At 37.3% G+C, this 121,896-nt stretch overlaps 5 protein-coding genes across 7 annotated transcripts in view; 2 read left to right on the top strand and 3 right to left on the bottom strand.

The window, feature by feature from the left end:
* The window catches only part of nucb2a (nucleobindin 2a), a 572,456-nt gene extending 556,243 nt beyond the window's left edge, over positions 1-16,213 (bottom strand). The window contains exon 1 of the mRNA XM_073812473.1: positions 16,080-16,213. Within this exon, the coding sequence (XP_073668574.1) occupies positions 16,080-16,088 (9 nt within the window). The 5' untranslated portion in view covers positions 16,089-16,213. The remainder of the gene's footprint in view (positions 1-16,079) is intronic.
* A 20,062-nt stretch (positions 16,214-36,275) lies between these two features.
* calca (calcitonin/calcitonin-related polypeptide, alpha) lies at positions 36,276-44,684 on the bottom strand. 2 transcript variants are annotated; one of them, XM_065267904.2, is made up of 6 exons: positions 44,545-44,684; positions 39,616-39,844; positions 39,039-39,130; positions 38,514-38,648; positions 37,191-37,359; positions 36,276-36,954 (listed from the first exon to the last, which is right to left on the bottom strand). In XM_065267904.2, exons 3-5 carry the CDS (start codon positions 39,122-39,124, stop codon positions 37,200-37,202), a joined length of 381 nt encoding a protein of 126 aa, XP_065123976.1. In that variant the 5' UTR covers positions 39,125-39,130; positions 39,616-39,844; positions 44,545-44,684; the 3' UTR covers positions 36,276-36,954; positions 37,191-37,199. The 2 variants fall into 2 exon arrangements, with proteins under 2 accessions (XP_065123976.1, XP_065123975.1); XM_065267903.2 differs by lacking the exons at positions 36,276-36,954; positions 37,191-37,359 and adding an exon at positions 37,551-38,017.
* A 213-nt stretch (positions 44,685-44,897) lies between these two features.
* cyp2r1 (cytochrome P450, family 2, subfamily R, polypeptide 1) lies at positions 44,898-48,412 on the top strand. Its single transcript, XM_065267902.2, has 5 exons — positions 44,898-45,150; positions 45,828-45,969; positions 46,377-47,006; positions 47,096-47,422; positions 47,497-48,412. The coding sequence occupies exons 1-5, from the start codon at positions 44,911-44,913 to the stop codon at positions 47,676-47,678; spliced, it is 1,521 nt and encodes a 506-aa protein (XP_065123974.1). The 5' UTR covers positions 44,898-44,910; the 3' UTR covers positions 47,679-48,412.
* A 3,735-nt stretch (positions 48,413-52,147) lies between these two features.
* On the bottom strand, positions 52,148-103,777 carry pde3b (phosphodiesterase 3B). Of its 2 annotated transcripts, none has more exons than XM_065267862.2 (16): positions 102,679-103,777; positions 66,476-66,526; positions 65,038-65,286; positions 64,118-64,254; positions 60,938-61,044; positions 60,555-60,774; positions 60,386-60,477; positions 60,127-60,287; positions 59,470-59,604; positions 59,179-59,290; positions 58,951-59,064; positions 54,338-54,537; positions 53,726-53,929; positions 53,374-53,535; positions 53,046-53,283; positions 52,148-52,968 (listed from the first exon to the last, which is right to left on the bottom strand). In XM_065267862.2, exons 1-16 carry the CDS (start codon positions 103,570-103,572, stop codon positions 52,757-52,759), a joined length of 3,288 nt encoding a protein of 1,095 aa, XP_065123934.1. In that variant the 5' UTR covers positions 103,573-103,777; the 3' UTR covers positions 52,148-52,756. The 2 variants fall into 2 exon arrangements, with proteins under 2 accessions (XP_065123934.1, XP_065123933.1); XM_065267861.2 differs by having other exon boundaries at positions 60,127-60,290.
* Positions 103,778-108,464: 4,687 nt separating this feature from the next.
* copb1 (COPI coat complex subunit beta 1) lies at positions 108,465-121,511 on the top strand. Its single transcript, XM_065267595.1, has 22 exons — positions 108,465-108,588; positions 109,210-109,355; positions 109,470-109,699; positions 109,795-109,964; positions 110,044-110,158; positions 110,241-110,333; positions 110,485-110,622; positions 110,706-110,825; positions 110,913-111,020; positions 111,142-111,288; positions 114,669-114,814; positions 114,938-115,034; positions 116,326-116,486; positions 116,566-116,686; positions 116,771-116,998; positions 117,119-117,298; positions 118,754-118,898; positions 118,982-119,101; positions 119,562-119,707; positions 119,806-119,895; positions 120,008-120,163; positions 121,191-121,511. Exons 2-22 carry the CDS (start codon positions 109,265-109,267, stop codon positions 121,248-121,250), a joined length of 2,862 nt encoding a protein of 953 aa, XP_065123667.1. The 5' UTR covers positions 108,465-108,588; positions 109,210-109,264; the 3' UTR covers positions 121,251-121,511.
* The last annotated feature ends 385 nt before the right edge of the window (positions 121,512-121,896 follow it).

Consider the following 121,896-nt stretch of genomic DNA (forward strand, 5'->3'; position numbering starts at 1 on the left):
GATGCCTTCTCGATCCCTGATGCGTTCTTCCAGCCGCTGTCTGCTGCTACCGAACTACCACTATTTTACAACATAAGAAGGCGCGACACAACATGAAACTTTGCTCGAAGTATCACCTGGATCTCTACACATGAACGCGAGCATTGAGAACATTGTTTGTGTACACAGAGTTTACTAAAAAGAAAGGTTTTGTACAACTGACTTTGGCTGTTATGGTGTCCGCTTGTCATCTCTGCCAGACGTATAATCGATTTCCGAAGGGGAATGAATGAATATCATATGAGGCTCCTTTTTCAACCTGAAGGTCAATATTGTTTTTCACTTGCGAAAAAAAAACAACGACTTATCCGTGCATTTTTATGGAACTATGCTTTAGGAGATATCAATCTTTACAATCCTCCCTCCTTACGTCGCAATTGGAGATCGATACATCTTGACTGGGAAGAAGGCGGCGAGCGGACGCCAAATCATCCAAAGTCAGTTGTTCAAAACCTTCTTTTTAGTTAACTCTCTGTTCACAAACAATATTCTCAATGCTCGAGTTCACATGTAGAGACATAGGCGATACTTCGAGCAAAATATCATGTTGTGTTGAGCCTTCTTAGTGTTGTTAAAATAGCGATTTTGATGCTCACAGCATATTGAAGGCATAGCTTCTAGTTCTTTTGCGACCACTTCAAGTCCTTAAAATGGCGGAAGACAAGTGAGTGACGTCAGCTGATATCCATGTATACAGTATGCTTCACATATTTAAATGGCCAATGGAAAGTTGTGAAATCATGTCATCTGATTTTTACGTATATCCATTTGGTGTCAAAGCTGTCAATCACACTGCGTATCTTCCGCCCCCTCGTGAAGTTTCATTGAAGCTCAGCACTGGAAAGCCGAATAAACATCGCCTTGTGAGACAATGACTTTCCTTCATCTAGTTAAACGTTCCCCCTTGACGCCAGACGTACGTCTAGGAGTGACAAAATTACGGTAGGACTGTGCAAACAAAGTATCTGTCTGGCATTACCATGTCAGTGTATTGATTTATTGTCCCTTCATAGTTTGCAAGAGACATTTAATACATTTATAATTAATATTAAATAAACTAAGACGTAGGCTATTTAATAATAAACTGAGCGTATTCATCTGTCAATATAAAACGCAACTTTTTTTTAATTAATGATCGGAAGAACGCGTATCGACCACCGTTACTGTAAAATATGCACATATGTCCATTTAAACTCACTCACTCTGTTTTAAATCTCAGTGAGGGATTAACTTTATATGAGGTAAAGCATATGAGGAGGTTTAAATATGTTTTTTTACAATTAAATGTCTGGCTAAATGATTAAAAACACATACCGCGAGTGTGCCGTGGTGGCGCTATTCAAAGATGTGTTTATTATAACATCTCAACAAAGTGAGTTTGGCGGTTCAAAAAGATTATTATTAAACGGCACGTTCTGGTTCTTCATTCTGATTGGTTGAAACGCGTTCTAAGCCGTGATAAAATACCCCGGTAAATTCACGGTTCAATCCACATTACATAAGTATCACTGCCCCACTGTTGCTGCGTACTGAATTATGAAAATAAACACCACAGTCTTTAATCCTATTTTTATTTTTCTACATTTGCACAATTATGGCGATATCCAGATAAATGTCATAGATATTGTTCAGTCATTTCATCAATAAAGAGAAAACGTTCTCTGAGTTGTTTTTGTCTTCAATTGATATTTCAGCTATTATCCACTAGATGGCAATCTTACCCAACTTAAACACTGACGAATTCACTCGACACAACAGCGTTGTGGTGGATTTAGCGTGACGTGTACGTTTTAATGGCTCTGAATCTGATCTCTTACAAAAGTTCTTCACAAAAATGGAATTATCTCCGCTTTTAGCTGAAAAGTTGAGAGGTGAAAACTGATAAGAGAACAAATGAAGGTAGGATGAAACATTTGTTGTTGTTGTTGTTTGAAAGCGGATGGTCTGTTCTTTCATTTGATATTTTATGTTTATTTAAAGAAGATAATTTTTCTGTAAGGCATTAAACTAATACTGGGTGGCAACTTTAAAAAAACGCTGACGGGGAAAGAGTTCAGCATGCTTCCAAGCATATTTGATCATCACTTCAACAGTTGCACGATATAAATGTTAATGTATAAATTAAATTAGATGAATGTTGATTTATAAAATAAACACCACAGTCTTAAATCATATTTTCATTGTGTCTTTGCTGCGTCTCGGTTGCTTGTGCGGAAGACGAATATTTGTACTAATATAATTACAACTTATTTGTGTTTTATTTTATGAAATCCTGCTATGTATATGAAGTAACCGTTTTATAAAAGCAATAAGTCCCGCAAAGCAGTGGGGTTACAGTGCATTTTATATAACAGCTAAGGGGGTTTTAAGGGGGTTTTAACAACGCCCCTTAGCTGTTATAAAATGCACTGGTAACCCACTGCTTCTTGGGACTTATTGCTTTATTAACAGCACCGGTGACAGCTACCCATGCTCCTATGTGCTCTCCTCTGCACGTGCGCTCAAACGAAGGGCGGTGTATGAAAGGGGACACATGGTGGTGCTTCATGACAAATGCGTCGACACAACTTGTTCATTATATCACAATATATCTGAGCTTTGCGATATTTCCTGCCGCAATATTTCCTGATCTGTTAATCAATACAATTGTTTTAAAAGATTGTCAAATGTTTTTATTTGAATCAGACCTTTAGATTAGCCTACCGGTGTATGTAGGTGATTTATAATAATAAAAATTACATTACCTTTGCTTGCATAAACTGTTTATTTCCTTTTTGAATGACAACGTCAACATTGTTGCTGTTTAATTACACCGGAAAATTCAACATGGCAGACAAAATAAATCGCAGATGAAGGGTTTAATACAGTTTAAAGTTTAAACTAAGATGTGTTAATCTGTGTTTACATTTAAGTGGTGCAACACAACTCGAATGAAACTGAGATCAACAAACCCTAGATTAGCTCTAAACTCTGCTTAATTTAATCCTTGTTGGTGCAACCCACCCTAAAAGTGGTAATGCCAGACCCGGAGATCAGCTGAATTGATTCCAAAACGGTAAGATTCAAATGTTTAACTCTAGGGGAGCTAGAAAATGAGCATATTTTCCAAAAAAGGGAAATGTCCCTTTAATACATGTATTGTATACAGCAGCAATTGGGTGCTTTGCTGTTTAAAACCAGCACAATGTCACAACTAAAACAGTCTAATGAGAACATCCGATCGGTCAGAATCCCGCCTCGTAACGCTCCCATGTGGATGTTTAGAGCGAGAGTGTGAAAAACAGAGTATCTGAGAGCGGCAGAAACACAGTCGGATGAAATAATCATAGCCGCACGACACAGTGAGTGTGAAGTGGGAGGAAAGATCTTGTCACCCCCTGCTGCTAGTCCTTTAATATTCACACAACCCCACCCGTCACATCCTCCTTTAGGTGGAAAGAGCTAGAACACTAAATAGCAGTGTGGCGAGGAGATTCTTCTGCCACACTTAAAATGCAGAAAAATAAGTATTTGTACTACCATACGGTATATGTGTACATGTGTGTAATTGCTTGTCTGATACAGTAGTAATTGGCCTTTTGTTAAAGTCTTTATATCAGACATGTTCCCATAAGTGCACAATTAAATCTAATGATGTAACTTCGCTAAATGCATGTTTGGGGCTTCCTTTGTTGTTTCTGCTTTGTTCTCCGCTACTGATACTGAAATCCCAAGACAAAAACTGCAATGTAAATGAGCTTTGAACTCAAAAGCTGCTAAATTATTACAATACCACCCACAATTCAATGTTTTAACTCGCTCTGCTTTGTGTTCTTTGGCAAGACGCGGAGGAAAAACACAAGGGGACAAAAACAGAACGGGAAGTATTCGGTTTGCCCTTTATAAATTATTATTCTTCCTTTCATGGTCCGCCCTCCCACAAATTAGTAAATAAATAGCATTGTAATGTACAGCCATCCCAGCCCTTTCTTTTGGGTCAAATCTAATCTCCTCCATTAGGAGCAAAGCCTGCGAGTCTTTGAAGATAATTAGCAAATGCGGTGGAATGTCTGCGATGCTTGGCAGGTGCGTTTGATCACTTCCATCAGGCGAAATGGGTGCTGACAGGGGTGGGGTGATGGAGGAGGGGTAGAAGAGGTTACAGGAAGAGAGGTGGGCTGTGCAGACTTCCATTTAACATCAGTAAAGGCCAGTTTCTGTTTTTTTTTTTTTAATGAGCCTTTGATCAGATGTTTGACTATCATTTTAAAAGGCAGATCATTTGTTAGCTATTGTTTCGGCCAAAATATGGAAGATGTACTGAGAAATGTTCATTGTGCAAACATCGCAAAGTGATTTTTGTTATACTGTGTGAGGCAAGTCCCTCGGAAAGTCATTAAAATATTCTCTTTGATTGTGATGGTCATTACCACTTCACTGTTTACCATCTGTAAAAAAAAAATGCATATCTAAAGTATGCTCAATGGCAGATTTAAAGCACGACAAAATTATGACACTTGATCACTATTGCAATATTGCGATTTTTTTTTCGTTGTGCGTGATTTTTCAGAAGACGCACAATTATTATGTTACTTACGTAAGAGCTCATTTGCACATGCCAAGAGCGTAGTTTATATATAAATGCTAATATTTGAAAGTCAAATGAAAGTTGAAAGGGCTGGTAATAATTGTTAATTAACTCTTGTTTTCTTCTTCGTACGCCCCTCGACAAAGTTGAACCGACTGAAAGATTCACAAGGCTTCTCTTTAACATTTCGGACCACAAAGCTAAATTTCAAAGCGTCGGGCTTTGCCTTTGAAGTGGGGTATTCTCTGTAGATTAGATATTATTTTAAGATCCCTTTGTTTAAAAATTCATTTTTATTATCCCTGCATGAAATGCAACGGCAATTCCCAGCATAGCCGACCATCAGTGCAATTAACATCTTCGATCCAGACCGCATTCCTGATAATTAATACAGACTTTGGGACTCCCCTGTGATTCCTCACAGAGGTTTGATTCTTCGGCATTAACCGTTCGTTTGCAAAATCAGATTCATCCTCATGAAAATGGAATGTGAAACTTTAATGAACATGAGTGTCGTGTCATCATAATAAAGACTTGGAAACAACAGCGCACTTATAGCCGACTGAGCTCGTGTAGCTACATCATGTGCCAATTAAGCGTGACGATAAAAACTAACACGTGTGGGTGTTCGGCAATCGAGGATGTAAACAACTGTTTTGGAGGAGATTGTCATTAACGCCGGGTGTCGAGCCGAGTGATGACAGTGAGAGCTCGAGAGTTGTTGTGTGCGTTTGATCCGTCGCTTCTTTTTGTTTTAATTAATGTATCATTAATATGTATACTAAATGCATGTTTGCTCCTGAGGACTGGAATGATTACAAGTACGATCTTTTTTTAGATCAATCCCAGACCGATGCCAAATGAACATTTTGTGTTCTTGGTGATGGCTATCAAGCGTGTACATAACTTTGATGTTGCAATTCAACATAATAGTCTGCGTGTCAGAGTAAATTGTCATGTGCAAACACGATAGTCAACCCAGCCTTGTTTTATTGATCCAGGTCCAATGCTTTCTTGTTAACACAACACAGGGGTCCCACACTTTCGGGCCTTCTCTGCTTTTGTGCTTTCAGATCTAAAAACAAGGGAAGCGTTTTAGAGGCGTCCATTTGTAGCTCTGTTTCGGTGTGTAAATGCCGGGTAAACCCACCTATGGGAGTCATCTGAGTGTTTTAAGAACATCCTTGAACATGGAGCGTTTCTGATGAAGAAACAGAAGGGGATCCATAGCATGAACAAATCAACCTTTCCCAAAGGAGAACATCTCCAATGTCCACATAACACTGGTCCAGAGCTGATTTGGAACTTCTCAAACTGTTTCAAGATCAGTCAGCCGTGTGTAGCGAGTGCACAGTCCCATGTCAGTGGTAAAGGCAGATCATTCAGCTGGGAAGAGCCAGAGAGACAGCTAATATTCATCTTCACATCACTCAGATAAAAGGTCCACAAGGCCCTACAGGAAATTTTGTCGAAAGCGTCTTTCTACAGAGAAAATGTTGTCAGAGGGGTCATAATGTGTCTTCTGTCTCCATAAAGACTTAATGATCCAGCGAGGATGATCGATTGCAGCAGGGATCTGACTGCTGAGGAAGATGTACAACCATACATCTAAAATGTGTCATCGGCTTATTGGCAAAGCGTGCATTTGCTTCAGAGAGCTTCCATTTCTGCGCATATGACCAGAGTGACTACAGTTATTGCTACTACTTTAATAGTATAATATAGTCTTAATGTGCCAATGACCGTGTAAGAAGCTTTTACAGTTAAATACATTTTTTTATGTCTTTTTATTCTTAATAACTGGTGGCTAATGCTACATGGTTTATTGTAGTAACAATTACTGTTGTATAGTGATTTTTTTATACATTTTGGATACAAAATATCAAGTATCTTCTTCTTAAATGTTTTAGACTTTACTTGGTACCTGTCACAGTTCCCCCATCATTTGCCTTCACGTATCAGACTTTATTCCACATAATCTTTTGCACCCTGTTCGCCACCATCTTTGATTACTCCCTTCTACTCACGTGTTCTGTGTTGTTCTTGTTTCTTGCCTGTTTTGGTGTTCCCAGTGGGCCGCTTCACTTTTGGGCCGGAGGTTTTATTTTATTTTTTACATTTGTCACGTTAGTGAGTTTATCTTCTCTTAAATAACACTACACATGTTCCGCATTCCAACACCGCAGTGCGCAGCCTCTGCATGGGTTGTACCTAGTGATGCACCGATGTATCGGCCGCCGATATTTATCGGTCGATTTTTGATGAATTTGAAACCATCGGCATATCGGCAATAGCATGAGAAAGGCCGATACCGATTGTTTATTAATTAACTGCATAAAGAAATCCATTATATGTAAAAAATGAGTTAATGTTGTTAATAAAATAAATGCTGAATAGCAAAAACCACCTTTGAAGGTTATCATGCTGTCTTATTATATTTGTTTTAGCTTAAAGGAGTAGTCCACTTTAAAGATGGGGTCCATTGACTTTTTATAGTAGGAAAAAAAATACTATGGTAAGTCAATGGGCCCCATCTATAAAGTGGACTACTCCTTTAATTTGTGCCTCTCTTATTATGTTGGTCAGTTGAATGTTAATTAGATCCAATCCATGTTCAGTAAAAATAATTTGATGCAGAAATAAACAAGCTAATAGACCAACTGTATAGTATTGTATACAATTGTTTAATATCGGTATCGGCATCAGAATCGGTCAGACGTTTTCTGTTTAAATCGGTATCGGCCCAAAAAAATCCTATCGGTGCATCCCTAGTTGTACCATGTGAGGGAGTTCTCCTCTCCCCTCCCACAGATTTGGTTCAGTTGATAGCGCGTCTTTTCCGAAACTTTTCTCAGGTAGGCTACTGCTGGCGCCTACCGATAGCTGGGCCAGCCCTACTGTGACGATACGCGTGGGTGGGAGGAAGAGGCCAGGAGGGGCTGAAAAAGCCAGGTTGAAAAAAAGACATGAGGATGCTGCCAAATGTGCCAAGCTTACCCATTTATTTTCAAGAGGACAAACACAAGTGGCAACAGGTAAAGAGAGATAGGCCTAGTAATGATTAGCATTAGCAACGTAATTATTTGGCTAATGCCGTTGTCAACCTATTCACAAACAAATTATAAAATGTAATCAAAATATTAGCATGTTGTGTATCACCTAATACATGGCAATTTATAGACTTTGCATAAATTATGCTGTTTAATATTCATAACAAAACTCAAGCTTGATCTGTGTATGCAGTAAAATTACTTTTTATTATTATTTTATTTTAATTACTAATTATTTTTTGTAGTGAATAAGTGTATTTTTATTTAACCTTTACATTCTTTGTTGAACCATGATATAATAAAAACTACACAATAGTAAGAACTGTTGCTTCATATATCCAATTTGGAAAAAAGTGCTAATTTTGAATTCCACCATGGAAAAAGTGGGCTGGTCTTGGGCCTGAAACTCCCTGGCTGAAAAGTGGCCCCACTCCGGCCCTGTGTGATGGCGGTAACCTGAAGTATAGATGGTTTCAGCAGTAACAACATAAACAAGCAGCTGTCGTGGTCCGTGCATAATTTCTGGTTAAACTCCGCTAAGAATAAATAACAACAAAGTTCTTTAAACGTAGTTTATTTATATAACAAGCAAAAAACAACACAGATTACCTAGGAAACCAAAACATTTGCTATTTTCGACGAGGCATTTGTTCAAGAGATCAGTTTAGCAACTAGTCAGACCATTAAAAAAAACATCGAAACCGGAAGTAAAGTTCGGATCCAGACGTGTATCGCGTCACCGCACGTGCATCCGATGAAACCGTCTATACAATAGCTGATAAAAGATCTTTATTGACTTATGGAAACTTTGATAGACAGGGTTGTTTGATAGCACTACAAATGTTTTTTTTTTAAATAGTTATTTTTTAACCTAGCATTGGGTCACAAAGGGACAAACCCAACTCACTGAGTTGTAATTGAAACTATGTTGTGTTGTTTTAAATCAAAATGCTGGGTTGTTTTAACCCATTATTAGGTCAAATACAAACATTTTCTAGGTTAATTTAACCAAGCGACTGGGTTTGTCTCTTTCTGACCAGAAAATAAAGAAATCTTGGTTGAAAATAAGAAAGCAGTTTTCTTATACCCTATATCTTATTTGCATATATTTTTATTTATTTGCATGTACTACTCTGTATTTCTGGAAAGCTATTTATTTTACTACAGTGCAAAATTGTGAAAAGTATATAAAATAAATTAGAATTTAATTAAATTCATCTCAGTTGAATAACTAGATCTTGTTGAGATGTTCATTGATGAGTCTTATATACCATATGTTAATTGTGTTTATTGCTGTAAATGAGATTATAAACTAAGCTCTCAAGATACAATACTCAAAAGTTTATTTATAACATGAAAAATACTGAACTTATTTTATGGACACTTCATTTTATTATTTTGTGCGAAAATGCTCTGTATTTACTTTAGGCATAGAAACACCTACTGAGTCCTTTGTCATTTGTTACAGGAATCTTTTTTCTATCAACAGAAAGTAAAAACAGACCATAATATCAAATCACATCTGTTTTTACATTGTTTCAGCTTGTTTCTGGAGTATTTGATAAGCTGTAATTAAAAAGTCTACATGATCAGTTGCATTGACAAGCTGATTTATGATATGACTGATTGATTGAAGTTGTTCAACAGGTTTTGTCTGCATTACTTTTTTGTTCAGTGAACTGAATTGTTGATTATAGTCACAACTAAAAGAGGGTTACTCTGTTAAGTTCACTTGAATTTCTTTAGTTAAATGAACTAAATTATTTTGATATTACTTAAAAATTTGTGTGGAACCACTCAGTAAATCCAGTAAAGTGTGGCTTTACTCAGTCAGTATCAAAGATAAGTTTAATCATACAATACCTTTATTAAAATCTGGCAACCCTATTTAGATTACTTGGACAATGTGATAATAGTATGTGATTGACCTCAAAGACAATGTTAAATTGAGATCTACTGTAAAACATTGGAGCACCCTTTCGTGGAGGGGGGAGGGGAGTGTTATTTTTTCTTTCTTTTTTTTCTCTTTTGTTAATGTTGTTTTTGTAAACTGAAAAATTGAAAATAAAGTATTTAAAAAAAAAAGATAAGTTTAATCAATTTGAGATTACAATTAATTTAAACTTTTTTGAAGAAATGAGTTGCTATAAATTATAAAAATAAGTTGAATTAGCTTAAGTTATTTTTTTTAAGATCTGCTATTTTTTTTAAAATCATCTTACATATATTCTAACATTCTGTGTAAATATAACCTTGATATCTTATCTTGACACGTTTTCCTGTGTTTTTGAAGCTATGTTTGCGTGTGTTCATGTTGTGAAATAACAAAGTATTTTTGACACAATTTACTTCTCTCTATATCGCTGTTTTCATTGTCCTAAAACAGGCTAATGTCTTCCTTGTTCTATGAAGTCCCTCCTTCAGAAATACGTAATGAGTTCTGATTGTATAGTTTCGTGTGTTGTGATTGGACAGCAGTTTAGCTTAGCAAAGCCATTTGAGCTTAGCTGGTGATTGACGTATTCCTGTGGGCGGAGTTTCGTCAAACACTCTTACTTTGACATTATAAAATATATTGGCTGGCAGTGAACTTTGAGTATTATCATTTTGCCGGTAATATTTATGCTCTAACAGCTACAAAAACAACAAAAACCAACTAAAGTTTGAAAAATGGAAATCAGGAAAAACAGGACCTTTAACTGAGTAAGATCATGTCAAATATTCAAATTATAGTGAAATAAATGTTTGAATTTAAACGTAGATCCTCATTATCTCAGAATTTGATTCTCAGACTTTAGTCTGGTTTTCAACATATTTTCCTGCGATATCATCTAATCTAGAAACACAACCTAAACATTTTTTCTCCACTCATAGAAACTTGCTCTTTATTACAATTTATATAATATATATATATATATCTCAGATACTTATAGTATAAGATTATGCTTAATACATAAAAGATGTCAGAATGTTTTATAAGAGTTCATTCCCCTCCGCTCAAACATACAAAGGCACGCGTATTGGACAGTTTGAGCTGAGGACGATTCTGATTCAAATAAATCTGAGCTTTAACACAGGGCATTTAATATCAGCACGTCTTAATGGGCTCTTGGTGTTGAATTATCTATGGCGCCTCTGTGAAGGACCATCAAACTCCTGAACTTGAGCGCTCTGTCTTGTAATTGAATAATACATTACATGTGGCAATTATTTTTGTTAGAGCTAGACTGAGAAATCAATAACCAGGGGATCAGATCAGTGGCTGCCGCTCTCTTGTCTTTCCCCCTTGTGGCCAATTACATCATCTCAGCCTTAAACACCTGCACTGTGTCGGCACGGCGACAGTCCAATCTGCCATGCTACAGTCGAGCGAAACAAACTTTCTGAAGTACTGCAACAGTATTACTTTAATAGAGAACATAGAAAAGTTCTTTCATAGTACAGATCAGGTATTAGGCCTGAGTCGGTTTAGTTATGACGGACAGAGACATAATTCAAAGTTGTGTGTCTTTGTTGGGATAATAAATGCAAGGACTGACCGTTGATAAATTATGCACGTGTTTAGCTCAAGCACTATTCTTTATGACATAGAGAGGGATTAAAAAGGTCTTGTATAATGAACTACTACCTTTATGTGCACCGGCATACACCTGTATATAAACAACATATTTGTGACCAGTCACGGAAAGTAGGGACACAAGTCGGATCTGGGCATTTTGAGTTATTCACAGATTCTGAAAGTGCAGTTTCTAAGCTTTCCAACGATGTGTAACACATGGAAATCTGATAAGATTTGGAGAAGTTGTGGCCATTTGAATATAGGAACTCAGAAATACTCAAACCGAGAAAATCGAGAGGAAAGGGACTCTTCTTTTCAGCTGGGGGAGACAATAGGGCTCATTTACATCTCATTTAGCTAAGCCATGCCCCCTGTAAAACCCTTTTTGAGATGTTCTAGCATCATATGTAGTATTTTATGACCAAATGACAACCCGCAAAAATAAACATGACTCTTTTACCTTTGTGGGGATCACAAGTCGAATCCAGTCTGTTTCAGATTATCCAATGACCATTATTTGTCCACAAATGCGTATAATCCGTGAAATATAGATTGTTTACATCAGATTTCGCATGAATGTCTGGTAATACAATATAATATATAATCTGAAGACTATTTAAATCGTAACATGTAAGGGTATATGAGCTTACACTCCGTTAAACACATGAACCCGCCTTCAAAGTTTGTATTTAAAATAGGGAAGTAGTATAATAGATCATCCAAACAGCGCCGTCGAAAACGTGACATCCTTTAGAGAGGTTACCAATGGCTCGCTCGTTCCTCCATCAGCCATGACTTCATGGAAAATATTGATAGACAAAACATGTAGCCAATTATATGAAGAATACAACGATATCTGTGTAACTTCTGTGTGTTTGGACTCATGCTGCGCTGCAAGAACTGACATACAGATTACGTCAAAGTACCACGAGAGCGAGTCGAAATTAAACTACTCCGTAAGATTTCTTGAAGAGCTCTCGCGGTACTTTGACGTCATCCGACTGCGGCGCCGCATAAAGTCAGTAGGTGTGTTCAAGATCATCCGGCGCTGCACAGACCGATCGGCGAGGTTTGCCGCTTGCAGTCGAGGGAGGAACTGAAGACGGAGCCGTCAAGCCGGACACCTGCTGCTTGCCGTAGTGACGTGTGCGCCGTGTTTCCTTGTTTTTAATCGCAAATGAAGTGAATTAAAAGCTGAATTTGATAAAAACAAACCTTTTAATAAAACGTTGCAACCAGAAACATTTTATATCGAATATTTTAATTGCTGCTTATACTGTATACCCGAAAATAACGGGAAACAAACCTATATTATTAAAATACCAATAGAGTTTGTTATTTTCATTTTTATTTTATAACACGACATAATATAACATATTTAAGCATATTAAAGTGTTTTTTTCCTGTTTTAAAACATGAATTTATAATGTTTATTAGTGGAACTAAAGGTTGGATTAAACTTGAAACGCACGTGATCGTTGTCATCAATGAGGCGACCAATCACGTAAAGCTGATACGTCATCACAACTCCGGGCAGCCGCTCTGGAGAAGCTGCACCGGCTGAGCTAGCCGGCTACTCTCGAAACGCTCTCGCGGTACTTAAATGACACATGACACAGTCACGTGCCTGCAGCGCCAGCTGAAGTCGGACAAAAATACTAACCGGAATGCACTGCTTCAAGTCAGCCGCCGATCGGTTTGCGCAGCGCCGCATGAAGTCGAACACACCTAGTGACGCGGCTGACGTACGATGCGGCTGACTGTTATTTGTTCCGCCCCAGCTTCTTTTATTTTTCTTTTGTTTTGTGCGCCCGAGCTTTACAGTCTGGGGAGACGCAGGCTATAAGTTTGAAAAAAAAAAAAACTTAGCAAACATGTCTGAGGAACAGGGCAGCGCGTCACTACAGTCACGTGACTTCACGCTCGAGCCGGAAGAGAAGACAATGCTGAATAAAGTCGTAATTCTGCTATTTTTGGACCAAACTGTATTTTCGATGCATCAACACAATCTTACTGACCCACTGTTGTCACATGGACTACTTTGATGATGTTTTTTCTGGACATGGAAACCATACATAGATTTTCAATGAAGGGGAAAGCTCTCGGACTAAATCTAACGATAAAACATCTTAAACTGTGTTCCGAAGATGAACGGAGGTCTTCCGAGTTTAGAACGACATAAGGGTGAGTCATTAATTACATTATTTTCATTTTTGGGCGAACTATCCTTATTTAGTAGTCACGCTGTTCCCTTTGGGGGCGGAGGCGAAAACACAAGCTTATACAGTATGTAAATATACACACAGACAATGACGCCCCCCGCTGCACGCTAGAATCTCCGGAAAAACAAGCCGATTTTAACCGCAAAATGTACGCTTTTAAATATACAAAAACTGCTATCTCAAACATGGAGAGGGGTCCGTGTATCATCCGATCATTTAATTATTACATTCAATGTGGCAAACGAAAATAGAAATAAACTGTCCATAATTCGTTTATTTGTTTTTCTGTATGCAACAAAAAACAACGAAACCTTCAATGAATTCCCATTTTCAGCTTAAAACGAGAAATCAAATAAACAAAAAAACAAAAACGAAATAACGATTCCAAATTTCCTTTTTCTTGTCTTTATTCATTTTAATACTCTGGCGTGTGCACGTGTGCGCATGCGCAATGTACTGTGGCTAACATTCCGTGACCTATCGAATTCTGTAGCTAGAGGTCGCTGTTTAGTAATTATTCACGCGAGATCGCGCCTGGCGCCCGCGCATATTATCGTGAGCGCGGCAGGGGAGTTTCGCGATGACGTCATGTTACCTTGTGCTCTATGAATGAAGCAGTCAGACTTTGTGAGAAGCGAACGCGCCGATTAAAATGAAGCAAAATAAGTTCTTACCTAAAAGACAATAACATCACAAATGTTTTTCTGTTTGTTTAAAATTCCAAATGTTTTTTACTTGGGACTGTTGCTGTTTGTTACATATATACAGTATATAGGCTACTATACGTGTATAAATGTATATTACTTATTTCAATTGTATTATTCACTCTGGTGATTGATTGAGGATTTTGACCTGATGTTAGCAGTAGCACACATACAGCACAGTAACAACAGGTTACCTAAAATCTGTGACCCCTCTGTTCCATTAAGAACTGCAATAATGTTACCCAAATTCACTTTGGGGAGGTCTAATCACACAATCTGACAGACAGTAAAAACTAAAAAGGTTTTTTTTAGATGTTATGTTCCCATATAACTAAAAATTGAAAGGATTACAATAATTTTTTCTGCAGGAAGATTTTCCTGCTTACTATGAGTATTTCTAGAATAGATTTAATTTTAATATCACAAGAAAAATGACAGACAATGCAGTATAGGTTGATGACATGTACACACCAGTACAAAGCATCACTAAATAACTGTATAATACTAATTCACATGCTAGAACAACACTAAATAATCATTATAATCAGTGATAATACTATATCACTATAAAATCTGCAGGACTAAGATGGTGACAGATTAGAAGGGTGGAGGTGAAAGTTAACAGTTTAAATGCATTCTGAGCAAAGAAACACATTCACATTCTCAACACAGTCCTGATTGAACCATTTTCACATTCAATCTGTAAAAAAAGTAACGGAAAGCCACAACATTTATGTTATTCCATTTCTCTTGATACCACATATTAATGTACTTAATTGGTAGTAATTGGTTGTAATTGGTAAAAACGTGCAGATTATTAAAAGCCTTATATTGTATAAAATGCTTGATGTATGGTTTATATTGTTTTTATGGAAATTTGTAGTGACACATCTCTGACAGATCATCTAGAAACGCAGATGTCCATACCAGAAAAAAACATTTCTCATAGAATGTACATATCAGATGTTTGATCAGATGCATTTAGATACTCTTTCATTCATAACAGTTTAATATAACATTTATGTTTTCTATTTTAAACACTTTTTTAAAAGACTTGTGTAATGTGTTCCCTATTAAATATTTTGATAACAACAAGTGAGGGAAACGAGAATTCATTAGCATTTATAACCTAAATTAAGAAAATCCGTAAAGAAAACCAAAGATTAATACCTGTATCTTCAATGTGAAGGCTATCTCTATCCTGTACTTTTCTAATTTATCTTCACTTGAAGGGAATTGAATTAGATCAACTGTCTCATCACAAAGTACCTTTAAAATATTGAAATCTATCTCTGTCCGTCCATCCATCCACCCACCCACCTGTCATCGTAACCTGTACTCATTTTAATTAGGTTTCATGAACTTTATGTTCTTAGTAAGATTTACCTAATGTGAGTCCTGGCTATAACCTGTCTGTCTGTCTGTCTGTCTGTCTATCTATCTATCTATCTATCTATCTATCTATCCTGCTGGGTTGTTTTTAACCCAATGCTGGGTAAATATTGGACATAACACATGCTGGGTTATAAATAAGCCCATGACGGGTTGTTGTTAACTCCATGAGTTGAAACAACACAAAATTACATTAAAACAACTCAGCATAGGTTTATGTAATAACCCAACATGTGTTCTGTCCAATATTTACCCAGCATTGGGTTAAAAATAAACCAGCAGAATTTAGAATGTATAGGGATGGGCAGTATTTTTTAAAATAAAAAAATAGTATTTTGTATTTGTATTTGATAGGGTTGATGAAAATGCCTTCTTATTTTGTATCAAAATACTTTAGTGTTTTGTATTTTTGTATTTCTAAAATACTGTGGAAGAGTAAGAAGTCTACATGATGACATCATAGAAATGTGGCCTGTTTTTTTCCGGTTAAAGGTGCTCTAAGCGAATTGAAGCGTTTTAGACCATAAAACATTTTTTGTTACATACCGGAAACATCTCCTCACTATCTGCTTGCTGCCTGTCTCCTGATCAAACTGTAAAAAAACGCGATCTCTGTAGACAGCCCAGGCTTCACAAACGGCAATATCAACAAATGGCCAAACCTAGCCAGCACAAAACAAAACAAAGTATTCCAGCCAATAAACGACAAGAAGGATTTGGGGGTGGGGGTTGGGCGCGTTCATGAAAGCACGGAAGGGAGGGGGAGGGGGAGGAGTTAGCTATGCTCTGTCTGTTTGAAAACAGTTCAAACATCAACAGGAAGTGACGTCGCACATTATTCGCTTAGAGCGCCTTTAAATTCTATTTGACATTAAAGTTAATATTCTTACTATATTATTAATGAGTATGTGTCATCTATACTTTTATGTCTCTTAATAGATTCAGTGGTTGGAGTTTGGTTAATACTCATTGACAACTTCAGTTGCTACGTTAAAATCTTAACATATTGATAATTTAATAATTGTTGAAATTAAAAAAAGTTTGTTTTCAACTGCTTAATAGGTGTCCAATGATTTGACAGACAAATAATTGATTGCCGAGTATTGTACACCTAGTTGAAGTAGCTGTTTTTGATATTTTGGTTTGCATACCATTGCATGAATGACTGCCTGAAACACAATATATTATTATATTTTTGATAACAATCAAATTATTAATTATTTAGAAACTAGTTATGAATACAGGTGCCATCCGTTGTCTTCATCTATCTATCTATCTATCTATCTATCTATCTATCTATCTATCTGTCACAGATTTCGGTAACTGGTTGTTACTGTGCAACAGATTGTGTGAACAGTATGTGTGCTACTGTTAACATCAGGTCAAAATCCTCAATCAATCACCAGAGTGAATAATACACTTGAAATAAGTAATATACATTTATACACGTATAGTAGCCTATATACTGTATATATGTAACAAACAGCAACAGTCCCAAGTAAAAAACATTTGGAATTTTAAACAAACAGAAAAACATTTGTGATGTTATTGTCTTTTAGGTAAGAACCTATTTTGCTTCATTTTAATCGGCGCGTTCGCTTCTCACAAAGTCTGACTGCTTCATTCATAGAGCACAAGGTAACATGACGTCATCGCGAAACTCCCCTGCCGCGCTCACAATAAAAATATGCACGGGCGCCAGGCGCGATCTTGCGTGAATAATTACTAAACAGCGACCTCTAGCCACAGAATTCGATAGGTCACGGAATGTTAGCCACAGTACATTGCACATGCGCACACGTGCACACGCCAGAGTATTTTTCAGGTCAAGAAAAAGAAGATTTGGAATCGTTATTTCGTTTTTGTTTTTTTGTTTATTTGATTTCTCGTTTTAAGCTGAAAATGGGAATTCATTGAAGGTTTCGTTGTTTTTTGTTGCATACAGAAAAACAAATAAACGAATTATGGACAGTTTATTTCTGTTTTCGTTTGCCACATTGAATGTAATAATTAAATGATCGGATGATACACGGACCGGGAGGCTTCTTCGTGATCTTAACTAACAGATTCTGCAATAAAACGAAAATCACAAATTTCGAAAAAAAAACTTTGTTTCTCATTTTCTCGAAACTTGTGCTGCCGACTTGAGTCCCTGGTTTCCGTGACAGGTCACATTTTATTAGTCAAGGATCACTCACTAGTAGAGCTGTTTTGTTCGACCAGACAAACAAATACAATTTACTTTTGTTGGCTATTAAAAAGATGTTTATCAGGTCTCATTAAATGTAGATGCAGCTTGTGGCTGAAGCAGACACTGGCTACATCAAAGACATGTTTTGTGGAGTCTAATAAAGGCTTCGGTTATGCAGACTTCACACAGCCATTGACACCAGTTTCTGCATATGACCACAGCTGCATTTGCTATACTTGCTATTTAGCTTGATGTGTGCTATTTGTATAGGTGAAATCATTTTAATGTCACTCTATCATATATACACAAGTGCAATAGGGAGTGAAAGTCTTTGGGCCTTTGAATAGGTGAAGTTCCAGTCTATATGACAGTAACCAGACATTGACCAGACGTTCTTTGAATACCGTGATTGAATTCACTTTTGTGCATTGGCCAACTCTTAGTGCTTTTCTGCTGGCATACAGTAACGGATGTCAAGTGAAATATGTGTTTTTATCTCTTTGTACCTATGTATTTTCAGTCGCATCTCACTTCTAATTCTGTCGGATTGCAGATTTTTGTCAGATCTCATTTTCTTGAAATGAAGTTGTGACTGAATCGTGATCCGTTCTGTGACAAGCGGAAAACAACGCTCTTGAGCCGTTGCCCGATTTGCATAATTCCTTTAGTGCTAAAACAAAACAGCCAGCACATGCAAATAAACAAAGCTCTCAGTGAATACAATCCATTCCAGATGTTTTTTTAACACATGGAACCGTTGTCAGGTCTGCATGTCCTTTGTAGTGTAAATGTAAATTTCGGGTTTTCTCATAATGAAAATCATATAGACACACAGCTCTGACCAGGTGAGAAAGATCAACACAGCCTACAAGTGTTTTTGGTCGAAAATGAGTTATTAATATTTTAATAAGAACTTCTTTGAATAAGTATCTTGAGTCAATTTCTGTGTTTTTTTTTTCTGGGAAAATAATGGGTTGTAACTTCCAAATGCCCAGGAGAAACCAAGGCAGAACAACGTAACACAAGTTACCTTTCTTTGACTTTGTTTTGGAAGACTCAAATTGAATTTGGGTGCTTTGCCATAACTTGTCAGCAATAGGTGCTGTGATTGTAATAAATAAAAGTTTTTTTCCTTCTCATAATTCATGTTTTTCACTCTGTGCCAGCCTGTCATTGACAGTCAGGGGCTGCAACAACCGTGACAACAACATAGCATGTAGCATGATCACATATAAAATCAGTACAGTTCGCAATCCCTAAATCCATATTCTACCTTTTCTTGTAGCCCTATAAAAACCATGCCAATGAACGTCATCAGAGATGATAAATCCACAACAACACTGTTAAAAATATTTGTAGAAATTACAGTATTAATGGCAGCTGTTTGCCAGTAACTTACTGTTGATTTAAATGTATGTTATTTACTGGCAATAGATTGTTCAAAGTTAAATGAACATTAAACATTAACATGTCTTTATCTTTATAAAATAAAACTAAAATAACAGCCTTATGCAAAGCATTCTGGGAACCAAAATCTGAAGGAAAAAAACTGAAAAAGGTTGATGATGATTTTTTTGTTCCAAGAATGCTTTGCATGAGGCTTTTATTTTATAGTTTTATTCTGTTAAGACAAAGACTTGTCAATGTTTAATGTTTATTTAACTTTGAACAAACTTTTGCCAGTAAATAACATACATTTAAGTCTACAATACATAACTGGCAAACAGCTGCATAACCACAGCAAATTTTTTACAGCGAATCCACAAAATGATATTAAAATGGGAAAGTTACTGACTTTTGCCTTGGTGTGACTTCTCTCTTTTTGCAGAAAATAAAAAGGCAGAGTAACTTTAAAATGGGAGTCAAAAGTCAAGTTTGAGCATTTTTATGCAGATAATTTTATTACTAAAACACATTCTTATGCTGCATACACACCAAATGCAAATCATTCTCGCTCTTGATTACTCACGGGATTTAACGTTGTGTCATGCTCATTTTTCGCTTGAGTTGAATATTTTCAAATTGCGCATTTGAGGCGAATAGCAAGTGTTTTCGCAGTGTAGAGGATTTACAGTTAAGACCCATAGAAGAGCACAGACCTTGGGCGCAGTAATATTGATGGAAGTTTGAGCGAGAGGGGGAGTAGTCAAGAGTGATGATGTTACTGCTTGAGGTCGAAGTGCTGCAAACTAAGTGCTCTTCCGCCATACAATATAGTTCTCAATTTATAACCACTTAAAAAATCACCACGTTTTATTTTGTGCCACCATACTTACTTGTGTAACTACTCATGTAGGGAAAACATGGAAGTGTTTGGTGTCTTCTAAATTCATCCCTGTTTGGATCCTAAGGAATGAATGGGGCTAGGCTAAATGCTAACACATTCACGATGACGCGCTGTACAAAGATTAAGTGCACACATTAAAAAAAGATAGGGATGTATTAATTTGTCTAAGTTGAGGTAAGAACATAGTAAAATATTGAAAAATGGTGGTGTTTTCCTTTAAAATTCCAATGGCTGTCACTTCTTGTATCCACCAAAGGTTTTTCACTGAAAGCAATGAAGTATCCTGCACATTGAAAAACAACACCAGAGAGGTACTCTGTGTGTTAAAAAGTGACGCTGAGGGGTGCTGATCAAATGTCTATGTGTGACACATTTGGATCGAGAACGTGTTGACCAAAACATCTTATTGCCAGATTTCAGTGTCCTATCTATAATTAATTTGGCTGGACAACTAAAAGTCTTTAAAGTCATTTTTCTCCATCCACACTTTAGCGAGTTAAGGTCTTTTGCCTTTGTAGACACAGCATACCTCAAGAAACAACATTTCTATCAAAACTAAGTTTGGATACATCATAAGATACAGTATGTTGTCAATAAAGCAGTATCTACTGTAAGTCCTCACTGACTGTTTAGTGCACAGGTCTCAAAGTGACTCCCATTGTACAAAGAGCACAAGAACTGAGAAGATTTCTTCAAGCTGGAGGACTTGAGAAATCTGCACTGGATCAGAGTGTTCAACAGATAAGAAAAAAAGGCCTCATGAAATAAAGATTATTATCTGGATCTCACCGTGGCGAGCCACTGAAGTTGAGAGAAGAGAGAAAGAAAGTGGCACTGGGGTTAGTTTTACAGAAGGTTAAAACATCCACGGGCTACTCCAGTGAAGACACATACAGTACTGTACAACCCAAGGAGCTCACATCAAAAGAAACCTGTGTTTTCTCCTATTCTGTGTGGTGCTTTTGCATGTTTTATGAACGAAGGCTTTACAGATCTGCTTTTTTCTCAGCCCGACACAAGCCTAGAACTCTTCCTGAAATAAAAGGCGTTTTATCCTCTGTGTTTGTAAAATCTCAATTGTTTAACCAGCGGAGAGTGGCAAGTGAACATGTCTCGAGTGATCTGTACCGGGCTTGAAGGGCACAATACGAAAGAGTGGAGTCAAATCTGGTATCTCCACATAAAAGAACCCAAATGACCTATTTGGGCCTTTAAAGAAACGGACAACAATCAAAAGGACAAATGTGACCGGGGTCCCATGTGACACGGGAGCAATACAGGCCCCGTGGTTCTGTGAAGTCTTTGACCTGATAGTTCAAAGCCCGCAACGGACCTTTGGACCTCCCTCTGAGAGACCCAGACAAAGGCTTTGTTCATACTTGAGCAAAAACACCAGCATTGTTCCCTTTCAGGTCAAGCAGCACCTGTAGAAAATAGACGGACAGACAGGAGCAGAGCCCGAGCACAAAGCACCATTTCATCTGCCTGGATGCCAAATGATGCTTCAGAACGTCCTGACAGATGCATATGTTCTTCTTATCTGCAAATCGTTCAGAGGGATCCCACCGGTTGTTGCGCTCGAAGTTTGACTGATGTGTTGTTTTCATAAATGATGAGATGCTTTTTCTTTACACGCATCTGGGATAAAATATGTCTTCCGGTGCGCGGTTGACAGGACGAGATTAGAAAACGTAAAAACATCTCGAAAATCAAGAAAGTTAGTTGCCTAGTTTGACGTCCAGGCCGTTGTGCATTAATCCTGGGACCGGTCGAGGAAAGTGAGAATACGTGTCAAAATAAAAGCCATTAACATTAGGTTTTAAAAAAGTTTCGTTTTCACACACAGGTGTTCTGGAAAAATTCAATTTGTTTAAATTCCCATCTGCTAATCACATAAGCTAAGACCGCTTTTTCCATAAACATATATACTATAGCGTGAACCTGCAGTACACAAGTAAAGCTTTGTGAGTGGGTATACAAGCGTACCTCTGTGTTTTTAGTGACAGTATTCAGCGGAGAGGAGCTGAAATTCGTGCACTAGCAGGCTGAAGTGGCTCTGGTAGCCCCTGGTGCTTGTTAGGCGTGTCGGAGCAAAGCAGCTCCTACACTGAGTGCTCTTCATGAACACGCATTGCAATGCTGTCCATGTCTCTCCAGAGACAGTAGGGGTTTGATGTTAAAAGTGTGGCTGGAAGACAATACTGACTGAGTACATGTGGTCTTTTTACTGTAGCTCGTATCGTAAACCATATTTCTAATGATCGGTAGGCTGCTGAAAACTTTCCCTGTGCTCACGAAGGATGAATTCTCTGATTTAATACATATTTCCATGTCAATTTTAGCCTTATCTCGAGAGCCTGTCTGGCAGTATGATCGGTCAGCTGTGTCAAACAGGGCCCTTACAGAAATCTCAAACTAGCCTTAATTTCTATCTGATTATGGCACGCATTCTCTCACAGGCCACCGGTCAAAGCAGCACAATCAACTCATTATCAAAACAGACATCAATGATGCATGTCTCTAATGAGACGGAGACAGGACTATTAAAAACCTGCCTTTGTAGGAGCATAATAAGACTTTCCTTAGGTTGTGCTGCAGGGCCCTTTGTGTCAGCCGCAATTATTTCAGTCACAGAGCGATGTAAACATATTGAGCATGCATTAATGCACACACAGAGCGTTATATTTTACTGAGCATTACAGTTATTTGCATATCATGTGATTCTGTAGAATAAAGACATGTTTAATACAATATCAGAATGTTAATGATTTAGTCAGATTTCTGTTATATTGATATTAATTCTCTGTGGCCGGATTGCATGTGCCCAACATTTTTGTTTCAATACTGTATATGCTAGCCCAAAAGAGTCCTGATTCCTCTCAAGGTTTCTTTCTTGTCTATTTACGGTTTATTCCTCATGATTCTTCTAAACATTTTAGGGAGGCGTTTTGAGAGGTTATTCATGTCACTTTTGGATGCACAGTGGGGGCACCGTTTTTAAAGCTGTTTTAAAACATTGTTTCCTGAGGGCTAGCCTATACAATTTTGTTATATTTTTAATTAAAATGAATTTAAATTAGATTCCATAGAAATTAATTGAGAATGCATTTAAAATTCACTTCCTGTGTTTAATGTAAATGTGGGCAGGACACTAAATGCAGAATAGCAGTTTGAATATTTAATTTAATGAAATTAAATTTTTATGTAACTTACAAAAACATACTAGATTAGATACAGACATTCAAACAGACAGAATTATAAATGTGTAGCAAATGTCATCTATAGGATATGTGTAATGTAATGTAATTTCTATATATGTGTGTATATATATATATATATATATATATATATATATATATATATATATATATATATATATATATATATATATATATATATATTTATTTATTTATTTATTTATTTATTTATTTATTTATTTATTTATTTATTTTTGTTGTTGCTTTTATTCTATAAGAGAATACCACATTTTCCAAAATTTTATTACCATTACAATTCAGTTGACTTTGATTCCAGGTGAAATTCCAGTAAACTTCTTAAAGGGTATTAAAACGGACTCTTAATTTTTTAATTGTGCCTAACCTTAAAGACAGTAAAAACATTTTAGTTTTTTTAGCATGTATATATTGTGTTAGGTTTTTGACTGATTGTGCTGCAAGTGTATAGTTTATATAGCAAGATTAGGTTTTTACATCACCTTTGTTTATACAAGTAGCTATTGTAAGTAGAAGAAAAAACTTGTATTACTGTATATTTAATTTGACAAAAAAATAAACATACAATGGCTGTTTTAAAACTCCAAAGCCAGATTACTTTAGATCTTTATGGTGTTTGAATTTTACACAGCATGACATATTGCCGGCAACAGTAATATGAACTAAATCTATATAAATGTATCGCTATCTGAGAGCACAATCCTTACAAAAACATTACAGCAGACTGAAGACCACATGTATTATTTCAAAGAGACTTTAATATTCTCTGTTCGTAAAAAGTGGATTATTACTGCCATCTTGAGGGAATATTTTTAGTTGCATGTAAAGAGATACTCAGATGCTTTTGAGAGATGCTCAAAGGTGATCCACAACTGCTTTTATTTATTTCACTTGTAAGTAACAGATATTTCAAGAGAAAGAACAATTTAGGAAAAATAGTAAAGCTGTAAAATAAACTCACCAACCCTGTCCCTGGAAACGGAGTTACCTCCAACCTCAATCAAAGATAACTGAACCTGCTAATAAAGCTTTTCACTGCTACCTAAAAATAAGCGGCAGGTGTGCTGAAGCAGGGTTGGATCTAAAGTATGCAGGAGGTTTGATCTCCAGGAACAGGGTTGGTGACCATGCACTGCTCAAAAATATAGCTGAATTTGGCTTCAGCAATGCTTTTAATCACACCACGGTGAAGTAGGTTCATTTGGTCTTAAACTCTTAACTTACAGTATATCAGGAATCTACTTTTCCCGAAACTGCTGGAAACCTTACATTGCAGAAGCACTGAGCTGATAAAGCAGAAATCTATAGAGTTAAGTCAATTGCCAAAGTAACCAAAATGGCATTAAATTAGGGCTGTCAAAAGATGAATCGTGATTAATCACATCTATAATAAAAGTTTGTGTTTACATAACATATGTGTGTGTAATGTGTATAATTATTATGTATATATAAATACACACACATTCATGTGTATATTTAAGAAATATTTGCATTTATATACTGTATAAACATTTATATAATTTATATTATATAGAAATATAAATATTTTATATATAAATATAACCAATTTTTCTTAAATATATACATGACTGTGTGTGTTTTTATATATAAATATTAATTATACACACTACACACACATATGTTATGTAAACACAAACTTTTATTTTAGATGTGATTAATCACGATTAATCTTTTGACAGCCCTACATTAAATTAATAGTAAATAGTAAATAATTAGTAAAAATGTACAGAACTGTACCTTTTCTGACATCAGTGTGGTATCCTTAAAGGTTTATTGATATACAACACATTGAAATCTTGTACCTGTTGAGGTACAATTTTATTGTACCTAGGGGTACCAAACATTCAACTGTAAGGGACACAATACACTCTAAAAAGAAAACGGTGCTATATAGCACCAAAACTGTTGCTTTGGATCGTAACCATAGAAGAACCATTTTTAGTGCTATATAGCACCGGTGAAGCACCTGTGTAGAACATATAGGGGCCATATAGCACCACTATAGCACATGGTTCTACAAAGCACTATATGGTTCTACACAGGTGCTTCACTGGTGCTTCACCGGTGCTATGGCACTAAAAATGGTTCTTCTATTATTACGAGCAGAGAACCACTTTTGGTGCTATATAGCACCGTTTGTTTTTAGAGTGTAGGTACAGTAATGTACTTAAAAAAGGTACAGCATTGTATTATGTTTTGTATAGGCCTACTTGCAAAGGTACAAAATGAAACCAAGGTACCACCCCAGCTACAGGAAAGGGTTTTTTTCTGACCTGTGGATAAACATACTGTAGAGATCACATGATACAGATAGCTCAGGATTTGCATAATAGCTTTGGTGGGACATTTTATTTATGAAGACATATTTTAGAATATATTTTTAAAAAGCAAACATTTGTCAGGAAGATTTTTAAATTTGTGATATGTGCCCTATAGAAAAAAAGCTTGTTTTGCAATAGTAAATATCTTTTACTAGTAATTAGTTCTTTATTTTTTTTCTTAAGAATATATGAAAATCTACATGTACATTTTAAATAATGTGATCTACAGTGCATTCAGGGTATACATGTTTTTTATCAGTATGTGTGTTCCCTCGAAATCAAACCCAGAACTGTTGTGCTGCTAAAATAATATTCTTCCAATTTAGCTACATGATCTTATTTTATAGACTATAGCTACAGTAAGTTTGTTGTTTGTATGCCGGTGTAGATTTATTTTGTTTACTTGTTAACCCTAAACTAATTACAAAATTGCCTTGATGATCACTACCTGGATCAATTTGTTTGTAGTACTCTGAATTTGTTAATCAGGTTGGTCTTTATTTCATACTTACGTTTTATTGCATAAAACTCTTTATTTTAATATGAAAAATGCCAACCATTTCTTTATTTAACATAAAACACTTCTCGCTTTCTTTGAATTACTTTCAGCTCTGCTTTGGCTTATGGCAGTGGTTCTCAAACTGTGGAGCAGGTCCCCATTGGGGGGGCAGTTTTATGACCATTTACAAAATACATTAATTTATCACAAATTCGGTCCATTCTGTGAAAAGTTTGAGAACAACTGGCTTACTGTATTTTCGTGTGACATTGTCCTTTATCGTTTTTGAACACTACATGGCAGATTTTTCTTTGGCCACATGGTGGCAGGGTTTTACTAAACTTGCGCTTGGGTTTTTCTTTTGATAAATGCAAGTCTAGTATACATTGTAGTAAATCTAAAAAAAAAAATTCTCAGAAATCTTTGAATCTGTTTAACAAGTTAACAGTGCACAAAAAGAGTAATAATTTTCTGAAAGGAAGGGGCGAGCGAAGGCAAATGTCAATTTCTCTTTAACTACTTTACCACATACACTGTCTGTATATTTAATAGTATTAGAGCATTTTTAGAGCATTAGAGATTAGTTTCGTTTTTTAAATCTTTATGATACAGTACATCCCGGAGATGTCTATTTGATGTCTGCATATACATCCGCAAGATGTTGTTTTTTGATTGTTTGCTCATCTGCAATACGTCTCTGAGACGTTTCCTAAAAGATGTCATATAGACATAATGAAGAAGTCTTTAAGTTTAGAATGTATGTAAAACAGCTCTTTATCAGATTACTTACAGACATACCTGTTTGCTTGCTAAGTTGTTAGCAATTTAAGAAGACAGAGAGCAAATCATTACCGACCAAAATACAAAAACAAACTACCAAATGACTAATTCAGCTGATCAACAACTGAGGTAGTTTACCTGTGAATGCAACAAACAAAAAACGGACACAGATTGTGAGAGATGCACTAGCGGCCGGGAAAAGACGAAGTGGATTATCGGAATCAGTGGATCTTTAGCAGAGTAGTAACAGAAAACTTTAATGGGGGATTTGGCGGTTGATAAGAAGGGCACCTCAGTCGATGAAGGCAGAAAGGCAGTGGCTCTAGCCACCAGGTCACCCCCCTGTCCCTGATTAAGACTATTTAAAGGGGACATTCCATGAAAATCAGACTTTTTCCATGTTTAAGTGCTATAATCGGGTCCCCCCAGTGCTTCTACCAACCCAGAAAACATGAAAAATAGCAACCCTGTAACTTTGTTTTGGTAAGGCTCTCTCTGCAAGCATGTGAATATATAGGTCAGTTGGTTTTCGCTCCCCCCATGACATAGTAAGGGGATGTTATTATAATGATACCGCCGCTTCATTTGCGCTATCCAACCATGACGTGGCCTCACGAGTGCTAGAGCCTTAGAGAAAGAATGACTGACAGCACGACGCGTTTGTAATCCCTCAAACACAAACAGTAGCCTACAATCTTATAACTTGTAGTCTTAATAATCTTTCTAAAGGTTGAAGATGAGGATTAATGTTACCTTAGTGCAAGAGAGAGAGAGTGAGTGAGAGAGAGAGAGAGTGAGAGAGAGAGCAACGCGACGGTTCACTTTCATCAATAAAAGTATGTTGTTTAATATGTTTCTGTGAAGTTTATATGAATGAACACGAGGATTAATGCACTGCATGAGACAGAGTGAGAGAACAACGCATATTCACTATCATACACAATAAGCATAAATATGTTGTTTAATGTTTCTCTGAAGCTTCAAATGAATACGAGGAGTCACAAGACAGAGAGTGAGAGACTGACAGAAACGCGAATGTGTTCAATATGTGTACACAATAAACTTAAACATGTCATTTGATCTGTTTCTCTAAACTTTAAGTATTAAACGTGTTGTTTTATTACAGATCATTTAAATGTGCTCGTGTGGTTTGGTCACAAAGTAAACTTCTGAGTGATTGTAGAAGTGGATTTTATTGTAACATGCTGAAAATCATTGTGCCTGTTTAAAACACTAGCAGCATATGAGACCTAAAAGTATTTTTATTCCACAATGTTCCCATCTGCTGATAAACATGTATTTAGTATGCATAAAACAGATGATTGACCTTTTAAACTTGTTCAAATATATAATGCTGAACATCATCACTTCTTTCATGAGAGAATCTCCCGCTTGATGCTCTGTCTTGTCTACAGTGTGAGCGCTTGAGACTCCGCCCACCTGAGCAGCTCATTTGGATTTAAAGGGATACACACAAAAACGGTGCATTTTTGCTCAGACCCATAAAGTGCCTATTTTAACATGCCACAATAAATTACCTATATGGTATTTTGAGCTAAAACTTCACATATGTACTCTGGGGACATCAAAGATTTATTTTAAAATCTTAAAAACGTCTTGTGGAATGTCACCTTTAAGACCTGCAGAAACCCTTTAGGTTGTAAGCTAATATTTTATAATAAATGTCCACAGACTTATACTGGAAAAAAGTATTTGTGTTGTTAGATTGCTGTCACCACCTGTGTTGGATTTGACATCGGAACAACATTCGAATCTGATGTCGGATCAACGTTGGATCTTGACATCGGACCAACATTGGATCTTGACATCGGACCAACATTGGATCTTGACATCGGACCAACATTGGATTTTGATGTCTGACCAAACGTTGGATTTTGACGTCGGACCAACGTTTGATTCTGATGTCGGATCAACGTTGGATCTTGACTTCGGACCAATGTTGGATTTTAACATCGGACCAATGTTCGATTTTGATGTTGGATCTACGTTGGATCTTGACGTCAGACCAAAGTTGGATTTTGAGGTCGGACCAACATTGGATTTTGACGTCCGACCAATGGTGGATTTTGACGTTGGATTAATGTTGGATTCTGACATCAGATCAACGTTGGATTTTGATGTCAATACTAAGGCTGTGCAAAAATATCGATACAGCTAACTATCGTGATAATTTTTCCACGGTAGTGTATCGATATTTTGATCTTTTCTATCTGTATTTTAAAAATTTAATAATCCCTCTGTGTGCTCCCCCGCTACTGCTGTAGTTGTCGCTGTCCAGTTGTCTGTCATATACGAGTGAAAAAATGGCAGAAAATTTAAAAACACCTGGGGCCTCATTTATAAAGCGTGCATACGCACAGATTTGATTGTAAAGTGTGCGTAGGCAAAAATCCACGGCAAAGTCCATATTTATAAAAACTGTCTTTGACGTGGAAAAGTGCTTAGCGCCACGTCAGGGTCTGAGCAGACGTACGCACTTTTGCTTGTCTGATTGCTGCAGGTTTTTGGAAATATAAGCAATTCTTGCTGTTTGAAATTGGGTTTAAACATTGACAAGCGCTCTTTATATGTCTGACATTAATTACGCATCGTTTAAAGGCGGAGATCTGAAACTGCTCGGCTGCGCGCACAAGTTCAAGTTCATTTGCGATTTATGGATATGAAAGGGGTACGCGCGTTTTCTGCGCGTACGTTTGGTTTATAAATCACACATACGCATTTTTGTTAAATGATTGTAAGATCAAATGTAGGATGGTTTTTACGCAGCATTTTATAAATGAGGCCCCTGCAGCTTTCATGTGGATGCACGTTGGCTTAAAAAAAGGAAGAAAAAGCATTGCAATGTATCACAACATGCAACACATTGTATCGTATTGTATCATGATACATTGTATCATGACCCATGTACCGTGATACGTATCGTATCACACAACCTCCAGAAACCCTTTAGGTTGTTATCTAAGATTTCATTATAAATGTCCACAGATTTATACTGGAAAAAATAATAAATGTTGTCAGATTGCTGTATGCAATTGTGTTGGATCTTGAAGTCGGATCAACGTTGGATTTTGAGTCGGACCAACGTTAGATTGGCATCAATACCCAATTTCGAGCAGATGTCAAGGTGAATTAAGAAGAGTTAATTTGAAAGATTTAATATCTGCAGAAACACTTTAGGTTGTAAGCTAATATTTCATAATAAATGTCCACAGACTTATACTGGAAAAAACATTTATGTTGTGAGATTGGATTTTTTTTATTTTGACGTCAGATCAACGTTGGATTTTGACGTCAGGCCAAAGTTCGGTCTTGGTGTCAGGCCAGCGTTTGTTTTTGACATCGAATCAATGTCTGATTTTGACATCGGGCCAACGTTAGATTTTCACGTCAATACCCAATGTTGGGCAGATGTCAAGGTGAATTAAGACCAGGGCCATGCACAGACATTTTGAGGGGCAGTGACCCAAACAAAATAAGGGGCACTAAGGGGATTGGTACTATTAATATTGTTTAAATAAAATATGGTTATTATTATAGATTATTAGTAGCAACTAAGACAAGTGCTTATATTATACTTAATAACAAGAATTAAAGTGTGACAAACTGCTAAATATTCTATATGATTTACCTGCTGGCTTGCTGGAGCTTTGAATCCACGTTTGCAATGTTGAACTGCCTTTAGCAGCCTCCTTTTCCACTCTGTCTACTTTTCTGTGAAGGCATTGTTTTTGTATTTTTTGTCTACAAAGTGTGCCAACAATCACAAATTTGGTTATATTTATGATTGGTTATTTTCATTTGATAAGACAAGCATTGTAATTCTAAAAATGTGAATATTTTGTTGTTACTGATAGCACACATACTGTAGTAAAAAAAAGAGCCTTTCAGGAGTGGGCTCACTGTCCAGGAATATATCAGACCTACAGTATCTGTCATTTTATGGATCAAAGTGTATGATTTTGGTGAAACTTTTGAATGTCAGTGGCAATGTAGTGTGAATGATGCTCAGAGAAGCATAATGCTTTGAAAGATATCCACTATTGATTAAACAACGCTAGCCGCTCTTTGTGGGGGCCTGCTTCTGGTCAGTCCACTTGTGTGGTACATGTGTCTCTTATGCAAGTGCACACTATTGATCCTGGGATGGATGCGTGGCATAAATGACGACCCAGGCAGAATCTTACAGTATGCAATAAGTAGTGGAAACAGTAGTGAGCTAATGGCTTATGGGTCTTCATCCTCACATTCAGATATAGTCATTGTTTTCCACAGAGTTCTGCTAATTTTTTGTAAATTTTCTGTTTCAGTCAGCAAGGGCACAAAACCCAAAGGCTTTTACACACAGACTTGTATCCCTTTACCTTCAACATCCTTTAACATCATGTTAAGAGCTAATTTAGACACGGCACACACAGGTTATGCAATTCATTTTTTCCAGAGCTTTTTCTCAGTTTGAGCTGATGTCTCGGAAAATTATCACAACTTGCTCCATTTCTAAGTAAGGATGGATTTTACCTGCCTGAGCAGTTTTACAACAAGAATGGATCATTGACATTGAAATTTTGATAAGAGCTTTGAATTTTGATTGGCTTCGCCTTCCTCCCTCACAACAAATTATGACGGTGGCTTACTTTTTGCTCATCCGTCTTTATATAGCCTCAATTTCACGGCTTATTGATAATCAAATGCAAACTGTTCAAGGATGAGGAACAAAGTAGGAATCACCTCACCGATTTTACGGTTCACGATTTAATCCACGCTCTTTTGCGTCACCGTGTCAAAATGGAAAGCAATGAAACCAAGACAATGTGCAAACAGGCTGATGTCATTGAGTACTTTTATGTCTTGCTTCCTCTGGTTAGTGATACTTTACGCTACAGTGAACCAGTTAACAAATACAGATAACCATGTGTAAGCTGATGAGGATCTTAGTTTTGAGGATTTAAAAAACTTCTTTAAAGGGACACTCCACTTTTTTTGAAAATATTCTCATTTTCCAGCTAAGTTAGCTGGTGATTTTGTTGTTTGAGCAACCTGCTATAGCTAGATTTCACATGCCTGTTGATAAGATATAATTGTTGAGCGCTCTTGCTCACTTTATTCATGTGCATTATTTACATGCTACAGTAGTTACACTCCTTTAAGATAATGTAATTAATATTGGGAAATAATCAGCTTTTACAATTTTTGCGCCATCTATCATCGTTCGCCAGACTTTCTACAACATCTGCTTTAGTTTGTGTTTATTAACCCTTTAGTTTCACTTCATCACACAGCTATTCCCATTAGAGGTATCTGTTAAAAACATTTAATTCATTAATAATCTAGTATGTGTTCATTTTCTGTCATAGTTTCTTCAAAATTAAGTTTTATTTGAGTGTTTTAAATAAAAATATTTAAATTTTCATCATGACGCATACGCCCCGCCCCTTTGATTGTCACGCCCTCTGTCCCGCCCACTCGCCTAACCCTACCACCTTAACTAACACATTTTCAGCGGGAAACCCTGGAAGTGATTACGCACTGCTCGAAAATATAGTGATGGGGAAATGAAGCATCGAATCAAGCACCGATACTTCCCTTACTGTTTCGAACCATGATTCGATGCCTCATCGTGGGTGTCGAAAACAGCGCCATCTTTTGGTTAATAAAACACATAGCAGTCGCTTCTGGAAGAAGCTCCGACAGTGAAGCAACAAGCTGATGAAATTGAGATGAATATTAATATTATGTGTACAAATAAAGCTTAGACAACATGTGTGTGAATGGTCAATAAAAAAATTTATTTACTCATTCAAGTGTGGGAAATATTTCAGAATTAATTAATAACATTTCATATTCATACGATTCAATACTGTTTTTTTTAAATAATGTTCACACGCACAAGTATATGTACATACAATACTTTCTATTCTATTAAAATGTGAATAATGCAAATAACTGCTAAAAAACCTCTGGGGTTCGAACGTTCTGACACGCAAAACGAAGCGCGCACGTGACTGAGCAGAAAGTGAAGCTTCGTTTGCAACTGGTCACGTGATTTCTACGTTAACAACACAAGCTTCAAATCGATGCTTCATCTGGCACGCCCACTTTTGCTCGACACAAGCTCCGAAGCCTCGCTTCAAATGTAACATCACTACGAAAATAGTCCCCTTATAAACTTTCAATAGCAGGGGACTATTTTCAGGTGCTGCGTAATATCATTGCGCCTCCTGCAGCCATGTTACGGCAGCAAAGTCCTTGATTATTATGCCAGAATGAGAGTATAGTTCCTACACATATCTGCAAATTTTGAAAATCTCAACTTTTAATTTTCTGTCGTTCTTAGTACACGATGTAACTACAGAAGAGACAAGTTTTAAATAGGAAAAATATTGAAACTTTTTAATTATTTTTTTAAAGCAATGCTAATGGTCTAATCAGATTCAATGGATTATGCTAAGCTATGCTAAAATTGGTACCGCCAGACCCGGAGATCAGCTAAATGGATTCCAAAACTGCAAAAATCAAATGTTTAACCGGAAAGCTGGGAGCTGGAAAATGAGCATATTTTCAAAAAAAAGTGGAGTGGCTCTTTAAGTTAAAAGTGTAGACACATTCTGTTAACTTTTACACACTTTTAAATAACATTTAAGTTATCTGATGAAACACATGGATGTTTGTATTTTATAATTTAGTTTCTAAAATTAGTACCCTTTGCCTAGATTACTGCTCACACGGAGCATTTTCTCAAGTCATGAGATATCGACTTGGGAACTGCTGGCTGCTTTTCCTTCACTATCCGGTCCAACTCCTCCATTAAAAAAATGCAATTATTAATTCATTTAAACTAGCCTAAAGTATGCATTTTTGTTTCTTTTCAACACACACACACACACAATAAATCCCAAGCATTTATCATCAACACACAGACGTGAAGACAATGCTTTTCAGAATGTTGTCACTTTGTGTTTTGTCCCATTAGTTAGAGAAAGAGATTATTAATTCGACGCAGCCAATTAATTGGTATTGTTCGAGCGGAGCAGAATAAGATCTCCCTTGAGAATAAAGACAAGCATCTTTTACCTGGTTTGGGGCCAAAATGGCCATTTCATCTTCCATAAACAGGCTCCGGAGTGATGTGGAAAGAATTGATTGTTTTTTCTTTGGGTTTTTCTTCTTCCACTCAGGGTGAGAGGCTTTGCTAAATATCATGTTTTTATATTCTGCCATTGATCTCATTAGTGCATGTGCGTCACTGGGCCTTCAATCAAAGCAATTGCTTTTTACAGTAAGGCACATCCAGTAGTGACAACACACAGAGCCGCCCCGTATGCGGCTCTCCCTTAATGAAAGCGATTCATTTGAAATCACCCAGGAGCAATTTAGTTCTTGGCATGACAGAAAGCAGCAGAATATTTTTATACCTCTTTAAAAAATCCCAATTAATTATTATACAGCGAGTTATTGTACAGTACGTTAATGATTATCCTGTCACGTAATTGAATTGTTTTGACAGATACTTTTAAACAGATTATTATCTGACTGGCTCCCGGTGTAGCCTTCATTCCTACAGTATACTTCATTCCAGAAATGCACCCTTTCAATTTTAGATTGCTTAGCATTTTAGCCGGCGTGTTTAAATAGAATTTGTCATAGGTGAATTCATTGGCTGCCTGCCATACAGTTACTAATCCCGACTGTACAGCAGCACCGGCTGCTTTATTTAGCTCCACGTGTTGATGTATTTCATTTAGATCATTCCATTTCTTTTAAGTTGGATGTACAGCGCCAGTGCCTTGTAATCCATTTAGTTAATGACATCTTGCGATGGCAAAATCATCACACTTCAGTCTACTCAATTATGCGGCTCTATTAGCAAATACCTGCAGTGCTTTTTGTTTAATATTAATCGCACCAAAAATAGACTAGCTATATCACAGAAGATCGTTTAAACCAGTGGTTCTCAAACAGGGGGGCCGCGAGATGGTGCCAGGGAGGCCCCCAGTTTTATAAAATACATTAATTTATCATGAATTCTGTGTAATCAAACCTAAAAAAAATAAGGCTACTAACCAACAGCACTACTTTGTATAATGAATTGTTTTGTTTAATTAAAAATGTTAAGTTTAAGAACTGTGTTTTGTCATAAATTTTCTTTGGGGGGCCGCAAAGGAATGCACCGTACACAAGGGGGGTCGCACGCTGAAAAAGTTTGAGAACCACAAAATGAGCATAATTCGATTCTGTACTTGACAGATGCGTTATTAACCACACAGCTTTTGTTATGATTTTATACTATAAGTGTAATTATTAAGAAATTTGTACAGGGATATCAGTAATGTATTGTTAAAGTTTGCAGGTAAAGATTAATTGACCGGCTGGCACTAAGAACTTACAATCTCTCCTTATTAGTAGAGGTGGAGGAGGGCACCGTAATATGAAATGGCTCACTACTACCACGAGGGCATACAGGTTAATTAACAAAGCATCTAACTGGATGAGATCCATTTGAACCGTGTGAGGACACAAGAAAGCACTTTTGGAATTGTTAAGAAAGAACTTGGATGAGTGGTTTCAGTGATTAGACCCATTTATGATATTATAAGAATGAAAATGAATCATTCAGATTTTATTCTCATTTAGAAGCCCATCAAATCTTAATGATTTTTAGTCGTTCATCTATTTGAATTGCAGATGAAAAGGTACATTATTTAAAACATCCGAGATCAGATTTTCAGAATTGTATAAGATCACAGAAGCGGTGAATCAATACTTACTATGCATCACTGTGCTGTATCTACGTTATACACCTGACTGTTGTAGTTGTGTTTAGGAAATTGATTTGACAGTAAATAAGTTCCCATGGGCTGTAACCGTAAAAAGTTAAAGACCAGCTTGACAATTAGCCAGTGAAAAATATTATCATGACAAACGGCTCCCAGAAGGATTTCTAGAATGGCTGCTGTCAGTGTAATATCCTCAGAGGACCCAATAAGAACAAATCATGGATATATAGGGATTGTGAGGCTGAAAATAAATGCAATCATGCAAAGCACTTTTAAAAATTAAGGCGCTTCACGGTGCAACCATTTTTGGCTGAATGGTTCCATATAAAGACCCAAAGGTTTTTAAATTATAATTAAGATTGGTCAATGGCATCACTCTGAAGAAACTTTTAATAACCTTTGTTTTAAAAGTGTACCTTGAACAGGCATCTACATTATGGTACTATATTCTAATAAAAAAAGATTTAAGATTTTGATCAGGTTTTACAGATTGGTGTTTACTCGGTGTTCATCTAATTCTCTTTTTGAATAGATGCATTTTATATGTCACATAATAAAGCAATATATTTTAATATATGAAACCTATTAAATAGACATTGTGAACAACTGGACAATCACAACTGTAAAATATTTATTTATGGTTGTTTTTTAATTGTATGATTGTATCAAAAATGCAACGTGCATCAGAAAGGGGCGTGGGGGGGGGGGCGTGCGTAAGACCAATTACTAATACAACCAGTCAGTCAATAAATCAAGTACCCCAAACCTTATGTATCTAAAATACATTTTAATCTTGCTCAAATTCACAATTGTTACAATTTGTAATTCAGTGGTAGTACCTCCCTCCTTTCATTTAAACATACTGTACAACAGCGGCATGTAAAGTGTGTTACATCAAGGCACAAGACACGTCCATATTCAGGGAAGCCTTTTTATGAGGCGCTGCTTTAATATGATCCCAAAATACCCTATTGTGCTGAGACACACATTAGAGGAGCATGGGCCAAACCAGACTGTACATACTAACTGAATGTGCTCTCTGCAGAGAAGAAAGAATGTAGCGATGCTCTTCCTCATATCCCAAATGAGTAGAAAAATGATTATGGTTACTGTTCACCTCTCTTTTCTTTTTCATTTTGTCGAAGAGCAAATAAATAAGCAGTTTTAATGTCTGGCCGGATCAGCTGGAGTTGATTCTGATGACGGTGATGCGTTTCCATTCCCAGAGTTCTTGATGTGGACATGATGCTTTCTCTTTAATTGACTGCGATCAAAGAAGAATTGTGGATGTGGTGACCTGTCAAAATATATTCATTAGATCACATCTATAATCATATCGTTGTACATTACTGGGATCATATTCTGTGACATCCACATCATTCTAATGTAATTCTGGTTTAACAACTTAGTCATGTAATTATTATAGTCATGCAATATATTATCTCGATTGCGAGTCACATAAAAATAATGAGCTGAATCTGACACCTGATAGGAGGGCAGAGCTATTCAAAGAGATTCGGTTCATGCACGTACCCCGTGGGCCTACTCCTGAATGAGCCTCCTTCGTCTGCCGAATGCCTGGGAGCCCACATTAGTGGGGACAAATTTGCTGCTTCCGATTCCTCCGGAGCGACTCAGAAAATCTGCCAGGCGATGGGTCACACACGTGGCGGTGTTGCAAGCCCTCTTCTGCGCTGTTACACTAAAAAAAAGAAAATGTTATCAGGATTTATTTATCAGGAAATAAAGTTTAATCAAATAAATTTTTCTGTTCAAAAGTTTATGATTGAGTAATTTATGCAAATGTAATTGGTAAAATGGCTGCAGTAATATTTCTTACCTAAATGGGAACTTAAGCCTGATTACATTTAAATGAATCTGAGTACAAAAATCTCATTCTAAAAATAGCTTTATTAGATCAAAAGCTAAATCAAATCGCTGTGGGTTAAATACGCTTGTCTACCAATGAGAGCTCCCTGATTACACAAATCGGTTATATTAGCTGAATAGATCCAGTGACTGTGTGAAATTAGTGCAACGGTGTCTGTCTGAGATTTGTTACTCTGCCAAAGAAAGTAGAAAAAAAATGTTCTTTCAAGTCAATCAGGCAAGCAAACGTCCACATGCACTCGCATATCAGGGCCAAGCATTGGGATGCAGTCGCCGTCGATTAGATACGATCGGCTGCCTCTCCGTATCCACCGAACGCGTCGGCGTCTTCCAGGCTGCGCTTCTTGCCCGGTGTACCCGCTCCTACGTTGGTGCGTGGATACGTCTGCAGCTTGTGCAGCTCTTGGGACAGTTTTCCCAGCACACAGGTGCTGAGGCTGGAGCAGCGCTTGGACACCGGTCTACCCATGCTGTGAGGAAAGAGACCACATGCAGAAAAACTCATAGACATTTAGGCATGCACAAGCATTTACTGAATGACAGGATGCACGTTGACATGATGCCGTTACGCTCTATACAACAAATCATGCTTTTTTCATGTTTTTACTTTAATGGTTTGATGAGGATGTTTGTAGATCATGCTTTCGTCCATGCCATTTAATATACTCTCTCTCTCTCTCTCTCTCTCATGCATAAAGAGCAAACAAGCATTTACAAATGGCCAATCTCTCATAAACTGGAAGGGGTAAATAATGTTTCATGCAGAGTAAGCTTGGCAGAGAACTAGATTCCTATCTAAAGAACTTTATCACATACCTGTCATATAAAACAAGTATAAATACGGTCGACATAAACGCAGTATTGCGCTCTGCATTTCAGGCTTATTTTCTTGAATGTGAGAGAAACAAATCAGTGCAGATTTTCAACAGATTGCATTTTAAAACACCCCAAAGGATGTTTTTTTACCTGTTTTCTTCAGTAGATTGTTGCTCCATGTCCTCTGCGGTCATTTGCACAAATTCTTTGACAATCGCGTTAAGCAATCGTCTCGCTTCGTAGTCGGTAAGTGTAGCTCGATCTTGTGTGGATTCCAACGCAGGCCTGCAACCCAGCATCTTTAGATTATTAATATGTCTCCCGGCGCGGAGAACCACACAAACGGTTCGTATTTTTCCTACGATAAAAGCACTTTTTGCTTGCTCCACCAAATCCTAAACATAATCAAAACAATCTGCTAAGAGTATGCCACTTAAAAGCTGTCCCGTTGCCAAGTTAAGATTTATCACCGATCAATACTGTCGTAAGCAGAGTGGGTTTGGCCGGGATTCATCTGATGTAATCAAAAGACTGATAGTCCATGATGCCGCAACCTTTAATGAAAACATATGCTCTATAGTCTCCGTCCAAATGACTTGAACAAAGCATCAATTTTACAAAAAAAATAATCATTAAACGCAATACTTTTTCTTTTTTTTAAGAATTGTACCTCACCTGGCAGGAGCTGCGTTCGAGCTGTACGTCTGGCAAATAATCAGAGCATAGGCAACAAGGAAAGCGGAGATCTTCAACATAACCATGGTCTCCTGTAGCAAGACATTAGATTGCATTCAGTCCAGTTGGACAAAAGGACATTTTAAATGTCATGGTCAAGCAAAAAAAAAAATCCCCAACGGGTTTTATCCACCCTCTTGTCAATCTCGCTCGCACACCAGTTGACTATGACATGCACGGAAAGTTATTATTTAAAAAGCGCATTCTTATTCTCTTGTGTGCGGCAAGAGAATGGGAGTTTGTGACATCTACTGTCATGCTCTGTGCTCTAACTGCAGCAATAAAGATATTAGTCTCCTGATTTCCCTTCCAGCAAGATCCTGTGCATTAGTATAATGAGATGCTCTCTCTGCACCCACAGCCAAGGCTAGGGAGCTGTCCGATTCCCCTTGAAACATTCCCGGAGCATGCAACTACAGAGCAAAAGAGTCACGTACGTGTTTTCTCACGTTTAATGGCATTTCACACATACATTGAGATTTGTAAAAAGTACACCATCAAGTCTGGTTCGACTTACCTTAAGATGTTAGGCTTCGTGCGATAGAGAGTAGAAAAGAGTTGTTCCAAAATAGAGAGTATATATCAACTTGATGAAATGTTGAGTCTGTTGCATCAAGCTAAAATACACCTGCCTATATACCCACCATGTGAGTCTCACTATTGACAGTGTGGGTGTTTAATGATTCTGCGACAGCCAACCGGAGCTCTCTGCAACCTCGTCCAACCAATCGGATCCTTCTCTTCTTCTGGAAAATGATAAAGAGAGTGTGTCAGACCAATGACGTCATTCTTCAATCACGAACTGCTCCATTCACAAAAATTCACCGGTGATCAGCAAAATTCAATATCGTTTGGAACAAAATTTAAATAGTACGAAACTCATTTATCAGGGGAAACTGTTAAAAGTAAGTGTATGGGATCTTTTTATAACATCGGATCGATTCTTGCTACAAAATAGCAAACCTTAAAACTCATTCAAGAGCTGTTGGCATCCTTTAACAATCAATATTTATATATTTCTTTTTCATTTTCATAACCCATTGTGTCTTTGTGACATTACACGTATAGAGTTTGCATAATGGCTGATGCTTGCATAAATTTATATAAACATATGAATGAGTGAGGAGGAAACGGCACAAGGCTGGATGCTGCTTCTGTGTGACATTTTCGTAAATCTATTATGTGCAAGACAAATGCTGATGGGTTATCTTAAAGTAGCCGCAATTTAAAAGCTGGGAACATGCTCGAATACCATTTTCACTGTGTTTCCTGCGTGATCGATGGCATCGTTGCTCTTTCCCATATTTGGGTTTCCGGTGATGATGCGCCCTTTCATCCGAATCAAAGAGGTTTTGACCATAACAAGCTTTCCATCTCAGTCCCAATTACTAAACTCTTTGTCTCGAGGCATCAACTGCCTCCTCTTCTTTATTGGCTAAGGCCTAATAAACCATTTCCACCGAGAGACTGTGTTTGCGTCACATAGGAACCCCATTAGTCTGGATGAGCCTTTTAGTGCTATCGAACCCAAAGCCACGCCAGAGACAGAATCAGTAAATCTGTGCGATGTGACAGGACGAGGGACCCCCGCTCGGCTCTGCTATACGTGACGCGAACTTCACTTGCGTGCGTGATGGACTCCTTGAGTCTAATGAAGGGTCATTTCCGTTAGTGGAACACTTACCACGTCCATAGATCAGTGAGTAAGCAAACAAAGTAAGCCGGAGAGTTTCTCCCGCATAAAACTTTTAGTCGATACTGTAACCTTTCAGATTTGGTCATGCTTTAACATCACTCGCTCTGGCCTGCCTTGTGTAAGTTATTTCGAAAGACAGATAATCATTTTTTCAGAGCACGATGCCCTTTGTGATAAGTACGCACCTATGAACCTGCTTAAGTCACGTTTCAAACTCACAAATTCGTACGGTGAGCAATGAGCGCACCTGCTATCATGGATGACATGACTGTTTGAACACCTGCGGATGGAAGTGAACAGGGATTAAGCTAGATTTGTAATGGCTCTGAGAGGAAAACTAAACACAATTCATAACCCTCTCGGAGACACAAAGTAGCACTAAATGGTCAGCGAGGAGCCAGCGCAGTTCATCCTTAGACATTAAGGAAATGAGATTTAATCATTGAGTGTTGCTCATCAATCAACCCTCCGTAGCAAGTTAGAGTTCAGTGTAATCTTGTCTGCGTGCTTTACTGATCACACGCCATGCCTTTATTTAGACAACATTAAAAACCGATGGCATCATCTGACTCGGACTGGCATGCTACCAAGAAGTCACCAAGAACTAACAAAAAGACTGAGATACCTTTAGCTGGATCCATTCAAAACTGCTTATGTGCAACATTAAGGCGGGGTGTGTGAGATAAAGCCATTTCTGAAACGAGGTAGCCTCCATTACCTCATCTTTCGATGGAGTAGAGTAATACTTTTATAATGTGCCGTCTCTGCTGTGAGATCTCACATATGTTTATTGATAAATCTATGGTTCCTCTGCTACTAAATCAATAATATAACGTGTTTCCCGTGGCAGGAGATATTGAATGTTGTAGATGTCCTCATTATATATCACAAACACTGCAATCTTTAACCGGATCCTCTGAGACCTGTTGGGTTTATCTATCCGTACCAATTGAAAGGCTCAGTGAACGCTCAACAATAGAAGCCCAAGACACTGTGGAATGAAGCATCATTATCTCGGTGCATTCAAACTAGCAACTGGTTGATTTACAATGAGATTAGTGAGTGATTACTTACTGGATGCTACCAGTCACACATCCATTAAAAGTGAAATAAAAACATAAAGAGGTTGGATAAGTTTTTGCATTGTGCAAATACATCTGCTTCATTTTCCTCTTTAAAGCTATTACACTCTCAGGGCAGCGTTTCCCACAATGTATCGTTTGTAAATGTAAGCTCATGCAATTTTTATAGGTAGCAGTTAAGATAAAAGGGTTATGTGACTCTTCAGGCACACTCTGAGCTGCTCTTCAATGATGAAGATAAAAGATTTACAAATAAATCTGCTGTGCCACTGTTAATATCCACTGGAGTCTTTGTAGGCATGCTGGAATAGCTTTATGTACTTTTCAGCACTGCAGAAATAAAGGAATAAATCATTTATATAAGCGTATTAATGAAACATATGGATGCCCCATAGTGACTTGATAAATGCATTGAGATCTTCAAGGTGTCACTGCATTGTAAAAATATTTTAGCTGCCGTCAATTTTAAAGTTTAATTAAATTGGCTGCTCAAGTCGTTTAACATTAAAATACATTCAATTTTAAATTCTGACTACACTTTAACAGATTAAGTTAAGACAAAATTTTAAATAAGCTTTTTTTTTACAGTGTGTTTGGTTAAAATAGTCTATAGGAATGCTGTTCCTTTTCTTTCAGGAGGGGTGTTTCAAATCATAAGGTCAAAGTGTGTAGCATAGAACCTGCAGGGAAACACAAAACTTGCTTATTTGCAAAACGCAGTGTTTGTCTGTCTTATCAACACGGATCCATGAATGACTGTAAAAAGTAATGGCCTGGGCTGTCTATTTTAAATGCTTTTTTATAACCTACAATTAACCTCAATCTTAAAACCCCAGGTGAAAAGTAGTACACTTCCATAATGTACTTAAAGTGCTTTATTTTCACACACTAAGTTTTTACTTACTATAGCTACTAAAAAATATTCTTTAGTAATTTTTAAGATGTTAAATTAATGTAAGGGTGGTTTCCCGGACAGGGATTAGCATAAAGGGCACCTATTGTCATTAACTATTTTACATATCCTTTGGTGTGTAAGTGTGTATTAGTACATGTTCACCATGCAAAAGGTACAAACCCCAAAGTAAACGATGACGCGAATAATCGTCTCGAACGTAAATCTCTTTTCTTGGACTACAACAAACACACGGATTGTAGGCAACAGTTTACTTCCTGGGATTGTTGATAAAGACAAGACCGACTTTATAATAATTCCTCCTGCTTGGACTCACAGCCTGTAAGTTAACTCCTGTTAGCATTGCATTGTGAGCGAATCTTTAAAACCTGGTAAGGAGCGTCACATTTCCGGCTCACATCAGAGGTACTCAGGCCAATCGCAACGTACAGATTAGCTGGCCAATAAGGGGCAAAGCGCTTTTCATATCCATGCGTTTCAGGAAGAGAGTGAAATCTGGAGCTACAAAAATGTACGGTGTGTGGAAATAATGTGTTTTTAACCATAAAACAAACAAACACATTGTATTATACCAAATACACAAAATAACATTATTAAGCAATGAAATAGGTGCTCTTTGACCTGGATGTCCACATACGTGGACATCACATTTTTTTGTTATTTGCACCACTTAATTCTGTGTAACTGGAACCTGTTGTACACAAACTTGGACAATTACACTAGAAAAAAAAAGGTTATTATATTTATTGGATCTTCCTAACCCCAAAGAAGACCAACCAAAGATCGGGTCTTAGGAGGTTAAGCCATTTTAAAACAAAACAAAGGAACTATTTTGTTTTTTTTTAGTTTAGTTATATTTCCTAATAAAAATAAATATAACTAGTTTTAACAAACATGCTTTACAAGATATGTCAGTGCAAGTTGTTTTCAGTTTGGACAGTTCTTACATTTATTTTAGTCTAGGACTAGTCTTTTGAGACATCATGAATATGAACTAAAATCCGCTTTTAACATCTCAGTATTAAAAAATATATCAAGTTAACACTTGTATTAAACTTGAACCCATCTTTCATACAAAAATAGGTTCATGTTTAAGTGCCTAAATAATTTTTTGATAACACTTTACAATATTAGTTAACATTAGTTAATGTGTTACCTAATATGAACAAACCACAATACATTTGTTACAGTATTTATTCATCTTTGGTAAGGTTAGTTAATAGAAATAAAGCTTTTAATTGTTTGTTCATGTTAGTTCACAGTGCATTAACCAACGTTAACAGGATTTTAATAAAGTATTAGTAATAATTGAAATTGACAATAACAAAGATTAATAAATGCTGTATAAGTGCAGTTTATGTTAACTAATGTAGTTACCTAATGTTAACTAATGAACCTTATGGTAAAGTGTTACCAATTTTTAAATACATTTTTAGCACATTTTAGATCATATTCATGGTGTCTCAAAATAGCACAAATAAGTACACTTAGATTTTCTTAAAATTATCTCTATAACTTGTATTATATTAAGTACAAACTTACTGCCAAAAATAGAGCACTGTAAGTATATTATATAAGTGTATTTCATTTTAACCTTGGATGCAAAATATCTGGCAACTTCTTGGTATTGTTCTTTTGCAGAACAAACATAACCGGAAAAACGTTTCTTCTTAAATATGATGAAATATATATTATCAAATTAACATTACGCAAAACGTAAAATAGATATAAGTAAAAAGAAAAGCATAGCATTACATTTAGCCTTGAAATCAAACTTTTCCTTTCAGCTGAACGCTGCAGACGTCCCTGTTTGGCTTGTAGCCCATTACTGGGCGTGATCGCATAAAGCGAAGAACTTTTGCGAAACGAGCGAGTCACCGGCCGGCCGGCAGCTCCGATTCAAAGAAATCCTTTTCCCTCGAATAACTCTTCCGACCTTATCGCCAATTAATCAAACACAATGAAATTTCATCCTCCCGTCTAGCCTATAGCCCTTAAGAGGCGGGGGATAAATAGCAACATGTGCAAGATGATCTCCCACAACTCTCTCCTTCTTGCTCTCTCTCTCTGACAGAGAACCGAGGCAGAAACTTTTCACAACGCACAGTTTAATCTTTTAAAATGGTTTCGATTAATCGGGTGCCATCTCTGCTCCATTTGTCTCGGGAGAAAACCCTTCTTTGTTTGTGTAGTTTGTTCACGACACTCTTCGTTTTGCTGGTGATTCGCCAGCTCCTAAAGCAGCGGAGACCCCGAGGGTTTCCCCCCGGACCGACACCTTTACCCATGATAGGGAATATATTGTCACTGGCCACAGAGCCTCACGTCTACATGAAGAGACAGAGTGAAATCCACGGACAGGTACGAATACACTTAACTCCCAGTGCTCTCTCTTTTTCTATAGCTTACATATGCAACATATAAAGCGAGACATGTTATGTCAAATGTTTTCTATTATTGCGATTTGTTTGAAGTATTACAGGGTTTTAAAGTTATTGTGAGGTGTAGTGGTGCTAGTCGTTTACGTCAAACTTTTAATGCATGTTTAAATTAATTTATTTTTAACTAATCAATGAATCAATGTCTCATATAAGGTGTTCAGTACCCCAACGCGGCTGGATGGTCATTATTCCGTTTATTAAGTGAATAACTGGACACGCGTTGATATGAAATTTTGAACATTAAACATATGACTGACAGTACCCGGATGAACCATGCGTCAGATTTAGCGGCTGTTTAGGGGGTAACAGACTTCGCAATGTCGCGACTGACCAATCAGAATCGAGAATTTCACATACGGTACTTGTGTATAATAATGCATTATAAAAGACGCACTCTGAATACCTAAATAATCGGAGTGCGTTGTGCTCGCGAGGTAGGCGGGGTTTGTTTGAAACAAGAGAGCTGTAGACATGCTGAGTCAGCACAGCTCATACTGTACCTCAATGAAATGTAGCCCATAACATCATACTCTGTTCATTAGTAGAAATCTGTTTGGCAAAGATTCTGAATACATGAATATTTTCATTTACCTCCAGATTTTTAGTCTCGACTTGGGAGGAATCTCCACTGTTATTCTCAATGGTTACGATGCAATTAAAGAGTGCCTGTATTACCAAAGTGAGGTTTTTGCAGACCGGCCATCACTCCCTTTATTTCAGAAGATGACCAAAATGGGAGGTAAGTTGACACAGGCACAAAGCTTTTACTTGGAAGCACGCAAGTGCTATGGCCTACAGTTATAGTGGATAATTTTATTTTAGTTTTCATAGAAAAAAAGAAGGTTAGGAAATGATAGTTTTGTTATTATGTGAACCACCCATTTAAACACAATTTAATTTAATTACACAGCTGTGTAATTCAGAGAACAAATCTTTGGCACAGTGATACCTGTGTGCGTCACAGCTGGGGGGATAACTAGAGAAGCACAGTCCCATATCAGGTTATCTGAGTATTGCAGTTCTTGTAATTTTGGGGTAAAATCATGACAATTACTGTTTGACCAGTTATCTTTGTTTAAACAGAAGGTTTGCCATTGCAGAAATAGCTTGGTTTAAATATAGAAACAATGTTTTTTCAACATCTAGGACTTTTGAACTGCAAATATGGTCGAGGTTGGATCGAAACCCACAAGCTAGCTGTAAACTGTTTCCGCTACTTCGGCAGCGGACAGCGGATGTTTGAGCGGATTTCCGAGGAGTGCCAGTTTTTTTTAGACGCCATTGACCAGCAGAAAGGAAAGCCATTCAACCCCAAACATCTCATTACCAACGCTGTGTCCAACATCACCAACCACATTATCTTCGGACAGCGTTTCACTTACGACGACAGCGATTTTCAGCACATGATCGAGATCTTCAGTGAGAACGTTGAGCTGGCAGCCAGCGGTTGGGCATTCATGTACAACGCCTTTCCCTGGATGGAGTACCTGCCCTTTGGGAAGCACCAAAAGCTTTTCCGGAATGCCAGCGAGGTATACGTCTTCCTTCTGCAAATCATTGAGCGTTTCTCAAAAGATAGAGTCGCCCAGTCACCGCGACATTACATTGACGCCTACTTGGATGAGGTGGAGCAGAGCACCAATGACACAGCAACATCTTTTTCTCAAGATAATTTAATTTTCTCGGTTGGAGAACTCATCATTGCCGGCACAGAGACCACCACAAATTGTCTGCGGTGGGCAATGCTCTACATGGCTCTGTATCCCAGCATACAAGGTAGGTTCCCAGTGACTTCACATTTGTTCGTCACACGTTAATGAGGAATCACTAATCGTTATACGCCGCTTCTTTTTTTTTGTGTGCAGATAAGGTACAAAGGGAGATCGATTGTGTCTTGGATGGTAAGCCTCCTGCTTTCGAAGACAGGCACAAGATGCCGTATGTGGAAGCAGTGTTGCACGAAGTCCTACGATTTTGCAATATTGTGCCACTGGGTATCTTCCGTGCTACCTCTCAAGATGCAGTGGTGCGTGGCTACACAATCCCTAAGGGCACCATGGTCATCACTAACCTGTATTCAGTGCATTTTGACGAGAAGTACTGGAGTGACCCATCTGTCTTCTGCCCAGAGAGGTTCCTTGATAATAAAGGGAAATTTGTTAGGCATGAGGCATTTCTCCCCTTCTCAATAGGTAAGCCATTGAAACTTATTGTGAATGCAGTATTTTTGATGCAAATATATTGATATGTTTTAAATGTTCTCTAGGCAAGCGTCACTGTCTTGGTGAGCAGTTGGCCAGGTTGGAGATGTTCCTGTTCTTCACTACATTACTTCAAAGGTTTCGCCTTCAGTTCCCAGAAGGGTTTATTCCAAGTCTCATCCCAAAACTAGGCATGACTCTGCAGCCCCGGCCGTACGACATATGTGTCATCAGGAGACAGCAGTAAATCTTTACCCGCCGTGAGCCTTCTGGCACACGTGCGCTTACCTCAGGGGAGACTACTTAGAAGTGTAAAATTCCCTGTCTTAAATTCTGTCCGGATTACAGCAGGGAATACTGACCTCTGGTATTGGCTCATTCAATTCTCAGAATGTGTCCTCCATAGCTTCACAGAACCCAGCCTGAGCGTGATAGAGTACACATGGAATGGAGAAATGAGTCAGTGCATGTCTGTGTACCGAGCCAAGAACGTACATGGCTGTATTAAAACGTACTGTAGCGTGTCTTTCATAATGTGAATTGAAAGACTTGTACTATGTGCCGAACTGAACATTGTGCTCGTCAATACGAGGTAAAGTATTACGTCAATAATTGACAGGGTGTTAACCTCTATAACAGTTTGGAGGCACGTCGTATTCAACATTCCTTGAATTCCTCCATTTCTGGAGGACGCCAGCTGCCTTTCCAAGAACATTTTGGAAACACTTATGACTCCCGTTGGTTTAATGCCATAAGTCAGCACTGAATGAACAATGGCTTTGGCCTTAGTTTATCTCAGTCGAAAGTTTATCAGGAAATGTGAGACTTTGTGATATTTCTGTGGAAGAAAATGGTGCTATCAGCAAAAGCTTGACTCCAATATACATTGTTTAAGTGTTTTCTGACTTGTTATAATAAAATAAAATCATGCTTAAACATTTTGTAAAGTATGTGTATAAATAAAAACAAAGTAAAACTTCACTGTTTAAGTTTCTGTTCATTAAGCTTTGGGAGCTGGGTTTTCCCACCTTCCACAAGCAACCTTCTGTTCAGCTGTGAATAACATTTATATGCATATAAACTAATCTGAAACGGATGTGTATCTCTAAAAAACCCAGAGATTTACTGAGACTGGAAAAATGTCAATGCACAGTTGGGAATCTATAAACCTTTCAATTATTTATTTTGACAATGCAACATTTTTTGCACCCATTTCTAATTTTCCTTCTGCGTCCCAGTAAAATGTACAGGCCATAACAACCCCCCCCCCCCAATTTATGATGTTTTACAAGTTTGCATTAACATTTCATCAATAGGGTAATATGACAATAAAGCACATTTGGCGTGCTGTCCTATGGAAAGGCTCAGAGCTCAGAATTTTAGTCTGAACCCAGAATCCCAACCGGGATAGATGTACTACTAATTGAGATTGGGGCGATGGGGTGGAGGATGGATGCTGCAAACGAGACCGAGGTGAGGGACGGTTTTATATAGATGCAGATTGGTTGAATTACAAGACCGTGCTCCTCCCAAACATATTTTTATAAACTTAATTTATGGACACCAACTGCACATGACGGAAAATTAAAAATGCGAGTGACTGTTGGGAGCATTGTTGCTTTGGGAAGCTTGTCACAGCCATGCTGTCATCTGCAGAGATAAAGCCAGCCTTTCTTCTGACCTACACTTGGGGATTCATCATCAGCTGACTGTCATCTTACAGGCAAATCCTCCAAAGAGAACGCTTGGGCTTTCATCCGTGACTGGCGACAAAATAATCACTAACACGCTAGACGATGCTTAGTAATTTAAACAGATAATGCCAATAACACAAGCAGGAGTCTGGACTTTTTTAAATAGGTGAAAGTTCATGTTGGGCACACATGAGGTCATCCTTTGGGAAGATTTAAATACAAAAAGGCATATTAAAACGTGGACATGATGTTAACATTTTGTGCAAATGGAGTGAAATTCTTTCCAGATGCTTTTCAATAAATGAGTTGCACACACTTGAACAAATGTTTTTTATCATTAAGTTAATTGAGAGCAAAGGATGGATACTTTTAAAAGGAAACCACCTCCATTTTTCAATTCTTTACTGTTTTTACCTCCACTTAGATTAATTAATTCATACCTATCTGTTTTCAATGCATGCACTTTTAATCTTTGTATACAGTGCTTCGTGAATGTGTTAGCATTTAGCCTAGCCCCATTCATTCCTATGGCTCCAAACAAAAGTTTTATTTTGTGCCACCATACTTACTCATGTAACTACTCATGTAACAGTCTTTAAATAGGGAAAACATGGAAGTGTTTGGTGGCTTCTAAATTCATCCCTGTTTGGATCCTAAGGAATGAATGGGGCTAGGCTAAATGCTAACACATTCACGAAACACTGTATACAAAGATTAAAAGTGCATGCATTGAAAACAGATAGGTATGAATTAATTCATCTAAGTTGAGGTAAGAACATAGGAAAATATTGAAAAACGGTGGTGTTTTCCTTTAAGAACCTTAAATGTAACATGAATTAAACATTTACTTCTATTCTTTTAAACAACTGTATGATGTTTCAATGGTACCCAAAACAGGTACAGATCCGCTAAAAAGCTAAACGCACTCACCCGAGTAAGATGACACAGACAAACAGAAATCAATTAAGCAGAGCTCTTTTTTTCAGGAATGGTGCTTTTATGACAGCTATAAATAATAACAAAAAAAGTCAAATTTCCCCCGGAACCCTGAATAGGCTGAATGGTTACATCAGACATTGCTATTTAAATGCTACATAAAAAGGTTGAATGCCATCATACATGTACTGATGACAAAAACATCAGAGGTCACTGTTCTGATCTGCTGAACCCCCAAGGTGAGATACCACAGTACGCCTAAATGGTTGACAGAGGTCAACACGAGGGGCGGGGACATCGTGACCCTGATCCACCCTTACCTTTCATCACAACCTGAATGATGTTCAGACTGTGTGTTTGGGTTAAACTCTGTGAAGTGGGGATGACGCTGAAGTCCTGATTGAAGAAATAATGAACACAGTCTGGACAGAGAGAGAGAGCGAGAGAGCACCACAAGCTGCTTTGGGTGCACACAAGCCCCCAACACAGAACACACCCTGAGCAGAGGCCAAAAAGTGACTGACTGACGAACAAACAAACGGGCAAAGGGGGAGGGAGATCGAGAGGCATCCGGCATCGCCGTTACGAGGCTGTGGTTCACAACGGCAATCTATAGAAACAAGGGGCTTGCGGCAAAGAGTGGTTATGAGCAGGAACACAAAGACAGTGCACCCAAAAAGAAAATAATGTACAAACAAACAGAAAAACACAACACCCAAAACACATCCACATCTGTAAATAGCATTAGATTTTTAAAAACTCCTGAAACAAGATGATAATTACACGTTCTCAATGTACAATATATGTCAGCTGTATGTAGAAAACAGACGCATTGCTGATTAATTAAAAAATATATAATATAATATATATATATATTTATATATATGCAAGTATTCTTTCTGTGCAGAGGTTAAACACTTGTTTGGTAGTAAAATGTGCACATTTATATCTTTTATCTCTTAAATACACTAGCTTGTATTACACTGCCTACTTGAGAACTTGATTCTACAGAGACGAAATGAGTTTCGGCAAGGTGAGGAAGAGACGGAGCGAGTCGGTCTCCGCCTCCCTAAACTCCCCTCATTATTCTAGTGGAATGCCTAGAGTTCTTGCTTCAGACGAAAAATATATAACTATTAGTATTAAACCTGCCTTATGGTGAAGAATAAGAAAATATAGATTTAAAAAAACAAACAAATTACAGCCTTCGAGGTGAAATCCTAGATATTATGCACTGGCCTGATTACACGTTCGGCAATAATTCTAGTCTGAAGTGAAAGCATGTGACTGTGTGCTTAAATAATGCCAAACGTAAAGTTACCCCAAAGCAATGTATAGTCTATAACATGCATGATAACTTAAACAGTCCAGATTCTTATCAAGGGATCTTTGAAACAGCAAACATGGCTATAACGCTCTGGAGCAACAGATAAGGTTCGATTCCAGTACAATGCACATTAATCTTATTTTGTTAATGATTTGAAAGTTCTTCATACAAAAAATAGAAACTTCTTTCACCTCGGAAAACAACTTTCGACTTATTTTGAAATTGCAGACGTAAATTTTTCGCTAAACAAGGATCGTTCCTTCACATGAATCCTGAGTAACCGTGAAAAAATAGATCTATTTCAACGTAAAAAAGGAGAAACGTCCCTTCATCTGAACAGCTTTTCTGCCCCGTTCGCTATGCTTTCAACACAGATGGACTTTACAGAGATAATAATTCAACAGTTGGCAACTCAGCATTCCTCAAGAGGAAATAAGAAAACGAAACGAACAAAAACGAAACAAATGGAAAACGAACACACAAAAAATTTACATACTGTAATAACAAAGGCAAACAAAAACTGCACGAAGGTGATACACGTGAATAAAAGCATCCAAAACGATGCAGAAGTCAGGTCATTTTTCAGTCAAAATGTCAGCAATTCCACATAGTGACTCTCTGTTCAGTAATACAGTGTTTCATGTCGCCAGCATCAATTGGGGACTGCACGTACAGCGCAGGGTACGTAGTCCATTGTCTGGACCACAATAAAAATAAACATTTCATTTATATATATATATATATATATATATATATATATATATATATATATATATATATATATATATATATATATATATATATATATATATATATATATATAAAATAGAAAAAGTTCAGACAGGCACATTTTAGGATTATGCTTCTTCCTGACACTAGGCCTGAAACGGTTTCAGTCTCTGTCTTTCCGTGTTAATAAACTGTTCGCTTTGGTAACGGGCTTGAATTACATCAACATTGTCTTCTTTTCTAGTCCTTTCTGCATTTTATTTGACTTTATAAGTACCTATGGGAGAGTTAAGAGCTCTACAGTCACGGCAGCTTATCGCTACATCCTTCCCCGCCTGCATTCCTTCTTCTTTTAATCTGACAGCATAATTCTCCATCTTTAAAGCCGTGTCTATTTTCTGCCGATTCTCCGTGGGGTGAAAGTGCATAGGAGTGGGGTTCCCATCGAGGGTCCTCTCACAGTAGTAAGGCCTTTATTTCAACACAACATGAACTGCATTAGTTCCAGAGTGTCGGCACAGTGACTCATTTCAGCAACAGGGTCTTCCTCTGGGTGTCAATGTGTGTGTGTTCGGTCGAAGAAGAGGGAGGGGTCATTCACATTTCTTTAAGCCCCTCTCTGAGCTTCAGTTCGTGCTGCTACTGCCGCTCCTCTTCCTCAGCCTCCTCTTGAATGACGTCGGAGGAAGAGGTGGACGGAGAAAGGCCGGTGCTTTCGGCTTGCTGCTGCTGCTGAGTATCCAGCTCTTTGGCCTTCTCTTCCTCCTCAATGGTTTTCTTCCACACCTTGTGGTTCTCTGTTAAATGCTGCATGATGTTGCAGAACAACCGACGTCGGCCTTTTCTTCTCTCTGTAAGACAAAGTACATAGTTAGCATTTGAAAGCCAACAGAGCTATACACTGCCAAATGTGTGTATGTATCAGTACTTGGTTCAAGATCCTCCTCCAACTCTTCATCTTCAGTTTCAATGTCATCCGTTTCCTCATCATCTTCAGAGCCTTCCTCATCAATCCAGTGTCCTGGCAGCAGGCCAGCAGCATCATAGGAGTTACAAAGAGGCCCAACGATGTGCGTAATAAAAGACTCCTGCAGCTTTGCTAACTGTGGCGAAGAGCGGTCCATGAAAGGGCTGATGGGTAATCCTAAAGAGGCTTCCTCATCACCCTATACAGGCAGAATACAGAAAAGTTGATCTTAGAATGGCACAAAAAAAAGCAAGGGGTTGTACTTTAGGATCAAGTCAATCAAAGCTACCTGCTCATAAAACTCATTGACGATACCCTCCGTCCATTTAAGGTGAAGGCTTCGCTCTTTGGCTGGCCCATTGATATCTGCCAGCTTAATGCACACTTGACACACTAGCAACCTGTCATTTTCATTCGTCCAGTCGACGCCTGGACTGTTCACATCATTAACCTGCGAGAAAGATCGATCGGAGATATTCATGTCGCAGATAAACCATCTCTTTGGGTTTTTGTGCACGGATAAGCTGCATTAGGTTACGTGCAGCAGACTTTAAACGTTACATAAATCACCCGCACGGAAACAAACATGTTGTTTTTTCCAGATGCTAAAAGGTTTTAAGAACCCCATCTAGACAACTCACCTTAGAATTAAACTCTGCTAGAAAGTCAAAGTGCTTCTTCAGGTCAGTGGCGAGGATGGCCTCGATCACTAGAAATCGAAAGCGCTTGAACTCAACGTGGTCCAAATTGCAAAGGAAGTTGAACTCGGGCTGGGAAAGAAAAAGGCTCCAGGCAGAGGCTGCGTGGTGATTCTCCAGAACCGAACGGTCATTATACAACACCGCCTGTGTGTGCATGTGGAAAGATGGAGACAAGCGAGAGGAAAAATAAGGGAAAAAGTATAAAAACGATTTAAACAGTTTCATTTTGATGACTTGGTGATTCACATGGCAGGCATATTCAAAACTAAAGCTAAATGTCACACTGAAAGTAATAAAATAACCAATAACAACAACAATAATAATCTTGATATCTGCCCTAGTTGTCCTTTAATAATGAATAAATTTTACAAATCATCATTTTATTGTTATTGCACAGATCTAATAGCATAACAGTGAGCATCAGTCAGGTCTCATGGGTTTGGCATAACATAAAGGCAAGTAAATTTGGGGGGAAATTATTTTCCTAATACACTACTCCAAACTGAATGATCTATAAATGCATAAATAACACTTATTTGGTCCATCACTAACCTGAGGAGCATTAGTGGCTACAAGAAAGGCATTTGTGCGACCAGGGTGATCATAGTCATGCATAGCAGCTGCTACATATAGTGCCATGAGTTCCAGCGCAGGGACATTCCAGGCCAGACAGCCGTAACTGTCATCTGTGATAGACGAGCTTTTGGACGTTGCATACGCCACCCTGCCTGGGGAGATTCCACTATCTGAATCTAATAAAACAAAAAAACAGAAAGGACTTTCATGTTACAACAGTGAAGAAACACTACAACACGTTCATTCCAGGTAACAGTCCATTGCACAAATCAATATGGTGCCTTGCACAACTAGTTCAAATGTATCACGTATTGACTGAAGATCTGTTCTCGCAAAGTGACAGTACTAAAACATTAAATATACACAACCAAATTTCCAAATAAAAGGACAGCCTTCCCTCTGTAAATTTTTTAGATTTGATTACATTTAAGATCCTATGAAATCACTTTTCTTAAGTTGATATTAACTCATTCCCCGCTAGCCATTTTTTGAAAAGTTGCACGCCAGCATTTTTTGTGATTTTCACAAAAGTTTCACAAAATGCCTTCCAGGAAAGTTTTCTTCTAAAAATATATAAACATATAAATATATCAATTGAAAGAACAGACCCTCTGCTTTCAAACAAACAAAACGGGGGAAAAAAGTTTCATCCTATCTATATTTTTTTCTCTGCTTATAAACTCTTAAATATGTTTTTTTATATATAATTTTTTTAGCAAAAAGCTGAAATTATTGCATTTTTGTAAATTAATTTTGTTAGAGATCAAATTCAGAATGATTATCAAAACATACCCAGAGTTTAAAATGAATAAATAACGCTTTCGCTTCAGTTTTTTTTTCCATAAATTGGGTAAGTGGATAATCGCGGTATTCCAGATTAACATAAAAAATTATCAGGGACACATTTTTTTTATGCAAACGTTTTCTCTTAATTGACGATGTAACTCGTCAATGGCGGGGAAAGAGTTAAAGGGCTTGTGCCTCTTTTCAACAGCCTTACATTATGTCACAGTGAGCCATGATGTACACATTCTAGTTTCAGGTGGTACTTGGTGAAAGGAGATACAGTAACTAACTCTGTGTAGTCCAAGACTACTCATTATTCACTATTTTGGTCTGTTTCCAACAGGTGAAATACTATCAATTTGAAATGCATTCTGCATTACAGATAAAAGCACATTTTGCTATTGTTTAAGAGCATATGTAACCCATCCAGTCTAAATGAGTCGATATGCCCAAAGTCTAATTTTGAGCTACAAGCAAAAGTAAAAATTTTGATTTTGGTCAAAATTGAGGTTTTCAAAAAAAAAATGATTAAGCCATCTAGCGAACCCAATGCTCTAAATAGTGAGTAAACATCTTAAAAGAGATGTACTGTCCTTAATCCTAAACCTAATACAAAGAATGCGTGTCCATCCACTTGCATGACTGACATTTTGGTTTGGTTTTAAAACATGAATGAATTAGAAAATAAAGTGCAGGACTTGCTTGATGTCAAAAGAGTTAGGAGAGATAAAGTTCAGGATCTGATTGATGTTAGGAGAGTTATTAGAAGCAGCAAGACTCAACAACGATTGACCTGACACATCCAATGCGTGCACACAGACGCATTTGACTTCGATATATATATATATGAAGAGTTTCGTTGCAAAACGAGATAACTCAGTTTTTAACATTTTTGTCAAAACATGTTTATTATTATGTTATCATGTTATTATTTTGTTTTATGGTGCTACTGAGCTGTATTTTTTAAGTTTTGAAGGTTTAAATCAAAACAAACCAACTGCAGTTGAATTGATATTAATTGGAATGCACAACCAAAAAACGAGATTATCTGGATTTGCAACGAAACTCTTCATATACAGATCAATGATGTGACGTTAATTATTTTGTGTCTGTATGGTTTAATTAAATGTAAAATATCTTGCGAACCAAGTTTAGAATTTCTGGTTTTATTTCATTTTGAAAGAATTTTGGAGGGAAAATTGCAAAAATGTCAATGTGGTGTAACCGGACTGTGTCAGTTGGTGTAACTAGCATTTTTTTTAAATGAAAATTAAAATATATTTATAAAAAACATGGAATAAAATAAAATCACCTAGTTTAGTGTAATAAGATTTTTTACATACATTTTTACATCATTTGTCTTATTTTGATTATTTAGAAAACAGAGCTGTTTTCAGCATATGTCAGCCAAAATATTACAAAATTATTACAATTTACATTTGGAAATAACTAATAAAAGTATATTTTAAAATGATTTTTTTATCATTACACTTACATGCCATCAAGGTGGATAAAATATTGAATATTTCTCATTCTTTGGCGCAATTGGCGGTTACACCATTTGACATTTTTAGGTTAATTGGCGTAATAGCACTTTTGGGAGTACTTCAACTCGGCGCAGTAACACCCTCCCTCTCCCATTATGAGAGGGAGAAGGGGAGCAGATTTTTCAGGCGAGTCGAAGTACTCCCAAAAGTGCTATTCCGCCATACAATATAGTTCTTCTTTTAAATCCGCTCAGAAAAGCGCTACGTTTTATTTTGTGCCACCAAACTTGCTCGTATACTACTCGTCTTAAATAGGATAAACGTTGATGTGTTTGGTCACTTCTAACTTTATCTCTGAGTGGTACCACTGAATGAATGGGGCTAAGCTAAATGCTATCGAAGTGTCGCAGCGCGCCCCAGCGCTTACGTGCACGCACTAAGATGATAGAGGGATGTATCAACTCTTCTTAGTTAAGGTAATAACATAGTTTAATATTGAAAATGAGTAGACTATTCCTTTAAAGCAACACTAAAGACTTATTGCTCTTTGCTCCCCCTACAGGTTAGAAGCGTAATTGTTCATTAGCCCTGTCGTAAATACTGCAGCATAGCTGGCTCTGATTGGATTTGTAGGTCTGCCGTAAAGCAAGTTTTTGTAGTTTTCACTCGAACTACAGGACCACTACCCGACGGTTGGAAACTTCTTTAGTGCGGTTTTGGCCGATAGAGGGCTGCAAAGCGAATGTAAAAGTGCCATTCACCCTGTTTTGAGTGGATGAACCACTGAAACTTTTTTGGAAACGTTATTTTAAGGTAAAAAACTCTTTGGTGTTGCTTTAACTTTCATAAAAATGGTGCAAATGTAATTTTTTATTGCATACACTATGTGCATTGAAAAAAATCTGATGCGTGCTTTTACAAAAAAAAAAAAAATTCTCATCTTGCCAAACCGTTGTTGTCCCTGACCCATACACAGAATTACAGTTAAAAAAAATCTGTTTTAATAAGAATATAATCTGTTATGTCTTAAGTAAATGTTTGGTTAACTGTTTGGGAACAACATCATTATATTAGATCGTTGCTTTTTCAATGACGGTCACCCTGTTACTGTCATTACACCTGTGGATAGGCGGTCTGCATGTGTGTTTGCATGTCGACGCGAACGGCAATGCAGAAGTAATTATGAAAACCAACGTGTAAAGTATGCCTACGCAAAACTATAATGAGCCCTTAAGATGGCGTTGTTGACATTTTTTGGACTTGGTAGACCCTACATCTTTATATTTTATAAACTGAAAGATCTAGGACATTTCCCAAAATAACTGCAAATGTGTTTGTCTAAAAACATTATGGACATCTGCATCACAGACGGCTTACAGGTGAGTAAATCATAGGTTCAATATAATTTTGGCAGACCTATCCCTTTAACTCTACTTTTCTCAAAACAGACTTTGCTGACTATCAACTTCAAACAGGTGCATGTCATTTTTTTTATTTATTTCAATTTATTTTTCAAATATCAATAAATAATTTTTGATCATTTGCTCATTCCGATTTAATTTGCCAGGACGAGTCAAATAAATAAAACAGCAGGCAAGGTAAAAACCACAAATGTGAAAAAGTTAAATAAGTCTCATTTTAATTTCAAAGCCAAGACACTTATCAAACAATGTAATTATACTGAGTGTTTCACAGCAAACGAACGGCCACATTCAGAAATGATACTCCTCCATCTATTTTTTTTTTTTGGAATATATTTTTTTAAACCTGTACCCGAGCCAGCTAGTGAAGTCACTGGTCTCAGTTTGATTCAACACCTCTGCTTGCCAGAGCTGGCTGCAGCATGCAACAGCAGCAGAGTGACTCACAGTGAACTCCATTTGAGAAATTACAAGGGCCATCAGCAGACTTAAAATAAGCCCTGAACCTGCTGAGCCAGCAGCCGCCATCAGATCTCAATCGCAATAGAGGATCTCTTATCGGAGAGCATTTGCGCCTCTGGCTGGAATCACAAAACCGCACGGCGGTTGTGGGCTCCGCTTTAATTCAGATGGATTCGAGGTTTGAGAGACATAATGAGACATGACTAGAGATACAGATGTTCTAGCCTGAATCAATCCATCATTGACTGTGCAGGAATCTGCAGCTGTTTTTTTCCCACTAAGTATTCTGATGCTTTTATCCAAAGCAGCCCATCACAAAAACTATTTCCCTGAAAGAACCATACCTTGTGGGCACAATCGTGATGGATGTGGGTTTTAAACCTAAACCTTTTACCACCAACTAAACCATGCAACTGAGCAGACAGGTACATACCTGTATCGCTTCCTGTGACGTGCTCATTATGGATCTGCTGAAAGCCTGGGATTGGTCGGGTTGTAAGATACCACACCGCATGAAGGACGTCAGTGGCATGGACACGGTTGTGATCTGGGGTGAGAACGATCAACGTAAGAGAGCAGTTTATAGTTTCGAATAATAACACTAGAGTCTAATTTGAGAAATACTGAAACAATTAAACTTCAACAAGATATTTATTCTCACAGGGGATATCACGATAGCCGTTCTCCAGAGCACAAAAGTACGTCATGAATTCCCGGATGGGGATTTTGAAGATCTCAAACAGACCCGTGTCCTGGAACAAAGTGTACGCCACCTGAGAGAATGCAATAAACAGAACTTCATTAAGAAAAGACGACCAGCGAGCCGTCAAGTCCCTGCAGATTCATGTTTGTTAGATACTGAAGAGGGAACTTAGCATTACGTTCTATATTCAACTCTTAACTTTTCTTAAAGTCTTTAAGATCTTTTGATAATAGTTTGTGTTGGACTAACATAGCTGAGAATCTGGCCGGTCTTCCCTCCCGTCATGTCCATCAGCTCAAAGATCTGAAAGTTCCAGGTGTTGATTTTCCCCATAAGTGCTTCATGATCCATCAGCAGAGGGTCCAACCTGAACTCCTCTTCTCCCTTTCAAAGTCAGAGGGTACAAGAAGAAGTTACGACAAAAGTTGACTCGACCAGAGTAATTGTCTTTTTTAGAAAACGGAGTCAGCTAATTCACATTAGCCTCAAACCCTTTTGGGCCGAACAATAAACTGTGGGTATGCAAAGGGATCCACTTAAGATCCACAGCTATAAATCCAGCCACCACATAATAATGCAAAATCATGGGAACGCAATAATCACAATACATCTGCAGCGAGGGTTATAAACTGCCCTGTTACCACATCAGAACTCTGCTGTGCTTGTTCAACAGCTGGCCACTTTAATGACTGCCAGATTGGCCAATAAAAGGAGCGAGCGAGAGCGAGCGGTAGAATCGAGGGCATTTCAGGTTACGCCAAGAAAAAAACCTGTCTTTCTAAGGCAACCGTTACAAGCGGCACTTCATAAATGATCATTACTCGTCCGCAAGCAACATTTCAGTTCCCCTGGCAATGTTTTAGACATTAAAATAACGGAACCATGTGGGGATGGTGTGCGCTCTACCTCACGATCCAATGAGGACTGTTCGGCATTGGAGGTCTGTGCCTCGTCCTCTGGCTGGCTGTTCGGTTTCTCCCCCGTCGTGTCTGAAGTTCGCTCCTCCTGAGACTCAGCCTCCATGCTTTCCTCTCGAATCAGGTTTTCCCCTCCATAATCAGCACTTTCTGCTATGAAAACGAGCAGAAGCATCATTCCGAGGAATGAGGTACAACTCACTTGTGAGGTAATGCTGACGGTGTTGTGCTATAACTTTATAACCTACCTGAGCGTGTTCTTTGCATCTCATTGGCTGTTGGGTGATGGCCCTCGCCCACCTCCGCACTGGCCACACCCTTCGGTATATGTCTCCCGCAACTAATAAAAGCAAACCCCGGAAATCAGTGTTCACTCAGAATTGGTCAGAATAAAAACAAATGGGTTGCAGGAGTTACCTGGTGCACAAGGGGGCCGTGACGGGGCCACGATACTGCGGCTGGAAATCAGGTGAGCTCAGTGCGTAACCCACCGGTTTGTGCAGGCTGACGCTGGGCTTGGTGAGGAAATCGGCTGTGTCGGGGAACTCCACCGGTAAGCGTGTGAAAAGAGATGAGCCGGGAATGGCAGGGGGACTGTGAGTCGGGGAGCTGACAGGACTCAGACTGGGAGAGGCACCTATAGATACAGAGAAAACGGTCGCATGCAACAAACCCACTGTTATAGTGATGTCACCCACATGCTTATGATATGCAAATGAATGAAACTTTCTGACTTGTCTGACATTTATGAGCTAGGTTAAGCTTAAAAAAATAAATAGTCTACTCTTGATGGTGCTGACCTGGTCTTCTGGGGACAGTGTGGCCATAGGATAGGGTAACAGAGGAGGATCTTTGTTTAGGGATAGTCAGCATGTTGCTATTTGGCCCATTAGACAGATAGTTCTGGCTGTAGAGTAAAAACGTACAAAAGTTACATATAATAAAGCCTGTATTTATTATAGTTTAGTTAGTATAACCTCCTAAGACCCAAGCTTTGGTTTGGCATGCATTTTAGATTTCTTCCTGCTATTTGGGGTTAGGAAGAACCAATAAATATAACCACCAAAAAATTTTCTTTGAACAAGAAACAGGGTGATTCTCACAAAATTAGACTTATGAGGTATCATGAAACATTTTGATAAAAAAAAGTAGCAGCATACAGTTACAAACATCTCTTCATGTACTACTTTGCACATGATATCAAATGACATCATACAAACTAATTTTGTTGTTTTTCCACATTTAAGGGGAACATTTTCATTACCGCAATGTGTCCATGACTAGATTTGGGTTCTTTGACATAGATATATTTATAATTAAAAAATCTAAAAAATACAAAGCTTCAGTGCATGTTATACTATAAACATTTACAGTAAAGAAACATGTGGTATTTGGTGATCATTGGTAAATGAAGAGACAATAATAAGGAATATAAATGTGTCCAAGACCAATTTTCTCATTCTCTGCAACAATTTTCGATCATTGTTTAAGCCCACAAGGAACTAATATTTTCAACAAAAAAAAATATTTGGAAGGGACATAATTGACTGTGACACTCAAGATGGCTACCAGGTGCGTTCTTATTTTTTGTCTCCAGATAAAAGTTTAAATTTTGTTTGCCATAGTACCTAGACAACTTTTTTGTTCTCATTACCGAAACATGAGTTTGTAAACGCATATATTTAATGTAATATCATGTTGCGGTAATGATAATTTTTGATGATAATAATAATCTAAAAAATGTAAATAATTCTATAGGAAATATTATTTAAATCCTCTAAAAATAATGGTTATAACCAGTTCAGACCTTAATCTTATGTTCCAAAAAAATGTTTTTTAAAAATTCTGATGCTGGACAACTTCTAAATCTAGATTTCGTGAGAATCACCCAGTGAAACCAACTGTCAACAACAACAAAAAATGTGATGCCCACGTATGTGGACACAACAGGTCTTAGGAGGATAATTAAGCAAACATGCTGATTTAAGAGTTAAGTCTGTAGAATGAATTTAAATGTGAAAAATGAATTACATGGTGCAATTAAATGAATAATAGTTAAATCATTAAACATTTAAAAAATCCATACAAAACAAACAAATATATAAAGTTTACAAACACACACATTCTGGTTGCCATGTTTTGTGGGGACATTCCATAGACGTAATGCATTTTATACCATATAAACTGTATATTCTATTCCCCTTACCTACCCCAGTCCCTAACCCCAATCATCACAGGAACCTTTCTCCTACTTCACATTTTCAAGAAATACATTTTGTTTGATTTATAAGCTTGTTTCCTCATGGGGACATCAAATGTCCCCACAAGGTCACAAAAACACTGGTATTCCTATCTTTGTGGGGACAATTGGTCCCCACAACGTGATAATTACCAGGTACACACACACACACACACACACACACACACAAACATAAAAATAAAGGTAGATTTTCAATTCTGCAGAAATCTGATCTGCAGGTTCTGCTGGCACAGATTCCAAACTGGCCGGCTTAAAAATCCAGTTTACATTAGATTAAGTTCCCTTGAGAGATTTGTTTTCCCAAGGCAGATGCTAACAGATCTCTTTTTAACACTGCCACCTTGAGGACAAACAGTACAATTACACTACGCACAAGCTCATGAAAAATATGACCGCCCTGTCTGTGAAATCCAGGCTGATGTCTCAAAATCTAAGAGGAGATTACCGGAGGAACAAAGTTTGATTCCAATCATTCATTTTACAATGATTTTAATCTTTGCATGGTCTTACACAGTCAATATTAAAGATATCAAGGTTATTTTTCAGAGCCGGTTCTCGGTTCATTCGGCGTTTGTAGAATGATTTTATAAAAAGTTTATATAATTATATTATATAATCTATAATTTGCATTTTTTTTAAATATCAGTTGGGTTTTCACATGCAGGGTCACAAATGACTTTCAAAATAAGTAATCTAAAATAAATATGGCTTATAAAAAACATAGAATCTTTATATGACTTTATCAATTCACAGACACAAGCGTGTCTCTGTCCTCTGCTATAAAGCGAGATATTAAATGTGTGTTGAGTTTGTCACACAACAGAAAATGTGAAAAATATGTGTTTGGTGCCTTGAGTGAACATATGTGCATCACGTGTCTTGTCAAAATAAGTGCCTGCTGCAGATGCGTCTAAAGGGTTTATGATAAAAGAGACGCTGGCGTTTGCCAGACACTCCCATAATCTCATGCGTAATCAGAGTTTACTGTTAAGGGAGTGCCTTGCGTGTATTTTGTGAACGTGAGCGTCTCTTTTTTATCATAAACGGTTTTGACGCGTGTGCAGCAGGCACTAATTTTGACAAAACACGTGATGCACATGGTTCACATGATGCAACAAACACATATTTTGAAAAAACGAGCAACACACATGACACTCCGAACACATATTTTGAATTTGCGCCCCTCGGAAGAGCAGTCACGAGCCGCCACTGTTGACTACTCAATTTGGATGATGGAAAAAATGGCAAGTAAATAAAATAAGTTAAAATCTAGAAAAAAATAGACCGCTTTCTTTGCTCTCAAGCAGTGAAGGCGTGTGCGCTGTCGACGCATTCGCTGTCTGGGCTGAAACCACACCCACTCGCGGGCAAGCCGCCATCTCTTTAAATGTTCAAACACTACTTCAACCTGAATGGATGCTTGCGATTGATTTCTGGGGTGGGGATCAAGTGCATCATCGAACCACTGCTTTATACCCACCAAAACATCCTGAACGCAGTAATGGTGAAAACTGTTTTAACAATCTAACTCTGCAATTCAGAACTACAAAAATATACGGTCTTTGTGGCGTGTTTCAGCAATGCATTTCTAACATTTCTAATGTGTTTAGAAACAATTTTCAAGATTGACTTTACAGAGACTTTAACCGTGATGTATGGTCCCAGAGGAGCAAAGAGAGTGCACTAACATCTATGAGTGTATGAGATGAGATGGTCTGACCTGCTGAGCTCAGAGTGAGATCTCTTCCCATTGGTGCGTTCCCAGCGCAAGGGGGAAGACTCCAGCAGAGGCAGGGTGGATGAGGTTGAACTGCGCCTCGGCTGTGGGGTAGGTAGACTGTTACGGCTACTCAGCACCTAAAAGTACAAAGTCATTCGGAGAGCAGTCAATTAGCAGCCTTAACCGTTACAAGTACAACGTGTAACAGACACAGTCCCTCTAGCAACCCGAGATTAGGAGCTTCAGTCACATGACTTGATTCTTCTGGGAAAGTTTATGGTTACCAACACTGAATTTAAACCTTAAACCAACTCTCTATCAACAACAATGATAATCTGATTCCCCAAAGCCAGCATGAGATTTTAAAGGGGACATTTCACAAGACTTTTTTAATATGTCAAAAAAACTTTGGTGCCCCCAGAGTAAAAATGTGAAGTTTTAGCTCAGAATACATATAGATAATTTGTTAAAATTAGCATGTTAAAATTGACACTTTGTAGGTGTGAGCAAAAATGTGCCGTTTTTGGTCGTGTCCTTTAAAATGCAAATGAGCTGATATCTGCACTAAATGGCAGTGTCGTGGTTGGATAGTGCAGATTAAGGGGTGGTATTATCCCCTTCTGACATCACAAGAGGAGCCAAATTTCAATGAGCTATTTTTTCACATGTTTGCAGAGAATGGTTTACCAAAACTAAGTTACTGGGTTGATCTTTTTCACATTTTCAAGGTTGATAGAAGTACTGGGGACCCAATTATAGCACTTAAACATGGAAAAAGCCCCCCCCCCCCCAATGTCGCTTTAAGGTGGATTTATTAAGCTATCTTATGTTAACTGGACCAATGCTTATATTATGTTAATCAACCAATACTGTTAATTGTTAGTGACATTTCAATTTCCTCCGTGAACCTGCTCACCTACCTTCATTGGCTTTCTTTCTCCTCTCTCTGAGGGATCATCTACTTCAGCGCAGGGGTAGAAGCCAGGGAAGGGGGTAAAGGGGTTGACCCGTGGCCTGCAGGACCCAGAGAAAGCTCCCATGAGACTGTTGACGCTGCGCAGTGAAGAGAGGACGTGAGGCGGGAGAGAGGGGTCCATCTGCAGGTCTGACACCAGGTTCCTTGCCTCATTTATTACAGACAGATCCACACCATTTCCACTCACTGCACCCTGCATACATATACATAGTACATGCTATCTATACAATGCACTGGTTAAAAAAGACAATGCTTTATTTCATACGGTCCATATATGGGACTTAGACTGCCTCCTTGTGGTCATTCAGAAATATAGCAGGATGTTAAACATGATCCACTGCTCCAGACTTGCGCAAGTAGTATACTAACTATATCAAAGAATGACTCATTCTCGCAGCCATCCATTTGATACGTCAAGCCAAGTGCAAGAGACATCTTTTGATGATATCCACTCAACGAAAAGTGAGCGTTCTTAATGATATTACGGGAAGTCGTCTGGGTTTCTATAAACTCAGCTAGTTTTAATCCATCTTCGGTCTTGTGCGTACATGCTGAACTCATTTTATTGATTGTATTTAATTCAGACCTGCATCCTTTCTTTTTTGGTTGGGGCTGATGAAATTAAAAAAAGTAGAGTGGCGGCACTGCTTCGACCTGCATGTGTGTGCGCTCACACGTGTGTGTGTGTGTGTGATAAAAGTGCACAGTGAGCACTTCCTCTAGGCTTTGACGTCATTTGGCAAGCTTTACGAGAGCCAGAATGAGGGTTATCCACTCACAGGCCTGCCGCAGTAATGAACGCAGGCAGATGGAGGGGCCTACAGGCCTCAGCATGCTGAAGACAGACAATACGAGGCTCATTCGGACACAAAGAGAAGATGCTGGTCTGTATGAGTACAGTATGTACGTATAAAAAAATGCCACATACCAAAGAGCCATTGTACTACTCGGCACATGTTTGTGTTTTCTATATACTATTTATATATATATATATATATATATATATATATATATATATATATATATATATATATATATAAATAAATATTCAAAACAGTAATGCCTGAAGTTTGTAAAATCTATTTTAATTATATTCAAATATATTTCAGAATTGAAAATTATTTTACGATGTACACAGTTCAAATTCTGTCCAGGGAAAAGTTGTACTAAGGCATTATAAACAAAACGTTCACATAAATAATGCAATTACAATTATGAAGAAAATATTTTTTTTATTTAAAACATCAGATCACATTGAAGTATCAAAATGTGAACAATCAATAAAAATGGGATATTAGCTGTTTATGTCAGGGTGACATGCACCCATGTATATAAGTAGTATAACTGGGCTGAATAAAGAGAGACACAGGAGCCCCACTGACCTGATACTGCGGCTTGTACCATTGTTTCAGATCCCAGTCCCATAGGATCATCTAAAAAACACAAAACAAAGCACAAATCATTCAAAACTTTCCAAGGGGTACACTGACAGTACATACAAAGGCTATAGGGGTTATTTTATTGCTACTGAAGTGAGCATGTTTAAAATAAAAACTTTTCTAGGTATTGCAATGTTAAACGTTCGGTTTGATGTGGGACTGAATCCTCAGTCTATACCTGAACAACTCGTGCGCTGCTGTGAGTTGCAAAACGAAAACATTTCTGTCTCTTGCAGAACGAAAAACCACTCTCTAACCACAATGAGACGTCAACAATGGGGCTAGCAGATCTTATCTAGCCAAACTACGTCATTTGACTGCATTTCCACGTTATCTGTCTCTGAGGCTCAGAGAGAAGTCACCCAACAGATGCCAAGTCCCACAACACTATCATCGTAGATAGGTCACAGATAGGCTGACTGTGTCTGTTTTCTGGTTTCGTAGAGCAGCAAAAAAAATTTCAGTTAGATAACACAGTTGTCCGAATAACAGTGTGCTTGAGCAGTACGCACCCTGAGACTCCTTTAAAATGAATTTGGTGACTCAAGGCAGTTCAGTTTTTAAAAAAAATGTAACATTTACAATAATACATTGCAATGTTTCACTGACCACCATGGCATTTGTAAATACCATATCAAATTTAAATAGCTTACACCTTTTAAAAAATGTGAACTTTAACAAAGACTTCAGTTCTAAATTTTTCTAAACATTCAAGGGGAAAGTGTAGATTTGGGTGCTGCAACTATTTAATTTGAGCTTTATTGCAATTCGCTTAAACCGTCCAGTGAACAAATGACAAACCAATTTACAAGTGTATTTATATTTCACATCAGTACTCAAGACATTAGGTCATATCAAGATTTAATATTTTTATTTGTCTCACGCACATGCACATGCACGCATGTATGCACACAAACGAAGTGAAATGAAACAAGAACAACTGTAGACTTTGCTTAATTTTTACAAATAAAACCAAACTATAAATCTAAAAAAAATATATTTTCAACTGATGAATTAAAATATAAGTAGTGTCAGGAAAGACACAATGAACAAACAATATAATAATTGCACAGTAAGGCTGCAAAATATATCAAAATAGGGCAAATGTGCATTTAGCAATGGTTTGCAATACTTAAAGATTTTAATACTTTAAAAAGTTGTGTGGTTAAAGTAGATCAATGCAGATTGCAAAGAGACTGGCCAGACAGAGAGAGTGATGCTTTCTTTCCTAGAAAAAATGCGAACCATGTATGTTGGTTACATAAGTCTATATATACATATAGTACTGTGCAAAAGTCTTAGGCCACCATGCCACAATTAGATTTGTTGTTTTTGCATTGTTATAGCGATTATATATAGCCATTTCTTGGTGTCTTTAATATAATACATCCAAAAAATACAGGAAATGTGTATATAGTATTAAAAACTGTAAACTGATGTGTCAGGTTTTTAGGGTAATCTTCCCTCCCACTTTAGAAATAGCAGGAAACTGCAGGATCTCATAAACCTAAATAATTGAAATCCTAATTTCTTATTTTAAAGAAATTAGTCTTTTGAACCCTGAAGATATGTTTAGTGCCAAGAGAGGTCACACTAAACACAGACGATGTCCTGAAGAAGACATTTAGTCCTGAAATTTTTATTTTTATGTACATATTTCCTGTATTTTCTGTATCTTACTAATATAGATTGAAATAAATAAATATGGATGGACATTAAAACTTCTAAAACAACAAGTCTGGTGGTGGTGGCCTAAGAATTTTGCACAGTACTGTACACACACACACACACACACACACACACACACACACGCACAAATATTTAAATTAATTTTATAAAGCATTATTATATTGCATCACATTCTATATACTGCATTTTTTTCAAGTTCTCTAAATATTAAATTTTTCTTCAATATCGTGCAGCCCTAAAAATGTTCCAGATGAAGTACATATAACAAGTCATATTGTAAGACACCATAAAATGTAAATGTCAACTATCCATTTGTTTTAGCATTTTTGGGCCAAAGAGTAAAATTTCGACCTCTGCTTACAACAATCCAGATACAAATTTTGTTTAGAAAGAAAACTTAATCTGTATCAGTGATATCAAGACACACACAAAAAAACAAAACAAAATCAACACTACTCAAGTTGGAGTTATTACTTAGTCAAATGATGTGTTAATAATCAACACAGATCTCGGCCCATAGCAGTAAACGTGCGAGCTGTCGCCATGTTAAACGCAGAGAGCCATCTGGATCAGAGCGGCAGCACAAAGTCAGACCACATGAGGGAGTACTGGTGATATCCGAGAGAAAATCCAAGCTTCTCTCCATGGCTCAGCATGGCACAAAGCAAAAGTCCCCTGCACCTGTGCTGTCTGTGTCACTTCCAGCAGCTCTGATCTTCACAACCAGAAGCACTTTCAGGTGCTCAGAGCTGTCCAAACTGAATGCTCACTGACCTGACACATGCAACGTTCAGCGGGCAACAGATGGATTTTATTGAAACGCACTCACCTGTGAAAGTGCAAAGTTTTAGCATCTCGTTGCTTGAACGAGCAATCAAAAGAGGGCAAACTAAATGAGCATCATCAAGTCACTTCCGAGATGCTGATGAAAGACAGATGTGAGTTTTGGTTTTTCACCTGGACAAGTTTGGACTGGTATGTGATACAAACACAGAGTGATTGGTCTCTCTTTCACCACAGATCAGATGTTTTAGATCAGACAGAGATGATCCCTGTTAGTCATCAGCATCTGTATAACGCCACCAGACGTGTAGTACGGCAAATAAGCACTGCCATGGAAACCTGTCAGAGGCCAGCAAACAATGGTGTGAACGTCATGGCAACCAGGATGGCGGGAGATAGATGAAGAAGAGATGTGTCAAAAAAGACATCTGATAGTGTGTACATTTCCTCTCTCTCTTCCTTACACACAGATACGCACGCACATGCACACAAAGAAAGCCTTTAGTGGGTGAAAAATGCACACTTCACAACATTGGATTTGGGAGGATTGAATAAATGTCTAGATAAGTTTTTATTATCAGCTCTATGGCATACAGCTGGTTATCTAGCTGAAGGCTGACTCCACCCCGCCGAATGCCAAATGAGGTCACACAAATCTTACAATAAATCGCTTTGTTTTAGTTCTTTATGGTCTATTAAACTAGTAAAGTTTATATACGCAACAGAGATTAAAAGAAAATAAAGGCGTGGTGGATGTCTTAAAACAATATTGGCTTCCTTGTAAGTGTGTTATGTTTTAAGGGACATGCGGGTTATTGACACAAGAAGGTAAATGATGAAGTACTGTAACTTCAATTTCAATTCAAATCCATTCGTGATGGTTTCATGCTTTTCTCTAACACGTAAAAAAATTATTTCCTTGTGCTAATTTAATTTTATATAAAAAAAAGTTTTCCTGCATATTTTAGAAATTTCAGCCTTTAAATGAGAATTTTAAGCAGCACAAAAGCATGTCAAAATAAATTTTTAATTCACAACTAAAAAACTAGCTTTACATAGAAGAGGTGTATTCAAATCACTAGCATAGAGAAAGCCTGCAAGCGTAGCGTGGAAATAATGTGTTATTAAATGGTGTTTGCATTAAAACAAATACTTACGAATCAGATGCTAGTTTTTTAAGCACAGGTCTCATTGGGGGAAAATGTATCATATCATATGGTAGGTTATTTGCATGCGTTCATAATTATTTATGAACATAAATATGCTCATGTATGCAAGTGCACTGTAAAATGTAAAATTAAATCAACTTAAAAAAAATTATTTAATTTGTGATAAACTTGAAAATAAAATGAAAAACTGTAATTTGTTTTGTAATATTGTGGTATTTTTTACAAATTACTTATCTGTGAGCTTAATTATTTAAAAAAAAACTTTAATCAAAAACTCTCCTCCCCTTGTTAATACAATCTCTCTTTACTTCCGGTCATATGGTATGGCAGGTGGACGGAGTCCGGGAGAAGATCACAGCAATTAGCAACACTACGCAACTTCAAATGATCAAATCAGATCTGAAAAATGAATAAATTCAAATCCAGCCCTGCCTTATTTAATTTCAGAAGCCGTTTCATTCGGATATATGTCACCATTCGACACCATTGATCATAAAATATTATAAAAAAAACTTGAAATATATGGCATTAGGGGTGTTGCATTAAGATGGATTATTTAGTAACAAACAAATAAATACAAACGTCCAGATTAGAATTGACAATTTTGAACTAGATATGGCAAATGAAATTCAATTTTTAGGGGTTTATTGATCATTATTGATCATAAGATTAGTTGGAAACCCCACATAACTTATATAAAGTCAAAGATTTCTAAGACTCTGGCTATTCTGTCTAAAACAAAACATATTCTTGATTTAAAGGCCTTATAGTGCCTCTTATAGTGCCGTATATGACTTATTGCGTAGATATTTGGGGAAATACAAAACAATAATAAAACCAATTGTAATTCTGCAAAAACGTGCAATACGGATTATAAATAAAACAGATTATCATCACCCAACAAACAAGTTATTTACAAATTCCAACTTATTAAAATTTGATGACTTAGTGGAATTCAAAATAGTCAAAATAATGTTTAAAATAATAAATAATAAAACTTCCTGACTGTGTCCAGAACTTGTTTCAGATGAAATCAATCTCCTATGATCTTAGAGGATCTCTTATGTTAAGTAAACCCCAAATTAGAACTAATGTTAAACAAAGAAGTCTGTCAGTTCAAGGAGTTACACTGTGGAATAGCCTCAATGACGAGATGAAAATATGCAAATCCATTAGTAGATTAAAAAAATTATTTAAAAAAAAATTACACTATATAAAGCAGATCAAATTTAGTTTCTTTTCTTTTAGTCATTACATGCAAGATGTCTGGGTCTTTGTCTTGTGTGTAAAACAAATGATATGTAGAAAGGATTGGCGTATAAGCATAAGCTTCAGCCAATACCTTTTCGGTCAATCTTTTCTTTTAAATATTGTTTACATTGTAATTTAATGCTTGTAAATTGTCTTTTTTTCTTTTCTTTTTTTAAAGAAATTGACCGAAATAAACTTTAACTAAAAAAAAACACAGGTAAAATAAGGCGATCGTAACTTCCGTTTCATGACGACTTTAATTTTCTTACATTAAGTGAAACATTTAACGTTAAAACACCTTACATTTCTTAAGGTGTTACCAATTGAAGTATTTTTTTATTAATCTAACTTTTACTTTTTACAGTCAACAATAGTGCCGTCAATAATTCCTTCTTTGCTGAACCCAAGTAGACATAAGGAGTACATATTAGGAAACAATAAAAAAGTCTGATTATAATAGTATTATGAGAGTGTGTTTAGAAGTGTAAGACAATGCGTACAAGAGTGTCTGAGTCTCAGCCGAGTGGCTAAATAACTTCACACCTTCCAAAACCACGAGGAAAAGCAGAGTAAGCCAAACAACAACGGCCCCATAAAACCTACAGCTGTACACAGAGCCTGTCAAGAGCTTCATCATCACACAACAGACCTGCCAGTGAACCAGAACAAGCAACCAAGCACCGATGAGAGCTAAACCGTATCATCTTACATGCTGTTCACAAACCAAACACACTCTTATAAAGGGGGGGAGAGAGATTACAGGAAACATGAAGCTATACTTTAAGGTTATATTTTAATAATGGTTCCTATTTATTTTATATTTAATCTACATGATTTCATTAAAGATGTTATATGTATTAAAAATCCTGTATGATCTGGGAAATGATCTGAAATCAAGGTACTGAAACTACCTGAAAATGACAAATGATACCTGTGATAGCGCTTTCAATTCCTCATCTTTGTAAGTTTTGTTCAGGATTTCTTTTTGTTTTACATTTTTGGTAATTTGGCGGCAAAAAAGAATGCAGGGGGTTTTATTATATCAACATTTTTAAGTGTAGTGCGATCAAGATATTCAGATGAAATTCATCATTTATTGAAAGGTTAAAAATAATTATTAAATAACTAAAGTAATTAAATAAATTACTAAATAATTTTAGACATACACTTATGGTCTTGTGTTGTATTTTGTTACCTTAAGTATGATATGGCAGTGTTACTTGCATTGTAACTCAATAATTGTTTCTGTTTAATTATTGTGTTAATTACAGTGGATAAAATGTATACGTACTAAAAAGAAACTTAAATAATTAAAAAACTTAAATAATAAAAAATAATAATAATAATTCCGTTTATAATGTAGATGAGCTTTATAAAAAAATGCTAGAGGACTAAAATATAGAAAAAGGAACACATATCTGTACAATACGTGTGGACTTTGGATAGCCCTGTCATGGCTGGTAGCAAAAGTGTGTGTGTTTGTAGTCTGTGTTCCTGTGGGTGTCAGGGAGCTGACGTCAGTGCTGGCTAACGCCCCTTAACTGAGCTCGTCTGCAGCAGATGTAAGTGTGGGAAAGTCCTGGCTGCTCTGCAGTCAATTCCAGCCAGTCTTACAAAGACAAGGTCGACAGCCCCTCCTCATGTCTCAGCTGACCCCACGAGACGATCACATTTCACATTAAACATTAGAATTTTTTGGCCGCATCGATCTGGATTGCACATGTTCTCCAGACGTACTGTGTAATGTTTCCGCACCAAATCAAGGAGATAACACATTTGAAACCATTGTTTGAAAACCAATTGTCCAAAATCAGTCAGATAATCATAATTTTCACCTAGAATATAATTATCTGACTGGCATTTAACCTAGTAAAGTATTTCCAAATCTGTCATTGATCCTTGAACATCTTCTGGAGAGCAGTGTTGAGTATGTCTGGCCCTCAGTCACTCAGCTGGTGTCAGAGCTTTGATAGACAGGAGAGAAACTGGACAAGAGGGTTGTGTGTTGTCAAGAGCTGGCAGGATTACCCAACATTCCCTTGGTGGCAGGGAAATAAACAGTGCTGTGCTATTATCTGCTTTTCACATGGAAGCTTTATTTCTCTCTGAACTGCTGAGGGTAGTTGCAGACCAAATCAGTAATAACCCTGCGATGTTCCACTTGGCCAAACAGATATGATAGTGACTGTGTGATTACCGTATTCCAGGAAATGATGCAAGTCATTATAAGGCTCTCTAAAACAAAGATGCTGTAAATGGACTGATGCATCTGTTGCAGTTTTATAAATTATTAAAACTGGCTATTGGGGGCGGTAATGGAGTGGCGTTCCAAAGGGAGGGTCTGAAAGCATTTCCCCACAATGTCGTCATAAGATAATACAGAAGATGGCTTTTCTTGCCACAGTAAAGACCATGGTCTTCAAAATGTCTCTTTTTGGACTAAATCAGTCTTGGTTTTGAAAAAGTCAATCATGATATTTGTGTGTCACATTCTAAAGCTGCATGCCCACTGCCAATGGAGGCTTGGCGACTACTTCAGGCAACAGGAAGTGGGCATAACCAGCTACGCAACAAATTTGAGAAAAGTTAACTGTATGCAAATGATGAGTGACTTTTGGGAGTGACTACCAATGGGAGTGAAGCAGTGGAGTTCACATCATCCATTTGAGAGGACTGTAAAGTCCAATTTATAGTCGTGCGTAAGGTCGACACCATAGGTAATCCGTAGCCTGATGTGCACCTCGACAAATTTAACAGCGCGTCAGCTCTACGCAGAAACAAGCGCTTTGATTGGTCCACTACAACTTAGAAAAAAGTGCATCATTGGTATTTTCGTTTGCAACTGTAAGAACAAAGATGGACCAAGTTGAGGAGTGAATTAATTCAAACTGCAACATAAGTCGCTGTTTTTTTACTTCCATCACATCCATCATCTCAAAACATACACAACAAGTCGCTTGTGGGTCAACTTGCCAAGCTGCTTCTTCATTGACGGTCGTGCTGCTATTATGGTTACACGCGTGGATACTGCCTACCAGCGGTCTGCATCTGTGTTTGCACATCGATGCAGACGATGACGCAAAAGTATAAAAATGAAAACAGACGCGTAACCTACGCCATTGCGGCTACGTCGTAAGACCTACTCACAACTATAATGAGCCCTTAACTCATTTTTTATAACTGTTACTCAGACAAACAGAATAAGGAACACCTCTTAACAACCGCATTGAAAGAGACATCCGATACAAAACAACAAAGTGGCTTGCGGTGTGAATGCGCCATAATGTCGCAGTCACACTAGACTTGCGTTTTATACGCATGCAAATGCTGCAATCCAGAAACTTAAACTTGTACAAAAATTTTTGCATTTCGGCACATTCTAAAGTTCAATTGTGGTAAACTCCGGACGGAAAGTTTGTATCATTTTAAGCTATGTGACCAACAGAGAATCGTTACTTCACAGCGTGACCTTTTCGGAGTTACAGTATCACACAACACCACTTTGTATAATAAAAACAAAAGCAACAATAACGTGCAAGCATGTCAGAATCCATGATCACTTTACAGTGCCCATATACGCCCTGGTCTGCATAGACTTTTTGCATATGCTCAAGTCTAGAGAACTCACACTATCCAAACCGCACCCGGTTTCACTTGGGCTGGGGTGCGAAAGGCTATAGTGTGAGCGCAATCCCGCCTGAGAGTGATTCAAAAGGAAAGACGTCAATTGCGCGACCATTCACCTTCATCTGCCTTCTTAAACAGGAGGGAATACAGCTCAGTTTGTGGATTTTGTATTTTAATGTGACTGCAGCAGTGCAGGGGATCCTCGACAAATGGGACTTAACCCAATCCTTCAGACTCTAACCGGCTGTGTGCTGTGGGTTGAGGTCACATGAGCAGGGCCCTGAAATGAAAAAGTGTTGTGGCAGCCAAAAGCTAAACGCAGGCCAGTCGCTGCAGAAGTTGCTGTAGTATCACATGACAAGCAACTCCTGGACACCAGAGCGGTTGCTGTAAACAGGTGGGGAGGCATTGTGAGGTCATCGGGACAGCCCTACAGCTTGGCTGCCCTCTCTTTCGCCCTGCCTCTGCATGCAGCTGGCTAGCTGTGCCGCACCACGCTACCCTTCTGCTTTCTTGGCACAGCTAAAAGCAAAAAGCTCTAGAGTGACTGCTCGTTTTTTATAGCCGACACGAAAATCCTGCTGTTTGCAGTGTGACTCGGAGAGCAGGGAAAATAGCATCTGTGTGCACGATGGATCTGTGACACTGTTAAAACAAACATTTTGGCACTTGAGGGAAAGACGCAGTTTATAGCTGTTGGTGTGTGTTTTTGTGGGACAATGTAAATGAATGTGTATTACTAAAGTGCACAGTGCCGTGTGGAAGGCCAGCCATGGGATGTAAGCTATCGCGCCGCTGTGTTTCTCTTATTTACAGCTCAGTTCTCAAGGATTACCTGCCTACAAACCAAACAAATGCTGCTGACGCAAGTCTGCAAAGCCCCAGTCTATCCAATCCCACTGTTACTCCTCAGGAAATCACCAAAATCACCTCTGAACCACCCTATCAGCACACCAAGTCTTTTCCAGAGGTTAGCCCCAACTCAACAAGCTCACGTCTATGGCACCTTGAGATTGAAACCTGAGCCGGTCAGGCAGTAAATATTTGACTTAGGTTTTGTGCAAGACCTGGCTCTAAACCATCTGGCATTGGGACTTCACAAACACTTCCAACATCAAATCCTGCTCCTGTATTGAATTTTTAAGGACTGCTACAAAGTCCGGCACACTTAATCTCAGGTGTCTTTAGTAAAAGGACTACAATATGTGTTGCAGCAAACACAACTGATCTAATGTGACAATTTTATCTTATTTCAACCAAAAAAACAATTAAATAAGCATGCTTTTTTCGGACCATCATGTAGACACGCCATCAGAATTTCAGTTCCAGACATTTTGGACGTTTTACGTTTGGCAAAGTTTTCAAGCTGAACAAATAAAAACTTTCTACACTTGAAATGCAGCAGTACATCCAAAACGCAATCGCATCAATTTGATGTATGATGTGATGAGGAAAATTAACATCATCACATCCAACAAGGGCGTAACACAGCAATGTTGTCGACTTTCCTCCTTGCGTGCCATTGGTGTGTGCACATTCTAGGAAAGGGGACATTGCAATGCAGGCCATGAAGATTACAAATACAAAATACTCATAAGTCTGAGAACATGACAGCAAACACGTCGAGAGCTGTATAGCTTTGAGCATGCAAGGCTAATCTCTGCTAAAGTGTTTGTCTCTTCATTCATTCTTCAGGTTTCGGCTTTTGGCCGCATGCCAGGCCGAGAGGAGCTTGCATAATAACAAACACATTTTTGCAGGAACAACAAAAATGCCACAAGCTAAGGAAGGTCAACAATATTACGTCAATGATGAACTTTTTCCCACAATGGTATGTCTCAGGGCTAAATGGCCCAAAGCTATTTGGCTTTGTTCAACAGTTCACTTCAAGGAGGAGTCAAACTGCCACCTTGACGTGGTTAGAAAATGTTTATAAAAAACAAAGACATTAAAAAAATTGTCTATGATCTATACAAACAATTATCGGTTCAAAAACAATCCGTGCTAAGACAATACATTTTATTTGTGCATTCAGCAAACCCCTGTAGAGCTCAGGGATAAAGTATTGTGCTAGCAGCGCAAAAGGTCATGGGTTCAAACCCAGGGAACACACATACTAATAAAAATGTATACCTTGTAATGCACTGTAAGTCACTTTGGATGAAAGCATCTGACAGAAGCATTAAAAAAAATGTAAATTTGAATTGTAAGCAAACACATTTATATGAAGTGCTTTATGGTGCATTACAACGTAAACATTTTTATCAATATTTGTGTTCCCTGGGGATCGAACCCCAACCTATGGGCTGATATGCTACCAACTTAGCTGCAGGAACACATTAAATAATAATAACAACAATAATAACAATAACAATAATAACAAAATACTGAAGAATATTGTTTGTTAATACAATTCTGTTCTAAAAAAAAGGGGGTGTATCTTAAGTCAACTTTCAGTTTATCCAAACTAATCTTGCTCCAGAGAGCACATAAAGTTCTAGCAAGAAAGTGTCACATACTGACTGACTCTCTCAAACTCCATCTGATAAAACAGTGTGAAAACCCCACAGCATGGAAAGCATTTAAACTCCTCCTCTTCATTTCGTTTTGCACTCTTTTATAGTACATTTTCTCAGAAATAGACTGAAATACAACCTGCACAATATCAAGTTACCAAGCGTCACTGCAACAATCAAAATAACAGAAAATGAAAGCATTTGGGTTTATTCAAAGATCTGTAATTTACAGCCTACTGCCCCCAATACACAGTCCCAAGGAAAATAAAACTTAAAATTATTTTTTTATGTAATATTGCAGTATTTATTAGAAACAATGCACTCTAAAAGCAACTGGATTGAAATTAACCTAGAAAATGTTTATATTATATGAAACAACCCAGCATGTTGGGTTAAATTTCAACGTCCCTTTTTGACCCCAATGCTGGGTAGCATGTATTGGAGTGTGTATCAGTGTCATTATTATTTTTTTAAATCATGCGCCCTCATAAACTTCAATTAAAACCTGAAAATGTCATTTCGCCCTTGTTTCGATCATTCTCTAATGGCGTCAGCTAGACGGCATGTTCAGGAGCATCCGTTAACTCCGCCCCCCCAAAAAACTGTCAGTCTGCTCCCAGTTCCATTTCTGAATTAAATAAGACTTCTACTTCCAATCAGAGCACAGTGGAAAAACACAAGCCACGCCAATATGATATTAGCCACGCGCGCTCTTCTGTTTCACTTGGAAATCGATCGCGACTTCCTGTTCACAGGGACTTTAAGGACTTAACCCCAAGTTAAAGTCGTGTGTAAGGTCTACGCCGTAGCTACGCCGTAGGTTATTCGTAGCCTGTTTATAGCTCTGTGTAGCCTGACGTGCACGTCGCCAAAATTTTAACATGTGGTTGGTCGATACGAACCCCTCCCGTCAGGTAAAAAACTACATCATAGCTATTTCAGTTTTCAACGATAAGAACAAAGATGGGCCAAGTTGAGGAATGATTTAACTCAAACTGCAAAAAAGTCACTGGCTATTAACTTCCATCACTGCTGGTCTTCTCAAATCATACACAATAAACTGTTTCTTCTTCATTTCAGGTTTTCTGGCCAAGCTGCTGCTTCTTTGGCGGTTGAGCTGCTACTGTGTTTATACGCATGGACACTGCCTACCAGCGGCCTGCACGAGTGTTTGCATGTTTGTATATATGAAACCGATGTGTAGCCTACGCCGTAGGACATACGCACAACTTTAATGAGCCCTTTAGGGACATGATCATGGCAAGCATACCGTGTCGTGATGGTGACATTAATGCAAGCGCACAGGGTATGGAGCAGAGATAGCAGATTCATCCAAAGTTAAAGTACGATACTCAATAAATCACACCCCCCATTAATAGTTTCAGGCAGGTGGGTTTAACTTTATCTGCTCCAGGTATCCTCTATTGATCTGGACCTCAGCGCAAATAGGTCTAAATGAAGTGTGTAGTACATTGGCTGTGTGCCCTACCGTCATGAATACCCTGAACAGTCCCTTCTGAATGATAAGCCTCTGTTGCTCAGCCTTCATTTGTCACTGCGTCATTTTTAAGTTTATCTACTTTTAGCACACGGTATCATAAAACAAACTGTTATGAAAGTACTGTAGTATTCATGCACTACCCTGATAAAATGTGTTAGTCTTAATACTTTCAATAACATTGTAATATTGTCATGCATTACCTTTGTAATGCTGAAGGGTGAAAGTTTATTTGGGATCTGCACAAACTTACATTAATGGTTGAGTCAATGTTGCTATATCAGGCCTCTTAAACAAACAGAGCAATGTTTTCATAGGACAAGGTATTTACACTGAGAAAACAAACCCTAAAAATTGCTTATTTAAGTATATGCATATTAAAAAGGATCTTGATCATGTTTTTTAAAAAAAGCACGTCAAGCTGAACTATAAAAAGTGAAAAGTTTATTCAACTTACATTTTTCACCTAAAGTGAAACTAAAGTAAAATTTGAAGTCCAGCTTTTTACAGTGTGGGATAAGAGGAAGTGTAGTAGTAATAACATTCCTCGCTTCAGCCGAACAACTATACAGACATGACAATCAAGTTTTCTTTGAAACTGACTGTTGTCATGCTCATTGCGTGCAATACTGAGAACAATAAACTCTGTTCAGAAATGTTACGTGGCACGTTTAACCCGAAAACTGAACTCTAAAGTAGCTTCTGACTTCCCTGTTGTCACAATCAAAGTGTCATATATTTTGCAAACGCGACTTTAAAAGGAGGCAATAAATAGCCTTTGCCAACAGATAGACGTTTATGCAGTAATTGCCTTGTAAAAGAATGCTGAACGAATACAGACCGCTGTTCCTCACAGCCGACGTAACAGAGGACACGTATACACACACACACACACACAAATAAAGTATCTACCACAGCCCCATCTCATAATTGATCCCTCAGAGTTTCTCCAGAACTCCAGTGTTAACATTACACCACATAACCCTCCTAAAACATCAACATACGAGATTGAACACACAAGGCCCTGGAATTTTTCGCTCTGTGGACCATGACACATGCCAGACTGATTTGTGTCAAGTAAGGCCAAACACACAAACAACGCTGGCACAGAACGGTCCTCCTCTCGTGTAGAGGAAAGAGAACGTCTCAACACAACAGGAAGAATCTACCTGATATGGCCATGGCTGCCAGACAGGCCCAGGCTGGAGGCCTTGTAAGGGAACATCTGGCTTTATCGTGGAATCAGACCTTTCACGTAAACACAGCCGCGCTGGAGCGCCGCAGACCTCCAGTCACTAACAAGCCTGTGAACGGCGCCGAGCTGCCATCTATTAGAGAAGCCAGAGACAAGTGCATCATTTACCAACAAGTGGATTGCTCGGGGTCACAGGCGCACCGACTTCTTAACAGTTTATCAAAGTCATGTCCTTCATACATATCTGAAGTGCAGACAAACACAGTCTTGGTCTAAATGCCATTAACAATACAAGTTATGCACTATTGACGACATCTGTGACATGCCATAGAAAATCAATGATTCATCCCTCAGTTTGAAAAAACGAACGAAAACCTGTTTAGAGAAATGAAAGTCTATAGAGTAATACATTCATCGTCTGTTATTAAACTTTAATATTAAACTGCCCTTTTAAGTGGTGGAGTATCTGTTCAAACTTATGTACTTCTCTTCACATGTGTATACTGTAATATTGTGCCAAAGTTATCAGCTCAAGTTACTTGAGCAGACCAAGTTACAAAATGTTCACGTAGTTACTGCACATTCATACTTGAAACAGTGAACCAGAGGTCATACAAGAATACAAACTGCACACCTACAGTATTACTACAGTATCAATAATTCATAATTGCATGAAAAGCTTTCTGATGAATCTGGCAGCAGTGCTGAGCACTGAACACACAGGGGACTTGTTAGAAACATAGTAAAGAGGGGCTCTGAGAGAGGATCAGGTCAGGCTTATAGTGTCTGATGCCCACCTTTGCTTCACTGAGGGATATCCGTGTGCAAACAGGACATTATTCTTACATGTTTTGTATTAGACAGAGAAGAACAGCAGCGTTATCAATCACTGGATAATTTCAACCTGAAAACCGGTCTACTGTCAGTAAATAAAATTAGGGGGACTCTGTCCTTTTGATTGTTTTAAAATAAAATGCCAAAAAATACATTTCTAAAGCATTAAATATGCCCTGTTGTTGTGAAAAGCAAGTAAGTGTAAGGAATCGGATGTGTTTAGTGAGAATCATAAAGTGGTCCCTTATTTGCCAGGGCCCGTATTCACAAAACATTTATCATACCACAAAGAGTTCTCCGAATTAGCAGTAAAATGTCTTAGCTTAGAGTTTCCTCCGAAAACGTATTCAGCTGAAAGCAATTTTTACAAAGGAATTGGTAGAAATCTTAAAGGGGTCATATTATGAGATTTTTTTAAAGATGTAAATTAAGTATTTGGTGTCCCAAGAGTGCATATGTGAAGTAGAGGTCAACCGATTTATCGGCCGGACCGATAATTTGGCAGATTTTTGGCATATTTTAAAAAAATCGGCCTTGGCCAATTTTCCTGCAAAATTCGGCCGATTAATATAATAATAATAATTAATAGGCAGGCACATCTGCGGGCACCTAAGTGTTGTTGCAGAACTCGTGACGCCACCTCTTGCTGCAGCTTGCTGCAGCTGTGTGTGTGAGACTCTGCAGCCGTGCCTTGTTCACAAACAGCTTTAGTAAATGATATTACTTAAAATATTACTTAAAATAAAACTGACATGATGGCGAAAGGTAGGAAGACCAAATCATATCCAGGGTCCAGGGATGAAATGTTTTTCGTGTTGTTACAGTAACATTTTGTTCACAGTTTTGCACTGCTCAGGCTGGATTAGCACACAACGGGTCCGATTCGCGAACTGACTCATTTGAACAGATTCGTTTGAATAAACGGTTGAAACAACAGATCTGTCCAACAATGAACGCACAAGATGTCACTGTCAGCACATTCAGTCACTCATAGCGCCTCAGAAATGAGAAAGTAAATGTGTTTAGAAAGATTTGCCCTAAATAACAGTCTAAACTAAAAAACTTAAGACGTTTATGTTAACTTTATGATTAAATAATTTATCAGGATCCTACCAAAGCAGGATTTCCTACAAAGCAATAAAAGCCAGGGTAAAAACTAATCAAAGAGCAAGATATGATGACAGCAGAGTGTTAAGTAATATATGTGTCTGATAAAGACATTTTTGGATTTAAAATATCTGCTAATGATGAGGACATTTTGATTATTATGTACAAATAGAAAATCAGCCAAACATATCGCCCAAGAAAATCGGCATCATATATCGGCCATCGGCTGCCCTGATTTCTAAACATCGGCCGGAAAAAAGCCATATCGGTCAACCTCTAATGTGAAGTTTTAGCTCAAAATACCATATAGATAATTTATTATAGCAAGTTAAAATTGTCACTTCGTAGGCCTAAGCAAAACTGTGCTGTTCTGGGGTGTGTCCTTTAAAATGCAAACACTGATCGCAATGATGGTGGTTTGTTGTAATTGAAACTCAATTATGCTGTAAAAAATTTTCTCTCTCTCTCTTTTTCTCTGCACTAAATGGCAGTGCAGTGGTTGGATAGTGCAGATTAAGGGGCGGTATTATTGTAATTCTTCTTGCTACCTACCTCACAAAATAGGCGAAATCTGAACGACCTAATGTTTGCCACGAATGATTGCCACGAATGGTTTACCCAAACAAAGCTACTGGGTTGTTCTTTTTCACTTTTTCTAGGTTGATAGAAGCAATGGTGACCCAATTATAGCACTAAAAAATGAAATAAGTCTTTTTTGAAATAAGATTTTTACACTATGACCCCTTTAAGCTAAGAGAAAAGGCAGGGTTGACCTTGTTGCTATGGATGATGTCATCGAGATTACAATGGCCTAGGGATGCACAATAGTTTGCATGCAATTGTCATGCGCATCTCGTCAGTAAAGGCGGTTCCGTGATTACAAGTACATCATATAATTGGGGCAATTTTGTATTAATTATTGCGTATGTATCGCCTTCGATATGGATGCGATATGGTCCAGCTTGTCAGTGAACTACGGCTTTGTGTAGTAAATGCTGCTCCATCTAAATAGCAGGTGATGGCGATTTACTTCTAATCACGGCACTGCCTGTTTAATGACGAGATGTGCATGATATTGCATGCAAATTATTGCACATTCCTACTAAAGCTGCAGTGATTGGCTGATGGAGGATGAGTCTCTGTATGCAATGTAATCATAGATTTCACTTTTTCACGCCATTCCTGCATCTATGGCTAAATTCATGGCAAAAACCAGTTAATCCATAAACAAGTTGATCCACATCAAATTATTCATACAACACAGGTTAGAGGAGGGGCAATTTGGTATCTCCAACTCACCTAACTTGCATGTTTTTGGCCTGTGGGAGAAAAACAAAGTACCCAAAGTAAACCCACACTGACACAGGGAGAACTTGCAAACTCCACACAGAAAGGCTACCTGACCAAGTCTGGGGCTCGAACCGGGGATATTTTAAAATAAAAACAGTGACATTTTCAAATAACAACAAGAATATTTAAAGTAAAATCCGTTTACAATAAAACACTTTGTGTCTTAAAGAGTTTTCTGAAATCAGGATCTACTTTAGCCTTACGATGTGTTGTGAATGCGGGCACAGGGGAGTTAGGAGTGTTGTTCTCTAGAAAGTTTTGTCCAAACCATGACAAGTGTGAAAGGGAGAGCGTGTATAGATATTTGAACCCTGAACAGATCAGAAATCAAGCTGTTATCCGTCCTTGTCCACACTCTGAGGTCAGCGAATTAGTGACACATCAATGATCAAAGGCCAATGAGTGACGCAGAAGTGTAACTTATCAGCTAGATTAGTTAATTATCATTTATTTACAAGTTATGCATTACAGTCCTTTTCAAGGTGGACCAAGGCATTATTAATAGATTTAGCAATGTGAATTCGTAACGGACATTTTTACACTTTATGGATACTATGGATTTAGACACTTTCTAGAAAGTATCCTATAGAAACAACACATTTTATATATAGATATTTTTACACTGGTCCAATGGTGTTTGCATTTTTTATGAATAAGTGTTTCATCATGCATATTTTATTTCTTAAGCTTCGGTAAATTTTGCTAATTATTTACAGACAAATGTGTGCTGTGTAAGGAAATCACACCAAATGAATATCACTATCAGAACTAAATGAAGTCATGATAATTAGGTTGAGGAGATTAAAAAGAACGATGGCGTCAAACATAACCTACTTTAGGTTATCTTTGACAGCCCAAATATGGGGCATCAGCTATCTTTTTTTCAAGATTTCAGCATACTTTTACAACCTATACCCACTCTGTAACAAAAGCAGTAGTCTAATCCTGACAAGGAAAAAATCAAAGACGCACAAATGGTTATCATCACAACTTTACAAAAGAAGATAAATGTTTTTCCCTTTTAGTCCAATAACTCCAGAGGTCCATCTGATGAGACATTCCTGGTGTTGAGCCATCAAAAAAAAGAGGAACAAAATCATATTGTGTTTTGACCTGCGAGTAACACAAAAGCGAAATAACTAGCATATGTTTAAAAAAAAAAATCAACAGTTCAAGGAAATCGTTGACTATGTAAAGGCCTTAAAGCTGCGTTATTAAGCATGTTGTCATCAAGAAACCTCAAACACACCTAATGCATTTTCCTGCCCCTATGCTCTACTAAATTCAAGCAACAAAACATTATTTTATTTTTTCCCTTTAGCCTTGGCTTCACAACCACATCCCAAATCACAAAAATATATAAATGACGATTTTAAGTACACGGTTTCAGCCTAACATTCCTGAAAAATTAGCAGACTAAATCCCAAACAGTCTGAAGAGCAGTCCTGTCATGCAGAGCAGGCATTATTCTGCACTTCACCGTGGTGCCTGCATGTTCAAATATCAGCCATAAACCCTGAATGAACCCAAACAGACAAGAAGCAGCTTCAACAGAGCTCGACAGAACACACAGTCTCATTCAGACAGTACAATCATCAGGAACAAAAGAAAAAAAAAACTTTACAGTGTAAAGTATGTTTAAAGCCTCTAAAAGATAATGTGAAGAAAAGGAGTACTAAGTATACTACATTATGCACATGTCTGACAGGTTTCCCAGTGGTGTTTTAGCCTTTAGCACACGTTGGTTGAGGTAAGAATTAGTTATGGAAATGATTCTGTGTGGCCAAAGTAAAATCTTTGTAAAGTGGTGGTCGAAGGAAATTCTGCAAGATCTCCTCAGGATTACTGATTGACAAAGTTGACTTGCAAATGTAGGACGCGTTTCAGTTTTCTTAATGTGTTTCCAGAGACTAAACAAAATAAATAATAACGCAAGCAATCAGAGAGCAAAACATGATTATGATTAAAAGCAAGTCAGTTCCTTGGCTCTGTCAAAACGATGATTCTTCATAAGAAAAAAACAGGCCTTAAAATATTTTAACCTTTTTCTCACGGAATAAAAAGTACAAAAGTATAAAGCCTGCTACACTCAAAAAATGGTGGGTTATTTTTTACAAAGAGTTGGGTTGAAAAGGGTCAAACCCAGCCCATTGGGTTGTAATTCAACCTATGCTAGACTGTTTTAACCCCAAAAAAATTTGTAAACAAATTTAAACATTTTCTGGGTTAATTCAACCAGCTGCACTGTAAAAATAAAAGAAAGTAATTTACCTGTCCCAACACTATCCCATGGCAATTTGTATATATTTTTTTACGTGGTGGGTAATTGGTATTAATTCATATGACCACATTCGAACATTTCTTTACGATTTGCTTTTGCCCCTGTGAAGCTGGGGTTAGGGGTGGGGTTTCATTATTGGTTTGTTTAATCATAAGTTAATTGTGTGTTTTTGTACAATTCACTTCCTACGAATTCATACGAATTAGCCAACTCGTAAAATAAGTACAAATTAGGGCTGTCAAAAGATTAATCGCGATTAATCGCATCCAAAATAAAAGTTTGTGTTTACATAACATATGTGTGTGTACTGTGTATAATTATTATTTCTATATAAAAACACACCCAATCATATATATATTTAAGAAAAAATTGTTATATTTATATATAAAATATTTATATTTATATATAATATAAATTATAGAAATGTATATACAGTATTTAAATGCAAATATTTCTTAAATATATACATAAATGTGTGTGTATTTATATATACATAATATTTATACACAGTACAAACACATATGTTATGTAAACACAAACTTTTATGTTGGATGCGATTAATCGCGATTAATCTTTTGACAGCCCTAGTACAAATTCTTTTGAATTTAAGTTAATTCAACTTAAAAAAATATTAGTTGACAACAATTTTAACATTACTTTTTGAGTTAACTAATATTTTTTATTATTTCCACCATTGACGAGCTATCTCGTCAATTAAGAGAAAACACTTCCTTGCCAATGACGAGTATTTCTGGCAATCCGTACACTGTAAAAAAAACTTTGCTGCCTTAAAATCTTTGGTGGAATCAACTCGGATTTACAAGTCATTTCAACTTACTATTATTTATCTTGACTAGAGATGAGTTGTTATAACTACAGTTGAGTTGTTATAACTTATAAAATTAAGTGACTTTTCTCAACTATATTTTATAAGTTGTGACAACTCATCTCTGTTGACATGACTTGTAAATCTGAGTTGATTTAACAAAAAATTTTAAGGCAGCAAAGTTTTTTTACAGTGTAATACCTCTTAAAATACTTATAAACCTATATTACCCTAGGGCAAACAGATGTATGTCCGTGTATGTTTTGAGGATCGCTCTGAATCTGATCTCTATCAAAAGTCCTCACAAAAACGCAATTATCTCAGCTTTTTGCTCAAAATTTGGTGATTTTGAATTTACCTACCATATTTGAGGTGTGACAAAAAGTTAACAAATTAAGGTAGGATTAAACTTTTTTTTTAAAGCAGTTTGAAAGCAGAGGGTCTGTTCTTTCATTTGATATATTGTATGTTTATATATTTAAAGAAGAACATTTTCTGGAAGGCATTCAACTTTTGTGAAAATCATAAAAATGCTGCCGCTGACTGGCAACTTTTTTTAAAACGCTTGCGGGGAAAGACTTAAGTTAAATTAACTTAACCAGATAACTTCCTTTTTTAATTGAACCAACCAATCTTTTTTTTACAGTGTGGGCTCTTCCTTTTCCGACCCAATGCTGGGTTGACTTTTTAAGTGTATATTACAACTGCTATAAAGATTGCAAACACTATGCTGAATGCTGATGTAAAATGTATTGTTATTATATCTACCAGAAACCCATGGAATAGTTTCCCCAAGCAAACACTGATAAATGCCTTCTCATAATTAACTAACCGTAAATATTTATTTTTATTTGCCTACAGAAAATTGACTAATATTTTCCTCTGTGTAGTTACCTTCTACATGTGTTGTCAATTTGCACTAACCAAGCAGCATCTCAAAAAGAGCAAAGCATGTGAAGAATGCAAAAAGAATACTTTCCACTAGATCCCCAAGGGGCTTGGAAACTGTTATCACTGTACAGACTCTCAGATCACAGATTTAGGACAAGGAAAACAGTAAGGCGTACGGATGTGTAATGAGTTATATGCAGCGAGAACATCCCCAAAAACAATAAACAGAACTGGAGCGGCTCCTGGTGAAACATTGCCTAAATCTTGAAAGTAACCTAAATCTCGCAAGTCCAAGTTCTGAAGTTTGAATGAGCATCAGAAATCTGTCACATTTGGCTCTTTTAAGAAACCCAGCGCATTCCAATACAATCACTCCAAGATGGGCTTTGTTTCTTAATTTGATTCATCTGACTTGTACTGTATTGAAAGTGGAGCAAATTGGGACATTTCGCCAGTAATCACAATTATCACTTCAAAACTTTGAATGCAGGATTTAATAACCAATTTGCATCATTTACAAGAGCAAATAATGATTTCCATGAAGCCCTTCTTCAATTTTTAAAAGAAAAAAATATATTTTTATGAAATACATTAAGTCAAACATCATGTGGACCATCTGCATGATCACATTCATTTACTTTAATCACATTGTCTTAATGATTCAAAGGCTACTCAGCCTACATGCAGCAGCCTGTAATCGAGTACCGTCAGACTCGCATCCGTGGCACCCCCGAGCAGGATTTACCTCAGCAGCCTGTCATCGAGGATTCAGATGCCTATCAGTGCAGCGAGAGTCTTTTGTCCCGTGTGCCACAATGCAGAGAGCGAACATGATACAGGCCGCGACAGGGATCGTGATAGGGCTTTTGGTCATACATCCCTTCCTGTGCGTACGCACGGCTGTGTTTGCTGTCATCAGGTTTCGGGGGAGATCAGATCAGTCAGTCAAGCACTGGGCCGTGCCAGGGAACTTTAGCTTTGCTGATGCGGGCAGAGAAAGGCTCTTGTCGTGCTCCTGGGGCCGGCGTCATCCCTGTGCCATGCCACCATGGGAGCCCTGCAGCTGCTGCAGTCATTTTTTTGAGCGCAAACGAAAACAGCATTGCGTTTAAATTTAATTCCTTAAAAAGACAGCCTGGGATGAAAACCCTGCATTCATGTTTTATGCCACTTCTATTGTGTCCCATTTGCACGCTGTGTTTATTTAAATATGTGGTCCTGGTATGAAGACTGGTTCTACTGGTATCCAGATTGCATATGCATTACTTGTATATACTTGCTTTAAGTGCTGCTACATTTCTCCTTGTGACGTCTTTTACAATCCAAACAATCGATTGCAAAGCAAATGTCAGATTCAAAGCCCACTTTTGTGCGTTTCTTAGAAGTTCATTCATTAACCTGGTAGGAAACGGTGTGTGTGTGCATCATACGTGGCTGTTTGGGTGGGCCGTAATTCTGATTTGATCTAGCACGCCATCACTGGAGTGTGAGTGAGTGTATAAGTGCTCAGAAAAGCAACGAGTCCTCTGTGTTAATGGCCAAGTGATTACCACAGACATCACATTGTTCATTAAGCCACATGCTTGAGTGGCCTTCTTATCTGTAATGACAGCTCACGTCATTCATAACCACACACACACATGCACGAAAGTGCACAAAACCCCAAAACAGGCATTCACACACCTCTAAGCATTTAACAGATCATACTTTTATGTCTCATTGCCTATATTTACAACATTGTGCCATGTAACACTTGTTTTTGCATAATTTAACCCACAGGCCTATAATATAATAATAAAAAAGTAAAAAGTGCACATTAGAAATTAAGATATTACCATTTTACTGTTAATTTGTTAAGTAATAAAATCAGTACTATAAACAAAATCTTAAAAAAATATAATAATCAGAAGATAGTAGTGCTGCCTCACGATTAGTCACGACTAATCATTTGCAGAATAAAAGTTTTTGTTCACATAATATAAGTGGTATATTATATTATCCAGTGGTACTGTGTATTATAATTATGTATAAAAACACACACACAAACACATGTAAATAATTAAGAAACATTTGCATGTGTGTATACATGTTTATATGTATATATAATTTATATTATATATAAATATTTATTATATAAATATATTTTTTCTTACAATTATACATGTATGTGTGTTTATTTATATATACATAATTGATATACACAGTACACACACATATATTTATAAAAAAACTTTTATTCTGCAAACGATTAGTTGCGACAAACAGTTTGACAAACAGTTGTCAATAAATTATACCTAAAAAAAAAACCAATGGTAGTGCTTTCATAAATGTAAAAAAATGAATAATTGCTTAACATTAAATTTACATGGCACCCACAGAAAAGTGAAATGAATTACGGTCATATTAGTCAAATAAAAAAATAAGACTACTAAAATGCACACAATTTTAAGTACTAAAAACTTTAAAAACTTCTCCTTTAACCATTCGATCTGTTTAAAAGAAGGACTTCCCTAGAAGCATAAACAAAGTCAGAAGAATTGACGGCGAGAGGGGGCGAGACGCCATGCCTGAAGTTCTTTTGACACTAATGATTGACTTTTCCCATCCTGCGAAACACAACTTACGTCATCACAGCTAAAGCTTTTAAAGGGGGTGGGGGAGGGGGGTCTTTGGAAAGGCTACATTTTACCGGTAGCACATTTCATAGTGAAAACTCTGAACAGAAAAGGAAATGTTTTGAATATTTAGGTCAGTTCTTTCAGGAGTTTAGCTTTAGCACTGTAGTGAGTAATAGTGTTTCATAGTTTTGCCCTCTTTCAGTGGGGTTCGCTCTCAGCAGCTAAACGCACAGACCTTCCTCTGTAGCCACCGTTGACGTCAGCAGTCACCTAGCAACAGCCTTTTGGTGTAAAAGCGGCAGTGCTGACACTGTTTTCAAATAAGACAGAAATGGAGCGAGAGAGAGAGAGAGAGAGAGAGAGAGAGAGAGAGAGAGAGAGAGAGAGAGAGAGACAGATGGTCAAAGTGAAAAAGAAAGAGGCTAAAAAAGAGGAGCAGGCAATGCTTTTGAAGAGACTTTATAATGCCCTACAATTCTGATAAATCACAGAAAAAAATGAAACTGTCCTAAACCCATTATGTTTGAAGCTGTATTTATTTTGATTTAATTATAAAAAAGTAATTTTCATAAGATTTTGATATAAAAAAAACTTAAAATACTCAAATTTCTGGTATCCATTAGTTATGGAAGTCAGAGAAAATGTATATCTCACCCTCGACTGTGCTTTTCTATTGGTGTTCAAAAGTTAAAAAATAAAAAAAAATCAAATATATGTTTCAATAGTCACAACTTCAGTACTTATTATATACGTGATGCTGTTAATTTTTTTGCACGGAAACTAAACAGCCAAAGCCAAGCTGAAGCCATGATCTTTAGCTAAGTAAATTGGACGCAGGCTTCCCGAACTCAGTAACTCACCCATGAACTCTCCACACGACCCCAATTCCCTCCTTCCCATCAAACCTGACCATGTGTTCATTCCCCCCGCAGCCAGCAAAGTGAACAAACAGCTTTTTCAAACGCTGGACACATTCAAGGATCAACAACCTCCTACGATTCCACCTTAAACCTTTGAGTGTCCGGGAATCTTATGGCGCAATAAACCTTTCCTGATAAGCCATGCAGAAAATCCACGGCCCTACTTAAAACCATTGAGATGTGTTGTTTGTGCGGCTAGCATAAGGAGGTGAGGTGTGCCAGTCGTCCCCTGATTTGACCCCTGGGTCTCAAGGTCCGCTTTCGAGCCTGTCCGCTAAGGGAAGGTGTGAACCTGTCACTTCAACACATCCAGGAAAAGCCACTTATCTCTCAACTGTTTCCATTAATGTCCCCAAAACATGTGGACAGAAGCGCTGCGTGGATACGGCGAGTGACAGCACACACACAAGCAGAGAGAAAAGACAGATAAGAAGCTGGGGAAAAGAGGAACAGACAGAGCGAAAGGAGTTTGGCTCGAACGGCTTGTCCACGAAATTTGCCAATAACATTTCGGTTATTAAACATGCCAATGACATGTAACTGATGAACGAAGCATCTAAATAGAAAAAAAGAAATGTGTTATTAAAGACGAAGTCTGTACTATCAAATAAATCATTTGTATTGTTAATAAAAAATACTCTAGTTAATGAAAACTGCACACTGTCTTAGTAACCTAACTAACAGCAGTAGTTAAGCGCTTTAAGCAACCGCTGCTCAGCTCGGTTCAACCAGCATGAAAAACTAAAGAGCTGCGAGCTAATTGCTGGTGATCATGACGCAAACGGTTTCCGAGGTAACCGAGTTTTGGAGTAGCCGCTCCAGCATTTCCTCATCTGTTTGCACTCACACCAGCAGGCTGACAATGCACTCGCTGCATCCTGTTTCAGTCTGCAGAAAGAGACAGCGCTGGTCTCTGCTGTTAACCCCTTCCTCCTTAACCTGGATAACTCCAAAAAACTACAGTAACTCATTACTCATGCTAGAGGTTCTGTTACGGCTGGATTTCTGAGAAGAAAAAAAAATCGGAAAAATAAGGGTATTTCTAGGGGAAAAACTAGTGATTTGTGTGTCTACCTGAAAATACAATATGCAAATCACAACATGCAAAAAATGTAACTGAAAACACGGACTGTTAAAATATTTGCGGTAACTTGGCATTGTTCCTGGAACGACACTCCCCTCAAAGCACAAGATTTTACATTAAAACCATTTCACATATTAACTTAGATACATAAATCTTGAAAAACAATGAATACATTTATAGATTGCTGATCTGACACATTCAATATAAGAAAATTATTAAACATCAACAAAAAAGAAAATATTACTTAAAAAGTCATATGTATTGATAATTTATTAGAAATAATTTACATTTACGTCAGCGTTTTTTTTTATCCAGAAAAGCTTTGACGTGCAAGGGTCGATCCTCACTGCTGTCTAGCCCCTTCTCCTCATTTTAAAATGTGCAACTTCTGTGGGGTGGGTTTGCGTCATTTAAAATAAACATATACAGCACACATAACCACCGATTTATGTGTGGTACAAAAAGACACCAAATAGTTAGAAAGAAAAATACAGCTTGAAAAAAAAAATATATATATAAAAACAAATGAAAATATTGAAATATCTTTAAGCTTTTCTACACCACAAGATTCTCTTTCTGATACACACACACACACTCACACCAGGCCATTTAAAGAATAAGACCAAGACCTTCTTGCTTTTTGATGCACTCAAATAATGGAAACAGATCACAGCGTTTATTCCCACACACAATAGGGCCAATCCTCCACAATTCTTTTCATTTGTTTGAAAGCCAGTCTCTTAAAAATTCACACCCAGTTTCACATCCCTTCACCTAAAAAATATTTTTCACAAATAAATCAAATATATACTCCCTTCACTGGTTTCCAAGCTGTAATTTTCATTTAAAAAAATGTGTATATATTAAAACTGAAACTAACACCTCCAAACACAAAGAAACGTTAGACACAAAGCAGTCTGTCTTGTCTACGAGCGCTCAGCATGGACGCAGTGTTCTCGCCTGTGCTCACGCCTGTGCTCACGCCGCTGAGGAGGCAGTCAGTAAATTGTACATGGCAATAAGTAAAACTTGGCTTTTTTCTGTAGACATACTCTCATACGTCACCATTTAGTGACGTCAATGTTATATCATTCCACATGGCATTAGGGCAGGAGAACGTGACAGCTGAGAGAGGAGCTCTGCTCTACTCTTCCACCGTCTCTCTCTCTTTCTCTCTTACACACACACACACCTTTGCTCTCTCTCTCTCGCTCGCTCTTATTGTCATGTTTTAGTGTTGCTTGGAGTCATTACTTGACACATACAACTTGGAATATGAATGAGAAAGCATGCTAATCAGAAGGCAGAATTAAATATAGTTTGTCTATTGTACTCGTGTTTAAAGTGTAAACACAATAAGGGAAACAAATACATAAAATTAAAATATGTAAAAATAAAACATATTGGTGGAGAGAAATATATAGGGGCAGTAATATCTAATCCTAATCCAGTACAAAAAAAAATTTGTTTACAATATGTTTTAAAACAATAGCATGGAGTTCACTTAGGCAGCTGAAGAAAAACTTTTGGAAAGTTGACATAGACTGTGGTGTAACATGCTACACTCCATTTAAAACTATTTTACATGACATTTTGCATTTCTTTTAGCGTTTTTATTATGCATGTTGTTATGATCTTATATTGATTTACAGCCAGTTTTTTATTCATATATTTTATGTCACAACGCAGGAAAACACAAGGTCAAAAAGGTGATTAAAATCAATGTTGATTAAATATTTTTCATAATCTTTTAGTCTTACAGTATAACACGCAGATACTGCTTGTTCCAAACAGCTGACGTTTCAGAAGACGTAAATGAGACTTTCTTACTGTTTCACACACATCATGAATACCAGTCCATCATGTTCATGTAATGGTAGAAGACTATGTAATACCACACAGTGTACTGTTCAGTCCTTAAATGCACACACAGACACGCAATCAGTGAAAATGCAGACTGAATCACAGTCAGTATTTATTTATTCGCAGATAAACATACCAGCTGCACTCTGAGCTGAAGAGAATATTAAACTATATCAAATTTAACAACTAATGCGGTGAAACAGCAACTTTACCAGAGAAAGATAGTAGAACATTCAGATCACAGACGTGAGCGCAACAAAGCCTTTATGCATATAAAAAGATTACATCGCATAGCTTACGTCAACTGATATTTGGGTGATGATGAGGTGTTTTACTGTGAATCTCCGCATGCACTTTCACCTCACTGTAACACATCAATGGAAGCAAAAACTAAATCTCTATCATCAAATCCAAGGAATCGTCAGTCGTGCTGTTCTTTCATAAATACAATATGGAGCACTCCCCATTCACTGCAGGGGATTCCCAACCCAAGACATCTCAAACATTCTGGCATCTCATCCACAAAAGTGATCTATTCATTTTGCCTAACTGAGGGAAATTAGTGTGAGCACACATGGCCTCCCACTGTCGTTTATATTCACACTAAAAGAAAGTTCATACAGCAAAACCCTCAGTGAAGCTCAGTATGTTTATAACTTCAACTACTTTATACTTTGCTCTTCTTGTTTTTAGCTCTATTGGCATTCAAATCAAAACTTATGTTAACTTGTACTTATGTGGAAAAAGAGCAACTATGGTCCGAATTCACGTTTTTACATTTCCTTCGTGTACATATTTATTAGTACTTGTTAATGATATGCAAAAGGTACAAACCCCAAAGTAAACGATGACTCGAGTTATCATCTCCAACTTAAATCTCTTTTCTTGGACTACAACAAACACACGGATTATAGGCAACAGTTTACTTCTTGGGCCTGTATAAGACCGACATTATCATAATTCCTCTCGCTTGAACTCACAGCCTGTAAGTTAACTCCTGTCAGCATTGCATTGTGAACGAACCTTTCGAACACGGTAAGAAGCGTCACATTTCCGACTGACATCAGAAGTATTCAGGCCAATCACAACGTACAGATTAGCTGGCCAATTCTGGGACACAAAGCTTTTCAGATCGCTGAGTTTTGTACAAAATCAGAGCGTCTGAGAAAAGCAGTATATCTGGAGCTACAAAAATATACGGTATGTGGAAAATAATGTGTTCTTTTAACCGTAAACCATGCGAACACGTTGTATTTTACCAAATACACAAAATAACTATTGTTTTTAATAATTAACTAGGTGCACTTTAATTTCATTTAAAGGAATAGTCTACCCTTTTGCCATATTAAACTATGTTATTACCTCAACTAAGATGAATTAATACATAGCTATCTTTTTTCAATGCGTGCACTGTACAGCGCGTCATGAATGTGTTAGCATTTAGCCTAGACCCAATTATTCCTATGGTACCAAACAGGGAACCCACCAAACACTTCAGTGTTTTCCCTATTTAAAGACTGTTAAATGAGGAGTTATACCAGTAAGTAATAAAACTTTTTTTTGGTACCATAGGAATGAATGGGGCTAGGCTAAATGCTAATACATTCACAACGCGCTGTACAGTGCACGCATTGAAAAAAGATAGGTATGTATTAATTAGTCTAGGTTGAGGTAATAACATAGTTTAATATGGCAAAAGGGTAGACTATTCCTTTAAAATGAACCATGGTATGGTTTTGGGGTCATGACAAGACTACAAGAAATTAAATATTTTATCACTAATCACTTATTATAAATCATTAGAATAATTGCTTATAGGCTACTACTGCTTGATGTTACACCAAATCTCCTATACATAAACTTTTAATTTTTTAATTTATAGATGGTTTCAGCGGCAACAACATAAACGGCTTTCATGGCCAAAACTTAACTTCCAGTAGACATCCGGAAAAAAAAAACAATAACAATAAGAAGTTCTTTTAGAGTAGATTATTTCTAATAACAAGCAAACTAATATCAAGTAAATTACCTCAGTTCAATTTATTGCTAAAGCATATCAACTGAGCTAATGTTAGTGTAAAATTGTCCAGATCCTTGACTTATTGCCTGGCTGCCAAATCTCTCTTCACACAGCGGTGATCCATCTTCACCGTCTCTCCTCATCTAGGATGGTGAAACATTTTTATTTTCGAAAAGGTATTTGTTCCAGAGGTCAGTTTAGCAACTAGCCAGAACGATAAAACAATCACAGACCGGATGTTAACTTTGAGCAAGGCGCATAGGCGTCCAATGAAGTTGTCTATATAAAAGCTCTGATAGATGGCAACACTGAAAACAGCCTGTGATGTCACATACTGATTGTTTCTATTGTATAAGGTGTTATGAGTTCTCACACACACACACACACACACACACACACACACACACACACACACACACACACACACACACACACACACACACACACACACACACACACACACACACACACACACACAACAAAACATCACAAACTCACTCACAGTTTTATTTAAATGATTTCTTTAAGCTTGTATGGCAACGTAACGCAGACATTACATCATGGCAACAGACAGCATTAGCCAGTCTTTAAGTGCTAATAAAATGCCATAGGGATTGGTTCCCTTGCTACATAGCCCATTCATTTTCCACATAGACTTTTGGATTATCACAAAAAAATAAGCTTTGGGTTTTACAAAAGTTTAAGACACTTATGTGTTTTTTCCAACATGTCTTTAGAGATAAACACAACTTTTATGAATTTTGAAGTCTAAACGTGTTTACATGAAATAAAAAAAAAATGAAGACTTCAAATATTCCTACAAGTGTTGTTTATCAACAAAAAACAAGCATTAAAATGCATTTAACAATCATCTGTTGCATTTAAACTTCTTCATTATAAATGTTAGTATAAAAAAACAACAATCCGCAATAACTAATATGACACTGTCAATTTAAACAAGGTGAATCATGCAATGATTTGTTTATTCTGTCTGTTCGTGTTAATGCTCTCTATTTGCAGTAGCCTTTCTCAACCGCTTTCAAAGGTCAGTGCTGTTCATGAATGTACGCACAAAATATTACTAATGATTCCTCCAAGTTGTGTGTGAGCGCAACCACAGACCTCTGACGTTCTTAAAAATTCCATCCTAAAAATATGAATGGACATAAATGGGCAGTGAATGAAAGTCCATACGCATGAACGTTTATTTTTCAGTACAGAACTGAGGTTGTGAGAACTTGAACGCTGATTCAAGTCTTGTTTATGTTTGACGCATTTACTCACGATATAAACTGCCAGATGATAGAACGGTAACTATAAGAAGCACATGAAAATATTATTTATACAGTACGAAAACCCAGAGGTCATGTATTATTATTTTTGTCTGATTTTCTAGATAGCAATTTCAACAAGTTGCCCTAAAGATATCCCGAGTTTAGAGACAATGTTAACCTCTAAACTGAATACAATTAATTGTAGTGACTTTAATTTAATCCCTTATAAATTAATAATGATGAAACTGAAGGAACTAACCAGTAGATTTTGCTCTGCATATGCTCACCTGTGACCTATTCACCTTCTACAATATTTGTTGGTTCAACTTAAAAAAGTAAGTGTTTGTACTGCCTTAAAATTTTGAGGTAATTCAACTTAAAAATATTAGTTAACCTAGTAAATATGTTAAGTCAACTGATATTTATTAAGTTGAATTAACTCAAAATTTAAAAGCAGCACAAACACTTAAAGTTGAACCAGCTCTCTTTTTACAGTGTATTGTGCTGTGTATGTATACAATATATTAATTTATACTCATTTATATGTTTAAATAAATGCACTAATCATTGAATAAGGATTTCAAACCAAACTAACCTGGTCAAGACAGAAATGTCTTCAGCTATAGCAAGGGAAAAGACTACAGATTTGTTTAATGATAAATCAAGCATTTAATTTTACATTCAGACAACGGAATTAAGTCTAAGCTGAGTTGTTGACCATTCAAAAATATTGGTTTGGACCTTTTATGAATCCCACCCTTAAAAACCAAACTATTAAAGCTGTGTGCACACCGCCAGCGACTAGCAATGGTGCAGTTATGCAATCTCATTCACCTAAATCGAAGCTTGCCGATTTCCGGCAACACAAGCAACAGTAACCGTGGGCAACATGAAGTGTGTCATGTCCAGCAGCTACGCAAAAAAAGTAGAGAACAGTTCAGATTTATGCAAATGACGAGTGACCTTTGGAAGCAAAACCAATGAGAGTGAAGCAGTGGAGTTCAGGTCATCTATCTTTCGTCATTTACTGAGAGGACAGTTACGCATTATTTTAAGTTACATTTATAGTTGTTGTTGCTAGGACAACCAGAATTAGGAACACCTGCTAACAACCTCATTGAAGGACCAACGCTGCATTCGAAATCACATGACAGTAGGTACTAAATTAGATAAGGTACCTTATCGACTGTAAAAACAGTAGGTACTGAATAGTAGTAATATGGACAGTATGAATGAATTTGGACCTACTAGTAAATTTGCCATGTTGATATATCACGTGAAATATGTTGTCTTGACAACAAGTTTGTTGTAAACTGCAATGACGTTAAACAATTAAGCAATTTAACTACAAGGGACAGCTGTTTAATACATGTATTTGCAGTTAAATAGAGCCGCGTTACTGCTTTCGGACAATAAAAAAAAACACCTTTTCTTCTTCATTGGATAACTCCACTCCCAGGGGCTCATTGGTTAGTAAAGTGTCCATCGAATGAACACTTTAGTATCTTGCCGAAAGTAGTAGGTCATCTAGGTACTTTTTGCCTACTGTAGGCCGTTTTGGACAGAGCGCAAGTCGTGAGCGTTGTGCATGCAGGTAGGCACGTTGAGTGACCAAAACCTGGGTAGCATACAAATGCAACATGAATACACCACACAAAACAAATACTGTATTTTGACTTATAAGTTCACACTTAGTGTCTCTTTGCCCAACTATACAGCAGTCCCTTCTGTGATAAATAATGAGTGTAAATGCTTTAAACCAAGAAAGATGAAGGCAAGCAGCAGTCGCCATATATATATATATATATATATATATATATATATATATATATATATAAGTTGCATGTGAGCGTATGACTAAGATGTCCGACAATGGACTAAAGACTAAAGTCAAGGTCCTAAAAAAGAGCCAGTATCTTTTATCTATCTTCAATGTATCCACTGTTGCAACTTAACAATGACGAACAGATGAGAAAGAACAAAGACAAATAAACAACCTATCCTACAAGAAAACTTACTGGTGGCTGATGTTGAGCATTTGACTATTCAAGCTACCTGCTTTGGTGATTGTCACAAACAAAATACAAGGGTATTTCTCATCAGTAACAAATATAACATTAAATTTGCATATCAAAATACATTAAAAACATAAAAGTAGACACCATGAAAAAACACCCAAGGAAAAATCCCCTGCATAACTTATTCATTCTTATCATGTCTGCTAATGGTATAGGTTTGTTTGTTTTTTGCCTGGCACCTACAGTACACAATTTAAAGGTTTTAAAGGTTCAGTACATATGATAAACCAGTAGTTGTTGAATGGAAAACAACAATCCTTAAAAATAACTCCTGTAAAGAAATTTCACTAATAACTGACAAAGACAGATTTAAGACAGATCAGTGACTCCTAAAAACAGCCAAAACCTGACCAATATCCTTTCCTTTACAAGCTTAATCTAGTTAGCTAATCATCATTTTTTTACAGATGGTCTAAAATATTCATGTGTGTTCTTGAATGTGTTAATGTGGTAATTTTTAATTTTAACTCAAGTCTGAAATTACTGAGACAAGACTACCAAACTTCACTAAACTATATTAAACAGGATTTTAAAAAATACTTCAAGTCAGCGAAGTGATAACATTATAAAAAGAGCAAGGCATTGTTCAATACTTAGCCACTAGCATCTGCACAATATAATCACCACTCCTTGTACATTAACATTACATTTATGCATTTAGCAGATTCTTTTATCCAAAGCGAATTACTGTGCATTACAAGATATCAGCATGAGTGTCCCCTGGGTTCGAACCCATGACCTATGTACCACTGAGCTATACAGGAGCAGCTGGAGCATGTTAAAAGTGATCAGGCTTTGTTTTGATTATCAACTGATTTAATGATCTAAGCCACAAAAACATTTCAAACAGTCTGACTACTGCATATAGTGTTCCATCTTAAAAGCACTAAAATCCTGCCATCGGTTCTAAACACAGCTCAGGCTGTGACGAACATTGGGCTGAAAATGCAATGAATCACAGGTGGCTTGAAGAGAGGACTGGAGCCGTTTCTCACTCTACGCAAGTGGAAAAGTCATGAGGCCACACGTGAGACACACAGCGCTGACCAGAACACTACAAAACAAAAAAACACCTCAAAGCACGGTCACAAACTAAAAACACAATGTATCTTTAACATAAATAAAATCAAAGCAATATTTTATAAGCAAAATGAATTGCTTGAGTGAGTAGTTAACTTCGGCTTCCTTAAGATTTCCCATGACGTTGTTTCAGTTTTAAAAATGACTGAAAATAACCTCATACACTTTCGAGGTGTGTACAAGGAGGATGTTAAGTAAAAAGAATACCTATAAACAAAACATAAAACAGTGGCACCGCCTTGTTTGCTTGAATGCACAAACAAAAAATATTGTTTCAGGCAGATGCCGCCATAATTACTCAGAATTCATTTACTACACCCTATATGTATAGTATTACAAATAACCTAGTTACCAAGTAGCATAAAAAATAAACATATATATTAAATTATTGTACAATTTTAATGATATAAAGTAGTAATACATTATTTCTGTGAGAAAAAATTTGCCATTAGTGAAAAACGTCAAGTGTCACATCATGACTCGAGAAAAAATATCCACCTACACTGTAGCATTTTGTGTCAAATCAACATATATTTTTATGTTACCTAACTTGATTTATTAAGTTATGTCAACTTTTCACAAACCAAAACTTAAAATAGTAGGCTGAATTGACTTGCTACCAAGTTGCTTTTGAAGTGTAATTAAATTTTCAACAACGTTACTTTAAATACAACAAAGTATACACACAGTGTGAGGATCAAAACAAAGATTTTTACAATTTATACAAACTTAGGAATTAATTTTACATAAGTAAAAAAAGACACAATGTGAGCTCTGTTTTATTCCATGTATCACCTCTAATCCACTATCATCACAAAGAAATTTTAAATATATTAAAATACTTAAAAAATAGATAATAATTTTTAAAGTCATGATTAAACTACAACACGGACAATGAATAGAAACTTGAGAGATTGCCTCGATTCGAAATGATAACAGATTTCATGTCAGCTCCAGATTGGAGAACTCATGCTGCCACTCAGTAATAACAGGTGCTGAACTTTAGTCTGAAACTGGTCATATCAAAACCTCAATTCATGGGCATGACTGGAACAATGCACTCATTCAACCACACTCAAAATCCCTTGAAGCACAAAGTCAATGGCCTTATGTTCAAGCAAGCAGAAAAGGCATTTACCTCGTCTTTAGTACCAAAAACACACATAGCACTTAAAATTATAATTTTGTATAATTCTCAGAAGTATTGCCATAGGTAGAAATAAGTCAGGAAGACTAAATGAAAATCCAGATATGTAATGGTGTGTTTGCTTAGCAGCACAGGTCTGATGACCTTGAATTTAGTTTTAAACATGACCCTTCACCTTAGTCAGGACTGACTTTTTAAGCAACAAAGGTTTATCAAACATCTACAAGCACCATACTACTTGATTCATAAGGTTCTCTCTTTTTTATACAATAAGAACTGCATGTGGCTAAATGTTATAAGAGGTTTTCCGATTTTAAATTATGTAACATAACTTTAACCAAAGAGTTTTATTAATTTTTTACTTTGTTGAAGGACAAAGACACTGGGACAAGCATTGCCCAACTTTAAAATATTTGTTTTTGACAAAGTTTTGAGTGATTTAATTATAAAATTCATCAATGCTTAAAAGTCTAATTCCACTTTATTATGGACACAAAATTCTCAATAGCTTTTTAAGTATGTTGTAAACTGGCTAATGTCCTTCTGGGTAAAAGTAAATGGTTTCCTGTGATACTGAGAACCCTTATAACTGTGCCTCTATAAACAAAACTTCCATTAAATGTTTTTGCAACTTTAAAAACATGTGTTACTTCTGTTGGGATTAAGTGACATCTAAAGAAACTTTAGAAACTAGTTAAACACAATCTCGCTTCCAAAATGTACAAACTATTACATCTAAATTATTAAACAAGGCTAAACTGAAATGTTATGAACAAAAAACAAAACGTGATAAAATCCCTTCATTCTAATGATTTTTTTGTACGCAATATGAATACAGTTTTGAGGTGACAGCAGGTGACTATAATGAGACCCAGTCAAACAACTGTGTGTACAACCAGATCCAAACTGAATGTAAACATATTAGAATATCAAGGATGTGGTGGTTATAAAAGTGTGGTTTATTTTTGATATATCAGATGTTATCTAAGATGGTGTGTGATGTATTGGCACTGTGATGCTGTATGGGCTGATGAATAGACCCTACCTGTTCTCTGGATATACAGGGCAGAGAAGGTCTACGGGGCATCTTACAACTGCCATAATAGGTGCTCGAGGTTTCTCCTAAAGAAACACAACTGGACCTTCTCCTCGGTCTGATGACGGGAACTTTCTCCTCCGCATTGGGAATCCTATTGGCCGTCTCTCTCGGTGGGTAATAGTGATCAAAACAGAGCGCCAGGAGAGAGCCGGAGACCCCCGCGATGCACGCCAGCACCGGCCTGAAAGATGGAGACAGACAGCCGAGGCTGGTGAAGGACAGCAGCCACACCAGGCTGGCGAACACCAGAATCAGGACACTGTGTTTGAGTTTTAAAGTGGGGATGAGAGTGAGCAGACCCACGCAGCCCAACACAAACAACAACCTGCCCATCATTTGCATCTGATGGTGCTCCTCTCCCCACTGGAAAAAGCGCAAAACCATCAAGTCCCCCAAATAGCATGATGCTGGTAAAGACAAAAGCCAACAGCTACTGCTTTCCCTCTTTATCCTCCTCAGGTAGAGGGTGAGAAAGAAATAAGCACAGCCTATGCTGAATAAAGGACTGATGGACTGTGAGAAATCAAAAACAAAAGTCCGTAGCTCCGAAACGCCGCGTTCACTTTGAAAGCTCCTGGAAATTAAATAGGAGAGCGCCAAAACCGCCAGCGCTCCCACATAGAGAGCCGAGGCGCGGAGTAGCTTGGAGTTGAGGATTTCCCCGTTGCAAAACCTACAGACGTTAAATAAAAAGCCCCTCGGATGGTCTTGTTTTAATGGAGTGACGCAGCTCTTCACATAGCCGTTCCTGAAGATCTCCGCGCTGTTTGCATTGCCAACAACACCATCGTGCTGTCTGATCTTACTGTGCAAAACCTCTCCTTCCTCCTGCACAGCCATGTTGTCCTCCTTCAACGCTTTTTAAACTTTCATTCCTCCGAAATAAATCCTCCGCGTGTCAACGTTTCGCTACATGACGGCGAACGCGCTCCACGGTCACTCAAACGTGCTCAGGCATTTTGGCCAGGAGGAAAGAGGGTGAAATGTTGTTGTTTTTTAGCAGACTCGAGCTCTATGTCGCCGTCTAGGTGCGACAATTTGTAACGATGACTCGGGCGCGAGACACACAGGCACGCGCGCTTCACAAAACCGCCAAACCGCGAGCGTTCTGAATGTTGTTTCTCTAATGCGACCCCCTTTCCTAAACTTTTTGCGTTGTTGATATATCAAACAATGTAATAGAAAGTACTACATGTGTGTGAAAAAATAAATACATAACATATAGCCATATTGGAAACCACAGAATGTCATACCCATTTAAACATTATACAGGTAAAGAGTTTGTGTACAGTGCCAGTGCTTGTTGTCTTTGTGGTATGATTATACATGATTGTAACACAAAACAGTAAGCCCAGTAGTAGGTCACTAGGCAGAATAATGTAATTAGTATCGATTGCTTTACCTTTAGCATTTATTTCTGGCTTTCCTGAAGCAACGCAGGCCCTTTGGTTTTAATGCAAGCACCACAAGAGGACCCTAATATAGACAATATGTTAGAGGACATCGTTTTTATATTACCATGTAACTGTTTAGGACATTTTAAAATCAAGGTATACATGTAAATATAAATGTTTTTAATCCACAAGATCAAGATTGAAAATATATAATAGTATATTCTTAAAATCATTGGTAAGGGCTTGGATTTGTTTAATGGGTCTAAATGGCTTTAGAATAAAATAATAGAAATTTAATGAAATTGGATATATTTATACAATTTAATTGAACAAAACCAATGAATGCATTTGAAGGCCAGAACATTTTTTTCATGCATAATGGTTCAATTGTTCTTGATGTCCAAAGTTGAATATGCTGTTTTACGTCTTCACTCCCTTCTCTATTTAGGTTGAGAAGAATAGTCAACAGTCAAACAGTTAATTCTGATGTACAAAAAATTATTGTGTCTGTACAAGCACAATCAAAGGCTTATTTTGAGAAATCACATTATAGGTGATTTTAGTTTATTTTTATGTTATGCTTATATGGCAGTCATCTTGTGACAGGTACAAAGATTGAAATACATTTAAAAAAACAAATATCCAAGGCACTCAAGTGAAAATGTTAAAAAGCCTTTAAAAAACTGGACTACATACAAAATTAAAAGGTAGATATACGTTTTAATTTTTAATTTTAATTTTGTATGTGGTCCAGTGTATTAAAGGCTTTTTTAAAATTTTCACTTGAGTGCCTTGGATATTTGTGTTTTCAGTATATAAAATCTCTAATCGTCCAAAGAGCACCAGTGATTGACATAAAGAATACCAGTGCAGCTCGCTCTGCTATTTCTTTTATATTGAAATACATTGTTTGTTTACATGTTAATATTATGCATTTGTTTATGTTTATAATGTTTTAAATGATCTGATCCTATGAATCAAATGTTGCTGTAAAAGCAAATGTTTTATCTATACAACCTATTGTATATATTGTATTTGCAAGCAGTAATTATTAAGTGGCCATTAACTCCATGTAAAATGAATTAGCTCTTTGCTACTTATATGACTGTATCATATCCATCATCCTAAACATATAGGGGCAGTTTTCCGGACAGGGATTAGACTAGTTCCAGACTAAAATAAATGTAAGAGCTGTCCAAACTTGCACTGACATTATATCTTAAAATACATGCCCTTTGTTTTGCCTCAAAATGCACATAATTAATGTTTTAGTAAGATATGTTTGTTAAAACTACATTTCCTAATTTAACTAAAGCCTAGTCCTGGTTTAAGATAATCCATGAAACCACCCCTTGGGGTGGTTTCCAGGTTTAGGTTAATCCTTATTAATATTAGGTTTTTACAAACATACCTTACAAAAAACACTACAGGGGTGTATTCCAGAAAGCTGGTTATGTGGCTTACCCGGGTAAGTTTAGGAGTAAGTAAGCGGATAACCTCTGCTTTCGGTTCCAAAAACGGAGGTAACTTTCGGGTTATGTAAGTAACCATAGCAACTGACTCTCTGAAGATAACCTGCTCCGGAGCAGGTTATGTTGCAGGGTAAGTTCATTTTAGTTAATAAAACGAGGCTTCGGAGGAAGTCTGCGCATGCGTGCACTTATGACGAGCGTACAGCGGGCGTGGAAGCATATATTTTGCATAATATTACAATGTTAAAGCATTTATTTTATTTTATTATATTTACAGTCGCGAATATTTATTGCTGTCTTAAAAAATGTGTGATATGAATTTTTTTTAAAGAAACTATTTTTTTAATAACATGGATTGTTATTGGTGATTGGACTAATTACTATAAATTTTATTATTAATTAAATTTAATTAAAAATTTATTCATATTTGTGTTCGGACTAAATACTATACATTTAATCATGTTCATTAGTAATATATCTCCAAATATCAGTGGATGTATGAAACATAATTCCATCAGTTAATTAATGTTAACAATAAAGTACATTTCCATATCAATTTTGTCAATTCATAAATAACCTCATCTTTCACTTACTAGATAATTTGAGATGAATCTAAAGTTATAATAAATGTGTGTGCAAATCTATGTTACTTAAGTGACAATGTGGCAATGTTACAGTAAATGGATATAACAAATAGAAACACATGATGCCTATCATAATAATAATTACTGAGGGATAGAAGTTACCCCTGCCTGCAGTCTCTGATAGGCATGTGCATCTAACCTGACCCATAGAATGACACCCATGAAGCACAGGCATGATTTAACACTGACCCACATAGTGACACAGGTGAAGCACAGACTTCATTAGGTGAAACACCATTGAATCACAGACATGGCATAGTGGTCAGAGATTTTCTATTATATCAGTTAGAATCATGTACACAATGAAATGAAATTATAAATATATATTTCATAGTATAATATTTATTTCTTAAACATGCACTTCAGATCCTTAGCCCTCTCTCTACATTTGATCTATAGTTGGTGTTTTTCTAAATCACCTTTATTTCTTTAAAATTGACCTTTTGTAGCTGCTTTCCTGAGCTATCATTTTTGAGCAAAGGGAAATTGAGATATTTGCATATATTAGATGATACAGGACATATATTACAACATGTTACTATTGACACTAATGTAACATTTCTATTCTCCAATTCTGTCACAGCAGATCCTAATCGTCCAATGCAAATGAATGATCATTCTTAGTGTAGTGTAATGAAAAGCATTACACAACATTATTGAAAATCTGTAAGGACTGTAAGGAAGCTTTACAATTAAAAGAGGGTGCATTAATCTATCAGCTATCAGTAAATGTTAAAAAAGATGGTGACACAGTGTCATACAAGGAAAGTCCTAAAACTAAACAGGGTCACCCAAAGGAGCAGAAGTAAAATAAGTACAATATAGTGAATATTATCATAGTGCATTTTATGCCTACACAATACAATCATATCTAAAAAAAAAAAAAAACTTTAAATAAGCCTTATGATGTATTTGCACTTTATGTGCCACAACTCTTATGAAATTAACCATGGTTTTATTGGTGTATAGTTGTAGTAACCATGTTTTTTTGTGCATTGATTACTATCAGCAGAACCATGGTTTTACTGCACTAACCATCGTTTAACTATGTTTTTTTGAAAACCATGGTTATTTTGTGGTTACCATGGTTTTACTGTAACCATGTTTTTTACTGTAGTAAAACCATTGTTACTTTTCACAGGGGAAAATATATTCATAATTCATATGTTTACAATCATATATAAAATCTATGATTATTTTGACTATATTAATTATTTTAGATTGTTTTAGATTATTTTAAATAAAATTGTGTGTATTTTCGTTGAGACACATATAATATTGGACTTAAATGGGGTAAAATGGGTTCGTATTAATTATTTAATTAATTAATTTGATCTGTTTTGTAATCACGCACTTCTAAGCCGATTATAAAACGTTGATTTTGCCAGAAAATATTAGTTTATAATGTTATTTCTCATTTAAAAACTTTTAAGTTCTCTGACGTTTCCATGGTGACTCGTGAAATCTGCGATCCATTGACAATGCCTTTATGTTGTTACCGTGAGCGCGCGTTAACTCTGGGTTACTTTCAGCGAGTTGATTGACCTAACTCTTAAACTGTGTTTTGGAACCGACATACCCCGAGTAAGCAAGTTTGGGGTTGATCAACCCAAAGTTCGGGGTTAATCTGATGGTAAGTTAACCCTGCTTTCTGGAATACACCCCCGGTGTGCATCTTAAGACAAAACAATGTCAACAAAATATGTTAAAATTAAACAGGACAGGGTGTTTTAAATGACAGCAGCCTTAAGATTTTAGACCTGGAAACCGCCCCGTACAGGCACAAAAAAATCAGTTTTTTTTTTTGACCAGTTCAATTTCCAAATAGCTTTTGGAAAACAGATATTACAGATATTAAAGATTTTTAAATTAAATGTAGAACTGTGGTATGATGAAGGTTTAAAGTCTATTTTTACATTCAAGACACAAACGTAAGTCTGCAGCATTTCTACATTGTACATTTTTTACCTGCCTTTAATTTTTAAGTATAGTCAAACGGCCTTTCAACCTTTTCATTTCATTTCTATTTAAAATATTTATTTTTCTTTCACTTTAATTTTTCAAATTAAGTTATGCAATTTTAGGCTTGTTTTTTATGCTATACTTATTTAATTTAATTTGTTCAATTAAAATGTTATCAAAATAAAATAGTATATTAAAATGACTTGTGCACACTTTACAAAAGACTTTTAAGTTCGCGAAACGCGTCGTCTGTTTTGTCCCTTCTGGCGCCCTGTAGTATTGATGTGGCGAAGTCGGTCCACTTCCACGTCATTCGGAAGGATCAGAATTTCTGAAGACACGGATGCGTATGCAGAATACAAAGACCAGATACCTGTCATAAAGGTAACACAACAACAGTATATTACATTTATAAAGAACATTTGTGTTGTTATTTTGAGCCTCCGAAAACACCAACTTACCGATCGTCTGTGTTAGTTTTTATCGTAGACGGTTAGCATGCTAGTTGTTACTGCATCAGCAGACATGTTGATTGATCAAACAAGCAGACAAACTGTGTAGTCGGTGAAATCTGGATGTAATGGGGACGAATCGTGTATACAATATACAACTTTGTAACACAGTCTGATGTTAGTCTTGGGTAGAGGTACTACATGCTAATTCAGAAAATCCCAGTGCGGCCGTAGATCATTAGATCTCTTGCAAAATCATTAGGTCAGTAAAACTTATACGTTGAATCGTTTTAATTCTTGTTTACTCCAATAAAGTAGTACAACATATGTTAATAATAACTCCGTTAATACCACAGTACATATCCTAAAATATGGTAATTATTTGGTATGAAAGTATGCATCAAGGAACGTATGATGTCATCACTATACTGTACCATGTTATGCTGTCACTATATTGTCTGTACACTTTGTCTTGTTATTAGTAGATACTTTAGTAGCCATTGTCTAAATTTCATTTGATATTATTTAACTTTTACTGTAATTTGTGTTTCAGGAATCCTCAAAGACATTCTCTCCGAGTAAAGTCTCGTGAAAGAAGTACTGACATCATGACAGCCGCCGAGAATGTGTGTTACACCCTTATTAATGTCACCAATGACTCTGAACCACCATCAGAAGTCAGCTTGAAGGCTGATTTAGGTAATCCTAACATGTAGAAATGTGTTCGTTTGAAGACTTCCTAAAATTAAAAGCATTTGTGTTGCAGTAAGATGCACCTAAACTGATGTCTGCTTCTGTTTTTTGTGAAAACAGAAAAGGGGGAAATCAAAGCCAAGACAGAGGCTTTAAAGAAGGTTATCATCATGATCCTGAATGGAGAGAAACTTCCAGGGCTGTTAATGACCATCATCCGGTTTGTCCTGCCACTTCAGGATCACACAATTAAGAAACTGCTACTGGTTTTTTGGGAGATTGTACCCAAAACCACTCCTGATGGTAAACTTCTTCAGGAAATGATTTTGGTCTGCGATGCCTATAGAAAGGTAGGCATATAATATGAATATCACTCATTCCGTGCATAGCTTATCGATTCTATATCAGAATGTCTAAATATGCCATCTGTGCAATCCATCTCTAGGATCTCCAGCATCCCAACGAGTTCATCCGTGGCTCCACTCTGCGCTTTTTGTGCAAGTTGAAGGAGTCTGAGCTTCTGGAGCCCCTCATGCCAGCGATCCGTGCCTGTCTGGAACATCGTCACAGTTATGTGCGTCGTAATGCAGTCCTGGCCATCTACACCATCTACAGGTAGGGGTGTTTTTTGTCTGTTTGTTTTGCACGAGTTTGCAAGTGAGAAAGTCTAACAGCACACATATTTTTTCTTTAGAAACTTTGAGCATTTGATCCCAGATGCTCCTGAGCTGATCCATGATTTTCTTGTGAATGAGAAGGATGCAAGCTGCAAGAGAAACGCTTTTATGATGCTGATTCATGCAGATCAGGTACACAATCTATAGATTCACAACTTGTGCAAGTTTAAGGATGAATGTCATCTAAAATGTACTTTTTAAAAATGTTTTTCAGGATAGAGCTCTGGACTACCTTAGCACCTGTATTGATCAGGTGCACACATTCGGAGACATTTTACAGCTTGTCATTGTAGAACTGATTTATAAGGTGAGACATCTTGTGCTTTTGGGGACATTGATATAATGCAAAATTGCATAATTATAGTCCTGCCATCAATTTCAGTCTGCTTATAATACATCAAAGCAAAGCTACATATTGCTGTCAAGTGGTCTTAAACATTTTGCCGCACATTGCTTAGGTCTGCCATGCCAACCCTTCAGAGAGAGCACGTTTCATCCGTTGCATCTACAACCTACTGCAGTCCTCCAGTCCTGCAGTTAAATATGAAGCAGCTGGCACTCTTGTCACACTGTCCAGCGCTCCCACCGCTATTAAGGTTGGAGGATTTGACACCTGGCTGTTTTGCTTAACTTTTACGAGTGGTGGAATGACAATGTTTGATTTTCTTCTGCCTACCAGGCTGCTGCTCAGTGCTACATTGATCTGATCATTAAAGAGAGTGACAACAACGTTAAGCTCATTGTTCTGGACCGGCTGATCGAGCTGAAGGAACACCCAACACATGAGCGAGTTCTCCAGGTAAGCATTTCTTCATGTCACCGTAAACCACTTATTATGCAAAAAAACCTTGTCAGTGGGCTTAATTTCCCTGTTGTCTGCTTTTAGGACCTGGTGATGGATATTCTGAGGGTTTTGACCACGCCTGATCTTGAGGTCCGCAAGAAGACCTTACAGTTGGCTCTGGACCTGGTGTCATCCCGCAATGTAGAAGAGGTGTGTGCCGCAGTCTGATGTTTTTGGAATATACAGACACATTTATGCACTAATCAATGCCAGAACATATGAATGTTTATGCAAGCAACCTGATTTGCGCTTGGTTTTGTTTATTTCACAGCTGGTTATAGTGCTGAAGAAAGAAGTCATTAAAACCAACAATGTGACCGAGCATGAAGATACAGACAAGTACAGGCAGCTGCTAGTTCGTACTCTGCACTCGTGTAGTGTGCGCTTCCCTGACATGGCAGCCAACGTCATCCCTGTGGTACGTTTTCACATTGAACTTCTTTTTACAGTGAAGTATTCAATTTCTTTTTTTAATTCCAGTATAATTTGCGGTACCATAAGCAGGGAGTTCACCTTTACTTACATGCATTCAGTAGTATAACGAAGACGCTTTAAAGACGCGCACAGAATGTTCAGCAGCCAAAAACTAAATGGGCGATAATATCAAAAAAGCATTTCCGGTGTTTGGCTTGAAAAGTAAAAAGACCAAATACATTTTACAGAACAATAACGTTTTTAATTATGCAATCAAATAGCAACTAATGTAAAGTTAGAGGCGTGCACGCTTTATAAATGCAGCAAACATGTCGGCAGTGTGGATGTATTTTAAAGTGACCGAGAAAGATGCTTTTTTGTTTTTTTCATCCAAATAGTTTTAGTTGCCAAACATCCCTAACGCTTTAATCCAAACTGACCCTGTCCACACATACACAGGAATTTCAAAACCGTAGCTTGTTCTATGCGGTTTGTCCAAATGCAAACTGAGTATCAGGTGACTGAAACTTTTTTCTGAAACTCCAGTTGCAGCGGTGTCGAGTTTTTAGCCTTTGTTGTTGTTTTTGCAGAGACTCTGCAGCGGCTTCCGATTGGCCAATATGGCTTAATGTTTAGGGATACATCGCCATCTGTTTGTTTGGCATGCTCTTGACAGTGCTTCATAGCGTTTTTCCCGTGTTCATGTGGAGACAGAGGTTTTTTTAATGTAGGAGGGTAAAAATCTGTTTATAAAAATACCTGTTTATATATGGATTAGGCCTTTTAAGTGGATTTCAAGTAGAGCCCGACCGATAAAGGATTTTGAAGGCCGATACCGATACAAATATTTGTTGCTTTTAAAATCCGATATTCCGATATATCGGCCGATTTTTTTCCCCCAGAAACGCGCAACAAAACATTAACAGATTTCCCTAACATTAGTTATTTGTAGTTATTTATGAGTTTTAACTAAAATAATATGATAATGCATTTTAAAAAGAAACTTGTTTCTTTTATTGTCACAAAGAACAGAGAAACATCAAAATATATTAAAGTTCTTATAAATAAAATCAGTTACAGTTTTAAAAGACTTTCATATATATAGGTTCATATATATAACTTTGAATAGGACTGGAGACAAATTCTGTTAAGTTTTGATAAATAACAACAACAGCAAAATATAAATTGCTGATCACTTGACTCATGCAGTGGCTAGACGCCTAAATCTGGACCCCACCAGCAGCTACTGGTTTTCAAAGCGCTCTGTCAAAAACACCAACAGTGAGGAAATCTAATGAAGGCTGTTTCGTCTGTTTTTTTTTAAAGTAAATATTAATTTATCGGCCATTATGAATGCCGATACCGATAGTTTGGAAAATGTCTAATATCGGCCTGCCGATATATGGGTGGGGCTCTAATTTCAAGTGCTATTTGCACGTAGTTGGACGCCTGAACATTTTGAGTTTACTCGCTTCATTCGCGCATGAAATTGCAGTCATTCGAGACATTCACATGGAAATTTGCATCATGGGAGGGGCTTATATAGCTCAAATTGAGTAAACTTACCAAATTGTTGGACCTCCTTACTCACTTTCTTCCCAACAAGATCCTTTTTAATTTCTGTAAAAGTATGAAGATGTCTCGTGTAGCGATGATGATTTTCCTCCATTGTTGTTTTGTTTTTCTGCCTCCGCTCGCTTCCTGCTTGCTTCCCGTCACTGCTAAAGCAAGCTCCTGATTGGTTAATGCGGCGCAAAAAAGTTCAGATTTTTCAATTCGCGTGAAACGTGCAATCCACGCCACGCCATTTGCGCTTACCGCACCGCAGGATGCCTGTTCGTGTCTTTGCATTGACTTAAAGGGGGCAGAGAATGAAAAAGCATTTTTACCTTGTCTTTGTTGAATAATGGTAGTCTACCCACATTCACCAACATACAAAAAGTGCTAGACATGCTAAACATCTCCGTCTCATAGAAATTCCTCTTTTAGAAATGTCAGCCAGAAAACGCCCCAATCTGAAAAACTGATGCTTATGACATCACAGGCATCTAACTGCCCCTCCACTTTAAAATAATTGGCAAAATTTTTTGAGTGGCAACAAAGTCAGCCAATCAGTAATGAGATTACAAGTTAAGCCAGTAGGGGGAGCCAAATAGGTGCAAATCCCCCACCCTAATAGAGCTATCTGAGAGAGGTTTTTGGGAAGCTTCTAAAGCATTACAGACCCAAACAAAAAAATTTTTGTCTACATGTCACATCACAGAACAAGGATAAATACCCTGTTCAATCATTCTATGTCACCTTTAAAGGGATAGTTCGGCCAAAAACGATATTAAACCCATGATTTACTCACCCCCAAGCTGTCCGAGTTGAATATGTCCATCGTTTTTCAGACAAACACATTTTTGGATATTTTAGAAAATATTTTAGATCTTTCTGTTCATTAAATGTAATGTTACGGGGTCCAGCAATAGTCCACGACCTTCAAGTCCAAAAAAGTGCGTCCATCCTTCACAAATTAAATCCAAACGGCTCCAGGATGATAAACAAAGGTCTTCTGTGGGTAATCCGTGCGGTGTTGTTGTAGAAATATCCATATTTAAAATGTTATTAACGTTATAAACTACCTTCCGGTAGCGCCGCCATCTTAGACTCAGGAGAGAGTATTAGCGTAGTGTACGCACTTTTCTTAGTGACGTATGACAAATTCGGAGGGCGGGGGCACAGAGCAGCAGTAGAGAAACTCTGTACGCAGCGTAAGCTCTCATCCTGAATGCGCATCACTCCAAGATGGCGGCGCTACCGGAAGGTAGTTTATAACGTTAATAACATTTTAAATATGGATATTTCTACAACAACACCGCACGGATTACCCACAGAAGACCTTTGTTTATCATCCTGGAGCCGTTTGGATTTAATTTGTGAAGGATGGACGCACTTTTTTGGACTTGAAGGTCGTGGACTATTGCTGGACCCCGTAACATTACATTTAATGAACAGAAAGATCTAAAATATTTTCTAAAATAACCGAAAATGTGTTTGTCTGAAAAACGATGGACATATGCAACTCGGACAGCTTGGGGGTGAGTAAATCATGGGTTTAATATCGTTTTTGGCCGAACTATCCCTTTAACACATAAATCACCTGCGCTCGCCGCCTCTTCCGTGTCTGGTGTGAACGCACCATTACACACACCACCTGTAAGGTAGTGGGTCATTTAACACTTAAAATTATTGAGTACTGTACTTTTTGAAATGTATATATTTAGCATTTCTGTAATAGGCTTCATCACAAAACAACTTGGGTAAAGTATCTTGTAGGTAAACAACAGTTGTGAAAGTTATTCTTAAATAGACGCATTTTTGATTTGTATGTGGCTACAGCTGATGGAGTTCCTGAGTGACACTAATGAGGCGGCCGCAGCCGATGTGCTGGAGTTTGTACGGGAGGCTATTCAGAGGTTTGACAACCTTCGACCTCTTATCATTGAGAAGATGCTGGAGGTCTTCCATTCCATCAAGACGGTCAAGTAAGAGATGTAGCAGTTCGATTAAACCAATAACAAAAATAATCTGGTGTATTAAAAATTAATTTGTGTCTTATGTCTTGTTTAGATTTATACAAGATGCTAATTTGTTTTTTTGCTTTGCAGGATTTATAGAGGTGCACTGTGGATTTTGGGGGAATATTGCAGCACTAAAGAGGACATCCAGAGCGTGATGACAGAAGTCCGCAGATCTTTGGGAGAGGTGTGTAGTTACATGACTCACATTAACCGATAAACGCACACCTGACCTGTCAAATTTCTTTAAAAAAACACCAAAGCAATGTCTGTGGTGACCGTGGTATAAGTGAAATAATTGACTTTGGTCCTTTTGAAATATTTGAAAATAAATTCCAATTTGCTTCGTGCCGCATTACCACCTTGGGTGTGCATTATTTTACAATCATTTAACAGCCTGTCATATATTATTCCTTATTACACGGCTCTCTGGAATGCTTGATTCTGATTGGTCAGTTGAGACATTTGCAGGTTCGTTCTTTTCAAATAATAACCGCTCCAAAGTAATAACGCATAGCCGGTACTACTTGTACGATTAAAATCGCTCCGCGCCAATAAAGATTACTAGCTGTTTGGCGCCATCTTGTGACAAACACTGGACAACCATAATTTTAACATGTACGGAAATAACAAAACATTTAAACAGTGGATAGAAGAACGAACAACGACAAGACACAGAGAGCTTACTGAGACTTAACTTGACAAAATAGAGCATGACAGCTACAAAGCCAACACACAAAAAAATACAGAATGGGCATTAAAACTTCTCAAAGACTAGAGAAAAAAATGGAGACAGACAAGTATGAAGCAGAGGATCTTAATAAGGTATTACGATCATTTTATGCATCTGTGCAAAGTTTCGCGGAAGAGTAAAAATTTTAATTTAAAACAAATATGCCAATAAAATGTTTCAAATTCATATTCATGTCCAGTTTTTTTTCTTATGTGGCAAGTAGCCGTGTAATAAGCGGGATAACGTAGAGGCAGCCGGTAGTTATCGGGAAATAAGCCCCTTCTGTGTGATACAAGATCACACTGTCGGGGCTTATTTCCCGATAACTACCGGCTGCCTCTACATTATCCCTTACTTAAATATCAAACATTAGAAATATTAGAATGAAGGCTCTTGCACTAGAAGAGCTTCTCTCCTATGTTGGCAAAGATTTACGCTCAATGTTACGCTGATGTCAATATTATTTTCAATACAGATGTAGTATTGTAAAACACTAGAAGGTTTGATTTTATTCTCAATAGTAAACAGTCAGACATTGATAGCGGCTCAGATGACTTCAATATGCGTGTCTCTCTCTGAAGGGCAACTTCATACAACACAACACTTGGTTGTATAAATGAGAACTGCTTTGCATAGGATAAACTCATCTCACATAATTGTTACAAACATCTATTGCTGATTCCATTAAACATTAGGGTTCGCTAAAACACGAAATGGGTTTAAATCGTTTTTTGTACCCATTTAGATTCCCATTGTGGAGAACGAGCTGAAGAAGGAGTCTGGAGAAGTGAAACCAGAGGAGGAGGTTAGTGCGGCTCCAGCTCCTAAGCTGGTGACAGAGATGGGCACCTACGTCACTCAAAGCGCTCTCAGCACCTCCAGACCATCCAAGAAAGAAGAGGACCGGTGAGTATCTCCCTTTACTTATGCTTAATTAAACCTCTCCATATTAGATTTTTAAATATATCATCCTTATGTTCTATAGGCCTCCGCTAAGGGGGTTCCTGATGGATGGAGACTTCTACGTTGCTGCCTCATTGGCCACCACCCTCACCAAAGTGGCCCTGCATTACGTTGCCCTCACCGAAGAGAAGAAAAGACAAAATGTATGTTATTTTGTTTTTTTAAGTGCTTATACCACCACTGTTTGCTAAACAGATGTGTAATGAATGTTATTTTGTTGCTTTCAGTCGTTCGTGGCAGAAGCCATGTTGATCATGGCCACCATCCTCCATCTGGGCAAATCATCTCTGCCCAAGAAGCCTATTACCGATGATGATGTGGACCGCATCTCGCTGTGTCTCAAGGTCCTGTCCGAATGCTCGCCTCTCATGAACGACATTTTCAACAAGGAGTGCCGCAGATCCCTTTCCCACATGCTCGCTGTCAGACTGGAGGAGGAGAAACTGTCTCAAAAGGTAAATACACATTATTGATGCTTTTTTTCCCTTGTACTTTGAGATTCAGATGGTCTGCATTAAGTCGTTGGTTATATTGTGGCAACAATACATGAACTGTGTTTGTTGTTGTTTTAACAGAAAGAGTCTGAGAAGCGTAACGTGACCGTTCAGGCAGACGATCCTATCTCCTTCATGCAGCTCACGGCTAAGAATGAGACGGCATCCAAAGAGGATCAATTCCAACTCAGTCTGCTGGCTGCTATGGGTAACACTCAGAGGAAAGAGGCTGCAGACCCGCTGGCCTCCAAACTTAATAAGGTCTATCGAAAATTTGATTCATCTAAGTTTATCTGTCATTTTTTATGATAGTGGTTTGTTGCTCAAGGCTAATTTAACTGGAAAGGTATTTTGTATCTCATCATCTTTCTCCACCAGATGGCGTGGTAGTTCAATGAATAATTTCAGAACTAGAAGTCAGGAAGGAATGTTTTCCCTATTCCCATCTGTGTCTCGTAATTTAATATTTAATATTGCCTGTTTTTTTTCTCTCTAGTAATAAATAATATTATAATTTTTTCTATCATATAAATATGTAAATGATATTGTGCAGGCAGCAATCACAAAACAAACCACAACAGGGCGATCAGGGCTTGTATCACCCTGAAGAGTATTATTTTACAACCATGTCCGGCTCACTGAACATTATCTGCTTATTATTACTTGCCTGCTTGCCATGTGTAACTCGACACAAAATATTGATTTGGAGAGTCAGTAATTTATTAGCTATTGTTTTATTATTTGAAACATTTAAAGGGACACTCCACTTTTTGAAAATATGCTCATTTTCCAGCTCCCCAAGAGTTAATTTTTTTTTTTTACCGTTTTGGAATCCATTTAGCTGATCTCCAGGTCTGGCGCTTCCACTTTTAGCATAGCTTAGCATAATCCATTGAATCTGATTAGACCATTAGCATCGTGCTAAAAAATAACCAGAGAGTTTTGTTTTTTTTTTATTTTAAACTTGACTCTTCTGTAGTTACATTGTGTACTAAGACTGACGGAAATTTAAAAGTTGCGATTTTTTTTTTAGGCAGATATGGCTAGGAACTATACTCTCATTCTGGCATAATAATCAAGGACTTTACAGATGTAACATGGCTGAAGCAGGCGTAGTGATATTATGCAGCACCCGAAAATAGTCCCCTTAGTAACTTTCAATGGCAGGGGACTATTTTCAGGCGCTGCATTATATCACTATATATCAATATCCGTAACACGCACCATGGTACAGCAGCAAAGTCCTTGATTATTACGCCAGTTTGAGAGTATAGTTCCTTGCAAAACCTACCTAGAAAATCGCAACTTTTAATTTTTGGTCGGTCTTAGTACACGATGTAACTACAAAAGAGTCAAGTTTTAAATAGGAAAAATACAGAAACTCTTGGGTTCATTTTTAGCGCAATGCTAATGGTCTAATCAGATTCAATGGATTATGCTAAGCTATGCTAAAAACGGTACCGCCAGAGCCGGAGATCAGCTGAATGGATTCCAAAACGGTAAAAATCAAATGTTTAAGGGGAGCTGGAAAATGAGTCCCTTTAAGTAGTTCTAGTAACGTAGCCTGTATGACCTGTCCAATTTCAATTAATCCCTGGATGTATGGTGATAGAGGAATACCGCTGATTGGCACAACATTTTATGTTGGTTACATCCAGATACAATAGTCATGCTGGTTCATTGGACCTCAGACTCAAATTTAATGTTTTGTTCCAGGTGACACAGTTGACTGGTTTCTCAGATCCAGTCTACGCAGAAGCATACGTCCATGTCAATCAATATGACATCGTCCTGGATGTCCTGGTTGTTAATCAGACTAGCGACACTTTACAGAACTGCACCCTGGAGCTGGCGACACTTGGTACAAGTTGTTTCTTTTTCATCACTGTCAGCATTGTCTGTTTTTTGGTGTATGTTTTACTGAACACAATCTTTAACCCCCAGGTGATCTTAAATTGGTTGAGAAGCCATCTCCTCTCACATTGGCTCCTCATGACTTCGCCAACATCAAAGCCAATGTAAAAGTCGCCTCCACAGAGAATGGCATTATTTTTGGAAACATAGGTTTGTAAAATTATCCAGCACACTGCAAAGGTTTAAAAAAAAATCTTAGCATTTTTGTCTTGTTTTCAGTAAAAATATCTAAAAATTCTTAAATTAAGATGCTTTTTCTTGATGAGCAAAACGACCCAAGAAAATAAGTCTAGTTTTTAGACCAAAAATATCAAATTTAAGGGATATTGTGCATAAAACAAAGCAAATGGGGTAAGCAATTTTTTCTAGAATTTTTCTTGAATTTAGTGTTTAAAAAATTTCAAGATTTTTTTTGCTTACCCCATTGGCAGATTTTTTGCTTGTTTTATGCACAAAATCACTTAAATTTGATATTTTTGGTCTAAAAACTAGACTTATTTTCTTGGTTCATTTTGCTCATCAAGAAAAAGCATCTTAATGTAAAAGAATTAGATATTTTTATGAATATAGCTGGGACTGAAATTTTTCTCAACAAACTTTATTTTTTCAGTGTATGATGTGTCAGGAACAGCCAGTGACAGGAACTGCGTTGTGCTGAGCGACATTCACATAGATATCATGGATTACATCCAACCCGCCACCTGCACAGATGCCGAGTTCAGACAGATGTGGGCTGAATTCGAATGGGAGAACAAGGCAAGACTGAGGAATTCTTTGGAAATAACGGCTATATTAGTCTCTGTTCTGGATTTTGTAATGTCTTGAATTTGTTCTGTGTTTTTGTTTTCATACAGGTTACTGTCAACACCAACATTATAGAACTAAATGAATATCTCCAACACATCCTTAAGTCCACCAACATGAAGTGCTTGACTCCAGAGAAGGTACATTAGTCTCTTGAAGCAAACCAGCATGTATGCGTATGGTTGTTATATTTATGTTGTGTTGTCCAGAAAAGCAGCTAGTATCACTTATCATGTTTTTTTTTTTAATTAGGCTCTTTCTGGCATCTGTGGTTTTATGGCGGCGAACCTGTATGCCCGCTCTATATTTGGAGAGGATGCCCTTGCAAACGTCAGCATTGAAAAGCCCATCCATTTGGGTCCTGACGCCCCAGTCAATGGCCACATTCGCATCCGCGCCAAGAGCCAGGTGACCGTTCTTGTCAAAACCTAATAAAGATGTTTACAGTAAACTAGGGCTGGGTATCGATTCAGATGTTTCAGATCTATTCAATTTCGATTCACAAGCTATCAAATCGATTCAATTTCGATTCTCGATTCAATTTCCGATTCTCGGGTCGGTTTTTATTCTCGATTCAACACAATGAATATAGATTTACTACAAATACTATATTGAAAAAAAAATAACAGTGAACAGAAGTTTACAAGTGGGTAATTAATAAAAAGAAGTTAAAAGCCACAACATAAAATGCTTCCATAACTCTTACTTTTTATGTGAAGGTGGCATCAACTTCGATGAAGCACCTAAAACCGCCATTTTAAGCACTGAATGAAAGAATGACAGGCTCCTTGGTAACATCGTGCAAGGCAAAAAAGAGAGTGACATCTAGTGAAAAAGACTAGTACTTTGATTAACATTAATCTTTCGTTCAATGTTTGCAGAAAAAATTATGGGGAAAAAAATCGATTCTGCTCTTTGAGAATCGATTCTGAATCAACCACGTAAAAAAAAAACCGATTAATCGAAAAATTTTGCCCAGCCCTACAGTAAACACTGAATGCAGGATCAAGAGAGGATAACGGGTTAAAATTGAATGTTTGTTCTCGTAATTGATTTTATTGTGGGTGTAAATTCCTGTGGTAAAAAGTTGTAAATTATTTTCATTCTAGTGATCAATGATATTAATGGTCTGTTATGTGAGTGACAGAAAATCAAACTTAATTTTCAGTAGATTTACTAAGTTCCCACTTTGATTTAATTAATTCCCCTTATGCTCTTTTATTTTAATGGTCACTGACAAAGTCATGAATAATTTCTTCAGCTTGAATTTGTGAAATGTAAATCATCCAAAAATGAATGAAGTCCCACCCAAACCCAGCGTCACTGAGATAAAAGCAGTAGTAAAACATACAAATTAGACTGCATTTATATAAATTAGCAGTGAAATTGTGTTTAAAATATTGAAGTAATGTATAAATTTGTGTTTTGTCAACAGGGAATGGCGTTGAGTCTGGGTGACAAGATCAACCTCTCCCAGAAGAAGATGGCGTCATAAAATCTGAGATTGATGCTGTTGTGGCAAAGATGCAACTAAAATACGCTATGGTCATTCCTATCTCTAGTCTTCTGTATTGCTTGTTTATGTCTCTTCAGACTGCAATGCTCTGTAGCCAAGATCTAAGTTCTTTAAACCCATAAAATATGTCTGAAGTATTTTGACTTTTTTTACAAACAAGATTCTTCTTAACTGCTCTACAAGGCATTGACCCTGTTAAACTGTAATTTGTTTCAATAAACACTGCACATGTAAAATGACCTTTCTTATTAGTATTATTCTCTTGTTTTACGAATACAGTGACCGTAGTCCTTTTTATAATTAGGCTCACTTTTACAAGAAAGCTCCCTGCCCTCAAACCACAGTTGACACAACAAGGATGTGTTCTCTTGTACAAAAGCTTTTGGAATTTTGAGAATTTTGTTATGGTCTCCTGCCTCTCAGATGACTTTCGACTCATGAGATTTGTGGTCAGTCATAACCCAGGCCCACACTGGTTTTGCGTCTGCAGAAATCGTCACAGATTTTTGCATGGATTACAAAGTACAAACTAATTAGAAACCTTAACTTAGCAGCATGTACAACTATTTGAAAATTTGGTAATGGTTTTGACTCATAGTTTGCAACAATGATTTTGCAACACAAA

This window comes from Paramisgurnus dabryanus, chromosome 2, assembly GCF_030506205.2.
Source record: "Paramisgurnus dabryanus chromosome 2, PD_genome_1.1, whole genome shotgun sequence".
Lineage (NCBI taxonomy): Eukaryota > Metazoa > Chordata > Actinopteri > Cypriniformes > Cobitidae > Paramisgurnus > Paramisgurnus dabryanus.

Coding starts and splice junctions, on each gene's coding strand:
- copb1 (XM_065267595.1), top strand. CDS start 109,265: ATGACAGCCGCCGAGAATGTGTGTTACACCCTTATTAATGTCACCAAT. Junction 116,487..116,565: donor TCCAAGAAAGAAGAGGACCG/GTGAGTATCTCC, acceptor TATGTTCTATAG/GCCTCCGCTAAGGGGGTTCC. Junction 119,896..120,007: donor AGTGCTTGACTCCAGAGAAG/GTACATTAGTCT, acceptor TTTTTTAATTAG/GCTCTTTCTGGCATCTGTGG.
- calca (XM_065267903.2), bottom strand. CDS start 39,124: ATGGTTATGTTGAAGATCTCCGCTTTCCTTGTTGCCTATGCTCTGATT. Junction 38,649..39,038: donor TCGAACGCAGCTCCTGCCAG/GTGAGGTACAAT, acceptor GCTGGGTTGCAG/GCCTGCGTTGGAATCCACAC. Junction 38,018..38,513: donor CAATCTACTGAAGAAAACAG/GTAAAAAAACAT, acceptor CTTTCCTCACAG/CATGGGTAGACCGGTGTCCA.
- pde3b (XM_065267861.2), bottom strand. CDS start 103,572: ATGGCTGTGCAGGAGGAAGGAGAGGTTTTGCACAGTAAGATCAGACAG. Junction 64,255..65,037: donor GAGAAAGAAAGCCAATGAAG/GTAGGTGAGCAG, acceptor TTGTACTTTTAG/GTGCTGAGTAGCCGTAACAG. Junction 53,536..53,725: donor TAGCAGAGTTTAATTCTAAG/GTGAGTTGTCTA, acceptor TCTTTCTCGCAG/GTTAATGATGTGAACAGTCC.
- cyp2r1 (XM_065267902.2), top strand. CDS start 44,911: ATGGTTTCGATTAATCGGGTGCCATCTCTGCTCCATTTGTCTCGGGAG. Junction 45,151..45,827: donor AGAGTGAAATCCACGGACAG/GTACGAATACAC, acceptor ATTTACCTCCAG/ATTTTTAGTCTCGACTTGGG. Junction 47,007..47,095: donor TCTGTATCCCAGCATACAAG/GTAGGTTCCCAG, acceptor TTTTGTGTGCAG/ATAAGGTACAAAGGGAGATC.